This window comes from Punica granatum, chromosome 4 (assembly GCF_007655135.1).
Source record: "Punica granatum isolate Tunisia-2019 chromosome 4, ASM765513v2, whole genome shotgun sequence".
NCBI classification, from domain to species: Eukaryota; Viridiplantae; Streptophyta; class Magnoliopsida; order Myrtales; family Lythraceae; genus Punica; species Punica granatum.
This window is the reverse complement of record NC_045130.1, coordinates 39633684-39756178: the sequence shown is the minus strand read 5'-3', so window position 1 is coordinate 39756178 and position 122495 is coordinate 39633684. Positions and strand designations below refer to the sequence as shown.

General features: G+C 39.6%; 15 protein-coding genes and 1 long non-coding RNA gene across 21 annotated transcripts; 10 read left to right on the top strand and 6 right to left on the bottom strand.

Annotated features, from left to right (window-relative positions):
- Positions 1-6153: 6153 nt before the first annotated feature.
- Positions 6154-9729, bottom strand: LOC116205987. Its single transcript, XM_031538707.1, has 4 exons — positions 9094-9729; positions 7309-7543; positions 6943-7036; positions 6154-6671 (listed from the first exon to the last, which is right to left on the bottom strand). Exons 1-4 carry the CDS (start codon positions 9546-9548, stop codon positions 6361-6363), a joined length of 1095 nt encoding a protein of 364 aa, XP_031394567.1. The 5' UTR covers positions 9549-9729; the 3' UTR covers positions 6154-6360.
- Positions 9730-11644: 1915 nt separating this feature from the next.
- On the top strand, positions 11645-13310 carry LOC116205618. Its single transcript, XR_004156540.1, has 4 exons — positions 11645-11976; positions 12044-12116; positions 12267-12533; positions 12884-13310. It is a non-coding gene; the product is annotated as an uncharacterized LOC116205618 (long non-coding RNA).
- A 10727-nt stretch (positions 13311-24037) lies between these two features.
- On the top strand, positions 24038-28050 carry LOC116205996 (leucine-rich repeat receptor-like protein kinase TDR). The gene is made up of 2 exons (XM_031538716.1): positions 24038-27096; positions 27428-28050. Exons 1-2 carry the CDS (start codon positions 24429-24431, stop codon positions 27814-27816), a joined length of 3057 nt encoding a protein of 1018 aa, XP_031394576.1. The 5' UTR covers positions 24038-24428; the 3' UTR covers positions 27817-28050.
- A 3492-nt stretch (positions 28051-31542) lies between these two features.
- On the bottom strand, positions 31543-32839 carry LOC116205630 (zinc finger protein ZAT9-like). The gene has a single exon (XM_031538264.1). It carries the CDS (start codon positions 32766-32768, stop codon positions 31785-31787), a length of 984 nt encoding a protein of 327 aa, XP_031394124.1. The 5' UTR covers positions 32769-32839; the 3' UTR covers positions 31543-31784.
- A 3852-nt stretch (positions 32840-36691) lies between these two features.
- On the top strand, positions 36692-48303 carry LOC116205267 (structural maintenance of chromosomes protein 6B). 2 transcript variants are annotated; one of them, XM_031537807.1, is made up of 28 exons: positions 36692-37057; positions 37589-37694; positions 38265-38398; positions 38722-38777; positions 39467-39553; positions 39629-39949; positions 40421-40540; positions 40814-40948; positions 42450-42526; positions 42616-42691; positions 42796-42870; positions 43010-43114; positions 44007-44176; positions 44306-44408; positions 44742-44854; positions 45060-45264; positions 45452-45580; positions 45675-45789; positions 45879-45964; positions 46053-46148; positions 46379-46515; positions 46609-46711; positions 46796-46875; positions 46973-47051; positions 47232-47289; positions 47469-47566; positions 47664-47758; positions 48029-48303. In XM_031537807.1, the coding sequence occupies exons 1-28, from the start codon at positions 36910-36912 to the stop codon at positions 48084-48086; spliced, it is 3165 nt and encodes a 1054-aa protein (XP_031393667.1). In that variant the 5' UTR covers positions 36692-36909; the 3' UTR covers positions 48087-48303. The 2 variants fall into 2 exon arrangements, with proteins under 2 accessions (XP_031393667.1, XP_031393668.1); XM_031537808.1 differs by lacking the exons at positions 46609-46711; positions 46796-46875.
- Positions 48304-50094: 1791 nt separating this feature from the next.
- LOC116202500 (F-box protein At5g51380-like) lies at positions 50095-52418 on the top strand. Its single transcript, XM_031534078.1, has 2 exons — positions 50095-51354; positions 51751-52418. The coding sequence occupies exons 1-2, from the start codon at positions 50165-50167 to the stop codon at positions 52016-52018; spliced, it is 1458 nt and encodes a 485-aa protein (XP_031389938.1). The 5' UTR covers positions 50095-50164; the 3' UTR covers positions 52019-52418.
- Positions 52419-53021: 603 nt separating this feature from the next.
- Positions 53022-58822, top strand: LOC116202499. 2 transcript variants are annotated; one of them, XM_031534077.1, is made up of 16 exons: positions 53022-53476; positions 53592-53675; positions 53838-53911; positions 53995-54028; positions 54432-54490; positions 54656-54770; positions 54879-54916; positions 55448-55545; positions 55715-55770; positions 55915-56194; positions 56472-56593; positions 56935-56991; positions 57375-57440; positions 57542-57616; positions 57855-57942; positions 58339-58822. In XM_031534077.1, exons 1-15 carry the CDS (start codon positions 53234-53236, stop codon positions 57915-57917), a joined length of 1464 nt encoding a protein of 487 aa, XP_031389937.1. In that variant the 5' UTR covers positions 53022-53233; the 3' UTR covers positions 57918-57942; positions 58339-58822. The 2 variants fall into 2 exon arrangements, with proteins under 2 accessions (XP_031389937.1, XP_031389936.1); XM_031534076.1 differs by having other exon boundaries at positions 57539-57616.
- Positions 58823-59331: 509 nt separating this feature from the next.
- Positions 59332-63387, bottom strand: LOC116202502 (NADPH-dependent aldo-keto reductase, chloroplastic). Of its 2 annotated transcripts, XM_031534080.1 has the most exons (5): positions 63168-63387; positions 62310-62491; positions 61723-61969; positions 60618-60797; positions 59332-59918 (listed from the first exon to the last, which is right to left on the bottom strand). In XM_031534080.1, the coding sequence occupies exons 1-5, from the start codon at positions 63285-63287 to the stop codon at positions 59691-59693; spliced, it is 957 nt and encodes a 318-aa protein (XP_031389940.1). In that variant the 5' UTR covers positions 63288-63387; the 3' UTR covers positions 59332-59690. The 2 variants fall into 2 exon arrangements, with proteins under 2 accessions (XP_031389940.1, XP_031389939.1); XM_031534079.1 differs by lacking the exon at positions 63168-63387 and having other exon boundaries at positions 62310-62741.
- Positions 63388-64951: 1564 nt separating this feature from the next.
- On the bottom strand, positions 64952-72788 carry LOC116204578 (structural maintenance of chromosomes protein 2-1-like). The gene is made up of 20 exons (XM_031536730.1): positions 72226-72788; positions 71332-72012; positions 71018-71161; positions 70610-70900; positions 70305-70490; positions 70038-70202; positions 69874-69933; positions 69612-69674; positions 69345-69436; positions 69158-69254; positions 68441-68557; positions 67486-67704; positions 67031-67171; positions 66797-66964; positions 66540-66724; positions 66337-66430; positions 66170-66258; positions 65858-66083; positions 65686-65760; positions 64952-65357 (listed from the first exon to the last, which is right to left on the bottom strand). Exons 1-20 carry the CDS (start codon positions 72541-72543, stop codon positions 65238-65240), a joined length of 3531 nt encoding a protein of 1176 aa, XP_031392590.1. The 5' UTR covers positions 72544-72788; the 3' UTR covers positions 64952-65237.
- Positions 72789-73137: 349 nt separating this feature from the next.
- On the bottom strand, positions 73138-78270 carry LOC116204579 (NO-associated protein 1, chloroplastic/mitochondrial). The gene is made up of 13 exons (XM_031536731.1): positions 77265-78270; positions 76784-76969; positions 76592-76678; positions 76441-76520; positions 76233-76314; positions 76082-76102; positions 75328-75373; positions 74697-74815; positions 74479-74592; positions 74319-74399; positions 74136-74225; positions 73858-73967; positions 73138-73721 (listed from the first exon to the last, which is right to left on the bottom strand). The coding sequence occupies exons 1-13, from the start codon at positions 77664-77666 to the stop codon at positions 73472-73474; spliced, it is 1668 nt and encodes a 555-aa protein (XP_031392591.1). The 5' UTR covers positions 77667-78270; the 3' UTR covers positions 73138-73471.
- A 2695-nt stretch (positions 78271-80965) lies between these two features.
- LOC116204571 (conserved oligomeric Golgi complex subunit 7) lies at positions 80966-85901 on the bottom strand. The gene is made up of 10 exons (XM_031536720.1): positions 85336-85901; positions 84949-85038; positions 84730-84849; positions 84528-84629; positions 84113-84393; positions 83748-83893; positions 83218-83416; positions 82132-82810; positions 81708-82040; positions 80966-81599 (listed from the first exon to the last, which is right to left on the bottom strand). The coding sequence occupies exons 1-10, from the start codon at positions 85618-85620 to the stop codon at positions 81321-81323; spliced, it is 2514 nt and encodes an 837-aa protein (XP_031392580.1). The 5' UTR covers positions 85621-85901; the 3' UTR covers positions 80966-81320.
- A 721-nt stretch (positions 85902-86622) lies between these two features.
- Positions 86623-87899, top strand: LOC116204572 (23.6 kDa heat shock protein, mitochondrial-like). The gene is made up of 2 exons (XM_031536721.1): positions 86623-86930; positions 87295-87899. The coding sequence occupies exons 1-2, from the start codon at positions 86714-86716 to the stop codon at positions 87684-87686; spliced, it is 609 nt and encodes a 202-aa protein (XP_031392581.1). The 5' UTR covers positions 86623-86713; the 3' UTR covers positions 87687-87899.
- A 9085-nt stretch (positions 87900-96984) lies between these two features.
- Positions 96985-100052, top strand: LOC116204876 (putative glycerol-3-phosphate transporter 1). 2 transcript variants are annotated; one of them, XM_031537229.1, is made up of 3 exons: positions 96985-97146; positions 97821-98902; positions 99185-100052. In XM_031537229.1, exons 2-3 carry the CDS (start codon positions 97897-97899, stop codon positions 99739-99741), a joined length of 1563 nt encoding a protein of 520 aa, XP_031393089.1. In that variant the 5' UTR covers positions 96985-97146; positions 97821-97896; the 3' UTR covers positions 99742-100052. The 2 variants fall into 2 exon arrangements, with proteins under 2 accessions (XP_031393089.1, XP_031393090.1); XM_031537230.1 differs by lacking the exon at positions 96985-97146 and adding an exon at positions 97406-97454.
- Positions 100053-103355: 3303 nt separating this feature from the next.
- On the top strand, positions 103356-109040 carry LOC116203844 (E3 ubiquitin protein ligase RIN2-like). Its single transcript, XM_031535796.1, has 13 exons — positions 103356-103511; positions 104015-104447; positions 104535-104612; positions 104815-104901; positions 104990-105111; positions 105303-105399; positions 105504-105612; positions 106362-106519; positions 106636-106773; positions 107241-107308; positions 107392-107619; positions 108068-108431; positions 108579-109040. The coding sequence occupies exons 2-13, from the start codon at positions 104199-104201 to the stop codon at positions 108633-108635; spliced, it is 1755 nt and encodes a 584-aa protein (XP_031391656.1). The 5' UTR covers positions 103356-103511; positions 104015-104198; the 3' UTR covers positions 108636-109040.
- Positions 109041-111083: 2043 nt separating this feature from the next.
- LOC116203845 (BAG family molecular chaperone regulator 7-like) lies at positions 111084-113978 on the top strand. The gene is made up of 3 exons (XM_031535797.1): positions 111084-112026; positions 112550-112840; positions 113188-113978. The coding sequence occupies exons 1-3, from the start codon at positions 111316-111318 to the stop codon at positions 113416-113418; spliced, it is 1233 nt and encodes a 410-aa protein (XP_031391657.1). The 5' UTR covers positions 111084-111315; the 3' UTR covers positions 113419-113978.
- Positions 113979-117051: 3073 nt separating this feature from the next.
- Positions 117052-120994, top strand: LOC116206238 (trehalose-phosphate phosphatase A). 2 transcript variants are annotated; one of them, XM_031539052.1, is made up of 12 exons: positions 117052-117198; positions 118325-118762; positions 118851-118991; positions 119083-119154; positions 119249-119365; positions 119444-119500; positions 119595-119696; positions 119823-119900; positions 119976-120045; positions 120144-120214; positions 120321-120413; positions 120547-120994. In XM_031539052.1, the coding sequence occupies exons 2-12, from the start codon at positions 118469-118471 to the stop codon at positions 120598-120600; spliced, it is 1149 nt and encodes a 382-aa protein (XP_031394912.1). In that variant the 5' UTR covers positions 117052-117198; positions 118325-118468; the 3' UTR covers positions 120601-120994. The 2 variants fall into 2 exon arrangements, with proteins under 2 accessions (XP_031394912.1, XP_031394913.1); XM_031539053.1 differs by lacking the exon at positions 117052-117198 and adding an exon at positions 117220-117347.
- Positions 120995-122495: the final 1501 nt, after the last annotated feature.

Here is a 122495-nt window from a genome sequence, read left to right as displayed (position 1 = left end):
AAGTTGAGAACATCCCGCTCAAAATCCCGACGTTATTCCCTTCGTATTCTCATCTCATAAACCTAATTACCTCCCCCTGAAAAATTCCATTGATGCTCTGTTAACATCGATTCGCGGTGGTCGAGATATAGGTCGATTGAGCTAATTTTTTGAGGAGTCGAGGTTATTGAAGATCCATTTTCTGCAGAGTTGGTTCCTTTGTTCGAAGTAAACGGATTGTGGCTGTGTCTGTGGTCCCTGCTGTGGTCTAGTGTTGATATGCGTTCTTGTCCCTACCATTATTGTCCATATGCTGCATAATTTATTACTTTTATTATCCTTTTGCAATTTGTTTATTTTTAATCTGCATAAAAGATTGAACTTGTGCTGGTTGGTGGACCCGTTGAATCTATATGGTGTCGCCTCTTCTGTTTATTGTTTGATGTTTAAAAGTCAATTGTTTATTGTCCTGGTCCCTGCTGCTTTAAGAAAAATTTTATTCTTTGTCTGCTTTCCGATGTCTTTGTTAATCAGATATGGGGGAGGAGCATGAATGGAGTGATGAAGGTGGCGAGGCATCTGGTAGTGATGAAGGTGATGTTCCATACAATCCTGGACCATCTGAGAATGGTCAAAGTGAAGATGAAGAATTCATGGCACATGCATTTCAATTGGTAGACAAAATTGAAAATGCCTCTGCTAGGTTCAATGCAGAATGTTCAAGACAGCCAAAACCAAAATGGAGGGCTCATCTCACCATGCCTAGTAACCCAATACTCGAGGTTGAAGAAATAATTGAGAGGGCCCAAGCAAGAGAGGAAGATGTTGAGCCATTTAATAAAAAAGAAGATGGATGTCATATTGATGAGTTAGAGAGTTTAACGGGGAGTGATGATGAAGATGATGAAAAGAAGCCTGTAAAATTTAATGAAAAGGCACCATATGGTGAGGTCCACTTGGAGTTAGAAATGGTTTTTAAAACATTGGATCTGTTTAAAGAAGCTGTCAAAGACTATAATATTTACTTGGGGAGGGTGGTACAGTTCAAGAAGAACGACAAGAAAAGATGCATGGCAGTTTGTAATGAGAAAGGTTATAAATGGGAGATTTTATGTTCATGGACACAAGCCTTAGGCTGCTACTAGATTAAGAGTTACAATCCTAACCACAATTGCAGTAGGATTTTGATGAATCCTCTGGCTGGCAGAAAATGAGTTGCCAAGAAGCTAGGGCTAGGGATAAGGAGTAACCCCAAAATAACTGCCGCAGATGCTTATAAGTATATGGTAGATAATTATCAAGTTCACTTATAAGTATAAGGTAGATAATTATCAAGTTCAACTGATTGAGATGAAGCTTTATAGAGCTATGCGCATAGCTAGAAAGATTATAGAAGGCTCTGAGAAGAAGCAATATGCAGCTTAGAGGGATTACTGCCTGAAGCTACAAAGAAGCAACCTCGGGTCCACAGTAAGTATAAATGTTGACAGGGTAGATCTGAGTTTACCTGCTAGATTTGACAAAATCTATATATGCTATGACAAAATCTCATAGGTCTTGATGGTGCTTCCTAAGAGTATACTATGGAGGGACACTGTTAGCAGCGGTGACCAAAGATGAGAACCAGACATTCTATCCACTTGCATATGCAGTTGTAGAGCAAGAAACAAAAGAGCTATTGTGAATTATTGAGAGAAGCCAATTATCACAATGTTGGAGGAGATCAGAGCATACTTGATGAGAAAGATGAACAAGTCCAGAAGACAGATGGAAAGATACACTGGTCCAATTACACATGCTGCTCAGAGCAAGCTTGAGTAGGCCAAGATACAGAGCAATAGGTGGACTCCAATGTGGGCAGGGGATCTTGATGGAGCAGTGTTCCAAGTGCAACGTATAATGAGTTGACGAAGAAGTATGTGGTAGACTTGAAGGAGTTCAGTTGTTCTCGCAGGGAATGGCATTTATGCGGTATACCTTGTACTCATGCGGTGGCTTATATAGGCCACAATGGCTTACATCCTGAGAGGTTAGTGAACGCATTCTATTCCAAGGAAACATGAGCACAAACATATAGACCTTCCAACCAGTTAGAGGACAGGACCAATGGGATAAGAATGGAGATGATCCTATCCTATCTTCACTATATAACAGGAGTGGTGGCAGACCGCCTAAAAAGATGAGGAACAGCAGCAACGATGTGCCAGCTAATCCATTCAAGGCTAAAAGGAAGTATGGTGTCACCAAATGCTCTAAGTGTGGAAATACTGGTCATAGTAATAGGACATGTAAGGGTATTGTTGTGAAAGACAAAAAACAGAAAAAAGCAAGAGCAAATGCAAAAGACAAGGTATGGATACTATTGTATTTTAACACTTGGAAGCATATTATATTTATAAAACTAATAATCTCACATGCTTATGTGCAGGGCAAAGGAGTAATGAACCATACAGAGAGACAAAATGACATGCTGCAAATCCAATAGGTTTTTTCGTTGCTTGTGCTCTTCATAATTTCTTTTACCATGCTTATCTTATGGAGATTGTTTTTGTCATGCAGAGGAATCAAATTTTAGAACCAACTCCGTCATTTCATACTAGGAGTTTAGGACAAGCAGGAGGAGCAACCCCAGTTGTCATTCCCAATCCTAGCATTCATCCTCAAGATGCTTGTGTTTTGTTTAGCTCAATTTAGTTTTAGTATTTGATCTTCCAAATTGCTCATACCCGTTCCAATATCCATTATTGAGTTGTACACTGCCGAGAAACATACGGTGGACTTATGGGTATGGAAATGCTTCAAGCAGGCCTCATTTAGCAAATGCCTCAGATGTGTCCTCCACCATCAACTCCTCCCTCTTTTAATTTCATGAATTCAGTTGCAATGAGACCCCCACCACGCAGGCCTTCTGCACTGGTGCCTCCTCCACCATCTCTACAAAAGGCTGCACCACAAACTGCTCAAAATGCTTCTTCTAGAGTCACTGTTGCGCCATTTGAATGGAGGGGAGCAAAATGTGTAAGAAGGGAGACACTGATGGCTGCATCATGCAGCAAGAAAGCTCAGTTGAAGAAGGAAATTATCGGTAGTAATCAATAGTACTAGTATTTTTGGGAACTTAGGAACTGGTCTGTTGGTCCTTTTTGTGTGTAGGTGACTACTGTGATGATCATTACTTGATATGTTCATATGGTCTCTTGGTATGCTTTTTGTCGACAAAGTAGAATACTTGATATGATGGTCTTGGCAACCAATCCTGGTCAGATGGTCATTTAGTAACGAAGTGTTATCTCATTTTGTGGTCTTACCAAAATGTTTGTCTGCCCATTTGATTGTATTTTCATCTATGATTATATATGATAATATTATCTCCATATGGTAATTTTGATCAGCTTCATTTTGATTAACTTCACATGGTCAGAATAAAAATAAAAATAAAAAGATGCCATTTAGATCAACTTAACAACACAGCCATTTAAATAAGAAAATATGAACAAAATATGTTCATTCAAACTTCATGTCATATAGACAGCAGGTAAATATAATCAAAGAGTTGATCAACAACTCTTTCTTTTTTCTTTTTTCTTTTCAATGAATGGTGAAACTTTCATGGAACCATTCACCCCATATATACAAATCTGTAAAAAGTAAATCAACCCCAATACCCATCCAGCTACTTAATGGTTACATCAGAATAAAGAAGCAATTTTTTTTGTCAAAACAGAATTTACAATCTCGAAAGAGACTCTTGGCAGAACAGATAACTTCACTCTGACATCTACAAGAATTTTCTGCACTATTGTAGTTGGTGACAAGGCTTGCTTCTTAAAAATTCTAACATTCCTCTCCATCCGTATGCAGTATAAATAAGGAGTCCATAGAAGCTTTAGACAGACAACATCAAGCTTCCTCCCATGAAGAGAAGAGATCCAGCTGAATTCCGAATGCCAGTTCATTGCAGTTCGTTGCAAACCAATCCGAGGCAGCAAATTTCTCCAAATTCCTTGTGTAACAGGACAATCAAAGAATAGATGGTCTCTAGTCTCCTACTGCTTATAGCAAAATTCGCACTCCACCGCTGCAATTTGAATCTTCCATTTTAACAACCTATCTTTTGTAGTCAACATGCTACGTACACACAACCAACTGATAAAAAGGATGATCGAGGAAGATGTCCATCAAACCAAATTGTTTAGCCATCTGATTCCAATCTCCATGCATGTAACTATCGAGCTCCAACCTTTCCATCAATTATCGCCACCCAATCAAAAACACCAGCACTAGCATCAGCACATTCACCTAAGTCCAAGCAAAACGTATCAGCATGAACGGAATTTTTCAGGGGAGCTAATTAGGGTTATGAGATGAGAATACGGTGGGGATTTTCTCATCTTCGATTTGAGCGGGATGTTATGGGTGATGATGTAGCAGCTGACTGAAGTCGTTTTGATCTGGGAAGGGGAGTCCATAAAACGCGGTCGTTTATCTGTGTCACGTGGCAAATTGTTGACGGAGTTATTGATGGGTAAGTTGCAACATGAGATTATCGTCAAAGAGGGTGACGGGAGGACCAAAGTGTATAACGGAATGGCCAATGCTGGACCCAAGTGTTGCAAAAATTATTCGGATCCTTTAAGTGTTGATTTTAATTTTGATTTTGATTTTGATTATTAGACCGAGAATGACTATTAGAGATCCATGGAAGAAGGCTCGCTAATGGGCCAGGCTCGGATAAAGTTCCAAGACCAATTATCTTTTGAGCCAACTAGGTCCGATATGTGCTAGTGCTCTATCCATGCGTGGCAATTTGAGACAACGAGATTCAATATAATAACTTTTTGTGTAATTTTTTTTTTACTCTGGATGAGTTTTTGTAAATCATATTGTTGAGTGAAGCACCGATATTTATCCAATAAAAATTTGTGAAAAAATTAGAGTAACTTTTAATAATCTTACAATAAATTTCTTGATTCAATGATAATTTTGTATTTAATCGTCTCGTACATTATACAAGCTTATTTTAATAATATGTAGGTATTTCGTATAGTATTCAAGCATTTATGACGTTAAATATACAAAGTTATATATATATATTATAATTTCAATATTCTAAGATGATGATCAATTTTGTATATAAAATTCAAATATTATTCTAATAAATTGAAAGTGTTCACTATAGTATTATGCATAGATTTCATTTTTTAATATTATATTTTTTGATAATATTTTAAAATTTTCATTAACTTTAACTAATCATTTTTACTTATTTTTTATTAAAAAATATATTGTCTTTTTGTTAGTGTTATTTTATAATTTTGAAATAGTATTTATCTTTTTATACATTTCAAATACATTAATTCAAATTATGGTTTCATTAACTTTAATGGTTCACTTTTTCTTACTTTTTGATTAAAAAAATACGACATTTTTATTAGTATATTATTTTTTTGAGTTTTTGAAATTGTATTTATCATTTTATACTTTTTCAAATACATTAATTGAAGCAGCGCACTTTGTGCTCCAAGTTAATTATCCTTTTATATATAGATATAGATAGATTATTACATGCACAACATAACAATAGTGTTTTGCATTATTCCTTCCAAGCAAAGAAAGACAAAACTGCTCTCTCCTTCAATCAGTGCCTTTTAGGCGCAAATCACAGTCCGAATGGATCAGTTGCTTCACTCCTACGATTCCAAACAACTCTCTTTTTTTTTTTTTTTCTTTTAACAATCCGAGCATCCGTAACATGTCGGTTGCTGCAAAAACTACATTTCATCCGATTCAAAGGATAAGTTTATCCGGCAGATATATCGGAAAAAAAAAAATGTCCTTGCCCTTTGTACAATAATTACAGGAGCCGGAGGTTTCCGAGGAAGGAACTAGACATGCTCTGAACTATTTAACCAACACAAAAAGAGTCCATTACATCTACCTTGGACGCACATTGTGGGGATGCACACAGGTATCGTCTTTTCAAGCAGACAAGCACTTCATGTTCTCCATTTTCCATGCAAACTGCATGCAGGTTGATCAAGTGAAGCACGATCACTCTTCTCAAATTCGCATTCATGTTATCGTTCCTTAATTTATGCAATTTTAGCATGGATCATGATAAACTCCAGAGGCTCACCAAATGAAGATTATACAATAAAATCAAAGAACTTTTTCTTTAATCATATAACAATAACAAACTAAACAATGCATAAAAATCAGATGACACTTAATTACAGAGACCCAGAACGAAGAAGTGTCATTTTTCTTCTTATTTATCCACAGATGCCCATATATGACAAAGTGGGAGCAAGGTGACTAAAGCCGTACAAGAAAATCACCCACTTAGACCCTACTAAAAGTCATGTCGTCGAATTATAGTCATCAGGCCCCTCGGGCTCGACTCAACACCACGATCAACAGGACCACCACGGATAGCATAAAAGAAGCTCGGAGCTTCCCCTCAAAGGGGTCGCTAGGTCCATCCATAACACTAACCCCTTCATTCGCAGCAGCAGATGGAAGTGGAGAGGGAGGTGGGCTGAAGAGTTCGCTCATGAGCTTTGTGATTTTCTCAACCACATCCATGAATTTTGCCCTCGTGTGGTCGATCATCTGCCTCAGAATATCCACTGCAGGATTCCCTCCACTGCTGCCTTCTTCAGAGCTCCCATCTGATAAAGTCCCAATCTCAGCTGCAAAATTCATGAGTCCAAAATATAGAACAGAAAAAGGTCATGTACGGCAGGTTAGAGGAAAATATCGTTTGATAGCACTTTCACAGCTGGAATAGGCAACTGGATTGAAAAATCCATCTGTTTCAAGTCACGGGAAATCATTTCAAATTCCAGCCAATAACTAAGCAAGGCTCATTCCACTTCTTTTTAGTCGATAAAAAATTTTAGACAGAAGAATAGAATAAAAAGTGTTTTAGCAATCTAATGAAGTGGCTTTCAGTTCTCCAACCTCCACTGCATGATTCTCTGAGCTCCCTTACAGCCTCATTCCTCAGTACAGCTTCCCAAACAGCTTTATCTGTCGAAAGCGAAACAACCATTCTCTGGGGAAATTGGACAGAGTTCATAAACAACAATTTTGTTAAAAAAACACAGGGTTGCTGGCTTATTAAAAGAAAATCACAAACTAAGAAAATGAATGCAAAAGGAATTGATGATCCCATGGATAAACGCTATGATATTATAAAACAAATTATCTCTGCACCGGGGTCGGAAAAAGAACGAACCAAAGATGGTTCTCTCCAGCAACAAATAACATTGTAAGTCAGCAATTTAGTTACGTTGCATCGGATGGAAACTAGAAGGGGCAGCAAACCTGAACAGATGGATCATTCTGAAGCATATGGAAAGCATCAATCACCCTTTCATGCCCAAAAGGTTGCAATGCTCTAGAGTTGGACAAGTGAAGTGGGGGATCAATCCAGTCCGAGTCTGATCCTGTTGAGGAAACCCGGTGGAGCAAACTAGAGGCAGTTATATCTTTGTCCAGATCTGAATTGGATCCGAACCTATCTCTAACGAACTGGGGGTGTGTTGTGGAGTCAAAAACCCTGAACATCATCATACCAAAGAGCCATTCACCATTTGCAAAGATTGTTCAAATTATGAAACATTTCATAGTGTTACCATGTGAATAATAGAGGGTATCTGGGACTAATTACAAAACCGATTTGAGGAAAAAGGTGTAAAATATGCTATGCCCAGGGCAAAAAACTGCTCATGAGAACGGCTGTCTCAAACCCCATGCACTATTTGCAGAATTTCCAATAATCCTCCGGTTAATATATGCTCCGTTTGGATTCAAAGTGAGATTTTAAAATCTTACTTTAACTTAATTCTACCCACAACAAAACAAAATAACTCATACAAAGTCAAATAGTGAGTCTCATTTATACCACTCTTTTTCAAAATTAAAATCACATAACTCATACAAATTCAAAGGTAGGCCACATACATAACCATTTATACCACTCTTTTTTAAAATCAAAAACTGATTTTAAAATGTTACTTACAAACCAAACGCAGCATATACAACTGAAACATTAGCTAAGGGAAGATATTAACTGGTTGGATATACAATTTTCGTAATCCATTCAGGACAAGTACCAGGTAGAATAGTCATTGGGTACCAAAGAATCACTCACGAGCACGAAGTACCATTAATGACTACAAGTTGTTGCTCTAATCGTTCCAAGGTTGGGCATATTGCCTTAAGAATAATAGAATAACCAAACTAATCTGACCAAGATAAACATGGAACTGGTGTTTGGAAAACCACACAGGTTAGGAACAAGTCAACATCATCCACAGTTGGTGCTTCTAGGAGTTTGATTAGGTAAGACAGTTATTCTCGTCAGACATGAAGATATGCTCTAGGATAAAAACAAAGCATAAGAATAAGGTCGTCTTGCATTAGTCCAATATATACAATCATTACTGTAGTCATTGATCCATTGCCATCAACATCAAAGCACACATCACAACCAATAAATAAAATAATGGAGTGCCTGATTGAACAAGGAGAAGTGTTTCTGCTGTGCGGAACTTTACTTGTTGCATTCGCCTAAAACACGTGTTGCACTGTCACACAACACTTTGGCAGCGTCACCCAAAACGCAAACCGCAAGTAAATACCAATCAAAAAGTAAGTTAACCAAAATAATGTCAACCAAAGGAATTTGCTCAATCGACCCCCTTGTTTAATGGATTATGATTATCCAACTTCTTCAGCTCAGTAGCTCCCCTTACCAAAAACAGAAGATGCGCGTATTTCTGTGCTACTGTTAGAACAGACGAAAGCAACCGAAGTTTTGAGCAGCGAGATCAAGTCCCAGGCTATGCATTGCTTTATACATGTTCAACTGACCGGGCATTTACAAGCTCAAGCTTTGGTGGCAGAGCTCAATCAGAATCAGTAGCTAAAGTTGATTAATTCAACCACAAACAGAAACATTGATTCTCTGGCACTGTGTATTCTATTGCTTTGTTCAACCTTCATGCTTTCTTGAAGCCAAACAAACCCATGAACAGAACACAAATTACAGGAAAAAAAAATAGAGCTTGAATTAAAAGTCCAAGAAATTAACAAGTAATTACTTACTGCTGTAGAGCGGAGACAGCGCTGTGAACCTCATCCGTGGAAGGAGCAGGACCCAGCAAGAAGTCATCATAGTAGACACTCCTCCTCTCATCTTCGCTCCCCTCAACAGAAACCCAGTCGTACTCGTCAAACTGCGGCGACGGAAAGGGCGGCCATGCTGCGGAAGCGGCAGAGGCCGGGACGCTGAACGGCGAGGAAGGAGCAGGGGAAGCACAGGATGAGAAGGAGAGCTGGTTCTTCGAGCTGAGCTTGTGGGCATGCCCGGAAGCTGTCCTGGGTGAAGTGGGAGCGCTGCTGGCGGCTCCCGCGGAGCCAGCGGCGTTCGTGGAGGCGGTGAACGGTTCTTGGATCCCGACACCGGTCTTGGTGACCACCCTGCCGACAGACCTTAGCATGTTACCGCCGCCGCCCATGCCTCTACCACCGCCACCTCCAAAGTGAAAGGGCCCCCTCATGGTTTTATCCTCTCGCAGTTATGGAAAGCGTGGAACTTTTATGGACGTAGAACACTTCTAGATTTCGAGGGAATAGATGTGTTTCTGCTCTTGTGTCGCTTTCTCTTCAAGAATCCAATCTCGTCGTCAGGCTCTGTTGATTTCGAGGAAGCAAGAAATGCCCATTTGTTGATTTTGCCGATTGCCCCCCCTGCCTGTCTTTTAAGTAATTATAATTATTATAATTAATTTCCATAAATGAAGCAAAGGGAAACCAAACCACACGAAAGAAAACGGATGCAATGGAGAGAAATGTGAAACATAGGGGACGAAATTGCCGAGATGGAAGTAGGCAAGGGCTGAGAAAAGAACTCCTGCTATATATGCGTTTCCCATAAGCAAAAGATTGTGCCTAAGATATTCATGTTTTGGCAAAAAGACGAATGAACGGTATTCCTATTGATTTGACAATGACAACTTTAAATATTGCAGGTCGATATGTAATGTGCTCTACTCTTAACGTTGAGGGCGGGGATTTAAAACGCATTAAAAGTATTTCAGAATCAGACGTAAATTGACGTACAAATTGTAATTGAGAATGCATCGTAATCTCATCGAAAAAGAAAATTGCATCTCGTCATACTCAAAATGTTCCATGTAGGAAGTCAAGGGGCAAAAAATAAAAAAAAAATTAACCAGGATTTGCTTGGGATCTAACGTTGTCCTGCCCTTAATTTGTCCTCTCTCCATAATTACCCTGACTTGACCTGCTCATGAGTCTCGATCGATCTCAATCTCCGCAATCAGTCCAAAAACATGCGATCGAGATACCATCCAACTTCCAATCTTATCTGCCAACGTGAATTATGTGGACGAATCTGTCTTTAGTTAACAGACGTACACCCCATGGAAGTAATTACTCGGTATCCTTTGGCAAATGTAGATAGATCGCTGGTTTTATCATCCAAACACCTGTTTTTCTCTTAAAATGACAGTGTTGATCCTGATTTTATTCACAATCTATGGGTCAATTGTTCTCTCTGAATTATGGAACTTAAGGAACAAATGTTTGTATGCAGGAAGGAGCTAGGGCTGTTATTGATCAAAGTGCTGCAGCTGATGCGCAGATCATTCAAAGAGCACTCAGAAGGAAGAGCAATCCACACACATACGATGACTCTGGCCTCCCAGCTCCCTCCCCGATAGCGTCCTCCCAACATACTGAGACAACAACAGTCGAGGCTGCACCCTCCCAACTGCCGCAGAACCTCTTCCCACATATTGAACAAGGCTGGAAGAAAAATCAACTCAGCTGCTGCCTGGCCCCGGGGGGAGGGGTGGTGGGAGGTTTCAACGGCTGCTATTGAGGAGGGGGTGCGCTAAAAGAGCATCATGGAAATATCCTCAATTCGTGGTGGGCTCCGACCTTAAGCTACATCTCCGCTGAAAGCAGAAGTAAAAGGAATCCTCATAGCAGCAGCTTCTCTCGCGCTCAACTACGGCTGGTCGAAGATTTGGCTCGAATCAGATGCCTTGGTCCTAGTCAATGCTATTCCAAGTCACAGTGATGTTCCTTGCGATACTAAGAATGTTGTTCTAGATACTAGACAATCTTCTCTCATATTTTGTGGAATAGCGTTGTACTTAGGTTCCTCGTTCATCTAACTCTCAGGCTCACGACCTATGTCAACTTGGTATTAGGTCTAATTTTGCTACTGTTGAGGGTTACCCTTGTATTGACGGTCGGCTATATTAATGATATATGATGTTTATTCAGCCCAAAAAAAAAAAAAAGACCTCGAAATCAGGCTTCGTTAATTATTGATGAAAATAATATAATGCCAATGAAGGTACAGCCTTCTACAGCCCAAGCAACCATTGCTCCGGAACAGCTCAAAGCCCCAAAAGGAACATATATAGTAGCAGGACCACAATGCAATGAACAAACCGAAGCTTAGGCTTCGAGGCCCATGGGCCAAGGCCCAGAACGCCGTCAGTATTTTTGGTTGGTCTAATTTCGATCTCTCACATTGCCTGCTTTGCTTGATGAGACGGCCAGACGGGGAAGGAACGTCGAACGAACGACTGTTCAAGTTCTTCTGGGTTCAAGATATTTTGTAGCCCAAAATGCTTGTGTTATTGTGCATGAATGACAATAATCCGTATACTGTCTGATACATTTGTGGGCTCCTGCATCCACATTATCATGCTTCTTATGGATTTATGTGAATCCTGCTGCTCACATATGTGATGGCTCGTGTCCTCTCAGGGTATTACTATTACAAGTACTGTCAGGACCAATGGAATAAGCAACAATCTAATGTACTGTAAAGATATTTTCTTGTGCTCGACCCTTCATGATTTGCAGATACCCTTTTCAGGGGAACATGATCTATCGGGTGCGTGTCAGGCGTCATGGACCAAAGAGGCCAAGGGCATTGTGTGTATGGTAGGGTTTTTTTTTTTTGGTGAATTCACGAATCAAGGTGTTACCTAGCTGAAAGCAAGCGTTTCAGTCACAGAAAAGCACGGACTGGTAGAAGATTAATGGGTAGTCTCAAGGTTCTCAACTCCTTCTGGATCAATGAGGTAGAGATTCACGAGATCTTCCCCTCGGTAGCCAGCGTTGAGAAATGCTTGGTTTCCCTTTTCTTCGTTTTTACAGTACTGCTGATTTTGGTCAAATTGATGAAGCTTCTTTTTCATTTTTCTGAACATAGACATCATTTGTCCATGCAGGACTAAACATATAATTAAGTGCTATATATTAGATAGTTTTGGTCGATGATCCTGCCCATAATGCCATTCGCAATGACAAGAGGATCAACTGGATCATCTGCAACCCTGTCCACAAACACGGGGAACTTCGTGGATCACTTCTGCTGGGAAGATATACAAAGGCTTGCACGGAAAGGGGCAGCACTTGCACTGCAAAGCAAGGCCTTTCAGAAGGGCAACTTAGAAGAGGAACCAGACGCCCTCTCTCCGTCGATACCATTGATCGTGGTAATCGTTATCCACGTATATTTTCTTAAATACCGTAAAACGACTTGTTTGGCTACTGTTGGTTCTTTTAGGATTTCAGTTTTTCGGAGGGTCAATATATAAACTCGTTTTCGAGGTAGCTAGATTTCTCTAAATCAGTTCTGAGTTTCTTTTTCTTGATGACTAAATTCATGATCTAAGTACTTTTAGGTCTTGACCGGTTGGTTTATGCGAATCATTTATCTTTTTGATTGTTAGAATCTTGTATCCCGGCATTTTAACTGTCTAATCATAACTAAGTCCCAATTGATTTCTTCACATCTATGTCCTGGTTTTGTGGTTGATGCTAAATTTGCGACTACCACGAACAGGTCAAGGGAGGGTGCAGAGCCTACGGTGGAACCTTTTTGCAAATTTCTCTCGTCTCGGTTAGAAAAAAACAAACTCGACCAGGAAAATATTCTTGTTGGCTTCTTGGACGGGCTCGTGCATTATATCTTCTTCTGATAACGCGCGGGCCACAGACGGTGACAATCTCAAGTCACGGAGGAAAGTTCTCCAGTGGTGGGTGAGTTGGGCTCGAGTGAACGAGCCTAACCAACATGTGATGATGGGCTATGTTATGAGTGGTGATCCAAAGAGCCCAGTGTCCTCTTTCTTCATGCCTTTTTTTTTTTGGTGATTTTCTTCATGTTTTTTCTTCATATATGCGTATACATAAGTGTGAATAATAGGATCCTACGGTTGGATCGTTGAGATTTTATATGTAACTCATACACTATATTCCCGATCTGCAATACCGGGATCAATTTGACATGCTATGCCAAGCTTAAACACCTCTATAAAAGCTGATGCCGACACAGAACTTACATATAGAAACTGAAACAGACTGTAAGCAGCAGCACTTGAGAATAATTGTATGCATAGAAAGTTCTTAAGTTGAAAAGGAATTGAAAACTTATATATGAGCGATACATGCACTGCATGCAGGGATTTAAAACCCATTTGAAGTTATTTCATAGTTAGGGTCAACATGGTGTTCAAATCAGAATTAATCTTATTTAATAAGCTGAGTAAAACGAGTGAGAATAGAAAAAACAAATAACATGGGAGTGGGGGGGTAGAACTAAAAGTGACTTTCATTGCTTCTAAAACAGAATGATTGCATCCTTGGAGAGATTTTGTTTGTAGGTGGAATTCCCTTCCTCCTTTTAGTACTGTCAGGCATTGCCGCCTGCTGTCACATTCCTTTCTTTCATTCTTTGCTTCAAAATGCAGGATGTATATAATTCATGCTCCCCCCACTACACTATCATATCCCAATATTTCAAGTCAATAACCAAAAAAAAAAATGTCTTGTTCAAATTTCACCTCTCGAGTACATTGCCATCAAAGACAAATCATTAAAATCACTGTATCTGCCTAATCGAGGGACGGTACCGCTGTCGTGACTCTGAATTCAAATACGAACCAAAACCAAAATCCTAAAAATAATTAGGGCCATCCCGGGACCCTTGGTATGGTATTTTTCTCACTTATGAAGGTAGCACCGAAAATTAAAAGGTTCATATATCTCAAACATCTCGAAACCCAGCCGTGCTTAGATACTTCTTTGAAGTATTGATAGTTTATATCTAAAGAATCAATCATTAGCATAAATTACAATATACTACTTTCCCTTTTCAGTGAGACCATGACAGGGTGTGTTCAGCCTATTAGGCATAATTAATTCTTGCTAGGACATTGACTTGATCTTGGCATTGCATGCTCATGAGGTGCTACCCGCTAATTTTGAATTCATGCACTCTGCAAAGAAAATTTCTTTGCATGAAGTGCAGTTTCTTAGTTGCACCACATCCATGATTACCGCTCTCTCTTTTTTGTATAAATTCAGTGGCATTAACAGAGTTCCCAAAACTCACGCTAATATTCGATGATGAACAAAACAGGCTTGGATTGTGGTACCCTTTCTTCATCCTCACCAACTAAACCTACTTTAGAAGGTCAATCATTTGCTTCATTGCTCGTCTATTTCCGTTCTTATGTCTTCACCCACCATCTAAAATTTAGTCGAGATATCATATCTATATATCTATATCTATATCTATATATATGTGTGGGTGTGTGTGTCTTTGCTGTTAATCCCTTCATGTTAAAGCATCTCCCCCCGCTTTTCTCTTTTCGCCTTTTTAACCACACCAAAAATGATAAGTCGTGACAGGAAATGATGACGTTGTTGGGGTGGGACCTGCCTATCATCGGATCATTTGTTCGTTAATTGTCCTTCGTTAATCTTTTTTGCAGGATCTCATTTGTGTATTATAGATTCACTGATCCCCCTAATGAGAAAGGTTTTTAAAATGTGTGATTATATATGGGCTATATAGCTTTTAATTTGTTCATCACATGCAAGGGATAATTAACTTTCGAAAATGACTCAGGTACCCCTTTAGTTATAGGCCTTGTTTGGCAAATAAATTTTTTTTTAACTCTACTCTATTTTAACTCTACTTATCTTTAATTCAACAACACAATTAATACTTTTTCCCCTTTTTTTCTATTTTTTTTATCTTAACTATCATTCAATTCAATTTTTAATACTAAATCCTCACAATTATTCATTAATTTTTCCACAATTCAATAACATAATCATTACTTTTTCTCATAATTCAACAATACAATCATTACAATCCTAAATAAATATAATTATTTGGAGTTGGAATGGAGTGGAGTTAATCTCCACTCCATTTCCAAACAAAACCTAGTTTTGAAGTTGAATTAGACAAACAGATAGTGAATTTTTTTTTCTTTTTGGTTGTAAAGATAGTGAACTTAGATGATTTAGACAAAGGGAATGCATGTGTTAGTAGTGTATACCCATGAAACATTTGCATAAGTGAAGTGACATGCACGATGATGTGGAGAAAAAGTTCAGGTCGAAACCATCCTTTCACCAAGAAGAATCTTCCTTTGATATGGGGCTTGTTGATTTAGTTTTCAAGTTCCTGCATGCTGTCTTTCAGATTCTTGGACCACATAACATGGGTTAGCAGGGGACTCGGGAATTGCTCCCGAGGAACTCCCTCCATTCAAGTCAAAGCTATGGGGGAGAGATAGAGAGAGATGGGAGTAGCAATGTTCGAGAGAATATAGAGGGAGAATCCGCCTCCTTTTTATCTGTCCTGAATTGATATTTATAAGGGGAGTGTTATACCTGATAGACTACTAATGGGCTCCGGATATTTTTCTTTGATGCCCACTGGGCCTAGGCGGATAACATAGGATAAGTCGCTTGAATCCCTTGAGAAGCTTTGTTGGGTCTACTGGGCTTGCCAAGTCCTCTAGGTCCGTAAGGTCCGGGAGGTTCGTCGCGTGTGGGTTGGGCTAGGCCCATGAGGCTTGCTGGTTCCAAGAGGCTCGCCACGTAAGACTTTGGCCTGGCCTAGGTTTCGACAGTCCGTCCAATGGGTTTGATGAGACGTAAGGGGAGGTTCATTGGGTCTCCTAGGTCAGATGAGCAAGGTAGTTTTGACCAAGCTTGATGGGTTGCTTTGCCGAGTTTGCTAGGCTCAACGGGTCCCCTAGGTTTGCCAAGCTCCTCGAGGCGTTCTGTTGTTGTCTACACCTTCACGTAGCCACTCATATTGTCCAAGTAGTCATATATCCCTTCCAAGTAGTCATTTATGCTTGGAGTGTAGTCATCTATACTCTCCAAGTAGTCACCTATACTTAAATATATCCTCTAAATAGTCTGTTATGAACACGTATTTATCACTAGCCCCCCACTTCCCTGTAATGGCAATCATTGCCAGGGATTGAGTTATGTCCGAGACCGTGAAGGGACTACGCGTGATGGAGTAGGTTGCCTAAGACTTGGGCATCGAAAGGTGTCGACCTCAAGTCGGACATCGAGGGACACCGACCCTTAAGTTCGACGTTGGGGTGCGTTAAGCCCCAATACTTACTTCAAGGGGCATTGACACTCAAGTTCTACGTTGGGGGCGTTGAGCCTTGAGTTGAACATCGAGGTCGTCGACACTGAAGTTCTATGTTGACGGTGTCGAGCCTCAAGTTAGACGTCGAGGGTGTCAACACTCAAGTTCGACATTAGGGGGCGTTGAGCCCTGATGTGAACATCAAGGCGCACCAATCCTTAAGTTCAATGTTGAGGGAGTCGAGCCTCAAGTTGGACATCGAGGGGCGTCGACCCTCAAGTTCGACATTGGGGACGTCGAGCCTCAAGTCGGATGTTGAGGTGCATCGACCCTCAAATTCGATGTTTAGAGGCGTCGAGCCTCGATGTTGACGTTGTGGGGGCGTCGAGGCCTAATGTTGACATTGAGGGGATGTCGACCCTTAAGTTCGACCTTGGGGCTATCGAACCTCAAGTAGGGCGTCGACCTTTAAGTTCGACCTTAGGGGTCGTCGAGCCCTAATGTTGACGTTAAGGGGCGTCGACCCTCAAGTCCGACCTTGGGACCATTGAGCCTCAAGTGGGATGTCGACCCTCAAATTCGACGTTGGGGGGCGTCGAGCCCTGATGCGGACATCAAGGGGCGCCAACCCTTAAGTTCGACTTTGGGGGCATCAAGCCTCAAGTTTGACATTTAGAGGCGTCGACCTCAAGTTCGACATTGGAGACGTCAACCCTAAAGTCGAACATCGAGGTGCATCGACCCTCAAGTTCGACATCGAGGGGCGTCAACCCTCAATTTGGACGTCGAGGGGCATTGATCACAAACATGGGTTAGCAGGGGGCTCGGGAGTTGCTCCCAAGGAACCCCTCCGATGCTCAAGTTAGAGCTATGGGGGAGAGATAGAGAGAAATGAGTAGCAATGCTTGAGAGTGTATAGGGGGAGAATCCGCCTCCTTTTTATCTGTCCTGAATTGATATTATAAGGGGAGTGTTATACTTAACAAACTACTAATGGGCTATGGATATGTTTCTTGAGGCTCACTGGGCCTAGGCGAATAACATAATATAAGTCGCTCGAATCCCTTGAGAAGCTTTGCTGAGTTTACCAAGCATGCCAAGTCCCCTAGGTCTGCCGAGTCCCTTAGGTTCGTCGGGTCCAGGAGGTTCGTCGCGTGCGGGTCGGGCTAGGGCCATAAGGATTGCTGGTTCCGAGAGGCTCGCCACATAAGACTTGAACCAAGCCTAGGTTTCGAGAGCTCGTTCAATTGGTTTGATGGGACATAAGAGGAGGTTCACCAGGTCTCCTAGGTTAGATGGGCGAGCTGGTTTGGCCCAAGCTTGATGGGTTGCTTCGTTGAGTCCCTTAGGTTCGCCGAGTCTTTGTAGATTCACCGAGCTCCTCGAGGCATTCCATTGTTGTTTACACCTCTCGCGAAGCCACTCATATTTTCCAAGTAGTCATCTGTGCTTGGAGTGTAATCATTTATTCTCTCCTAGCAGCCGCTTATACTTAGAGTGTATTCTTATATATATCCTCTAAGCGGCCCATTATGAATACATATTCAGCATATTGCAGGACCATATAGAGGCTCGTTGAGCCTTCCACGGCAAAAGGCTCAACGAGCCCTTTGGGAGAAGCTCGGTGAGCCCTCCAAGCATGGTGCGAGACGACAACGAGTTCCCGGGTGATTGGGACGTAAGGTTCTATGTTGGTTCGGCGAGTATGGAATCCAATGTCTTCGTTAAAGGCTTGTGAATTTAGGGTCATGTGGCTCGAACAGATTTGATAATGGTATACCCTATCACATGCCAATATATATATAGAGGTCATATTTCAAAACCTTAATGATTTGCAAGACCATATATATATATAGGTCATATTTCAAAACCTTAATGATTTGCAAGACCATATATATATATCATGGAAGTAAATGGAAAGTTCTAGTCAAATAAGAGAGTGCAACATTCAACGTGAAATTCAAAGTCAATGTCGACCGGAGACCCGAATTAATATATATATATGTGTGTGTGTGTGTAGTTCTGGTCAAAAAATACTAATTGGAAATTATATGCCAACAGCAATGTCTCCTCTTTATATCTTTCATTTCATTTGAAAAGCGGGGACAATTCAACCAAAAAAAAAAAGTGGATGAAACTGTTACAAAAGTAAAAATAAATTTAAAGAGCGCAAGAGAGTAAGAGAGTAAGATAAGTAGTATCAACAATATTGCCCAAAAGCAGCTCTCGCAAATCAATGAGGGGATGTTGATAAAAATGTGCACCCAATAGTAAACTCAACCAACTTCGATCGAGCCAATCAATGAAAAATCAATGGCTAATAAGCTACTTATTAATCAGCTTTTAGGCTGCTCTTGATTTGATGAAGAAATTACAAGAGAGAATATTCACCCAAAAAAATTTCAAGAGAGAATATCTATGTTTATATAAATGTAAATGTTGGGCGTAGGTCAGAACGTGGGGGGGGGGGGGGGGGGGGGGGGGGGGGTGTTGTCTGTTGATGTGTTAGTAATTAAGAGCAGTCGTAGCAATTTATAAGTGAGGGAAGAAACAGACTTTTTTTCTTTTTTCTTTTTTCGCTCATTACTCTGATGGAAGAAGCAGACAAATTGAGAGAACAGTGCCACAGATAGAGACAGAGATATCTATGAAGACCGTTCATCAGCTAGTTTTGTTTTTTTCTAGTTGCCGCTTTCAGCAGTTATATAAATAGTAAGCTCGTCTTTAAATACGAAATCATGAATCTCCAAAAAAAACACTATAAAAATTTTACAAAAAAAATTAGTATATCTAATTAAACGGTATATATTTGTGATAGATAAATATGCAATACAAGGTTATTAGCAAAATTTTCGCTAGATAATATAATTTTTAAATAATCAAATGAGCCTATAAAAGATTTTCATAATATATAGATATTAATTTTAAGAAATTATGCTCATAAATAAATAATTTAAAAGTTGAATTTTGACTGTAAAAATATCACAAAATATTATTTTTAAAAAATTGTTGCTAAATTATTGAATATAAGTCTAATTTATTAGACATTATTATTTAAAATTTGAAGTTAATAGTTGAAAATTTTTATTGTTCATATAAAAAGTTAAGTTTATTTTTTATATTTTCACTTAAAAGGGAAATTCATGGATCTAATACAAAAGTAATTTTTTTTTTCGGTTACAAGGAACGCACATGGGTCTAATGCAATGAAATATAAAAGTAAGTTTATTTAATCGATATTATTCGATGCCAACATTTTCCTTTTAAATAGTGATAAATGCACCCTCTATATAAGCCAATAATATTATCAAATATATATACACGCACATAAGCCAATAATCTTATTTTATCTTGAATGACTCATCATATGTGTAATATCCATCTAATCACATCCACCGAAAAAAAATCCATCTAATTACATATTTTATCATTTTCTTAGAAACCGTATCCTAAAGTTAAGTGTCCATAAGGAAAAGGTATAGTACAGTGATGTATACTCTCACTTAATAACTAAAATGTTTCAGTTTCGATTCTCGTAGTATGACTCGTGCCCATTTATTAGTTACTAGACAAATTGGCCCACGCATAGGTATACTGTGATCAATCGAATTTTCTTATTAATGTTAATATTTTAATTTAAGAAATTTATAAGTATACTTGGCCTAAGCGAGACATTTATTTTTCCCTTTCAATTTAAAAGTTCTATAACCAAAAGTTCTAATACGACCTCAATCGATTGATGAAATTGTTCCCATAATCGTAAAGAATGACTAAGTTATATTTATAGTGCAATTCACTTGCCTTGCCCGTATCGGAGCAATTATACTCAACATCACAATAGTATTCATTTCTCTTGGAAGAGATTTTAGCCAGAGAATTATAATATAATATTATTCGATTTAGCTAATTTATTATATTGTAGTCTTATTATCTTCCATGAGTACATGTCTTTTCGATTTCAAATTCGAGATGACAATACTACATTTCGTCATTTATCACATTTCTAATAGTGGAATATAAAAGGTAACGCGACGAAAAGCTTCATTCTATTAGAATATATTTCGGGATTCCTACCTTGGTTACGAGATACACATACCATATATATAAATTTACCTTGTAATTCTGAGGTTATAAATACATAAAAAGCCAACCCTATTGGGTAAGGCATTGATTGCTCACACATTCCTCTTACGTGACGCTTCCCTATGTCACGTCCCAGCTTTTATTATCTTATATAGATATAGATTAGAAATTCTATTTTATTAAACTAAACTCATAGACTTTTCCTGTAATTCGAAGAACGAAAAAGAAAAGTCAAATGTGATCCCAAATTTTGAGGGTTGATATTTAGGGAATTTTTTCTTTTTTGGGCCATGTATTAGGGCAAATTGAAAATCTCATTCGAAGAGGTGTTTGGTATTACAATATCTATCTGCTTCATGTTTCTTAGAAACAGTGATCTCGTTTTCGGGTTTTAAACTTAATATTGACTTGACATGTCGCGATATAGTTGGTTCTTTTTGGTCATTATCGGCTAGTCTTCGGGCTCTAGACTCAATAAAATGGATTCAAAGTAAGATAAGGAGAAAAAAGAGAAAGAAGACGAAAGGGAAGAAAGCAAGTCTTATGGCGGATTGAGAAAAAAAAAATCCACCAAAACCCATCATTCCTTATCATGAAAAACTTGCACACAAATTATGCCCTCTTTTTCTTAAATTATTCCTTCTTCTTTTTTTGTCCTTCTGTGGTTTGTGTGTTGCGTTTGGTGGGACACGACCGTCGCGCATGCGAGGGAAGGAGAGACAGAGACAGACAATGACAGAGAATGGCGTGGGCTGGCCGCTTTTTCATTGTTCATGGAGTATAAGGTAAGGTAATTAGGAGAATTGTATTGGGACGGGACGGGGCCATATTAATTCTTATATTATTAAGCTGCTAATTAAGCTAAATGATCTAAACTGATTATTAAGCTTATGAAGGATAGAAAAGACATTCGAGGTTGTGGGCTCGGCTCAGCTCAGCTCAGCTGCGCGAATTAAGGAGACAGAGCAAGGCCCACCGTCTGCGGGGCCCCAACCCCTTCCAACAACCCATAATTATCGATCCTTATACAACACACACATATATATAAATATATGTATATATTCATCACCGAAACCAGACGACGACCTACCATATATGGAGATTTATGCCGAGCCCTCTTACTTCTTATGAGCCCGATACTACATATACACATATCCTTCCTTGAATTCTAATGGCATACTATGGAAGAAGAAGACAGTCTTGCTTTCAGATATCTCTTGTGCCGAAAATTTTGCTCCCATTGTCCGCGTCAATGTCTTGAACTTGATTATGTTGATAGAATTTACAATTTCTCGGTGACTCGAAATAAAAAAGCTTTTGATTCTCGGACGACAACCCATGTTCGTATAGTCCCACAATGCTCAAAATCCCATTTCCTAATTTTTTTTGAAAAGATAATGATTAAAGATGATCTGCTCGGAAGTAATGGTCAGCTTAATTAGGTGGGCACAACAAATCAGCAATAAAAAAGTTCCATGGGGAATTGCTTTTTGTTAAGACATGCTGCGGGTAATTATTTACGCAATTAACTGCGAATTACGATTTATAAAGAAGATAGATGGAAGTATATAAGCACGTTTCCATATTTATTTAGATAAAATGAAGAGGATCTGGAGATGATTGTGCTCTAGCCTTTCTTTCTTTCTTTCTTTCTTTCTTTTTTTAAACCATCTTCTACTTTTATTTCTATTTTTATTTTTACTATATTCTACGTGCATATTCTGTTTAATCGTGATTTGATTCTTAACATCTGTAGTAAGATTACTACTACGTACTTGAATTTGATGTCTCTTAAAGTCTACACATTTAACAGTGAACCTTTAAAATGAATCCTACAGCCTAATCGATAAGGTAGGTATGCTATCAAAATGATGTTTGCATATCATTAATGATTCTCATCAGCTTAAAGGTTAGAGCCATTTGGAATTAATCCCAGCAGATCATCGAGTTAATGCACATCATGATGGTGCATTGATAATCATTATTGATACTCAACATCCACTTCCACGTCCCCCCTAATGATATTAGTTTAATTCCAGTAACCAGGTGTATATATATATATATATATATATATAGAGGGTAGAAGGGAGGTTGATAAGATTAGTATAAGAAAATAGAAATTTAAATAAAGAGGTACATGTAATATCATCGGCAATAATCGGATTTGGAATTACTTTATTCCCTAGTAAAAAGCATATGCAATTGTACTGCATTCTCTTTTCTCGTGATGGGTGTATTTTCTTTCACTTCCATAGCATAAGTGAAGTTAACAACTTGAATTCAACTCTTTAGAATCGCAGTTCTAAGAGCCACTACATTTCGTGGCAATTATAAGCTGAAAGTTGTCGATTTTGTTGAATATATATGGTAGTCCACGGTCCTCATATGGGCTAGTACAGCATAGTCACTAGTGACTGGTCCATGTACCTAATCTTTTTACTCTGTACTGCCATGGAATTTCTTCATGGAAACTCCTGATTTCTCCCTATGGAAAATTTAACTTACGATCCTGGCTGAGTCAATCGATGGATAGGAGGACAGCCCCGTGCTACATATCCCCCACATCCAGCGGCTGTGACGCTGCATGGATGGTCCGGCACGGGACTTTAGGGGCTTCCTATTCCTAAAGTTTTTTTTTTTTTGTTTTTTTCAAGAGGAACAATTAAGTTGGGACTTGGGAGAGTGACGGGAACTTACTTTCTAGGATCCGGAGACCAACGGGTGCCAGTTTTTAATAGTGGCTTGCTTGTTGTTATCAATATGTTGGCCAAAGGTAAGGGGGAACATGAGGAAATGATGGGTTAAAAAAAGGCAGAAGTTTCTCGCAGAAGAAAGAAATTCAGAAGTATCGCATGAAATTCGGGTAAAAGATAAAAACCACCCCAACACACACAGAGAGAGAGAGAGAGAGAGAGAGAGAGAGAGAGAGAGAGAGATTCACAATGTATCCTTGAACTTCAGTTGATACAAAGTTTCGAAAATCTATTTCTACGTAGAGCCTGAGGTACAGGATTTTGAAGTTTTGCAGATATTGTCATTTTATAGAACTACGAGTGGCATATCGGTTGATAGAACTATAAACCGTTTAGAATTTTCCGTATATTCTATCTTAGAAAAGTAGATTGTAATAGTCAACGCAAATCCTTTTTCAAGCTGACTTAAAAAAGTCCTGAGATTCTTGTATTTTTAGATCGGGAATGTGAATTGAGATCATAGCAAGTCTTGGAGAAGTGTGTCTAGGGTAATTCTTTTTCTATCTCGGACATGTTACTGCTATGGCGGGTCTCACCCATCGCATGATCTGAACATTGTGTCTCTGGCGGCTTATACATATCCTATAATTGAGACCCCATTCTTCAAAAATTATATATTTATTCCGAAACTTATTCTTATTCGTTACCCTTTCAAGATCGTTATAAATGAATGCCGATAAGGTTGATTTATGAGAGAACCGGAGAAGTCCTGTATCTTGTGTGTGTTCTCTATCTCGCTCCGGCCACTATTCCACTAGATCTCGGCTCCGGAAAGATACAGCGGCGACAGTGCTTCGACATCCATCACGAGAACCTAATCACACTAGTAACTGTAGGAGTAGGGTCCTGGCGGTTTCAATTGCTTCCGTTCACGCCAGCAATCGGGGAAAAAAAAAAAAGAAAAAGAAAGGCAAAAACTAATTGAAAACAAGGGAAAGCAAATGACAATATAATGGAAGCATGAAAAAACACCCTCCCCTCTCCCTCCTTTCCCAAACAAAACATGTCTTGTGATGTTATCATCATCGGATAACCCAAACCTCCATAATATACTTCCTGCCCTTAAATTTACCCTCCACTTCACCTCTTAAACCCCAAAATCAAATTCTCAAAATTTTACATGCAAAAACAAACAAAAATACACCATGAAAGCTTCAAGCAGTCCCTTCTTCTTCTTCTTCTTCTTCTTCCTCCTCATCATCCTCCTCCTAGCATTGCATTGCTCGTCCCCTGTCCTCTCAGCCTCTCTTCCGCTGCAGCTCATCTCCCTGCTCTCCATCAAGTCTGCTCTCACGGACCCTCACTCAACCTTCCGCGACTGGGAGCCATTGCCTGCCTTCTCCAAGCCCAGTTTAGAGAATCCAGAATGGTGCTCCTGGTCTGGTGTCAAGTGTGATCCGGCGACCGCCCTGATCACATCCCTCAACCTCTCCCACCGCAACCTCTCGGGAAGCATCCCGCCCGAGATTCGTTTCCTGACGGGCCTCCAGCACCTCAACCTCAGCAACAACTCCTTCAGCGGACCCCTCCAAGGAGCAATGTTCGAGCTTACGAATCTCCGAACCATCGACATGAACCACAACTCATTCATCTCCACATTCCCTCCCGGAGTTTCCAAGCTCAAGCTGCTCAGGGTCTTCAACGCGTACAGCAACAACTTCACCGGTTCACTCCCAAAGGAATTCTCCGAGCTCCAGCACCTCCAGTACCTCAACCTGGGCGGCAGCTTCTTCGGGGGTGAGATCCCTGCGGAATACGGCAATTTTTTGAGATTGAAATCTCTGTACTTGAATGGGAATAACTTGACGGGCCCCATTCCGCCCCAGTTAGGCCAGTTGACACAACTCCAGCACCTCGAGATTGGGTACAATCGATATTCCGGCGGAATTCCAAGTGAGCTCGGGGCCTTAGAGAACCTCAGATACCTGGACATAGTGATGGGCAACCTCTCGGGCCCAATCCCACCGGAGTTTGGGAACTTGACCAAGTTGGAAACGCTCCTCGTCTACCAGAACAGCATCTCAGGACCGATACCTTCAAGTTTTGGAAGCTTGGTAGCTCTTCAGACTGCTGATCTATCGATGAATCAAATCTCAGGACCACTACCAGAGGAGTTAGGTTCATTGAACGAACTCACCTTATTGAATTTAATGTTCAACAATCTCACTGGCGAAATCCCGGAATCAATCTCAGAGATGAAAAGCCTTGCCATTCTTCAGCTCTGGGAGAACTCTCTTACCGGGAATTTGCCAGCCAGGCTTGGCTCAAACGGGAAGCTGTCAAAACTCGACGTATCCTCGAACTTGCTCACGGGATCGGTCCCACCAAATCTCTGCGTTGGAAACAAGCTGGAGAAGCTGATCCTGTTCTCCAACAAATTCACAGGCGAGCTTCCACGCTCTCTCACCGGCTGCACGTCCCTTTACCGGCTTCGGGCACAAAACAACATGCTCAGCGGCTCGATTCCTCGCAGGCTCGCATCGTTGCCGAGCTTAACCTACATGGACTTGAGCCAGAACAACCTCACCGGCCCGATCCCCGATGATCTTGGCACTGCTCCGGCCCTGCAGTATTTAAACATATCCCACAATTCGTTTCAATGCAAACTGCCTGGCAACTTGTGGAGTGCACCGAGTCTCCAGATCTTCTCTGCAGCCTCCTCGAACATTATCGGGCAAATTCCAGATTTCGCCGCGTGTCGCAGCATTTATGTAATGGAGTTGGGCGGGAATTCGTTCAATGGAACGGTCCCGTCGAGCATTTCCCGTTGCCAGAGGCTCGTCTGCATGAACATAAGCGGGAATTTGCTCACAGGGAATATCCCAGCAGAGATATCGGAACTCCCTGAGATCGCCGACATCGACCTGTCGTACAACTCTCTCTCTGGCACGATCCCTCCGAGTTTTGACAATTGTGACACTCTGCGTGGATTTAATGTGTCGTTTAATCTGCTCACTGGACCTATCCCTTCTGCCAGTGAGGTCTTCAGGCATTTCCAACCGTCTTCATTTCTTGGAAACGAAGGCCTCTGTGGGGCCCCGCTGGGTAAGCTGTGTGAGGCTGCTGACTCTGCCAGAGACCAAAGGCCAAGGCGAACCACTGGGGCGATAGTGTGGATAGTGGCGGCTGCCTTCGCAGTGGGCCTGTTCGTTCTAATCGCAGGAAGCAGGTATCTCCATGTGAATTATAGGAATCGATTTAATATGAATGAAGCACAGGGGCCTGGCCCCTGGAAATTGATTGCATTCCAGAGGCTGAACTTCACGGTTGATGAGCTCCTCGAGTGTCTGTCGATCAGCGAGAAGGTCATCGGGATGGGGTCCTCAGGGACGGTCTACCGGGCTGAGATACCCGGTGGCGATGCCATTGCTGTGAAGAAGCTGGGGGGAAAGCAGAAGGATCACATCAGACGGAGGAGAGGCGTTCTAGCTGAAGTCGATGTGTTAGGAAATGTTAAGCATAGGAACATAGTGAGACTATTGGGATGCTGCAGCAACAGAGAGTGCACAATGCTGCTGTACGAGTACATGCCAAATGGGAACCTCGACGACCTATTGCATGGTAAGAACAAGGCAGAGAATTTGATGGCCGACTGGCTCACAAGGTACAAGATCGCGCTCGGGGTGGCCCAAGGCATCTGTTACCTCCATCATGACTGCAACCCAGCAATTGTGCACCGTGACGTCAAGCCAAGCAACATATTGCTGGATGCCGAGATGGAGGCTAGGGTGGCAGATTTCGGGGTAGCAAAGCTAATACAGGGCAACGAATCTATGTCTGTGATCGCCGGTTCTTACGGCTATATAGCGCCTGGTGAGTTCCGCTCCTATTGTTTCTGCTTTGATACTGTGCCAATACCGAGAAAAACATTGGTTCTGGAAACGTCGTTACCTTCGCTCGCAATAATCTTGCACAATATGAAAATGTTACGGGCAACCGTAAAAATAAAATAAAATGAAGCTCATGGGTCGCAGCATGATTTTCGGAACATTTCTTCCTCCCTAACTTCATATACTAGTTAGATAATTAGGACGGAATCATCTCATTCCTAAGCCTAAACACCTAATTATGCTTGCAGATGTCTTTCCATTTTTTGCAAGATATATTCCTGACACTCTGCCTTTTTTTTTCCTTATTGTTGCAGAATATGCTTATACACTTCGAGTTGACGAAAAGAGCGACATATATAGCTATGGCGTGGTGTTAATGGAAATGTTGAGCGGTAGACGGTCAGTGGATGCAGAGTTCGGTGAGGGGAACAGCATAGTTGAGTGGATCAGGTCCAAGATCAAGTTGAAGAACGGGGTTGATGATATCCTGGACAAGAATGCCGGATCTTCATGCCTGTCAGTTAAGGAAGAAATGATACAGATGCTTAAGATTGCTCTGCTCTGCACGAGTGCAAACCCGGCAGACCGACCTTCGATGAGGGATGTGGTGTTGATGCTCCAGGAAGTGAGGCCCGATAGGAAGCTGGCAGGAATTTTGCCCGGTGAGGGAGGGCATGCTCAGAAGCCAGGGATGGGCTATTAGTGGGACTGATATTGTAGATTTAGTAAAGTGGTGATTATCAAAATTAAGAAAAACCTAGTAAAGAATGGGGGATTGGTATAGCCATATATGGGAGAATAATCGTCATTTTCTAACTTTTAGTTCATCAGCAAATGCACCTAATTAAAAGTCTTCAGTCTTGTTCACCCAAAAAAAAGAAAAGGGTCTTCAACCTTGGAAATATATAGATTTGGAGTTCTAGAGGAGAAAAAAAAATATATCGATATAAGGCCAATGGACCTGTCAATAATTGACCATCAGCTCGTGATTTAAAACTAAAAAATTCTATGAAACAATCCCTTGAAAATAGGGGTATGTAATCTCTATCTATCAACAATAAACAGATGTTACGAAAAAAAAAAAACTCTCAACAATTTACTCTCTTTTTTTGGGATAAATAAGATTAAGATTATAATACTAAGAAGATAGCCATACATCAAGATTATGATAACTCTCAAAGATACAAAAAAGAGAAAATTGGACTTATTATCGTATTGGTTGAAGTCATGTGCATGAAAGTTATCCGAATATGGAATCCAAGTACATTTTCAATCCGAGAGTAGAGCTAGTAACCTAACAATATCCGAAATAACGTTTCCAATTTCCCATGGGATGCTACCTTTGTTTTTCCAATCAATTTGGACCACAATACAAGCTTGTTTAGCGAGCTGTGTAATGTTCTGCTTCGATAACATCTCTAATGAGATGCCCCGAAGCTGGATCCAGAAAAAGGCCATAGAGAACTTGATTTCCTCAGTGAGAGGCCTCGATCCCACCTCGCCAGGATCATGTGAGCTCCTTGAACGTGATATGCTTCTCCCCTCTCGACCGAGATCGAATCTCTCTGGTCCCTAAAGAGGCACACCAGAATTTCCTTATCGCGATCGTCAAGGATTATCGAGATCCCTTTCTTTGTAGCCCATGCCTGGATGAGGCGTGGGATGATGAGCTTCGGAGGGGGGATCCTCGAGCCGAAAGGCTTGACGAGGAGAGTGAGACGGGTGGAATCGAGCGTTTCTTTTTCGTTGGCAAGTAAAACATGTCCTCCAGGTTGACGTAGAGACCCGTAGGGTCCATTGTGAGTTTTTCTGGTTGGCCGGGGGTGTCTTGCGGGGACAGGGGAGGATGGAAGTGGGTGGGACAGGGGGGGTTTGTGTATTGATCTGTACTAGCAGTGGGTGGAGACTTTGAAACGGAGGCTAAAAGGATCATAAATGCCATAGGGGAGAGGAGGTACGAGGTTGGAGAGGAGGGCTCTGAGGACAGGACGGGGCAGCTCAAAGCATTAAGGATGGTGAGTTCTTCGCGAGGTAGATGGAGCGGATGTGGCGCCACTAAAAGGAGCGGTGAGCATTGGAGGAAACGAGAAGAAGAAGAACAAAAAGAAGAAGAAGAGAACAGAACTTCCAGCGAAGGGGAAGAGGGAGAGGGAGCAGCTCTCTTCCTTTCCCCTTTTTGGCCCACATATTCACCGATTACTGTCTGCCTATATGTAGGAAAATTTATGAAGGGTGGATTTGATATACATTGTCCTAGACTTTTATTTCTTGAAAATGAACAGAATTATATCGAATTATTGATATGAAAATTAACTGAATATTTGCAAAAAATAAAAAATCCACACCCATGAAAGTAGTCAATAAAATACAAGGCTTCAAATTCAAGCTCTCGTGAGGTGAGGGCGGAAAAAACCAATTTGTGGTTTCGCAGGATAACTGAGGAAATCTTTTTCACAAATTTAAGAAAAGGGTTAAGTGGGAGATGATCCTCATGATATATCTATAATTATCTTTGTTTCTTTGACCTCACACAAATATATATGAGCAAAAAAACGTGAATGAAAGTATTAGGTCAATGAGTCTTTCCTGTAATCCAAAAAAAAAATATTAAGGGAAGAAGGAAACTTTAGCTTACCAAAAAAAAAAAAGAAGGGAAAGGGAAATAATATGAGAGCCATAAATTACACGAGTCTAATGACACAATGAATCGCCGAAAGTTGTAACTTTGAAAAGAATCTTTTGAATATCTTGATTGTTAAGTCTCTGTATCTATCAACGAATTATATATATATATATATATCAAGCAGTAGTGTTTTGAAGATCTTGTTTTTTGCATCCTAAGTGCCGTTGCTAAACCAGTACCAGTATTAAATAATCCATTTGATGAATTTCTTTTCTCTATTGTTCCTAATGGAAAATGGCGCCAAAAATCGACTGATCAGTTTGTGTACCCAATTGTGTCTTGGCTACTCTCGCGGACTATTGCCAGACAATTATTAAGCGAGAACGAGTTCTCAGCTCAATGACAGTCACGTAGCGTTTGCTTCATAGTCATGCATTTTAATCCCATAACATTTCAATCTACTTGTTAATTGGAGCAATTACGATGACCAGAGTTGATAAAGCTCAATATCTCGGGCAGCTCCTGGTAAGTAAAGAAATTGGACTTCAAAACGGGACGTAATAAAGCCATCCAATGCATGAGTCCGAAGCCCAAAATCAGCTTTGGGCCTCTTTTGAATCCCGATTTCATCAACTCTTCATGAAATCTATTTAAACTGAGCTTATTTGCTGGCCGGCAAATCTTTCGAGTTTAATTTCTCCGAAGGCAGTGATGGTCTACCATGTCATGTAATATTAGGATACATACAGCTACTGATTTCAAGCTGCGCAGAACTCCTTATTACGTCTATCGCCAATCAGCTAATCGTTTGACTGTGCTTATTTATCGACGCACTGTCATACAGGCTCGCTGAAGATAACAAGTGAGATTCCATGTGTATGGATAGACATACATATATATATATATATGAATCCTAGCTTAACTGAATATATTTTGTCTTCGGAAATAAACGTACATCCATGGCTGGCCGGCCAACTGCAAGATTTCCCCTTTGTTTCTGTTTTTTGTTTTTTTGAAATTTGCTAACCTGAAAGAGCGAGGAAAAAAAAAATTTATGTGCCCAAGGCATGGATGGATCAATTCCACTCACAGTGCACGTTGCCGGCAATATCCACAAAATTTAACTGCAGAGCAGTATGGACTTTGAATTTGAAACTAAACTTGTACACAAAAAAAAAAATGCCTGCTGTAGATTCGATTCAATTCAATATGTATGCCCCAAATCTACAATCCTATGAAACACAAGACAAGGATGCATGAAACTTCTGTCATTGAATGAAAGATATAATTTCAGAAAGCCGATTAACATTTCAGGAATTTTCAAGCGTTTCTTTAACTGAATTAACAAACAAACTACGATAGGAATTTGTATAATAACCAAGTCAGAGAGTTTCTGGGGATTTTGACAAACCTTAATGAGTCAATCGGTTGCTTTTTAGTGTCAACCGTGCTAGAATTTTCAATATATTATTGGTTCAACAAGTCATATCATACTACTACTATTCCATGTACCTGTCCGATAAAAAATAATAACCGCAACGATAATAAAACAATATAAAGAGCAGGAAAATGAAGATAAATTAACCACAATGCATGGTAATATATATAATACACAATACGAGCAGGAAAAAGAAAAATGGCAGTGTATAATAATGAGATGATGATGATGATGATCCATTGACCCCCATCACTGTCGTCAAGTTCATTTTCATGCAGCCATTAGAAGGCAGACTCCATCACAACCATGCAATCAGATGAAATAAGAAAAAAGGGGGCTTCCCCTTTTGATAAAGAGACCACATCAATGGAAGATATAAAAACCGAACATCGATCTATCCACAACACACGAAATCCATTTTCACTAAACACCTAACAACAGAAAATATCCAACCCAAAGGAGCTAGAGGTGTATACATGCAGACAGGATCAGCAAGCTAGCTAGGTAGCTGTGTAGCCTGTGTTTCTATCTACATAATCGTCTGTGCCAGAACATGTGAAAATAATATGACACCTGCATGATGAAAATTAATTGACGCTCGAATTATAAATTAACCGGACGAAGACTTTGCCAACTGGGGCTGGCTAATTACTTCATCTTCGGTTGCTGCTGGCAGGTTGAGATCGAAGAAGAGCCTCTCTCTTCTACACAACTTTTGAGCAGTCGTATCATCACAGTCACTGTTGCTGATCTTGATCTTCTTTTTAGCAGCATCGAAGGCATGGACCTTCTTGTGCCCTCCCAGCCCCTGGCCGGACTCGAATACCTTATCACAAAACGGGCACTTGAAGATCTTCCTGTTGTTGCTCTCCCGATCCGGATCACGTTGATCGGCCTTTTTATTGTTGCTGTCCCGCTGATGATTGATCCGGCGAGTGTCTTTCGCACTCGTAGTACCATGACCATGACTTGCTCGGTGCCCGCCTAGGGCCTGGTAAGATCTGAAGATTTTCTTGCACACTTTACACTTGAACTTAGACCTTGTGGCCCGGGTCTGCTTCCATTTCGCACAGAAAGACTCGCCCTTTTCCTCCTCTTCCTCCTCACTCAACTCCGTCTCATCGACCGCTTCTTTTGGCTCCTTCTTCGCAATCGGACCTCTTGAACTATTACCTATCGAGAGCAACAACAGACACCGAGCCACTTCCTCATCCGATAAAGCAAGCTGGGACGTTGACTCAGAACTGACATATTCAGGCGCATCAACCGGCATCGGCTTGTAACTGGCCAATCGACGGCCACGCTTGGACCGTTTCAGCTGGAGGCCAGTTGTCTTATCAGGGTTCATAATTATCTTCCTTGACTCGGTGTCACTCTCCCTGTCGTCATGGACCGTCGGATCAGAAATAGCGATGGACGACAGCTCGGAGTTCGCCGATTGGACGGTTGCCGGGGACTGGGAGGGCTCTGGCTGAGGCTTTGGGGCTGGAGGAAGCTGGAATTTGGCCAGGTGGGATCTCATGTGGCCGCCCATGGCCTTGCCGTTCGCGAAACTGCGGTCACAGATCTTGCACACCCTGGTGTTTGCTTCCATTGATGATGGAAAAACCTGCAGGATTTGAGATCACAGACAACTGACTGATATCTCCCTATAATCTCTATATATCTTTAGTATATGAGAAGTTCAAGGACTTTTTTTTTCCCCTTGGCCTCCTAAATAAAATGGGCAGGTGACAAAATTCATTTTAACATAATGGGCACAAAACAAGAAAGTCCAGAATCAAATGTGGTGATTTTAGTGTTTAAAAAAAAATATTTACCTTATTGATTCCTAACAGAATCATTTATGAAATTCATAAGGGAAAGAAAAAAATCACGCTCCTTATTTCGACGTTTCCTACGCATCTACAACGGCTTAGACGATAGGTACAACATATAATTTTCTTCAAGTCCTAAATACGTAAGCTGCATTTGACTTCCGTCGCAGAGCCATTCATTAATTACGATGCTCCTTACTACGATAGATTCCATATAAACCTTATGTCACACTGATCAATATACGTAGTCATTTATATTTAGGTTGTGATGTGTACGTGAAATTTCTTTTTTATTTCCCGATGAATATATGTGTGTGTATTCAGAGGGGAAAAAAAAAAAGAATATATACATATGTGTGCGTGTGCGTGTGCGTGTGTGGGTAACAAAGCATTCCTAAGTTTGAGACCTTTTGACTTTGTCAATATCAGTGAAGACTTGCGTAGACTGGATTTCTATTGGCTGCTGCGCAATATCTACAGAACGCCCAGCCATTATTATCTCACTATATATCCATAGATTTATTTCAAAAAACAATTATAATTAACAATTGCATGCAAGAGATGTAAATTAGGTCTGTGAAACCTAACATGGCAAGTTTTTTCTTCCCTAATTTGAAGCCTTTAATTGATTGAGCAAATAATTCAAGATACGGCAATAAGATCTTGCAAGGATTAAAAAAAAAGGATTTTTGTCCATTTGTCTCGTGAAAAATCATTTTTACGAAAATATTTTATGAATTTTCTCATATTTGAAAGATCAAAGGGAAACAATTTTTCAGAATTTTCTTGACAATTTTCGGTCAATTCTAAAATTATATATAATTATCAAAATGATTTATGCCTTGTTTGGTTTCAAAGTGCGATTTTAAAATTACACTTTAACTTAATTCTACTCGCAACAAAACAAAATAATTCATACAAAATCAAATGGTGGACCCCATTTATACTAAACTTTTTTCCACAACAAAACAAAATAACTTATATAAAGTTAAATGGTGGACCCCATATATAACTATTTATACCACTCTTTTTCAAAATCAAAATCTGATTTTAAAATTCTACTTTGAAACCAAACGTAGCATTATATCCTTAATATTTTTTTTGAAGTCATTTTCCATGTACAATTGCACTTGCTCAACCTAATTGCGCTTTCATTGTGAGCTCGCTCGGACCTTGGCTAGGTCACTGATGGCCACAGTTGAGCCTTGACTATGCCTTTAGTAGCAATGAACCCCTGCCCCAACATGGTTGCTAGTATGTAGTGGCTGGCTCAACCCCGACGAGGTTACTAATGCCCCCTTGCCCGCTTGACAAGTTTTATCAATGTCCACGGGCAATCCATCGAGCACAATGTTGTTGTTGTTGTTGTTATTGTAGTAGTAGTACTAATAATAACAACAACAATAAATAATAATAATAATAATAATAATTTAAAATTTAAATAAAAATTTTATTATAAAAATCGCATCAAGATGAACGAGAAGTGACCCGATCTATGGACGGAATTAAATTATATTTGTCTTGGGTACGATATTACTAAATTGTATTTCATCAATCGGATAGAAATTTTATGGTACCTGGAATGAATAAGTTAAAAGACTTGCATATTTAACATGAATAAATAGAACTACTTGCGCACCCGTACTCAAACTGTAATAACATATTTCAATATATTTATTGATGGATTGATTTGAAAGAGGAAGAAAAAAGTTAAAAGTAATAATAAAAAGGATGAGTTTAAGATAAATTTGAAAAAGAATAATCTAATAGAATGTGAATTGAGAGGCTGAGAAGATAGACTACAGTAATGATAATTGATTGGTAAGATGTAAGAGAGAGAATAATAATATCAAATGGATAATATTATCTTTAAACTATTTTATTTTATTTTAAATTTTATTATATATTTAAATTAAACGACGCTTGATTTGCGCTATGCGTAAATATTATAAAATAACGTGTAATCGTGGGATTTTTAGTTTTATTTTTTTTCTTATTTGAAAATCTGGTGCAATTTTAGATTTGGGGATTAGTGGCAAGAGTTGGTTATTGTGCTTGACATTTGCAGTTGCTGATATTTATTGGAAAGTGGCTGGAGAAATTTTTTTTTTTTTCATTTTTTAACGATAGGATTTATACGGATAACAAACATTTAATATGTTTACAAATATACTAAAATTTAGGGAAATTATCCGGCGGTTACAAAATCAAACTCTCCTTAAATAATAGCATCGAATTAGATTAGATTAAGAATAATGGATGTTTTCAAATTTTTAATTATATCTCATAAAAAGGTGTTAGTTACAAAAATTGAACCTTCACTTAGATAATAACAAAAAAGAGTAAGACAATCATCCACCCTATTGATGGATCCTTCCAGTCGTGGGCTCTTGGTTCACCCGAGTGGCTTGCGATTCGGCCACTTAGCCCGAACAAGTAGCTGCTGATTCCCCTGGAACAAATTGCAATTTTCAAATTGGTCTTTGAGAATTTTTTTGGCGGTTATAATATTGATAGTTCTTTTAAATAATAGTATAAGATAATAATATAAGTTAAAATAAGATATAATATAAGAAGTATGATATATTAATATTAGAAGGAAAATAGATTCTCTGTAAATAATTTTGTTAAGGGATATAATTATTTATGTAAAACAAATTGTCTTAATTATTTTGATTTTATGCTATATATAAGAATTTTGAGGATACTTAAGCAATGTATGCTTGGTGAACTATTTTTCTTCTTTCACTCAGTCAAAGATTAGGTCAAGACTTCAACCTACGGCCACTAACTCCCTCGGAGATTGCTTAAAAAAAATAAAAAAAATCCCTATGAGCTTATAATACTAGTGTAAGAAAAAAAAACTCTGAAAATTATTAGAATAAAATCCTCATACATAAAATATATAATAATAAAACAAATCACTCGGAGGAACTTATCTGTTTTTACATTAATTACTCATACGTGGAGTAATTCTTTCAAGAAATTTTGTGGTTCAATCATAAAAAAAATAGTGAGAAAGTACGACAAGTATTTTACTAAAAATTTAAGTAAAATTCTCCCAAAATTCATGTAATTTACTAATAATATAAGTAAAGATTTTCAAATCTGTCTAGTTTATTTCAAATGTAAGTAAGTTACTAAGAATTATGGCCCGTTTGTTTTCAGGGTTAAAATCACAAAAATTTTAACTTTAACTCAACCCACTACACAACAAAAATACACATTTCCTAAGTCAAAAATTTAACTTTAACTTTAACTCAACACACTACACAACATTTTGTCATTTTCCACAATCAAAATTAAAGTTACTTTAACTCTGAAACCAAACGCACCGTAAGTAATTTACTCCAACTAATTTCTGAGAATATGGGTAACTTAGTCGGAAAATGTGCAATTTAATCATAATTAAACTATTTTGCTACAATTATAAGTGATCACTACCCATGAAAAGAAAACAAGTGATTTACTTATGTGCATGGTACACCTTAAACCTTCCCTGCCCCTGAGTACGTAAATGCACTAATATGTCGAGCATATCACTCATACATCGCAAGTAAATTACGGGAATTTTGTAGGCCCGGCTTAACTGGGCCGAATTCGTAGCCTGATGAGGTGAGTTGGGCTAAGTTCTCTAGTCAGGCTTGGCGGCAACCCATGAATTCATTATTGAGCTCGTAATTTGCTAATGCCATGCCGTGTCGTGAGAGACGCAAAGCAACCGTTTCCCGCCATACTCTTCGCAGAGCAGACTGAGCGAGATGACGCTAAAACTAAAACTAAAGCCCTCTCTTCTTCCTCCGGTCAATCTCCCCTGCCTTCCTCCCCGATTTCTTCGGGTTTCCGGCGGGGTGGATTCTCTCGATATCTAGGTTTTCTCCTCAAAATCTTCGCAGGATCACTGAGGTTGCATCGATAATGGACGACTCCGGGGGTTTTGGGGAAACCCTAAACCAGCCCAGGGCGGGGATTATCACCAGAATCCGGCTGGAGAACTTCATGTGCCATAGTAACCTCGAGATCGAGCTCGGGGAGTGGGTCAACTTCATAACCGGTCAAAATGGAAGTACGTTGCTCCCTGTGTTCTGTTCAACATCAGTCTCAAGATGCTTATGCTAGTAGCGACCAATCAATTGCTAGTTCATCAAAATGTAATCTCTAATAGATAGGTTGATAGTGGCTTTGAGACATTGTTGATTCTTCAGAATGCATGCTTGGGAGTGATTTAATGCACGCAATGTTCCGCGAGTAGTTTAACGAGTTTCCGCCCTTCTTTGCAGATATAGCGTTGAAGTTATTATATTATCTTCCGATTTTTTTTTCCCGTGTTCTCTTCTCAGGTGAACGATTTCTTTTAAGATTCTATCGTTTTGACTGACCCCTAATCCTAATTTCTCGGTCCATCCCTGCATGACTTGGTGAGACTCCAAATTTTGTGGATGTACCGAACTGCTAGTTTTATTACTGAAAATTGATACAGCTTGGTGATTTGTGAATGTCGAAGCGTGACCGTTCTTAGTTCCTTGATGTAATATCTGATTTGGTGGCCTGTGCGAAGGTTTGGCCTCACAGTCCCTGTTCAATTTGGTGGCTACAGGTGGAAAGAGTGCTATTCTTACTGCTTTATGTGTTGCATTTGGATGTCGAGCTAAAGGGACTCAAAGGGCTTCTACTTTGAAGGATTTTATAAAAAATGGTTGCAGGTCTGGTCATTCCCCAGTTCCCCTTACTTCTTCTTTAACTCTTAGTGGACAAAAGGAATGTTGCTTGTCTAGAATGGAAGACTCATATCTAGTAGAAAGTTTTGCAAAAGCCCGAAACAGTGATGGATGCTTTTGCTTTCCAGGCAATTTCCCTTTTAGCTTGACGTGGTATCCAACCCCACATTCTCCACGCGCTGGAAGAATGCTATTTTCATGAGAATATCTTCATGTAACTAATCAACCAAACCTAATCACCCCTGTGAAAGTTGTATTATATGTTTGAAGGATATTATGAAATGGATGGGAGCTCTTGCACATCAACCCTTTAGTTTTACCACAAATTAGAAAATCTTTTAAGTTCGTTTGTGTCAGCATGATCTTTTCTGTGTATCTAAAAATGAAAAGTGATGGTAAACTTGTTTTATTAGAAAGTAAAATTTAAGCAAAATTAGAGTGTGCTGAATAGTGCTACCTAATACTATAAAAACGAAGCATTTCAACTTGCATTTTGGTTTTCAGCAAGCAGTGTCTTCTGAGTAACACTTTTCCTTTTCGTTCATTTCTTTACAGTTCTGCTGTCATTCAGATTGAGCTAAAAAATCGTGGAGAAGATGCCTTTAAGCCAGACATATACGGTGATACCATAATGATTGAACGGCGGATTTCCGAATCTACCAGTACAACCATATTGAAGGATTGCAATGGTTTGAATTATTTTTCTTTTCGTTTTTTATTTACTCGAAGTTAAAAAAGAAAAAGAAAAAAGAAATCATATGCCATTTGGCTCTTTGACTAGACAATTAGTGTAGAATAGCCAAAATGCCCAGGATGAGTATTACATATGGAAGCTGATCCTAGGTATCCTTCTTATGACTTTCAACTGGTTACCTGTGGTATGCTGGATTATACATACTTGATTAAATTATGTATAGGTACTTGTTATGATTCATTGCAGAACTCGGTGCTCATTGACCAAAATCATTTGCATGTGTGTTTTAATCTTATTAGAACCTGATTTATCTGACAGGAAAGAAGATCGCCAGCCGAAAAGAGGAGCTTCGCGAGCTGGTTGAACATTTTAATGTGAGTATATTGCCAAATGCTTATTCAAAAAGTTTCATGTTTTCTGAAAGGCTGAACTACTTGTTTCAATAGGTGTTTCAAAGTGGCTATGAGGCCATGTTGTGTCATTAATTCGTCCAAGATATTAGAGCATATAAAGTAAAGAAGTTGTCCTAGGATTCCTTAATGTCTTTGGAAGTTAATAGAAGTATTTATACAGGATGGACCCTTTTACTCTACTTTGTTGTATGTTTTTAGCCCCCCAAAAAAGAAAAAAGAAAAAATTGTTTTGTAATACACCTGGGATATGCATAGAACTATGTGACTGCCATGACATTAGTTGGAAGTGTAAGGGGCCTTGCCAGAGCAATTAGAGCTGCCAGACCACCTTATTCTTGGTTCGCATAGGCATATTATTTTAAAGGAATACAGAAAGAGTGCTTAAGAATTCAAAGCTGAGAGGAATTTATCTTCTATTTCATTTTTGTAGCTCTTTTTGCATACCAATCGTTTCTACTTATTGCACATCTGCCCTTGCTAACTCATATGCCATTCTAGATATGTGTATGTTAAATATCCTTTTCTCTCCTTTTCTTTTTACAGAAGACCATCCGACTGCATCTCAGTTCTCACATCATGATCTTTTGACATTCCTGAGTTCAAAATTTTAATTTGGTTTGTGCTTAAGAAGATATGTGCTATATATGCAGATCGACGTAGAGAACCCATGCGTTATAATGACCCAAGACAAAAGTAGGGAGTTTTTGCATTCTGGAAATAGCAAGGAAAAATTCAAGGTAGGGTAAAGTTATTTCTGAATGTAATTCAATGTATAAATTGAACAAGCTTATTGACAATGATATATTGCTCAGTTCTTTTACAAGGCTTCACTGCTTCAGCAAGTGGATGAGCTACTAGAAAATATCAGTCAGCATTTGGTCTCTGCGGATGCGCTGATTGGGGAATTAGAGGCCACAATAGGACCTATACTGAAAGAACTCGATCAGTTGCAGGGAAAGATTAAAAATATGGAACGTCTAGAAGAAATCTCTCAACAGTTGCAACAACTTAAGAAGAAGCTTGCATGGTCATGGGTCTATGATGTAGACAGAGAATTACAGGAACAGGTTACAAAGATTGATAAGCTGAAACTTCGTGTACCTGCATGTCAAGCTAAAATTGATGAGCAATTGGTGAGTATCTGAATCTAATCACTAATGTTTTCTAACTTTATTAATAAATGCAGTCTGGAAATGATGTCATTAGAGAGCCTTTTTTAATCTCATCTGCACATACCATGTCATGAATGGAAGCATGCATACTTGAAAAGAAATGGTGGGAGAGCTCTCTCCTGGGGATATAAGCACTAGAGTCTCCTTTAGTCGTTAGATAAGTCTATTTTGAAATTTGATCATGAACATACAGCATTATTCCATGGTGGCTATGTATATTTTTCTGCAGTTCAGCCAATTGAAATAATTAAAGTTTGGATCTTTTATTTTTTATTTTTCTTCTAAGAGGGTTTATGGTTTTTGGGTCCATGTATGTCTTTCCTGTAAAGTTGTAGACAGTTGGAATCACGAGGCTTGCTTCTGAGGACAAGCTGATTTACTTATAAGTGGATGAGACTCACTAGGAATGCTCCTGTGTAATTTTTGGAACAGAATATCCTGGAAAACTTAAGGGAATGCTTTACTGAGAAGAAAACTGAAGTCGAGAATTTGATGGAGAGGACGCTTGAAGTGAAGAGAACGAAGGGTGAATTACAGGATCTTCTGACCTTGGTATGATGGTTGGGACTTTGTCTATCATTCCCCCCTTCTGGTTCCCTTTCTTGTTGAAAATTCATCTTTGTTATCGGAACATTAGTCCGTTTAGAAGGATATCACTTATTATAATTCCCCTTGCCTCTTACACTCTTACTTTTGTTCACATTCTCTTATAATTATGCGTTTGGTTATGTTTGTTTGTGGCCATGCTGGCCTCTTAATCTGTCTTTGTACTTCTACTGCGATGCCTTTTGTCAGTCCCTTATTGCTGCTTAGTCATTGTATTAGGCCAAAAAAGAGAGAAACGAACTAGCTCAGGAGCATGATCGTGAAGCCAACAAAATCCAGAAAATGAAGAAGCGTGTGCACTCACTTCAAGAACAAATTCAGGAAATGCAGGAACTACAGCTAAAAAACACACAGGTCTGCTTTTGCATTAAAAAATGAAAATTTTCTTTTGTCTTCTTGTTTTGTATTTCTTCCCAGCTCTCCATACTCTATTGTTAATTATTTGCATGCCATGCGCATCTTGATGTTGCATATATTCACTAGCATGCTGTATGAAATGGAATGTGCTTGTCTTCCAAAATATATGTGTGGACACTTACCTTTTTACTAGCATATAGTAAGGGATATAATGAATAATCATCAGAAACACATCACGTGATACTTATAAGCTGAAAAATTGAGACTAGATTGATGTGTGTGAGATGGATTCTCATATTAAAATGCGAGCTTAGATGAGAAATCTACTGATTCTTTGAAGACTCTCATTGGCAAGGTCACAGTAATAAATATTGTCCTTACTTTGAGGGCGTTTTGCATCCTTTGTATCTGTTACAGCACTTTCTGGTGCCCCTCTCCCCGGAATGAAATCTTTTCTAAAAATTTGGGAGACTGAAAACTGTCTGAAGGTAGACTTTTAGTTCAAAATTTTAATGTTGCAACACGTTCAGGTCCAGGTATAGCTGCCAATTCGATTCTATATGTACTTGGATTTGTTCTGTAGAGCACTTGTCATTGTTTGGACAGGCTAAACTTCCTTTGCGTCTTTGGAAATATCTTGCTTATGAGTGTTGTCAAAAACGCGCACCTGGTCGCCTAGGCGCACCAGGTGCAGTGCAAAATGGCCATAGTGCCTTCACTCGGACGCAGCAAAGGCGCAAGCTTTTGCGCTTTTTCCATGAGGCGCAAGGCATGTGCTTTTGCGCCTTACTGAAATCTAGGGCAGTATTTGAAAGAAAAAAAAGATCTCTAGTGCTCGTCTCTCTCCTTTGTCATTCTCCCTCACTGGGTTCTTCACATCAGCAACAAACAACAGCTTCTCTGGTCGGGATTCTCGGGAATTTGTTCATCCATCTTGTATAAACTCTTGAATCCTCCTTCTCTGCTGCTCCTGTTATTCTCTTCTTCCTCTGTACTGCTGCTGCCCTGCTGCTAAGGTCGTCCTCTTCTTATTCTTGTTCTTATGTTATGTTCTGGGTTTTTGCTTTATTCTTCATCTCTGCTGTTTTTCTCTTCCTTTTCTGCTGCTGCCCTGCTGCTACTGTTCTCTTTTTGCTGCTTTTTTTTCTTCTTCTATTGTGTTCTGGTCTCGATTTGTTTAATTTTCTATTGGAATTGATCTTCTTAATGTTATGTTGCATGGTTTATTGTTTTAGATTTAGAATGACATATTACAATGCACAAGAAATGTTTTCAGAAGGGTGTGCTTTAGTTCAGTCTGGCGTGCGCTTTTTCGTGCGCCTTGCGCTTGAGGTGATAGAGACCTTTTGCGCCTTGAGTGCGCCTGACGCTTTTGGCAACCTTGCTTATGAATCCTTCCAATGAGTTCTGAATTTTGCTGTCATGTGTGCACTTTTTTTGCATAATTCAGGGCCACTCCATTATTTTGATGAACTTCATTTATGTCAATTTGCTTCAGGATGAGGAGTTCGAGATAAAAGCAAAAATTTCTGAACTTCAAAATGAGATCGAGGAAGCAAATGAGATGCTTAATAGGTTATATCTCTTGATTTATGTTATTGTTTCATTGCCTCTCTCTGGTACTCAAGAATACTTCTTAACAAGTTAAATACATGGCATTTCAGGATGAAGGAAGAAGAGAATAGCTTGTCCGAAAAAGTTAATGTGGGAATGAATGAATTTCAGCAGATTGCTAATGAGGTACTTTTAGATGGTGTTGGACATCTTGCAGTTTGGTCCTGAACTTAGTGCTGATTTAATTTGTTAGGTATTTTCACAGTCTTTTGTTTTGTCGTATTTTTCAGGTCGATGACCTTGAGAAGAAGCATTATGAGACTGTCTCTCGCATTCGTGAGCTCAAACAACATCAAACCAATAAGGTAATGTAACTACTTGATTGCTTTGTTGGACTGAAGATATTCTATGTTTATAGCAGTTTGTCCCTGATAAATATATATATTGCACCACTAAAAAAGAGGTGGCTTTTAATCTATTTTATTTTCCCACTATATTTGACAGGTGACAGCATTTGGGGGAGACAGAGTAATCCATCTTTTACGTGTTATTGAAAGATTTCAGGGTAGTTTTGGAAGGCCGCCAATTGGTCCAATTGGTTCTCATTTGGTGAGCTCTGATATGTATTACTTGATTTACAAGTGAGTAGAAAGGCATATATGCATTTAGTAAGGTCTTTGCTCTTGATGAAAAATCTCTTAACAAATTGTTGTCTAAGAGCCTAAAAATAAGCATTTAGTAACAATCTTTTAATATGATTTGGGAGCTGGAGGAGTTTTACTGGGCAAGGAGATACTTGACTGGTATTCTCAAAGGATTTTGCTGTTGCGCATGTATCTTCTATGGGGTCTGTGATGTTGCTCATCTATTTATGTGATTGACCTTCTTTGGTTGTTGAATGGTGGTCGTATAAAAATTTGGTGTTTCAGCCTCTTATATTTTACAGCTAATGTTAGGAGTGAAAGAGTAAGGTTCTTGTTAAGTAATGATATGAAAAACCGCGCCTTTATTGATTGAGGTTAACCTGATAATCCTTCGTGGTCCGCTTAAATTTTGGGTTAAAGTTGCAACACCCACACATTGAGGATGTTGGATCTCCATGAATACTCCAACAAGTGTTAGAGGTAGTATTAAGTTGGAATATATACATATATATGTGTGTATGTCTGTGTGTGTATGTGTGTATAATATCTGCCTTCATGTAATGAGGTTAATTGGTTAAAATAATCCGTGGTGGTTATCTTTACTTTTCACGCTTTTTATATTACTTTTTCTCGGGATTTCTTCATTGCTAGTTCTTGTGATGCAATGCCTGTAGAAATATATATGATGCACTTGAATTTGTGATGAAAAGTCAATTCTTCATATGCTTAATCTTGCTGTATTGGTTATCATTCATGCGAGAACTAAAGTCATTCTATTGATCAACTGTTTCTACTTTCTAGCATATTTTGCATCTTCTCTTTGTCCTTGGGAACTAATTTGGTACTCTACCATGCAGAGTTTGGTCAATGGTGATATGTGGGCTCCCGCTGTTGAAAATGCCCTTGGAAAGTTACTGAATGCTTTTATAGTTGCAAGCCATAAAGATTCTCTTGTTCTGAGAAAGTGCGCAAAGGAAGCAAATTATAACCATCTCCCCATTATCATATATGATTTCTCAAGACCACGGTAAATGGATGGCTTCACACACTTCAGATGATGATAATTAGTATTATAATTGTAATATTTTAGTTTATAACTATTCTGCAAACACACACATGACTTCACTTTTGACAATGACCTTAACTTTTGCTCTAGGCTGAATATCCCTCGGCACATGCTTCCACGGACTGATCATCCAACGGCTCTCTCAGTTTTACAATCAGAGAATGTCACAGTGCTTAATGTCTTGGTGGATATGGTAAATAGCTCAATATCATTGTGTCATTTGACTCTGAACTCTGGCTATGTGATTCTTTTTTAGGGTCGATGAAGGCTTTTGATAAAATCGACAAGGGTGCCAAGAAGGGGGAAATGAAATACAGTGGAGTAACATGAAAGATTTACGAAAGGATTAACAGTCATTGGGAGGACAAAGATTTTTTTCAAATCTAAAGAACATGCTATCGTGTCAATATCAAGGGCCGTTGGTCCATAAGACAAAATTTTATGCCATATATCGATCAAGTTGTTTTGGATCTCCTGACATATCAATTCTAAGAGACTGCTATATTCAACTGTTTGTATTCTCCAGGGAAATATCGAGAGGCAGGTGCTTGTTAGAGATTATGACGTGGGGAAAACAGTTGCTTTTAACCCAAGTATCTCTAATGTGAAGGAGGTTTTCACCCTTGATGGATATAAAATGTAAGAAAGGAATTGTGATGATGCCTTTTCAAATTTTGAATATTTTCCTAAGGAACCTATTAGAAGGAATTGATCAAACTAATCAGCTTCTTTCAGAAGAGGTTCCATGAGAGGGCCTCATTTTCAATTTAACTGGTTTCTCTCGTAACAATAAATCTTTTTAAGTCTATATAAACTGCGCATAAGTTGCTCCAATCTTTCTCAGGTTCTCCCGAAATGGTGTCGAGACAATTCTTCCTCCAATCAGGAATCGTAGAAGTGGTCGTCTTTGCAGTTCTTTTGACGATCAAATTGCAGATTTGGAAAAAGAAGCTAGACGAGCAACAGAGCTAGCTGGGAAGCAGAAGATGAGGAAAAGAGAAGCAGATGCTACACTCAATAATCTTCGAAATAATCTTCACAATTTAAAGGTATGGGCCCCATAATCCATGGGTATCGTTCTTTCTCTATGTATATATATTTTAAATATACATTTGGTATTGTCTACTGCATGGCAATTTGGTCAGCATGAATCAAATGCATATTGTGCATTTGCCTTGGCTTCTTTGGATCTAATATTAACATTCTTTTCGCCCTTTCATCTTGTGATTTGGATAGAGGAGATGCTTGACTTCAGAACGGGATTTGGCATCTAAGAAACTAGCTCTAGAAGACCTAAAGAAATCCTATATAGCCGAAGCTAGCTCACCCATTTCAACCGTTGACGAGCTGCATCAAGAAATATCAGTCTGTTCTCTATTACTCATTTCAATTTGAATTCTATTTATGATTCAGCATGTCATTGTATCTTCTCACTCTCCTCCTTTCATGATCTTTTTAGAGGATTAAAGATGAGATACAAGAAAAGGAAACAGAGCTGGAGCAACTGAAAATTGGAAGGGATGAAGCAGATGCGAAGGCTCGTGCTCTTAGATTATCATTTGAGGATTTATGTGGTATGTTGCTCTTAGTTTTCCTGGTTCCTAGCGTTCCTTGAATTTGGTTGTCATGCATGTGATCGTTTTGTTATTGCTTAAAACTGTAGAATCAGCAAATGGGGAAATAGATGCCCTTGGGAGGGCAGAAGCAGAACTTATGAAGATTGAAGAAAAAATCGAGTCTGCAGAAGCGGTACATTAACCCACACCCCATCAGGTACTGAGCTCCAAATCCCTCATTCTGGACAAATGACTAAAAGATCGTTCCTTTATTTTTGTAGGAGAAGGCTTATTATGAAAAATTAATGGGCAATAAGGTCCTCAATGATATCAAAGTGGCAGAGGAGCAATATTGTAAGCTTGAACGTGATAGGAAGGTAATTTAAATATACCCATGACCGTGCTTGATTATTGAGGGAGCCATTATCGCAGGAGTAATATAATGCGGAGCTCTTTGCTGATTGAATATATATTTTGTAGATTATCTTATGTATTTACGAATGTTTTTGTAAATTTTCTTTTTTTCCTGTTTACTCCTTTCGTGTTTCTATGATTTAGCAAATTATTCTGGCAGTCTATGAGATAAGAACCTTCATTACAACTGCAGGAGAATTTTGACAAGGCTTCACTAATATGTCCTGAGAGTGAAATCAAATCTCTTGGAGAATGGGATGGAAGTACTCCGGAGCAGCTCAGTGCTCAAGTGAGTAGGCTTGACCAAAGGCTTCAAGATGAAAGTCGACAGTAAGTGTCTAATTTTTCTTGGCTTGTTAGTTGGAGGCGGCAGATGGTGACTATCAGATAAATTTTTTTTTTCTTTTTCGGTTATTTGGTCAGATGTTCTGAATCCATAGATGACCTCAGAATGATGTATAAAAAAAAGCAACGGAAAGTTTCAAGAAAGCAGGAAATGTACAAAGTTTTTCGAGAGAAATTGAAGGTAAGTAGGTATAGTTGCTAGTATACACACTTTGATGACATCTATGCTAATTGTTCTCATTGGAGAGAGAGAATCATTATGTAGGCCTGTTGGAGAGCCCTTAACTCGAGACAGGAAAAGTTTGAAGAAAGTCGGAGATACTTGAAAAATCAATTGATTAGAGAGTATGAATTTCTTTTTCCCTGTACTAAATAGTATCTCGCTCATCTAGTCTTTCGTTTGACTACTTTGTGACTATGCATGACAATTTTCTGTGACTAGGTTTAACAGCCATTTAAACAAGAAAGGATTTAGCGGTGGAATTAAAATTAGTTTCAAGGAAAAGACCCTTTCAGTGGAGGTGAGTAACCTGCTTCTCAGAGACGTGCCACATTTTTTGTTTAACTCTTGCTAGGTTGATGCAGTCTCATGGGTACCTAGAAAACCTTATCTGGATATTTTTAAGCGTGGAACTTGTTTGGGTGAAGATTTTCCTAGAGTATATTTTAAATTTTGTGGTATTCTCTTTTCATCTTCTTAGGTGAAGATGCCCCAGGATGCATCAAGGGACGGTGTACGTGACACTAGAGGGCTTTCAGGTACTTTGTTTCTGTGGAATATTACTTTTGTGCCCATCTAGCGATTTTGAGCCTTTCCAGTAACCGTATTAGTCGGGGCCACGTTCAATACCATTGAATGCTTTTTAGTTATTTTCTGGAGAGAGTGTAGTGCAAAACAACTATAGTTTCACCTCAATGGCTGTTGGCTATATGACTAGGTGGAGAGCGATCCTTTTCAACGTTGTGCTTTTCACTAGCCCTACATGGGATGACGGTAGCACCATTTCGAGCAATGGATGAATTCGATGTGTTCATGGTAAAAAATTAAACGTCTATTTATTCTTCTTTTTTCTTCCTTTTGGACGAACTTTGATCTTCGTTGACATGCGACGGGAATTGGCGACTTTTTTCAGGATGCAGTTAGTCGGAAAATCAGCTTGAATACTCTCGTCGAATTTGCCTTAGCTCAAGGGTCTCAGTGGATTTTCATAACACCGCATGATATTAGGTAATATACCAGAAAACTCTTGTTACTCATAAAAGATTTGTCGGCTTGCATTTCTGAAAGAGTTGGGATGAATAAAAGGAGAAGACCGAACCGTCTGTATACAAGTGAAAGGGAGACTCTTAACTGATTCCTGCGGAAATATATGGAATTTTCAGTCTGCTTAGCCTCAGGAGGGAAAATTTTGAAAGGAGAAACTGGGGAAGTTTGCAACCAAATTCACAGTCAAGAAATTACAGGGGGTGATCTGATTTAGTTGTGGTTGTGATGCAGTATGGTCAAACCCGAGGACAGGGTGAAGAAGCAGCAGATGGCAGCTCCTCGATCTTGAACTCATCGTCACTCTCTGGCTTTTTCTTAATCTTTGGCTTCGGCTTCTCTGATTCGTTTAGGAATGAAAGTGCTACATATATAACTATTATTCAATCCTTCCTGCCATCTTTTGAGACTTACATGGCTCTCTCTATATGTATTTTGACTGAAACGAGAACATCACTGAACAAGTGTATATATTTCTTCTGCTGCAGTAGTGTCGGATTTTCTTCATACTTTGCGGGATCGTGATCACGATTGTATCAAATCTATTGATCGATATATATATATATATATATAATGTCATGCAAGTCGAGTCAAATCATTGGCCCAACACGGTGCAATTGGTAATTTGCGAAGATCTTGTATATAGATGGTATATACAGATCATGGCATGTGTAGTGATTTTGGGTTCAAAGCAAATACAATGCGACTTTTTGGAGCTGCAGGTCGAGGTTTTGGATTTGATTTACTATTGTGGGGTCACTTCATCTCTTTTTCTCATTATATTTGTTGCTATATGTGAACTTCTTTTGTAACAATCTGATTCCTTCTTCTTTGCGTATGAGTGGGGCAAACATATTTCTGCCTGGGCCTGGTCAACTTAACGTGGTCCTGGCCCATCGGGATGGCCAGTGTTTCAGGCTCATAGTCACTTCCTCATCCGGTTCGCACTTCACATGGCATCGTCTCTTTGCAATGACAATCTTATGCCTTAGATACAGGGGTGATCGATATATCTCTATAGCTTAGATTTTGAATTGCCTAATGTGGCCTTACAAGACATGGGATGTGAGTTCCCAAGGGGCCAGTTTCCCATGAGTCCCCGACAAGCATGTCAATATAATATAACGGCTAACTTTTGAGGTAAAGGTCCCGCAATAAAAAAATAAAAAGTGAGATCATCAGCTTGCTGTTTTTTGGTTGAAAAATTTACCAAAACAATGCTCTTCTTTTGTTATTGTATATATAATTTATTAATTTTGAATTATATTATGCATCATCATTGTTAGGTGACAATAGAACACATACCTGACTTGTTATTCAAGATGGCATCGAATTTAAGCACGAGCTCACGATTTGCCCACACATACAAGCTAATCTTAAATCAATTTGTCAAATTCATGTTTATTGTTATTAATTACACGAAATAACATATTTTATGTAGAAAGTCCTTGCACGGGAGGGGAAGGATTTTTTCAATGCGAAGCTCCTTCTAATGGTCACATTCCTGGATAATCTATGAAATCTCTAGGGCCGTTAGATTTACACGGTCTCTACTCTTATCATATCCGACAATCCCGCAAGTACAAGGGATCCTTTTGGACGGGATATGTACTATCAATAAATTACGAGGTTGAAATGTATTTAATAAGCCACGCTTCATTGAAAATGGACATGATTCAATACCAATCATAAATAACTCGTTTCAATGTCAGCACGATAATTAGTTTCAATCAATAAATTGAAAATAATATCCCATAATATCATCTCACCACCAGTAAAAATTATACGAAAGGGAAATGCACAATCACGGAATTGAAACTTCAAAAGTTTTAATTTTATTGTATACTTATTCTTGTACAAAAAAATTTAATTTTATACTTGAAAGTTCAGTCAGGGCACCTAAGAATTTCGCTAGAAACAGAAAGCAAACCACTCGAAATAAATTATTAGAGGAAACTCAGAAGAACGATAAGGTTTCGAAATAATCAGACCCCACCCACACCACAGAAGTCCGTTGCTTGAAAAGTCCACACAGTGAGAGAGAGAGAGAGAGAGAGAGATGTCTGTTGAATAAAAATCCAAATCTAGAGAGAGAAAACGACACAAACCTCGAACATCACCGCCGCACGCATCGCCCCCCTCTCGCAAACAACGACAACCAGCATAAGAGTAAGAAGAAGAAGAAGCAGCAGCAGCAGCTGCTGAAAATCCATCCATAGCTGAGCTCTGACACTGCAGAGAAAGAAGAGAACCGAGCGGAAACGTATATATATATATATATAGAGAGAGAGAGAGAGAGAGGGAGGTGGGATGCGAAGAAGAAACCTGCTCCGGTGACGACGGACGCCCCCCCCCCCCCTCCGGTGAAACATGCCGTTTCGACCGCAGAAGACGAGCCCTAACCCTAACCCCAGCCCCGCCCCCAGCCCCAACAAGAGGAGGACAACTAGCTGGTCGGACCTGTGGGTGAAGAGCCCCAAATCCCTGAACCAGGTCCTCTTCACTATGCAGCTTCAGTCCCTCCCCAAAGACCCCAAATCTCAAACCCTAGCCCCCAATTTCTCCAACGTCGACCGCACCCTCCTCCTTCCCGACGACACCCTCCTCAGGATCCTCTCCAAGCTCCCCGACTCCCAGCGCCTCTCCAACTCCCTCGTCTGCAAGCGCTGGCTCAGTCTCCAGGGCCGCCTCTTCAGCTCCCTCAAAGTCCTCGACTGGGGCTTCATCGAGTCCGGCCGATTGATCGAACGGTTCCCCAACCTCACCCACGTCGATTTGAGCCGCGCCTGCATCATCTCCCCGCAGAACTCTAGCATTCTGCTGCACCATGGGAACATATCCATGCACCTGAGTACCGGCTTCTCTCCAATCTGTCGCATCCTCGATGAGAACTTGTTGTCTGTCGATGTTGTTGACAGGGGGCTCAGGTTGCTCGCTGGTGGCTGCCCGAATCTCTGTAAGCTCGTTGTGATCGGGGCAAGCGAGATGGGGCTGATGAGTGTCGCCGAGGAGTGCTTGACCCTGCAGGAATTGGAGCTTCACAGGTGTAATGATAACGTTCTCAGAGGCATTGCGGGCTGCAGGAACCTGCAAATCTTGAAATTGGTTGGGTGTGTGGAGGGCTTGTATTCAGAACTAGTATCTGATATCGGACTTACGATACTGGCGCAGGGCTGTAAGAGGCTAGTCAGGCTCGAGCTCAGTGGGTGTGAGGGCAGCTTTGATGGGATTAAAGCCATCGGGCAGTGCTGCCAGATGCTGGAGGAGTTGACCCTCTGCGATCACAGGATGGACGGCGGATGGTTAGCCGGGCTGTCCTATTGCGAGAATTTGAAAACTCTGAAGCTTCAGGCTTGTCGAGCCATCGACTCCAACCCAGGGCCTGATGAGTACCTGGGTTCTTGTCCGGCGCTCGAGAGCCTGCATTTGGAGAAGTGTCAGTTACGGGATAAACAGAGTGTAAGAGCGATGTTCTTGGTCTGCCAGGCCGTGAAGGATGTTGTGATTCAAGATTGTTGGGGTTTGGAGGATGAGATCTTCAGCTTGGCGATTTTCTGCAGGTATTGAATCCTTGAAGCTCTTTTAAACTATGAACTGATTGCGGCCGGTTTCCTGTAGTCTGCTGATTTGGTAACTAATGATGGGAAGATCCCACTTAGCTGTTCGATTTCGTTTCAGGCTACTTTTCTTCAATTGCCTGTCCGATTTGATCGAGAAATCTTTGTAAAAGTTTTTACTGTAAGCGACCCTCTTTAATAGGAAAAAGGATAGTAGGGGCCATTCAGGGAAGAAAGCTACATGTGTGCCATGCAATCCATGTGGTTGGCTGTTGCTTATTTACTAAATTCGCCGTAGAATCGCTATGGGCTTTGCATTAATCTGTTGGATGATTATGATTGTGACTGAAACGCCTTTTCTGGGTTGGGAAGGTTAATAGACTGATCTTTCTTGAGCAGGCGGGTGAGGTTTGTTTCGTTGGAAGGATGCTCGTTGCTCACGACTCAAGGTCTCGAGTCGGTCGTTATATCATGGAAGGAGCTCCAGAGTCTCCGGGTGATGTCATGTAAGAGCATAAAGGACAGTGAGATCTCTCCTGATCTCGCAACTCTGTTTTCGGTTCTTAAAGATCTGAAGTGGAGACCGGACACAAAATCCCTTCTTGCTGCAAGTCTGGCAGGAACTGGGATGGGAAGGAAGGGTGGAAGGTTCTTCAAGAGGACGTGAAAGCTCGAGTTGCTGATAGATATGCAGGATCGGAAGCTGACCTTATTGGGACAATTACCAACACTGTAAAGACTGAAATAATTCTCATCAGCCGTCATAGCCTTCGAACGAATTTCGCCTGACGTCTTGGGGAAAAGCTAGGGTTCCATGCAAGTGAAAGTTCTGCCAAATTTTCGAGTGGAAAGCTCTCCGGATAATGTTTCTGATTCCAGCGATCGACTGTACTGCTTAAGTTTAGTTCGCAACAATTGACTGCTGAAAAAAACCCGGGCTGCATACGCCGAGGTTTTATTGCCATGTATCAATCTAGAAATCAAGCGTAGGTATGTATAAGTATTTGGAGGCAATTTACTCTTCAGGTTCCTGTAAAAGTTGCTTCAGTCGGACATGTTTAGATTCATTCCAAACGCGCAACGTAATCGTGTGGTAATTATTGCAACAGATTTCCAGACTTAGAATCAGTGGCTTTTACACATTTTGCCACTGTTTAACCCAACGCACTGTTGCGTTATCGAGAAATCGACCGCATAATGCTTCTCATTGAGGCGTTATCTTTGAGATTTCGAGATTCGACAATTGATGTCTGATGAAGTGAGTTAATTTTGCACGTTTAATATGAGAAAAGCTTGAATGACTGGATAATTTTCAGTAAAATTTGACTTAATTTTTTTCCTGCATAAATCAATGTTGAACTTAAATAATAGGCATGGAAGGAAGTCCGACTAACGAGAATTGAATAAAAATAAAAGAAGTTGAACTGAGAGGGATTGAATTCAGAATCTTAATTAATTAATAGATATCACACTCGAAATATATTGATTCAATACGAGAAGCCTTTAATATATATATTTTGTTGTTAATATTATTTAACAATCAATCATCAATTATTATTACACATCAGCTCCCTCTCCTCTCAATATTTACATACTATACCGGGAGGAAATAATTTTGAGTGAGGATTAACCATTTTCTCTGAAAAATTACCCCCCATAATGAGATTTCATCTTATTACCCCCTCATTCAATATTTTCTCCACCGGCAGATTGCTCTTTATTGGCTGGCTGCTCCAGCGAGCGGGCTACGTAATGATGATTGTTATGAAATGAAAAGCTGCAGTTTCGTCTTCTGAACAGACCTCCTCCTCCTCCTCCGAGACGATCATCAGTTGCCATTTCTGCAAATCCCGCCCCTGCATCTCCAGTTGCAGCTGCAACAATGCAGGCTGTTCAAGAAGATACGGCGTCGGCGTCGGCTTCCCCGTCCTCTTCGATGCTGAACCCATCGATTCTGCGGCTTAGAGAGCTGAAAATGGGGAAAGCCGACGCCCTGTCATTGTCTCCCAACGGGAGCAGCGAGGACAGCGACGGTAGCAAGCGATCAGGAGGCGGAGGTGATTCCTCTTTCCCCACCGTCAAGTTCTCTCCCCGTAATGCTTCCTCCAAGTACGATTTCGTCAAGGTAACGACGGTGGAACCGCTAGCTGACGAAACGAAGTCAGCCCGGGGAAATTCCTCTTGTTTGTTCTTCTTCTGCTGCGGGTTGATTCGGATGCTTTGCTCTCTTCCTGCTGCAGGTCAAGGTGTGGCTGGGGGATAATTGCGATCACTACTACGTCCTCTCCAGATTTCTCCTCAGCAGGATGCTGACTGTCACAAAGGTTCGCTAATCCTCCCATGGTAACTCTGTTTTTTCTATTTTCACTATGAATCTCCAGGCAATATCCTTCCTGATGAGATCAGGAAGGAGGTTCTTCATCAGCCAGTTTCCCCCTATTGTGACCCGCTTTCTGAGTGTTGATTATCATACCTTCTGTTTCCAGATCCCCAATCATGTCGCCATTAAAATTGCTCTTGAGCTGAAGAAGCTGCTGATAGACAATAGCCTTCTGGATGTGTACGCCCTCATCTTCCACTCGTATTTTCTCGCTGGTTTTGGTTTCTCCGCTAGAAATGCTTATCTGCAGTGCTATCTTGCAGCTCCCAGTCTGACTTGGAAGCAAATCTGTTTAAGGTATGTTCCTGCATCGTTCGACCTACTTCAGCTGTTTCCTTTGTTAATTGACTGCAAAGAATGGTGAAGCATGTTATAGTCACGGGGCTTAACATGCTGTTTGTTACATAGAAAAATACGAACATGAGAGTTTAAGTAACTCCACGTGGCTTGTGCTTCAGATTTACTGAAGCAATAGGATATTACTCTCGGTTTTTCTTTCTGGGATGGAGGATAAAAGCTTTCGGTTTTTAGTGGGGCTTGAATGGAATTCCCACTGTACCTTTCTCAGTGGGAAGAAGCACATCTGATGCAGAACTTTGACACCCATACAACTCACACTTCAAATTTTCATGCACCATTTCTTGACTAATAAACCTTCTTCTTCTTCTTGCATTCGTATCTATTTGTCCTCTTTGTTCAGCTCATGGAGCGAAGAGGTTATGGAGAAGAGTACATAAATCGTTACAAGATGATGACCAGGTGAGACAAATTACATAGGAGGCCTTTATTGAGGATTTGTTTTTCCTGGATGTCTTCGTTTACATGGTAAAGCAGGAGCTCGAGCGTTTTATGCATAATATGATTGGTAGAGCACACGCATGCCGGTTTTAATGTGCTAAAGCATATGTTTTAACGTTTCTTCAGATTTCACCATCAAAGAGTTCCTTTGATAATTCTTGTATGTGGAACTGCCTGTGTTGGAAAGTCTACAATTGCGACTCAACTTGCACAGAGACTGAATTTGCCAAATGTCTTGCAGGTCATGACTTTTCCCTGTAAGCTTGTTCAATTCTGGAGTAATAGTTGGCTTTTTCAAATATTGATGGATATGTTGATTTCTCAAACGATTTTGCTTTTCAAACTGCAGACGGATATGGTGTATGAACTACTGCGGACATCAACTGAGTATGTGATATCTTCTTCTCTCCATTGAATGTGTATAATGTATACTGTATAAAATCTTGACAAATGAAACCTATCCTCAAGTCCCTATGAGTATCTCGAAGAGGTTGATGGTGCCAGTTATTTACTATCATATGAATATAATCTTATCTTTCCACACACAAAAGCAATGTTTTAGGACCCAGCATGACGATATTATGAAAGTAGCAGCAGTTTGAAAATTAGACTGTGACAGGATCAATGCAAGGCCGAGATTTAGTTCCTAAATTAAGTAGGTGAATCTTTGTGGGCTGTGCCGTCATTGAATATTTGAACAGCATTGTACATCTTTTTAATGTGGAAAATTTGGTTGCCGTAGCATTAGTACACAGTCATTGCTCAGTTGTTTGTTTATGCAAAGAGTTTTTTGGAGTAAATCTGTTTGTTCACTATGATAATCATGATCATTGTCTGATGATAATTCTTTCTAATACCTGTCAATAATGCCATATACTTAATAGAGACTTCAATACTGACACTCTCTTTATATTTTAGTGCACCCTTGTCTTCCACTCCTGTTTGGGCACGGGACTTCAGCTCCTCTGAGGAGCTGATAACTGAATTTTGTCGAGAATCCAGAGTAGTTCGCAAAGGTAGTTGCTTAGCTTTATCTTGTTTTCCATGACCTATGTCAAACAGATTCTCTCTGTGTGGATGCACCTTATAGTTGAGGTTTGCACAATTTGGAGGTGCATCTATCTTTTTCTTTTGTAAGACTGGATGCATGAACACCAATACCTATTGTTGTATTTTACTCTCTAGGTCTTGCTGGTGATCTGAAGAAAGCAATGAAAGATGGTAAACCAATTATAATTGAGGTACTATCATCCTCATTCCTGGTAACTGTAAAAGTTTTGCTGTCTTGACATTGTCTTTTGATAGTCAGGTTATGTTAAGCTGAAGCAGATATCATCACCTGATACCTTTTACGTGGTTTTTTGCTTGATATATTGTGATAACAGGGAATACATCTGGATCCAAGCATCTATTTAATGGATGATGAGAACAAATCACCCTCGATTATTCCAGAAAGGATTAAAGACACAAATTCTTTACCTGATACATCTGATAATTCTCCTCCAACTCAAACAGAAAATAATCCAAATGCATTAAGAAGTCAGTCTGAGAATGACTGCTGTACTGTTCAAGAAACCTCGGTGGGGGTCCAGGATGTCCAAGTGAATAAAGTATCCAATGCACTGGAATCTATTGATCTGGATGGAAGGGTTGCTGAAAGTACAGGTTATGCGTGTCTATTTTCGTCTTAGTGCATCATAGACGTTGCATTTTATGCATGACAATGTTGATCTTGATGAGTTGATGGATTTACAATCACAATTAATTTGCATGTTGTCTAATAATAGCCAATAGATATATTCATGTTTGTCTGTCTCCCCAAGTTATTCCACCACTATTGAATTCAATAGTCTGGTAATTGGTAGGTTCGCGTATGCAGTAACTGCTGTGATTTTTTTTTTTTTTTGTAATTTTCTCATTCTGTTTGTCAATTATGGAGCAGGTGGAAGTGGAACTGCTGAAGACCCAGAGAAGGACAAAAGTACTCCCTCCAGGAAAGAAAATGCTGGTGCTCAGCCAGTAATTGTACCAATAGTTCTAAAGATGGCTGAATTTGATCATAAGGTTCGACCAAATCTCTCATTCTTATAGTCTGTAAGTCAGGATATTATCAAAAGAAAACTTTTTCCAGATATATTGATGACAACGTTGGAAGAAACAAGAAACTAGAGAAATTGTGCTTAGCAATGTGGAAAATGAGAGATATATGTCTCTTAAGCATTTTTATTAATTAATTGACTGCTTGATACAAAGTAATGAACTGTACAAAATGGGACCTCCAATATCCCATGCCTTCACCAATATGTAATATGCAAAAGACTACAAAGATGAAGATCGCAAGTTCCATATATGCTTTATATATTCCCATTATACATTGAATGCTTCATACTTTCACTTGTCTGCAGGCATTACTGGAGGAATGGATTTCAACTCGCACCTTTTGTGATAATGGTCTTACCCAGGTTGCCTCATTGCCCTGCATCTTTCTCTTGAAGTCGAAGTGTAATTTGATAAATCTTCAAAATTAGTCAATGAATCGAATGCTGATACTCTTTTTTTTTTAAAGCCGCTCCTAATTGTGTTTTCATAGGTTTTGCCATGACTCATGGAAGTTCCTTGCATGTGATTAGAGAAGCATACTGTGCACCATTTTTGAAAATCTTCTTTGAGCTTTAAGTTCTGGCAAACCTTTTTTGGTGACCAGCATTACAAAGCTGAAAGGCTGGCATCAAATTGCAGGAAGCATTTTTTGTTTTTATTAATTCATTATCTTACTTTTAGTGCAGGCCTGACTATTCGTATTGTTTGTAGATTTTGACAAAACTTGACCTATTTTATTGTACAGGATAAAGATCGGTTAATAAGCAACTTAAAAACTATTCAGGACTATCTGTGCTCTTTTAAGTCACAGGTACTTGGGAGTAATGGAAACGTCTTGCCATCATATTTCTCTTGAGCATTGCTTTTTCTTGGAAGGAGTATAATGGTGATATACTTATTATCCTGCAGCAGGGTATGACAGTGGTAAATATATCAGCAACAACTTTTCCACAGACTTTGGATTGGCTGCACAGCTATCTTCTTCAGGTAAGGGTTATCCTACAGATAAAACTCAAATAGGTTAAGCCTTCCAAAAGTTTTATCTGAGCACTGTGTGGTTTTCTTTCTTTTTCAAAATAGGGAGGGAAAGTTATAGGAAAGTTCATGGAGATGAATATGTGTCTTCGGTATTGCAGCACATTATGGATAATTGATAACGTAATTTATGCTTTAATCTTGTGGCTCTTCTTAGTATAAAGTATGACTCCGGTCTTTGTCTATTCAGTGCATTGAGCAAGGTATTTCGTCAGCATCCAGTGAGAACAGTGCACAACCGCAAGAAGAATAGTGATGGGCAGGCAGATCATTGGCAGGTAACGGTGGACTCTCTGTTTTACTAAACTTGTTTGGGTTTCATGGGGTTTACAGTATTGATAGCTTCAACTTGTAACCAAATTTAGATAAACTAGTCGGTAGTCGAGGTATAGAGCAAAATCATATTTCATGCTGTGCCCGTGTCATTTACTATAACATATGATTGGGCTCACGCGTTTGTCTTCTTGATTTTCGGGAGGAGGTGGAGGAAAAGAATCATTGTCGGATGATCTTAAACACTTCCTTGGCCCTCTATTAAGCTATGTATTTCCAAGTTTTTGGAGTCAGGACTTCACCCTCCTTAATGAGTAGTATCTAGACAAACTTTGACATTTTAAGAATTTCCTTTCACTTAATATATGTTGATGCATTTGCCAAATCTTGTAATTGGACAGGAGCACACATGGCGCTCAGATATTGTTTCTGGGTCAGCAAAAGTTGGGAGATCATGATTTATATATAATGGGCTTTGTTTAGGAAATTGGTGTCATTGGGTACGAATGCCTGTATGCTGATCTGAAGATTCCCATCATTGCACTGATTTAGTAGTCATGGATATGCTGCGACATATATATAAGTGAAGCTGGGGTAGTGGTAGGAAGATGCTCTCATGATATAAGATTATTGGAGGTATGCCATTTATTATTTGTCCGTCTTTTGTAGCTATGAGCGTTTTGTTGTGGGGAGCGCTTCCAATACCTCAGTGGCATTTTATTTATCGTGTTGTAAGCAAAAGGTCTGTGGTTGTAATAATGTGAACAGAAAATCTTCACCGCCAATAAAATATGGGGTGAGAGAATGAGGTGGCACAAGAGTTGGTACTATCTCTTGGTTGCCCCACGTTCCGCTTCTCCTTAGACGATTCCTTTTTTAGCGTTATAAGGTCTGATTCTTACTAAATTGAGTGTACCATATACCACTGGATCTCCGTGCGCTTGGGAAACCATCTTCTGAAATGCACATGCTTTAGTGTAAAAATGGGGGGTAAAAAGGTACGAACAACAGTTCATCGTAAACCGTCTAGCTGAAAAAATTGGAGAGGGAGGGCCCACATAGGAGGGCCTGGAAGTAATTGGGCCCATGTGGATGGGCTGGACACATTGGGACCGTGTGTATGCAAATTAGGCCAATACGTGACTGAACAGTGAATAGCCTGTCTGGCCCATATGTTCTATGTATCAGTTGCTTTTGAGGTTGGATTGGATTGGCCATTGGGCCTGGCCCGAGGCACCGGAAGTTGAAAGTACCTCTTATTTATAAGGCATTTGGTGCATCACCAGTTGTAATTACTGATTATCGTGTTTGGTATGAACCAAGAATATTGTTGGTAATCTAAATACTCACTCCCTCTAGTTGAGTGAAAAAGTGGATTATCTCAGGCATCTGGATTACTTGTAATTTGCTTCAGCCAAACATGGTAATTCAATGGACCTAGGAATTCCAAATCTGATTCCCATACCAAACTACATCCACGCTTAGGCTAATTTATATATGTGAAACGGACCATGAACAAGCACTGAAAATCTACAGGATATATATGCATGCGTGCGTCGTGCATGTTTCTTTACTCTTAAGATCGTGGACAAGAACAATGAAACACTTTTTTTTTTTTTAGGTGGGCAGAATATCTAACACATGTTGGATAGCTTAGCCCCAGATCCAAGACCGCACCTTATCAAATCTGTGGCCTTTCCTTAATTGCAAGTGCACCTTATTAAATCTTTCGGGATTCACTTAAATTCCATCATCATATTTCACCATCCCATAAATCTTGAATTGTCCGGTAGGGGCTGCTTGTTTCATTCACAAGGAACTCTCCTCTCATCATCTTCCTCTCCTCTAGTTTATCGATCTCGAGGAGATCTCGACAGTCCAGCTCCAGATCAAGAGCACCCATGTTCTCCCTCATCCTGTTCTTGTTGAAACTCTTCGCAATCACGCTTACGCCTTTCGATATTCCCCATTGCAAAGCAACCTGCAAACGCATCCAGATTATGTTGTTGGAAATTACATCTAGGCTACAATTTAACGTCTATAGTTTACTTCCAACAAGAATCAAACTCTGAACCTCTGCATTTTAAATATGCCATTGTCTTCCATTAAAAAAAAAAAAAGGTCATTATCATCTTTCTCTGGGAGAAATCTAATCTGTCCTGAGCTGATTTACAGAATCACATGGAGCTGCTTGTGCTAGCTCCTGGAACGCATTTACTCAACTTATTGTTAAGGAATTACATCGAGACCAGCTGAAGAACACGTACACATCTTCAAACGCTGATCACAGGGGGACACAATCATACATTGATTTTCTGTCATTGCATCAAATTGCTGAGATAGCTTATATCCATATGAATGATTCCACGAAAACTATGGGCATTAGATCACGTGAAACCAGAAATGCAAACCGCAGTTTTTTTTAATCCATGATGACACGGTTGCATATACCCTGAGTAGGACAATTGACACAAAACAAACATAGATGCTTAACTGACACTTTCCAATCCACTTGTGACGTGTGGCATCAGAATGAGCAGCATTCACATGCGATGTGACATGCAAGGAAAGACATCGGTACTATTTTCCTTTTGCTCCACAGCAATTCATGTCTCATTTTTTAGTATTATGGGCGTTGATCAATTAACACTAATAAGACATTGTAATTTATTTTTAATACCTGAGCTGGAGAAGCCCTGTGTTTGAAGGCAATGGACTGGATGATGGGATCGTCAACGACAGCAGTAGATCCCCATAAATTGCCCGGTGCCCCAAGCGGCGAGTAGGCACTAACATGAATCTCATTCTCAGCACAAACTTCTCTCAGCTTCCTTTGCCTCCACATAGGATGCATTTCCACCTGTACACATGATAGCTCAACAGATTAATCTTGGGTCACCAGAAATAAATTTTACCTATTTATCTTAACTGGATATTGCTCAGAATTTTATATCCGTATACATATTTGTCACTTGAAGTTTCATCTGATGCTTTACATGATAACTGAAACATCATCTTAATAGTCTCTCCGTTTTAAGAAGAAAATGACCAAAATAAACAAAGTTGAGATAATCACCCAGCTGCTTTCATTGAAGATTTGGAAAACGAAGAAAGAGATATTCAAAAAGGCATATATCAAATAAATAAATCTCCTTATTGACTTTTCTGCTAAACCATTCAAGCTCACCACTCACCACCCATTAGCTTGCTTTGACTTAAAAATTCTCTTATCAAGCATAAATATCTAAGATTGACCAAAATATAATCTATTTTATAATAAGAAGGATTTTAATACTTCTTATCAAACTCAGGAGGTATTTGTGGGGAGACACACTTGACCTCATTAGAAAATTCCATAAATCAGTTGGCCCTTTAACACGACAATAAATACCAGCTTGTCAACCAAACCAAGTCTCAGCTTGCATATTATGATGTCTATTATCCTGTGACATGGAAAGATCTTCCTATCGGGGAAATCTGAAGATATGTTAAAATCATGACAAAGGTGGATCCACTATATGCTGTCGAGTTGATAAATGGGTTAGGACTACAAGCAATGAACAAGAAGAAAATTGAACTGGCAAAAGCTTTTCTTACTTCTAATAACTAGGAAACCACGAAACTTAAGAATTTTCTTAAACAATTCGAAGAGTACGGAAGATGCTCGCCTCCAGCCTACGCAGTTAGCTACAGCTACCTACGCTCCATTTGTGGTCAGCATAAACCATATATAGTTGTTGATGCACCTTTTAACTGATTAAAGAAACAGGATCATAAATGTGTACCTGATTTGCCGCGGGATAGGCAGAAGCGAAATCCAAGAGATCCAAAATCTTCTTGCTGGAGAAATTGCTAACACCAATGCACCTACACAGCCCCATATCCAAGCACCTCTCCATCCCGGCCCACGTCTCCTCCATTTCCAGTTTCGGTTCAAATTCATCTTCCTTTGGAATGGCTCCTATCGCCCATGGCTTAAACTTGACAGGCCAGTGCACCAGGTACATGTCCACATACTCCATGCCCAAGGTCCTGATTAACAACACATATAATTCCAGGGTTACGTCAAACATTAACACATATAATTAGTTTTCAGTGATTTCTCATGTTTGATCTGCATGTCTTCTTCCTCATCTGGAAGCTGAATATGAGACATCCAGTCACAAAGCAATCAATTTAAAGCCGGTCTTGATCCTAAAATTTGTGTATAGTTTTTTTCATTTCTGTCATCACATCCTTTTTCAGATTCATCTAAAGCCTTCGATCCAAATAAATAATTACACCAGGAAACGGGAACTGTACAGCACATTCATGAGGATTAGAATAGTAGATTCCTCTAAGACAAACTAGCAAATGCAGGCCTAGGGCTTACTGTAGAGATTTTTTGAGGGCGGAGACGGGATCGTGGTGGTCACTGCTCCAGAGCTTAGAAGTGAGAAAGACGTCTTCTCTCACGATCGTATCGCCCTCCTCCTCCATCGCCGTCGTCAGAGCTTTCCCGACCGCCGCCTCAGAGCCGTATATCTTGGCGGTGTCGAAGTGCCGGTAGCCCATCTGCAGATGCATGACAGCACCAATCCCATCGTTACGTCCGAATTCATACTGAACTTCGAAATCATAGCGGAATTTTCCCCACGCGATCTCGGCGATCACACAGTGACAGAGAGAGAGAGAGAGAAAATGGCGGGGGTTTTTGGTTTTGGGGGAGGGGGGGGTTGGGAGGAAGGTTGTCGATCGAATGCCCGCGCCCTCGCAGATGGCTCCGTATTGCATGCTTTTTATGTGATTGGCTGGTTGAGCTTAAAAAGGCCGAGGAAAAAAAAGAGGCATGTATGATGTATATAGACTGCGTACTATCCATAATACAATATCCCGTGATCGGCCGAGACAAAGTCCGGTATTGCGGTTTCGGAGTTACCGAACTTTGAACTGTTTCATCCATCCATACGTGTGATTATACTAATTCATATATTTGATTTCTTCCAATGAACGTGATAATTTTTCTCTCTGCTTTTATATATATATATATATATGCCATAGAACATAATTAATTAGTGGCTCATAAGTGGATAGTTAAAGTCATGAGCTTATCAAAACTCAGGCATGCGAGCTTACGTTCTTGTTGTGCATGAGCAAGCGGGAGTTTGCCCTATGCCTTTGACGATGAGTTAGTACGAATAAGTATGGCTGGAAATTACGGCTTAATTAAGTAAAGCGTGCATGTACGTACCTTGAGGGCTGAACGGACAGCCGCTTCCGTTTCCTCCTGGTCATGCGGGTAGGAGTAAGTGCCAAAACCGAGAATGGGAATGGTTACGCCGCAACTAAGTTGTACCCGGTCACCCCTCATATTCGATGATCGTAATTAAACGAAGAAGCAACGATAGAATGAAAGGAAGAGTATATACTCGTCTCTCACACACTAACACAAATAAACCAAGATGGATAGTCTAGAGGACACCGTCCCAAATCAACGTGGCTTATATTGGGGGACGCATACGTACCCATATATATACTACACCCGCACAAAAGTCAAACCCTTTAACGACAGTTTTTTAATTAGGACACTTCAGCTCATGGAATAACACTCTTGAGGATTTGGGCAAACATTTTAATAATGTTCTTCTTCTTTCTTTTTGTTTTTTTTGGGGGGGGGGGGGGGGGGGGGGGGGGGGGGGGGGGGGGAATTAATGATGTCTCGGTGTCTCCATATCAGAGCTTTGGATTTCCCTTATCTGCAGGGATTTTCGATCAGCCGACCCCGAAATTCAATACCCGATATTTAAAGTATATAATCCATCATCTATGACACCTCCGCTTCTGTTCCGAAGCATAATATCATCATCCAATATATTAGAATTATCGGTCCGTCTGATCCAGTGCCACGTATACTGCCAGTTTAACTAAAGTACCAAGACAATATCAGCACGATTTCAACCTAAGAGACTACTTTATTAGTTAGATTAATTAATAATTGGGATATTGTTAATTAATTAAGAAATAGGATGAAAGTCCAATCGTTTCATTACCTTATAATTTGCTTCTAACACAAAGTCAACTGGCCCCCCATATACATATACATGTGTATATATATATATATATATATATATTTATTTATTAAGGTGACAACGAAGGCCTACGAGACGACGACAAATGCAAGTAGTTGTGGGGCTCTCCTATTGGGCGAGGGGAAATTTCGGTCAACGGGTTTCCCATAAATGAATACCGGCTGCTGTTGTTCTTTTCTTAATTCGAAAGGTTGACCTTTTGTTTAAAGTCAAATTGGCCGAATTTCAACAGGTAAAGCCTCCCCTTATGCATTCCCCCCCCCCCCCCCCCCGGATGATGGATGGATCGTAGGAAGGAACGTGCTTCCAGTCAGGGTCCTTTGTTTTTAGATTATCTTTTAGTAAGACACGAAACGCCTTTTAACTTCTAGATCAGATTAATCTCTATTTAAATATCAATTTATCTTGGCCAAAAATAATTGTTAGGTTACTTACAAAGTGAATTGCGTTCTGCATTTGGATGCTCGATTGACTTTATAAGTTCTTATAGTTATTATGTTTGTGTCGATTCCCTTACAGAAGGGTTGCTTTACATTCGGTCTACATGGATCCCAGAAAATCATTGTTTATGATGAACTTAGAAGGAACAGCAGCAGCTTCTTTCATTCATTAATAAATAAATTAAGATCAGATAGCATAGGATCAAAGGAATCATGATTGCTGGAAGCAAATCAATTAAATGAAAAAGGTCAAACAAATGCTTAGGAGATATTCAGAAGAATGTATATATATATATATATATATATATAAAATATATGTTCTCTTTATTTATTACACCGCCCAACAAGTCAAAATAAATAAATAAATAACTGAATCATTAAACATGTGATGTCAGGATTTTGGCATGATTCTGGGATCCCCTGCAATCTGCCCCATTCCTTTGCATAATCTACTAGAGTACATAGGATGACAAAGTTACCTGTCGGAGATATTCAAGTACAGCTCGTAGGATCGAAGGAAATATTATGATCACTGGAGTCAACATGACATAACAAGGAACATAATCGATACAAGAATCTGATGTAACATACATAGATCTAACCTCATAAGCATCAATAATCACAAGCTCAATATCTATTACCTGTACAATCTGATGTTCATGCTCAAAAGATTCGGAGCATCCTCGTCAATGAAGCATTGACTCGACATGTCTCCAGCGTACATTAGCAAAAAGAACATCGCAAAGATTTTGTAAATATAATGACTCGTTGACTTTCAGAGATACTAATCCATCACTTGTTTGCCTTTGATGCGACGGTCCTCTGGACAGTGGATACACCATCCACAAACTTGGTTCGGAAGAGAACATTGGCGTTATTGAACATGCCTTCCTTCAAGGAAACCACGATAAACTGCAAGAATTTGATAGTGGAGGATTTACAATCACAACCCATATACTAAGGGATTTAAGATTCATTGCACCATAAATGAACTGGTAAAGCAATTGTTGACTCAACTAGCAATTTTCCCCAGAAAATATTGGCGGCTGCCGGTTGATATACCACGGGAATCTGCCCCTTGGCCCATTTCTTATCTATATGGTTAGAAAACCCGTCCCTCCTTTTCTCTGTACAATTTTTGAACCTTCCTACTTTACCTTTTCCAGGCCCTCAACAGCCAAATTCATTCAAGGTATTCCTTTCAAACTTGTAATTTTCAAAATGGACTACTTTACTATACCTGGGAGTGAGGAAAGTGACTCTTAATCATTCTTCCTATGTTTTGAGTGTGGCTCAAATCAAGTGCTGCATCAACCTGTAAACGCAATAATAAAGTGGAATTAACCAGCTTTGAGAAACCCAACAACACACAAAAGCAAGCGATTGAATGATTAAAATGAAGTGAATCAGACCTCATCTAGTATATAAAGAGGAGCTGGTTTGAAGAGAAGGAGCGCCAGAATTAGGGAAAGGGCGAGTAGAGATCGCTGGCCTCCACTCAGTTCTGATAGGGACTGTTTCCACACGCTGCCAAATGCAACTCGAACCTCAAGTCCATCTAAGAAGCTGCCTCCTTCGGGAGGTTCTAATTTTGCTGATGTTCCGGGTAAGAGTGTAGAAAAGATTGAACCAAAGTCGCTGAAGAAGAGAATCTTTAGTAAGAATTAAAATCTTAGACAAGGGCTAATGGTGGAGTGCATGTGAGATAAGATAGGCAAACTCACTTGTTAACTTTAACCCAAGTCACTTTTAGTGTCTCCTTTTTCTTCTCGTCAAGTTCTTCAATCACCTTCTTAATCTTGGCCTTGTCTTTCTGCAGAAGTTCATTGACTATAAGAAAGAGAACTAATTCAGCAGATAACAAATAAGCCAGCAAAAACCAGCAACTGACCTCAATAATATCTTTCTTGGACCTTAAGCCATTGTATTCATCTTCAGCTTTCTCAAACATCGCCATAACTTTCTTATTGACCCTCTTCTCCAGCCTTCAGAAGTCAAAGGGAAACGTCCAATTAGCTCTTGCAAGTTTCCAGTGGTAAGGGAGTCTTATAGAGTGAAGAATGAATCATGTGGAACAAAGATAGAATCCAATACCCAGACAGTTCTGCTTGCAATTTTTCAAGTTCTTCCCTTGCTTTGTGCGGTTCACGAGAAGAAAAATCATAATCCGTTCCACTTTTTCCAAACAGTTGTTTTTCAGATGCAATCCATGCATACTTCTCAATCATTTTCTCAACTTTCAGAGAGCAATCTTTTTGGTCTGTTTCCATCCGTTTTACCTGACAAAGGAATTAGCTATTAGACTCTTCAGAACTTCAACTACTTTGCACTTCTGGAGGTCAGGACATTACCTCATTCTCCAACCTCTTCTTCTCTAGATTTGTTTCACTTATTGTGGCTTGAAGTTGTTCTTGCTCCTTGACGATGTTACTGATCTGGGAATCACATTCCTTCATCTTCATACGGATCTGGTCAAGTGCAGATTGAGCCTGTTCGTGATTCTTTTTTATGGAAGCGACCTGCGTAGTATGCACAGATTAGAATATGGATTCTTCAGAGTTGCCAAACAAAATATCTAGAGTTACCTTAGATTTTTGTCCCTCTACATCTGACACAAGAGCTTCAATTTGACTTCTTAAAGATGCTAATTGACTTTCCAATGACAAACTTTCCTGTTCTATAGCTTCCATCTCCATTATCAGCCTCTCTCTTTCATTTTCATGCCCCTGCCAAGAGCCACAAACTCTTTAACCAATTATTGCGACCTATTGAAGAACGCTGAATAAAACTAGCATCTCCAAGATCGAGCATAAAAGAAGAAGGTAATCTGAATGTGGTAGGAAATTATCAATATGCAAGAACATTTTTAAGTAAAATTATCTAAGGACATAGATATTCACGTTAAAAGAGGTCTCTACTAGTTATCTGGCACACCGGCTGCCTAAACTATTATTGCACTTTCCTTTTCTATCTAAAGGAACAATAAGACTTGCTCTGAGACTTGCTCCAGGAAGATAAAGCAGGGAGAAACAAAGTGTACCTTGAGATCCTTCGATGCTGCTTGCATCTGAACTTTTATTGCACCAATATTTTTCTCCAAATCCTTCAGTCTGCCCTCCCGATTAGTAGAATGCTCTTTGATTGATTTCTCAAGTGATTGCACCGTCGCCACACAGTTGTCATAGAGAAGTTGCTTTTCTTTTACCGCACATTGAGCTTCTTGAAGCTCCTGCTCAATCTTCTTCACTAATTCAACAAGCTACATCGATGAACCAGAAACAGAAAGCATGACATACGTACTTATATACAGGGTTATCCAAAATATCCCAAAAACCAAACCGTCCCATAAAACTGTCCCGAACCGACCGGAAAGACCGAATTAATTGGTTAGGGGAATAATCCGGTTCGGGAATTTGAAGGGAAAATGGTTACGGGACGAATACAGGTTTCAAAATTAGAAACTGCGATTAACCATCCCATCCCGAATATATAATTTAATTATATTTTTATTTTTATTTTTATTATTAATGTTCATATAAGATAAAAGTCAGTAGAATCTTTGTCACTGAGTCCCTAATCTTAGTTCCTGATTCCTATTTCACTTTGACATTCTGATCTCTATATTTTGTATATATATAATAATATTATATTATAATTATAAATAAATGTCCAACAATGTAACCTAAATCCCTAATCGGCTAATCCCCATTTTTGTCTTTGTGATGTGCTGAATCTTTGATGGATGGATGGGAGTCTGCTAAGTTCTTGATTTCAGAATTTTTTATTTATTTTCTCAATATCGGTTCAGTCTGGTTACCTGAACTGGAAAACCGGTTATATTTGGGGACAGTTTTTTCATTTTGATACAGTTACTGAAATTCCTGAACCGAAAATTTGGGACGGTTACTGTTCACGCTAAAAACTGTCCCGTGCCCACCCCTGCTTATATATATAAGATAAAATATCATGCAGCTTTCATAAGACAAGCAGAAAACCTTATGATGCTCATTCTGCTCAGCCCGGTTCTGAAATAATGAGAGATCATAGGTTTTTAGCTCCAATTGTGATTTAAGATCCAGGAACTTTTTCTGAAGAGGCTGAAGCTCAGAGATCTGCATTTCAGTAAAAGACGATGACATCAGAAATATGCCATAATAGGATAAACAAATTGCAACTTAAAATATTCTAGAAAATAGCCGCAAAATGTGTATCAGGAAGGACAAATTTGCAGTAGTTCAAAAATAAAAAGCTTAAAAGAAAAGAGAGAACATATATATATATATATTTCAACTTGCTGAGCAGCAGAGCTTTCTTTGGTTGAAAGTCACATGTTTGGCTTCAGTTGATGGGTTGAAGGATTAATTAGAACCAATAATCCAAGGACTCAAGGGGAAAAAGATCTCCTCTGTAAAGTGGATACCTCGGCATGATTATATCTATTTTCCCTGGAACAAGAGATCTTGTTTTGCTGATTCTGGCCACAAATACAGTTTGTCTCAAATGAAGTTAAATAGGAAATTTTCCCGTTGAGAATTTGGGCTACTTTCTCTCTAAGAAGTCTAACTAGAGATTGTCCGGCTATTTCTTCCTCTGGATTTCTTGTTTTCCTGTTCTGTCCGAGGCTCTATTCCCCGGTATTAAAATTGGTCCACAAAATTGATATATTCATCTATATGAATAAAAGATTCTTCATATTGAATATCACAGTATACCTTTGCTTCAATTGCAGATAACCTTTTCTGATGCTCAGCAAGATTAGCTTCAGCTTCAGCCAAATTATGAAGTTGTCTTAACAGATCACCTCCACCCCTGCAACAATAATTAGTGCGGTTAGACATTCTCCAAGTTGAAAAAGTGCTGAAAGTTTAGAGGTCTTAACCACTTTGGACAGTAACTTACTTGCGACTCCCACCAGTAAGAAGTCCACTAGGCTGGAATATATCACCTTGAAGGGTTACACTTGGAGTGCGTATTTCACTACTAAATGCAACCTTAAACAGACATCCACAAGTTATATGAAACAAATTTGAAATCAAATTGCATTTGCACAACAAAAAGAAAACTCTGCACAGATGTAGAACATCATAATACACATTGGAAATGAATCGTGCCAAACGCATTTTTTTCCAGCACATTAACAATAATGGCAATGAGATGGATCTCCACCTCCTTGGCAGCATCAATACTCTTGCAAACAAATGTTGATCCAAATACATATTCCATGGCGCTCTGTCATAAATAAGAATAGTTCAGATAATATAAGACCAGGGAGATATATGTAGTTACATGCATATATATATGAAAAAGAACAAGAAGAAACTAATCAGTGACAAATATGAAGTTAATAAAGGTGGCAAATGCATATGGGCAACAGGAAAAATAAAAATAACAAGGATATACACATCACAAGAGACTCGCAGATAAATACCTTCAATTCCTCATCATACCCAACTAAAGAAATTGCCACTTCTGCATTCTCCTTGCCAACCTAAAAGTTCAGCATTTATTTCTTTAGTGTTGTATTTAGCTGAGGATAAAATCCAAGTTGCAGAAGATAATCCTCTATTAATTGTCTAGCTAATATTCACTAACCACTTTTGCAGCTGCATGTTGAACTCTAGGAGGCACAGTATTCGCCTGAATTTTATTCAATGGAATAATAGTCACTCTTCTTTGAAGTTGCCCATTCTGAAGAAGTTGTTTTCCTGTGTTTTCTGTATCCACAACTACATTAAACAGCTTTCCACCTGCTGCAACCTGCAAATTGATACCATAAGGAGGTGAACATGTGATTTTGTGGTTATAATGGCAAAATGCCCAGGGGAACCATATCTTATACATGATATTGCATTAGCAAACCTCTAAGGCAATCATTGTCTGGCTATCCTTCACTTTGATAAGTCTTGCAACTACACCTTTCACCTTTGACCGATCAAAATTCTTAACAGGATCACGATAGGTAAACTGAACATTAGATAACTGAGCTGAAAGGATTCTTATTTCCTCTTTGAGCTTCTGCACCAGCTCCAACTCCGATGCACGATCCTGAAGTGCATTGACCAGAAAACAAATGTCACCAAATATGCCGTGTCACATCAAAAAGATGAATATAAACTGGACATAAACATGAAAGCTCTGAAAGAGATTGGAGCAGATAATAGGACCTTCTGAAGAGCCTCCATCTCACCCTCTTTGTAAGGAAGAGATTCCAGTGCCTGTTGAACATTGTCAACATCTTTCTTTCTAACCTGAAGTTCATTTTCTACTGCAACCGCTTCTTCAGCCTTTGACCTTAATTGTTGCTTTTTCTCTTTCAACTCCTTTTCACAATGAGTTATCTTTGTCTTCAGTTGCTTCAGTTCTGTTTCAGCATTGCCTACTGCAATTTTAGCATCAGCCAATTGATCTTCAAGGCACTTTTCCTCATTCCCGCTGCTCTTTCCAGCGAGTATTCCCTTATCAAGTGGATAAAGCACCCGACAATGGTTGAAACAGTTAGAATGTGGCTGAAGGGACTAAAGAAGCCAACTGAGTAATAAAAATGAAACTAAATCACAAGAAACAAAATTTACCTGGTAATCTTTTTCCTTCTCATCCAAACTCTTAGAAAGCTCCTCAAATCTCTTCTTCACATCAACTTGCCCCTCTTCAGCCTTCTTGATAGCAGCAGCACTTTCTTTGATAGATTGCTTTAGGTCTTCAATATTAGTAAGAATCTGAAGAATCAGGAAGTCCCAACATTCACAGCTATGTGTTCAGGTATTATAACACAAATAGACAAAATAGATCTAGGGAAACAAGAGCCAGCAAAATATGGAGCACCCCTATGCCAATGGGAACAACATAAATTGTTCCCGATGTACACATATACATGAAACCAACTCACCTTTCGTTCATTGTCTCTTTCACCTCGCAGAGTGTCCTCCTTGTTATTTAGAACAGATGCTTCTCTGACAAGATCTTGAGAGAGTGCATCCACCTTATTGGACAGTGTCTTCACCTCCCCATCCATACTGGCCTCCTTCTGAGCCACTAGGTCATTTACTTTTTTCTCCATTTCTTGCGACTCTGCTCGCATTCTTGCCATGTTCAAATCTAGCTCGGAAATTGTGGCCTTTACTCCTTCGACCCCAGAAACAGCACTGTCCCTTATCTTCTCCGCTTGGACAAAATCATACGCAATGCAGAACCTCTTTAGTCGATCTAACTCGGCGTTCCCGTTGGACCATTGCATGTACTGCATCCGTTCCTTTCTTAACTTTTCCAGAGCAGGCACTATTTCCTGGTCGAGGAGTTTATTGATCTCATAGACCTTACTCTGCTTCTTTTCAAGTGTCTTCAGCGCTGCCTCCTTCTTGGTCTCGTACATTCTCGTTCCAGCAGCCTCTTCGAGCATAGACAATATCTCAGGGGGCTTCATATTTAGCACCTTCGTAATGCGCCCTTGCATGATGAGAAAGTGCGGGTTGTTGACGTTAAGCTGCACAGAATGGAACAGGTTCTGAACCTGACTGGGTTGGGCGAGTTTCCCATTGATCAGATACTTATTCCTTCCACCAACAACTATCTGCACATTGGGCAAAATAAGACCAACACATAAGTCAATATCATAAGTCGAACAAATTACGACTATTCTGAGCCCTTCTCGACATATCAACTAATAGCATGAGCCGAAAATGTCAACGAGATTCAACTGGGGAACCAATTTATGCTCTAAAGCCCATGTATTGTATTGCCCATAATTAAGCAGCTCGACTAAGCAAACTGAAGACTACTGTACCTGCCTCGTCACAGTAATCTCGGAATGATCCTCATAACCAAGTGGGCTCCTGCTCCTGTCGGAATTATCAAACACAATTGACACCGTGGCCTTGGTAATCCCAGCTTGGCCTTGCTTATAGACGAGCTCCTGCAAGTTGGCCGCGCGAACTTGCTGGAGATTGGTGATGCCTAACACGAAGCAAATTGAGTCGAGGATGTTCGATTTGCCAGAGCCGTTGAGCCCTGTGATTGCGTTGAAGAAGGGATCGAAGCCGGGGACAACCGTCCTCGTGGCATAGGACTTGAACCCTTCCAGGCATATCTCCTTGATGTACATGGAAGCAGGCAGCGCGATGAGGTGGAGAAACTTGAAGCCCTGACTGGTTTTTGGGAAAGATATGCAGGTATAAGCTCGAAGTGGAGTCGCTTGAACCAGAGCTTTGGAACGAGCAGAAATGGAGAATTCAACTAGTAGGGTATCTGATTTTGATTGACGCGAAGGAGAGACGGTAGTGAGATGAGAGAAGAGCGTCGAAGAAATGAGAGGAGGAAGAAGAGAAGAGAGAGAGGCGGGAAAATGCTTTTCTTTCCTTCCTGAAATTTTTGACTTCAAATGTTTACCGGCAAGTTATGCCCCGCCAGACGTGAGCACGATAGTAGGCCAGAAGGCCCATTGGGCCCAGGTGGGCCGTTGCTGGTGAGACAAAAAGGGCCATATGGTGAAATTGGGAAGTGAAAGCCCAAATCTTCTCTTCGTTTTCCCCGCCATTTTCCATTTTCCAGAGCACTTGCTTCCTTCTTTCTTTATATAGTACAAAAGAATTCATCCACCGTCTATCGTCTTCCCATGTCCGAGTCCAAGATCATATCATCAAGGAGAAGATGAGGATCTTAGACTCCATATACCAAATTACCAGTGGTTTGTTTGGTAAACTAGAATCAAACTTATCTACATTGTGGTAGCATGGGACTGCACCCTCAATAAAGGGCCCTAAGTCCATGTAAAATATGGACGAATCAAATTATTTTCTGCACTTTTTAAAGGTAATATAATTTACCAAACTACATCAGACAAGTCCTCCATCTCAGCCAACTTCATACAAATATGATCCGAACCCCGTAAAGTTCTCGTAAATCTGAGCTCGGCCTTCCCCTCGTTCTTCATATCTTCCCCCCGGAGTGGATGTTAGACTGTGAGCCAGTTCAACCTCTAGGGAAGATTCTATTTTACGGCCGAATTTATCTACAGTTGATCATGCCAGTTTTCAAAAGCTCCATTGTGGCCTCACTTCCTCTTCCTTCTCGGTAAGTTCTTGGTATTGATACCACTCTGCTCCAGCCTTAGTAACTGGAATAGGAGGCCTGACAAAAATCTCGACAGGTCGAGGAACGTGGACAGTGAAATGCAACTCTTTGGGTGCTCCTTCCACATCCAAATTCGAATTTCCAAGCCACTTCTTTACAGGTTCAACGGCAATCCATCCTAGGCCTGATACAGCTACATCACATGCAGGCCTGCCAGCATAAGAAAACAGAAAAACTTTTACTATTATAGATTAGATGGTACAAGATATATACGTGTGCGATTTCAAGGTACTACGAAACTGAGATGATCTGGATGGAAAGAGAGAAACAGTTAGCTGAGAAATACCTCTCGAAATCCTTAAAATTGATACGCAGCTGTCTCTGTGTTTCAAGACCTTTCCAGTCGGTCACTCTGTCTTTACTGGACGGAGGAGTCAATAGAACTCCCATATGAGTCTGAAACAATTCAGGTACTTCATTGGCATTGAAAAATCATGTGGAAAATATACCCAGATATCATATTTAGGAATAACTCATTATCATTTAAAGCTACACCTTGAATGGTTGGAATAGCTCGTCCCAATGATCATTAAATAACTGGTTACTTGTATACTGAAACATTACCTGGTAAAACTCATCAGCTTCTTCGGTGGGTACAACATGTATTTGCAGAGCTCTAGGCCCATAAAACGTCAAGTGTGTCTCTGGGAGGACCTAAAGAAACTAATATCTTTATCTCGTAAATTTGAACAAGATTTAGAATTAATTAGTAATCGGCAAGAGTCTAATGAAATACAATATTGGAACCTTCAAGACGTCAATCCTGACAAGACCACCCCAGAATATTGAAAGCCCATTTAAGCCGCCAGAACCTGCTTGCCCTGTCATCTGAGATTTGTGCTTGGTCATACTAGGCACGTAACAAAGCAACCTTAAATAGAATCTAAATTGAAAATAGAGAACACACAGGAAATGATTGCCCTCTTAGTCGATTTCGAGGAGCTAGGGCAGGAAGGTCTTCTGAATGGATGACTGCAGCTTGCCTGTGATGGAGGTGCACTCCCGGTGTGTCATAAAGTTTCTAAAGCACAAAAGGCTAAATGTCAATATGGTGCATCTCGGTGGACCTTAAAATAATTTTCTTAAAAATCAACCTGTACATCAATATTAAATGCTGGTCCATACCCCTCCTCCCGGGAAGGCATTGATTTGAATTACACCAAGGGTTGTTCCTGGGACAGCAGATTCCACAGGTTTGTACATCCGAGCTGCTGCTGCCACCGGATCTTTCTGTGCCATCAGTCCTGATGTTTAAGATATCAAAATCAATCACACCAGAGAATTTGTGTAAGTAATCGGAAATTTGCTAACAACTAATAGCAAAGAGAGAAAGGTGAAAGTTAGATGCCCTGGTAAAAATTTACATCTTACTGCAGATTCATGAGGACTTTTGTTGGTACTTACAAAGATAGTTTTCTCAAAGGTTTCCAAAATAGTTTGACCAATATCTATTTTACACTACAGTGCCCCGACTATAGGTTTCTAACTTTGGATGAGAAAAGTGTATAGCTCTAACCAAAGTTGCTTCTCATGGTGACTGGAGCGAAATTGCTGCTAGCTAGGTATTGTGGAGTGAAATATATATTTTGATACTCATACTATGCTTGTTAGCCCATGTCACTGGTGAGCCAACTTATCAGGACTGTAAAACTCGTTATGCGTAAAGTAGTAAAAAGTTATATAGTTATGATATATTTCAACAACTTATTTATCTGACTGGTTATGACAAGAATGTTAGTAAAGTTATTTGACTTACTTAAAAAGGCACTGATAAAGGCAGATTTTCCAACATTAGCTGCGCCCTGTCATGATAAAACAGCAAATTATCAAGAACTACCCCAAATTGAACTCATCTTGGCCAGTCACCACACGCATATTTGTACTACGGCAAGCAACATTTCAGATTCTTTTCATCTTTATATCGGATTTGCAAAAATTGCACTTACTGAAAAGCAACAGAGTTTCATGTAATACATTTAGCAAGTTTATGAACTAACACTTTAAACTTGACAAAGATCTGAAAGACCATAAACATATATACAACTCTATTTAGAATATTTTGTACAATCTTTCAGCACCATTCATCCCAGAAAAGGAAATCATATTTTTGGATTTTCAGACTTTCGACGAGTACTCTTCTACTGACATATACAATATAGTGAATGCAATAATATGAGAAAATCATATAGGCACCGTTTTTGCCTGACACAAAAAGGTTTTTCCTACAAAGTGGAGCGTCAGCTGCCAGAGCAATTAATGAACTATGAACAGGTTGGTGCAGCCAGCATAAAAGGAATGCGTAACTGAGATTCAGCACAATAAGCATTGTGCAAAGTTTTTTCCACCAGGTTGAAACATGACTGAAAGTTCAAACCCTAGCCAACTAGTCTGTCATTCATGAGCACCGTTAAATTTTGGTGGCAGTTTTAGTTTGGCTTATCTTTTGATCCATAAAGATATGCACTAACAAAACGCGCTAACAAAGGATTACTGATAAAAAGGTTACTCACCAGGATGTAGACATCCCGTCCCTGTGACACATTTGATAAAAATATATAAATAAACAAATCAGAAACTTGATAATATATATCAGACCACAAATAAATCAAAAGAAATATGACAAAAAATAAATCAAATGAAATATGCTGCCAAATAAAGAACCTTTTTCTCCTTCTGAATTTCTGAAACAACTCCAGCAATTCCAGTCAGAGATTTTGCACTAGTAAGGTGGACACCGAGAACACTGCATGGAGAGGAACGATATATCGTTACTCCTTTACACGGCTCTACTCACTGCCTACTATGCCATGATGAGTCTCATAACATAATCGGTGGAAAAGGAATCCATGTACAAGGACTTGCAACTTACTTAAGTTTTTTCCTGGTAATTGCATCAACAGCCCAATCTCCTATACAGTTGAAATCAGTTCCTTTTGGAAGTAGATCCACCTAGCAAAATGAAGCAAACAATTTAGACAGCTTCTCTCGATCAATAATATACCAAGCTACTTGATTATTACCTTTGTGACAACTAATATTATGGGATTTGCACCAACAAGATCACGTACACGAGACAAAAAGCTGCCATTGAAATCCACAATATCAACCTAGACAGGAACAGCAGTTGAGCAAAAATATTAGACAAACATGCAACCTTCCAATTAGAGACTGCAAATATATCTATTATTTTGAAAAGCTAATTGACTATGCACCAATTTGACAATAAGCGCTTTCTTGTGCTGCAAATGGGACAGCCTCTCGTGCAGCTCTTCCGCCGTAACGAACTGTTTCCCACCAGAATAACCTCCATTTCCTCCCACAGCAGTGATCATGTGGCCATGAGATAGAAGCCGGCATCTCCCACAAAGAACAGTTCGGAGCTGGTGATGCTTCTTCTTCTGCAAACCAAATACCAAATCATAGGTTAAAAAATTAAGACCAGTCAAGCAGAATTAATGATTTTCTCAGACTTATCACAGTCAACCTTCATATCTGAAAGCTCTCCTTCGCGGAAAGAAGAGCGTGGGAAACGCTCAATTGACCCACAAGAAAAGATGGCATTGTCATGCCATTGCATAATAAAATCGAACTCGTCAACCAATAAACAAGCAACAATCTTGAGCTCAAATTCATCGTAGAAATGAACTTATGAACCTCAAAACGATCAATGTCATGAAATTCGCGGAATCCTACCAGTTCGTAAATATCCGGGTCAACATAACCCGGAGCATCCACCTCATACGTCTGTAAAGGAGCGCCACAGCCATAACAGGGCGCAACAGCCGTATTAACCTTCAACAGCTTGTCCTTCCTCCTCTTGTCCTTCTTCTTGACATCCCTCATCGCCAGCTTTACAGCCTCCTTCGACCGCTGGTGCTCTAGGAAGAGCTCTCCTCTGGTCGGTGAAGCTGCACCGACGCCTTCAGGCTCCGCTTCGGAGCTGCGCCTCCGGTACTCGGTGTCCAATTGCTCGGACTTGCACGAGATGGGACGAGCTGCCTTCCGGTGAATTACGATGAATCTCGGGCTCGCTTCGGTGAAACGATGAGGGAGAGGGAAAGGAGAGAGAAAGGTCGAGAGGGTTTTGGGCGCCATTGATGCCCAGTCTGTTAAGGTTCTCCCCTGTTCAGACTTCAGTGGGACAGTTGCTCGTCGGGGTTTAATGCTTTCCCCTATCGAGACGAGGGAACAAGAAGATGACGTGGCAGGAAACGTAGAGTAATGAGCCCATGAGAAGAAGCCAGGCCCACCAGAATGGCCCGTAGAATATGAAATGGGCTGAAAGCAATGGCCCGTGCATAGCCGATGAGAGGTCCCCGCCTACCTCCCACCGGAGACTGTCCTCTCTCCTCCACCGCCGTGTCGGTAGTTTTTGCAGACTGATTGTTTTGCTCCTCCCTCCCTCCTCCCTCTCCAAGCGGTGACAGCTTCATCCTCACCCTCCCGGTGGCGGCATTTCCTTCTCCGGTTAACTCGCCCCTACCTTGCGCCTTGTGTCCTCCGACCCTTCACCCTCAAATTCTCCCCCTTGGGATCTCGCCAGGTCCAATGGCCTTTCACCCCTTTTCAGCTTTCACGGCGGATCCATGTTGAACTGTTGTAGGATATCAAAAATCAGGATTGCAGCGAAGTAGGGATTACTCCATTTGAATTGCGCTTATCAAATATGTTTATCACGTGTAATTTTACTTAATAGTTATCGGGGTGAATTTGCTGTATTTTTTTCTGCTTTTGTAATCACTTTCTTGGATTTTTGGGTTTCAGAGATCTCCCTACAGTTCGTCGGAAGAGTTTTTGTTTCATTCTTGTGACGATATTAAGGCTGACATCCACAAACCGTATAGTCCTTGTGAAGTGTTTATAACACACTAAATTCGAAATTGTCTTAGTTTCATAAACATATTGACGTGGAAAAAAAAATTGAAAACTTAATTAGAAAATACGATAGGAAAAATATAAAAAGGCAAAAGTCTATTGAAATATTAAAATTTGTGATTAAATAATGTCTACATAAAAATTAGGAGGAAATTATATATAAGTTAGAGATATAATTAATTTTATAAAATTAAAATATTAATTCGTATTTATTTGTAATATGTATTATCATATAATTCTAGCTAAGTCCGCTTAATTAAGTATCTCCTATTTTTTTATATGTTACCATTGCGGCTTATTCTTACTCAATATGTATGAATGTATGTATATATATATATATATATTCGGTAGATGCAATATATTTCATTTGATCTCCATACCTTTTTGACATGTGATATCATATGAGGATTCTTTTATTTAGTATAACAAGCAAAAAATATATGAGGTGCATTTAGTGTTGAAAAGATGTACCATATTATAATAATACAACCAAATCTATAAGTACGAAATATTATAATTATTAATTTTACTAAGTACAAATTTAATTGAAAATCCTAATTTATTAATCTTATCTCAAAAAGCGTGCGTGAATGCAGAATAAAATATCAAATCTATCTTAATAGTACGTGGAATGAATATAAAAAGGCACAAATTACATAAATAAATAAATGTTTAGTTGAAAATAATCCTTTTAGTTTAAAAGTACTTTCATTTTATAAATTTTTAAAAATAAAACAGCGTAAAATCAATTTTAATGATTAAGCATTTTTATATATGGATAAAGGAAGAAAAAGTATTACCCATAGTACAAGTGGTAAGCCTATAAGTATAATTCATAGAAGAAAAAGACACAATATAGAAGCCGGAAGTCCATAAATAAAATTAAATAATATGAATTGAAAGGAAAATATAATTGCTGATTTAAAAAGAAAAATAAAGTATAAGATGCATGTTTATATTAAGTATAAACATGTATTTGGGTGGCACCTAATCATACAGTAGTGCTACTGCTACTATAATTTATAATTTTTCTAATCGCAGATATACTATTAAGTATAATATTTATATTTTGATATTGAATATAATATTTATATATATATGTAGTTACTTCTTAAAAGATATTCTACTCCACTTTTATGGGGTGTTACTTGCCTTAATTAATTAGGATAAATTGCACTGGTGGTCCAAAAAGTTTCATAAATATTTCAAATTGGTCTAAAAAGTTTTTTTACCACTTGAAGGTACAAAATGTTTCAAAACCGTTTCTTTATAGTACATTCCGTCAATTCATAATTGACGCCGTTAGAAAATGCTGACGTGGCAAGAAACTTTTTAATAAAAAATATTTTTAATTTTAATTAAAACTCCAAATTTTTTAAAATTTCAAAACGACCTAAATATTTTGAACTTTTTCAATTTTGCCCCAACCTTCTCTCTCCTTCACTATTCATCGTCTTCCTCCTCCCCCTCCACTGTTCAAGCCGGAGTCGAAACTCAATAACCTCCCAGCAATTTCCTTGTACTGCGATCGGTGCAAGTTCCTCGACCTTGCACTCCGCCACCTCCATGCGCTCACCAAGGCCCACGTGGCTTTACACGCGCTCCCTCCACTCTTCAGGTACTGCCGTACTGCCCTTCGCCTCTTCTTCGACCGGCACCTCGACTCCTCTAGCTCCGGCCGTCCGTTAACCAACAACCTCGAGTATAATAAATCTCCTGTCCGGACGGCTGTTGTCGTTGCTAATGGCTCGCCGCCCTCGTTCCCATCCTCGCGCTCGCCCAATTCCCACATCAAATTCGACTCCGACTCCGATACCGACGAGAATCCTGGCCAAAGGCCAGTGTAATTCCAACAGCAAACCAACAACTACGGCCATGAAGACTACTACAACCCCGAGTCGCTTAATGTGTTCTTCGACAAGTTCACTTCAATCAACTGTCGATCTAAACAGTGAGGGGGGAGGAGGAAGACGATGAACAGTAGAGGGAGAGAGAATGTTTGGGCAAAATTGAAAAAGTTCAAAATATTTATGTCGTTTTGAAATTTTAAAAAATTTGGAATTTTAAATAAAATTAAAAAGATTTTTTATTAAAAAGTTTATTGCCAAGTCAACATTTTCTAACGACATCAATTATGAATTGATAGAATGTACTATAAAGAAATGAGTTTGAAACATTTTGTATCGTCAAATAGCAAAAAAAAAATTTTGGGCCAACTTGAAACATTTATGAAACCTTTTGGACCATCAGTGCAATTTACCTTAATTAATTAATATATAGATAGTTTAAGTATCTTAGTTTTGAAATTATTTTTAGGATGTAAGAAAAAAATCATGAGAAAGAAAGGATAAATACGGAAAACAATTAAAACTTATTGGTAGAATTGAAAAAGTAGGAAAAAAAGTTTAGAAAGGAAAAAAAAGAAGAGGAAAGGTGTCCTACTATGGTTAAAGCAACTCCAAACAACAGATTAGTTTCTTTACATAGATTAGATTAGATCATAAGATAAGATTGATGAGTACTCCAAAAACCATTCCTCCACAGGCTACCTTTGTCCACCTGGCATCATACAAGAAGTTGCTTCTATTTTTATAATTGTACATAAATGCTAGAAGTTCCTATAGAACCTCTGCTATTGAAAGATTGTTCTGAAATAACAGCAAAATAAGTCTCTGCTCAATCCACCCATTAATTAAAAAGGGAAAAAAAAAGTCTTTGTTCAATTCGGGGCCGAACCACCTATATGTTCTAACAGTGACTCATTTGTATAAATGTGTGGTCGAGTCAAATTACTCAGCCTAAAACATTTGTATGAATTTGGTAAAGTACCTCTAGGATGCAGAAAAAGAAACCAATAAAGACGACAAAATGCCACTAATCCAAGCTCACACGCCGCATTTTACATACAAGATTCGCAGTCAAGGCATCTAGCTGGTCTCCCGAGTCAGATTTCACGAGGTCCCTCAGTTGATCTCTAGGTGTGGAGAAACACGTCTGGAATGTGGAGAGCACAGGGGGTATTGGCATCGAAAGGGCAGAAAGGACGTTGCTCAAGTAATCAATATCGACTGAGAGCTGTTGAGCCCCACGATCTGTCAGGTATTGGATTCCCCGAAGCTGCTCCATGAAAAGGGCAGTGGCTCCCTCAGCAACCTGTGCATCATATACAGAAACAGCGACATTGGACTAAATAAACATTGTCATGGAATTGAGGTGTCTTAATAGACAGAGAGGCAAGAATCAGAAGAATACGGGAGTTACCTTGAACATCCATTCAGTGGCAAAGAATTGAGCTTCGTCATTGCTTCCATCATTGCCGGCAATGCCCTCGGCAAGTGGTTCCAGTTGTTGGGGTAAAGTGAGAAGATATTCACCCACACTTGTCACATAGGCCTGAGGATATGTACTGAAGGTTGGGAGAGGGAAAGCACTTTGCTGCTCAACCGAGGACCATACAGGGAACCGAGACACATCACTGAGCCTCTGTCTCACTTTAGATATAAGGACATCATATACAAGTTCATTCACTGTATCGGCAAAAGCTGCCACTCTCTGAGATGCATGAGGAAGTGCATGAAACCTGGGATCTTTCGACTGCATTCACATAACAGAGATATGAGCAAAAGTTACTTAATGATGAATAAAGAGACAAACTTTCAAGGTCGACAGGTATTAAGCTATTTACTTGTTCCAAAAGGTTGAAAAGCTTCCTAGCTTTCTCTGGAACATCAATGAGTCGTACAGCTGCTACATCCAAGGCAGCCCTCCCAGCAGAGGACAGTTCCTCATTCCCATCATTGCAAACCACGTGTGACTGGTTAGGATCGAGACTCGAACCAAATACTGAAAGAGACAAGCTTGTGCTCAGTCTAGCAAGAGTAGCTCTCAAAGAAGCTTCAAACACTGAAGATCTGCTAGTTAAGCAATCAGCTACTGTGAGGATCTGCAGAGCTCCTTGGATGATGGACCATTCCTCCTCATTAGAAATCAAGTCAGCTCTCCTTGCGCTCTGAGTTCCTTCTCTTTTGTCCAAACCCATTTCCTTCTTTGAACCAGCATCCGCAAAATTCACACCACATACGGCTCTTAATGATTTCAGTGTCTCTTGTAGAGCAGCAATATATTGCAACATTATGTCATCAAGTGCAAGGATTAATTCATCGGCCTCCGAACCACCAGTGAAGCTGATGCACCTCTCAACAGCTGCTTCAAGAAGCAAAATGATTTGGGGAATTGACTCCTCCATCCTCCTAACTGTTTCGCTGAGTTCAATTCCCTGGGCCCCCACACCACGAGCAACAGCTCCTCTCAGATCCACCCCAGATATCTCACTGGAAAGGATAGCACGCTCTATCTGTCCATACCTGGAATCATAAGCTTAATTATCAGGCATCCAGTCTACTAGCCAGAATTATGAGACTCAAAAATAGCAATCCAGGTTCACTTGGTAAAGGAAATAGATACATCTTACAGAATCTTTTTGTATCATTATCAAGAGTGAAAGAAATAGAAAGGCTTTCATCTTTTCCATTTCAAAAAGGAAAGAAAGAACACTCGAGTTGGCAGATAAATGACAATTTCAAAATATTTTGACATCGAGTCTTCGTAGATTCTCCACAAAATATCAGCAGAAGACTGGCTGATTGCAACTACCATGGCATACTTCAATTGTGGCGCACCCAATCAAAATTCTGAGAACAAGAGAAACTTTTCTTTTACCATTAATCAGAACAAATGACGAAAGAAAAGTACTTCAAGTTCAACAACTTACTTCTGCTTGAATGATTCATAAGGAAGATATACGGCCTTAAGTGTATCCATCAAGGAACGAAGATCAGACTCTGAAAAGAGATGCTGAATATTCCTCGCAAAGGTCCCCGTCATATTATGCAATTCTATCAAGGCGTCAAGGTGCTTTGTCTGAATCTCAATATTCTTTGGCATGTCTCCGGATAAAATATCTAGTATTCCTGGAATCAGGATCAGAAAGGATAAGAGATTGACAGTTTGATACACATCTTTTCGTCAACCGAAACAACGAATATCAGCGATTACGACCTATTGCATGAATTTAACATTCGAGAACAGCAACTGTTTGCGGTGCTAACTAGGCTTCTCCTTTTTTGGTAACTGAACCATTTCATTAACTAAGAAGACTTCATGAAGATTATATCTTGCTCGCTGACCAATTACATGTTCAATGACTATGATTCCACTCACCAAAGGCAATAATCCACATGCATTTACAGAGGGAGCAAGTAAAGAAGGGCAAACACTACAAGATTCAATTGAGGATGCAACCTTTGGCTAAAGCTTTTGTTTCAGGGACGACATCTGCAGTCACTAGGTTGATGCGAGAAACAAAACTTCCTCCAATGGCTGCCATTGTCTCTATCAGCAACTTTGGGACGAGGCTTTTATAATCATCAGGGAAAGCAACAGTGCACCTACAGATTTATTATAGACAAAATGATTCAGTTATAGAGGTAAGAAAATCGGGCTCGAATAGCAATTGTTAAAGAATGAATTCAGTGAAGACAAGATGGACCCACAGGTACTTTCTCATAATCGAACCCACAGAACACATAGTATAGAACAAATCCATCAAATCGCAGAGCTATGAAAAGAGAGCTACAGGCAAAAGAGGAAAGTTATATAAATATTACCACTTCCATTCTTGCTCAAGATAGAGGAGCAATTCATCATAGAAGGCTGGCAACCAGGTAGAGAATGATGCTGCACGCAAGCTTGACTGAAATTCAGGATTACTTGATGGCCTCTCCATTTCACTTTTATCACTTGCAAGCTTATTGGCCTTTTGCCTGGTTTCAAACTCTTCCCATAGCTTTTTAATGGGCTTTAAGTGAACTTTAGTGTAATGATGCTCCAAAGACTTGAATCTTCCAATTCGAATAAGAATACCTCGCAAGTCTTGAGCAACATCGACCTAAATGAATTCAAGCATACAGATAAACAAAAATGCAGGCCTTATACATCTAAGCCAAATAAGAAGTTGAGTACATTGGAAGTAGGAATAAGCAGCAAACAGCAAATGAAATTTTCAGGAATAATATATGTTACCCTGCGATTAGACAATGCATCTGTTAAACGAGGCTGCACCATTGAATCAAGCCTATCCTCTAGGACCTCAAGTTGTTTCCTGACATTTGCAAACTCTGCCACCTGAAAATTCAATATTCACAAGTATGAGAACTCCATGGATGACGGCTAACCCCCATTCGGAAAGATGAGGATTCCCAGCGTTTTCAAGGAGCAACATTACCTCCCCAACAGCAGACAAGCAATGTCTCATGTTAGCCAAGGTCTCAGCAGCTCGAGGAAGATCACCACTGGCAAAAACATCCTCAACCGTGGAACTTAACTGAGTTAACCCAGCAGCATCCTGTACTAGAAACAGAGGCAGGAAACAAAGTCAAGAACTGATCTTTCATCCAAAACTTTCAGGTAATGTATTCAGGTCAAAATCGTACAAAGTTTTCACCTGCAATGTCTCATATGCAGCCTCCATTCTCTGCTTGACGGTATCAACTTTAGCAAGAGCAGCTATAGATTCAGCTGAGGACCCTTCTGCCTGAGTAACAGGACGGACAAATTGCATCAGTCTATGCTACAGATCATTAGTTTAGTAACGACGAATAGAGGAAGCTCAAGCAAAAACGAAGACCAAACGCCTTCATCCCAGCTAAGATCCGTGAAATGAAGCTGCTCCAACTGATCACCTTCCGCAGGACTAATACAACTGATCCGTGAAATTCAATTTCTCCAAACGCATTACCATCAGCAGATCGCCAGAGCACATTACCGTAACTCTGGCAGGATCGAGTAACGGGGATGAAAGACAATTCAGAGATGCCAGTTGGATAGGTACCTTCTTGAGCTTCTGAAGGATGCCGGAGATGGAACCGCGGAGGGAGGAGGCGTCGTCGCGCAGGCGGATGACGTCGCGGGTGGCGCGAGGGACGCGCAGAAGGGCGGCGGAGCTCTGCTCCTCGAGGGAGGCGGCGATCTCCTCGGACACCATCTGGAGCTTCATCTCCATGTCCACCAGGTGCTTGTCGAGCGAGTCCTCCGGGTGCCGAGCGTGGCACGCCGAGTTTATCCATTTCTTAGGGTCAAACTTCTCCTCCGAGAACGGCCCCAGATCCAGCATCATTGTCGGCGGATCAGCTCCACCTGCTCGCTCCTGCTTCGACTCCTGGGCTTGCTCGATTCGTGAGCTCACGGCATGAAGAGCAATGCGGTGCTCTGCCGAAGAACAAAAGGAGTGAAAATGAACTCGCGGGAACAAGACGGAGACTCCGACCGGGGAGGAGAACGGAGATCAAAGGGGTGAATTCCCGTTCCCATAAAATAAATTCATTAAATTACATAACTGAAAAATGTATTTTACATAAAAAAAAATGAATTTTAGAGATGTATAAGTATAAGATATGAATGCAATTGGGGTGATTAAGTTAAGGTAGCAATTGTTTCATGGGAAGAAAATTAATTTGGACGACGAAGAAAGTACAAATATATCTCATCCAACTTAATCCAATATAACTTATTAGGACATTTAATGGTGAGCATAAATAAAAATTAACTTTCTAATTATTTATATATGAAACTGTAATAAATTTATTCTTTGCAAAAAAATTAATATTGATATCAATAGGAATGGAGGAGGAAAAATAATATTTTGATATTACGGAATTCTAATTTGAAAGAATTATCACCCATAAGTTTCATAAGCGAATTTTTTCTAAAAAAATTTTGATGCTGAAAATAGGAACGGAGGAGGAACAAGGCAGTAGTTTTATGCGCTAATAATATTGATATTGATGTACTCATGACCAAGAAATATTCTTTTGGCGGAAATGTAAAAAATTGATAAATAAATATAAACGTGTATATGCATATAATTTTTTTGGCGAAAAAGAAACATATTGATGACAATACAATCTGATGCATCATTGTGGGCCGAAGAACCAATATGTATCGTTAATGTGATGTCTGGGCCCAAGTCAATGATTTGGGCTAGCACGTCAAAGTTGGACCTCAAGGAAAATCTGGTAAGCCCAGGTCCACCATAGCACGTTCCCCCCGAACCCCGGTTTCTTCTAGAAGCTTCTAGCCTTTTCTTTCATAATATAATCCCACCACTGGCAGAGGCATGCATTCCATTTGACGATCACTCTCCTGCGGTGTACTGTACGGACGAAATTTCTTCTCCAGTCCACGAAGAACCTCTCTACTTTTCCTCATCGATGGCGTCCGCGCTTGCTCTGAAGAGGCTCGTCTCCATGAACGTCCTGCCGAAGTCTCTTCTCCTCCGCTCTGTTCGTCCGGTGGCTGTAGCTCCTGCAACGTCCCGGCTTCTCAGCACCGGAGCTGTGCGTGAGAGTGACTACGAGGATGAGAATGACTACGACGAAGGTGGTCTGGACGTCAATCGCCACTTCACTCGCCTCCCGGTTTCCACAGGTTTTCTCTTCTCTTCTCCGATCGTCTGTTCCGATTCCTCTCCATCATAAGCAGCGGTTTTCACTTCTTCCGTAAAATGCGTGTTTCTGAGTCCAATCGGAAGAAGAAATCATAAAAAATTCCCTCCAGAAGTACGCTGTGTGTTCTCGGATTTCTTCATCGGACGTTTCTTTATATAGAGGTCTGCATTAGTGGTTAAATGAATCGATTTAGCTCTTCCTTTTCCTCTCTTCGAAGAGAGCAAAAGTGAAGCTCGAAACTCGTCAAGGAAATCTCGTTTGGTTTGGCATCTGAGTTTGTATCTACTTATTGTCGAATCACGAGGCTCATGACTCTTGTTTGCTATGCGCTCTGGCCGGTTCAGATGCGTTCGATAGCCAGCTCCTGAGCTGGTTGGATCCGTTTGCCTCCGCATATCGCGGCCTCGGATCGGGTGGTTTCCGTAGGGGATGGGACGCTAGAGAGACGGAGGAAGGCCTGCGCCTCCGTTTCGACATGCCAGGGCTGGGCAAGGAGGACGTGAAGGTCTCAGTCGAGGAGAGCACTCTGGTGATCAAAGGCGAGGCGGCAGGGGAAGAGGCCGGGGGCAGCGAGGAGGAGAGCGGCCGGCGGTACAGCAGCAGGATAGAGCTGTCGGAGAAGATGTACAAGATGGAGGAGACCAAGGCGGAGATGAAGAACGGGGTGCTCAAGATCACGGTGCCCAAGGTGAAGGAGGATGAGAGAGCTGACGCGTTTCACGTGAAGATCGATTAGAGGAAGAGGACACGGCTGATTTCTGGTAGTTAGTTACTGAAATGTTTGTTCCTGCAAGAAATAGTGAACTAGAGGATGTTTGCAATGCAATAGAGATTAGAGATTACGCTGCATATAGAAAGTAGTCGATGGACATCTGAGCTTTTGATGGCTAACCATGCCTTCGATATATGAATGAACCTCCCGTAGTTATGAATTTTCTTTTTCTCTCGATAGAGACTATGGTACGTTCCCACATTTTATTGGTCGGACCTTAATCCTGTTGGGCTGGTGGTTTGATCTTGATCTTGATATGATCGATGGATTATAGTTTTTGCATGTATTACGATGCAATTTGCTCGAGTGCAATTGAACGATACTCGAGTACTTACTGGGCTGAAAATACTTGGAGGCCCGTAAATCTCATTGAGGCCCAATAAACTCTTCCGTCAATCCCAGCAGAAACTGTCTGGAGTGGACTGGAGCGGAGGGTCTGGCCTAAATAAGTGTGTGTTTTTTCTGGGGCAGCAAAATCAAGAAGTGGGACACAAAGTACAGTCGAATAAAGAAGGATTTGTTTGCTTTCCTCGTAATATTTGCATCGCTGTTGTTCATGCTAAACGATAGGAGATCTCTTCACCTTAAGCTGGATTAATCCAGGTTGGTTTGCATATATATATATATATATATATATATCTGTGTGTGTATATTTGTTTGTCCGGTTTAACTTCTTCTTTTTTTGGGTCAAATTCGTAATCTTTTTTGCCACAAGTTTTATGCTGCGTTTGGTTTCAAAATACTATTTTAAAATCAGATTTTGATTTTGAAAAGGAGTGGTGTAAATGAGGTCCATCATTTGATTTTATATGAGTTATTTTGTTTTGTTGTAGAAAAATAGTGGTATAAATGGGATTCACTCTTTGATTTGCATAAGTTATTTTGTTTTGTTGTTGATAGAATTAAATTAAAGTAAGATTTTAAAATCCTACTTTGAAACCAAACAAGCCTTTAGTTTCCATGATTGTAGGAGCCATCGTATCAAACTTATATTAAGCCTAAGATAAGTCCGGGTGATTTAGTATATATATTTATAGAGATCCCCGTTTTTTAGCATTATTGTTAATTGATAATTTTTTTATTTTATTTTAAGTTTGGTCTATGATTTAATACAAGAATAGAAATAGTAAGTTAATTGATAATTTTTAGATTGTACCAGTAATTGCATAAGACAGATTCTCTTTTGTTTGGATAAATAATTATTGTGGGGTGAGAGATCCTCAAACACTCGTAGTCAGGATCACTCTCTAGCTACGAGACCTATGCGCTGGCCAATTGCATAGAATATAGACTTATGTTCATCTTAAAAGTTTTGTGACGGTTTTTTCGATTATAAAGAAAGTGTCAAACTCGAGCGTAACAAAAGAGAAAGAAAAAATAAAGAATAATAGGTTTTGTTTAATTTTTGAATAATATTTTTCTCTTATCTAATTCAGCACTATTTTTCATCAAATTTAATACTATTATCATTATTATTTTATCTTTTTAATTATTAATATTTTTACTTATATTTTTTTTCTAATCATTTTTATAATTAATAATAAAATTTTTATTTACTTTCATATATATATATATATATAATTATATATATATATATTATCATATATTTATATATTTATATATTTATCGACTCTTATTATTATTACACGAAATCAAGTGATCAAACTCAAAAATCAAATGCACCTTAAAAAAAAATTTCCGGGCGGACGAAAATCGAGAGTGTATCCACAATCTCTGGATTCAACTGATTATTTACACGTGTCTCTCTAGCATCTGCTGTGGGGTGGGCCAATGACTGCTGCTTCCATCGCAATGAATGGAAAGAGTCCAAGAGAAATAATGTGGACGAGGCCATTCGGCCACGATACATCATCAATCCATCTCGAGAAAGGCCTGGCTGAGAGGAAATTTCTTGGTGCTTTCGTAACCCACCACCTTATGTTCCTGATTTGGACCCGCATTCAGCATATAGCCAAAGACTACGTCATTCGACGGCTTGTCCCCCAGATGGACTCGGGACGTTTCCTGAATGATGACAAGTACGTTACTTGCCAGTCCCATTGGATAATATCGACTACATTCAAGCCATCTGCCTTGATCTTAACTCATCCGTGATTTCAAGTACCGTTCCATGTGTTATCCGGTGGCTCCATGCATGCGGCAGGTACTGATTAATTTGATCTATTCGGCATTGTTGTCAAAAGACTTCGGCAATTAGGACTTTCAAGCGAGCTAAGGCTAATAATGCCATGACATAATACCATACGGGCTCGATTGATTTGTTTCTCGAAGGAGACTCTCCATGGATGCACGAGAAGTATCGCGATACGTACATATAATTTGAGCCATCTCAGTTGATTTTAGCCCAGCCTTTTGTCCTTCTTTCGGTCCTGTCCTCTCCCGTGTTATTAGTTGGCTTGCGCATGTGGTGGATATTATTTTGTTATCTTCATGATCTCTTTTAGATGGGCTAACAATGCCGTGACAAAATATAGTATTTTTCATTTCCTAAAGTTAAAATTTGTTTCGAACCTTGTAATCGAGATATCACATACCAGTGCAAACATCAGTAATTCCAGTGCATGAACTAAAGAAACAAGGCCTATACAATACGCGTTTTCACAACATATGCTTGTTTATCGACAAAGAATTTCCCCTGTCATACGAATCGATTTTTTCAAACATCTATATTGCAGTGAACGTGAAATTTTTTTTTATCATTTAAAAAACTCGAATCCGGTACTGTAAGTGAAGGGGAACGAGGGGAATAAAACTTTGAACGGGGAAATCTAGTGTGCGTCCTCCCTCCCCTTCTTTTGGGTTGTAAGAAAGATACCGGATGCCTAAAGGAATCCGTCTATGGTATCTCCGACCAGTGTCGCCGTATCTGTGTCCGCCAAGTCGGCTATGTGGGCCCCACTCTCCTATACTTATAGCAACTGCAGCCTCTGGATCGGAATAATCCCTTCTGGATATGCGAATATGCTTCCTCTGACAGAGGGAACGGCTTCCCATCATTCCCTAGGCCGGCTTCTATAATTACCGTAATGCCCCCATGGACCTGAGGACCAAAAGATTGAAATAATTCGTGTCCTATTGACCATATTGCCCCTCCAACAGCGAAAATACATGCTAATTAGGCCCCTGGTGCATGATTGAATGGTAAATAATGGAGATGCTATTGATAGCTATGCGCCCCCACCCCCACCCCCCCATATTGAATGAAAAAGACATACTTTTTTCTCATTGGAACGACTTGCAAATTTTCACATGAGAACCTTTTCCGGTTTTTCATGTTTAGTGTTTTTAATAAGCTATCGTAACGTTATATACTAAACTCACTTCTGCAATGTTTACCGATATCGAGTAACAAATAAAAATAGATATAAAATTAATAGGACCATTTTTTTGAAATTAACTTTTAATTGCTTATTCAATTCTATAAGATATTATCTTTATCTCGATTAATGTATCTTTCTCCTTGGTCTATAAATAAACAGAGATATGGTGAAGTTATTATTAATATTAAGTACAAGCCGCAGTGATTTTTACATGCCTTGCGTCTTTTTTTTTTCTCCATATTATATTATATATATCTACAAAAGGATAGTAGTCCTTCCACATTACAAAATTAATTATCATCCGAATTAATTAATCAACAATTATTTTGTGTAAATCTCAAGAAAGAAGCCTTGTCGGCATTCACCTCGTAAAGTCAATGGCAATTCGAAACTCTTAAAAAAATAATAATTTCACAGAGTAATTTATAGTTATTATATGACAATCGTGCAAAACTCGTGCACGCCATCGACATTGAGCCTTGAGGATGAATATATCTCCACGAAATTCAGTTGTCTGCTCTCACCAATAATTAATTATTAATACATAAACTTAATTAATTAATAATTGTTAATACGGACCAAACCAAACCCAAAGATTATTCCCGAAAAAAGAAAAAAGAAAAACCAAACCCAAAGATTGCTAGAAAAAGAATAGAGGGGGACAAAACATCGGAGATCTCGAACATGTTTGGTTCAATTTGAACATGTGACCACTTGCATATTTCATTTCGCATGATTAATTGATCTCATACCACACACCCCTCGACCATTCACACCCACATAATAAAGCAATTGTACTCTTTCTCAACCTTTTCCCCTGCCCGTTTGTTCGATGTAACGTTTGGATTCCTAGGAAATTAATCCAAATTTTCCATTTCATATTTCAGCATTTATGTGTAAAGTGGATAATCGTAATCGCTTTCCGGATTGGGGTCATCCAGTCATGATAGAGAAATATGTTAGAACGAAAACACCATTATTGATATAGTCAAAATTACAACTATAGAGCTTATGCATGTTTTTCTCCGTAGAAATAAAAATCTCGTACAATACTATTATTCATATTTTTCTGTAATCTGTATATCTATCAAATATGACAATCCCACGTCCAACCTATAAACTATAACATAAAAAAATATAATTTTATAGTCAAATTTTCTACGTAATCTTAATATTTCTTGTGATCTAAATAGTATTTGAACCGAGTACCTCTTACTATGTTGACGTCTAATTTAACTCCTTTTTTTGTTATAAGAAAAATTCATTAATTTATTATAAAAAAATAGAAAATCTAATGGATAGTCTTATTACTAGCGAGAAATCGAACTATTTGTCAAGCTAGATATGTATCATTTCTTTATTTGGCAATAAAATATAATTCAATTTAATTTAACTTTTTTTTACTTTTTTTCTTAATTCAATAACACAATCATTACTTTTTTTAATCTTTTTCTATAAATTCCCTTTAATATTTTTTCGTATCTTTTATTTAAATTAATTTTTTAATATTAAATTATTTCAACTATTTAATATTTTTTTCTCAATTTAATAACACAATCATTATTTTTTTTATCTTATTCTTTTTCATATTTTCTCACATACTTTTTCAAACTACTTTTATTTTCATCTCCTTGAATTAAACTTAATTTCATTCCAAACGCAATGTACAGTTCCTTTCTCATCCGATTTAACCTTTTAGTCTTATGAATTTGACTTTGTAACTGGCCTTATTTAATTACGACAATTTAAATTTCACCTTTAAAAAAAAACTATATATATGAAAGCGGTCAATCAATGGAGGGTGACGTGCAAACTTATGATGACCAAGCTTGCAACTTGTTTTACACAATTTTAAAATCAGAGGCGATCAGAAAGATGAAAGGGGGCACAAACTCGATCAAAATAGTGGTTTGGATTAAACGGGGAAGGAAGACGTGGAATCCATAGTGATTGCCCATAACAGCGAGTGATTTTGACAATTTATTAATTTTCAAATCATTTGACGTATGAAAATGTAAATTTCTGGTGGTTGGAACTAAATCATAAAATCATGCACTCACGTGGGATCCACACTAATTTGTCTGAGACCTAACTTTTGCTTGTAATGAACTTCCCTATCGATTTTATTTGGACCACAAAGGCATCGGAATGCAACAATATACGTTAAAACAAATTGGTTATCTGGATGTGATCTTACGCGGTTTTAAGTTATTGGAAATGGAATATCTATATATCTACAACATATGACGTTTGATTAGCATAGAAGATACTCATAAGCCAGTTGATCTTAAATTATACGATAAATATTGAAAACAACAAATTAATTAGGAAGAACAGAATTGGAACATGTATATAATTTTTATCATCATAATACTTTTTGCTTTTTCTGCGTTGCATTGATCTATATTAACCACAAGAAGAAGGGAAGTGGAAGATCATAATATATATATTATGTATCTGTATTATTGAAATCAAAATACAACAAAGCTTGACTTGGCCATATATTCTTAATTACATTTTGGAGTTTGGATTTTGTATTGATGAGATTGACATCTTACACGTACAGTAGACATCTCTTCGAGAAATAGTATCTTTCTATAATCCTATTCCTTGCAGTGTAATCACACTGAATGTGAATATCTCCGATGTCAAAGTGATGATGGTGGGTCCCCGCTCCTTCAAGACCACCCCTTGCCTTTTCTTTCTATTTGTTCAAAAAATAAATTGCACTCCCATGTTCAGAGTATAAAAAACATGAATAATTTAACGGGAGAATGACACCAATGGTCCTAAATATTTGTCATTTTTTGACATTGAGTGCTAAAAGTTTTACTTCCGATCATCAAGTTCTAAAAGGTTTGAAAAAGTGTCAGCATTGGTCCTAAATGTGACGGACCGTTATGTGATGCCTACGTGGACCTAACGGCGTTAAAATCGTCATATTGGCCGTTAATACGATGACGGGGCACATTTCTATTGGACCGATTTGAAATTCGATGGATTTCAACCCGACTTGCTCATGGCTGACCCGAATTGCTTCTTCACCCGACTCAAAGATTGCCAAAAGAAACCTCTGAAGCAGAATACCCTGGGACAGAGATTCAGGAGACTGTTGATGGACTGGCCCAATTATTCATCCAAGCTGTGGAAAGAAGAAGAAATGGTGGAAGTTTCGACTGTTCGACCGTGCACTCCCGAAGAAGTCCTGAACAACTGGGAGAAATACCTTTACCTTATCTTGTCTGGAAAGAGTAATTGTCATGACTGCCCTTTTTTTTTTAGTTTCGGTTCATGACTCAAAAAGGACATTTGTAATTGGGCCTTACCCTGTTCTTGGTGATAAAAAACAGAGAGGGGAATGGATAAGAGAAGCAATAAATCTTCCTTCCCTGTTGTAATCGGAATGGCGCCCTTCAATGGGAAAGAGATTTGCGTGAAGACCAGAAGGGGAAAAAATGAGATCTTTTAGGGCTGTAAAACCCTAAAAAAAATGGTTGTAAAGCCCAGCCATCACTTACTCTTCTCCTTCATCGTGCTTCGTCGCCATGATTGCCTCCCCCCTCTCTCTCCATCACTTACTCTTCTCCTCCTCCATCCGCAGTACTATCTGCTAAACAAGAGCTTTTTGCATAATCGAGAATGGTGAGTCAGCTCGACGACTTGGCAGCGCACGACCCGCTTAAGGTCTCGACCGTTTCTCGATGGGTATATAGGCAGTGGCGGCGCTGGGTTACGTGGAGGAGAGGAGCAACGCTAGGGTTTCGGCATGGGGAGGGAGTCGGGTGAAGAAGGAGACATCCGGACCCGTTGACCAGTCGGGTTGTTACTCGGGTTGATCCATGAGTCCACGGGTTGAAAGGATGGCCACTGTTTTGGTTGATCCATGAGCAAGTTGGGTTGAAATCCGTCGGATTTCAAATTGATCCAATAGGAACGAGCCACGTCATTGTATTAACGGCCAACGGGATGATTTTAATGCCGTTAGGTCCACGTAAGCATCATGGTAACGGTCCGTTGCATTTAGAACCAATGCTGACACTTTTTCAAACCTTTTAGGACTTGTTGATCCGAAATAAAACTTTTAGAACTCAATGTCAAAAAATGGTAAATATTTAGGACCATTAGTGTCATTCTCCCATAATTTAACTGATCGATCTTATTACATATTAATACATCTAATAGATCGATAAAGTTTTTATAATAAATACATATTATAATACATTAACGCATTTTTTAAATGTATTTATTTATTTCCTGCTATTTAAATAAATGATCAAATAAAATCACCTAAAATTTTTTACAAGGCTAAATTTTCGAAACTCATACATACATATATACATATATATATATACACACACACACGCATAATGTATGTATACAGGGCATGCTTCTAAATTCCTCTTCATTTGCTTCCCACCCGGTTCAATGAGACACCACTTGTAGTTGTAAGTTGTAACTGTATATATATATATATATATATCTATATAAAAGATTACTGGGCTGTGCAGACTTTTTTATGGTTTTTATTTTATGTTGATATTACTATATTTATAAATTTTATAATAATAAAATTTATATTTTCAAATTTTACAATAATATAAAATATATAATAAATAATTTTCTTGAAAATATCTAATATATAAATACATTAAATTAGAAAAAAATTAATTATGAAAATGTGAAAAAAAATTCTAGGTATATATTAATGTATAAGGAATGCGGATGATCGATTGTTAGCTGAGGGTTACGAATGAAAACTCCTTATCAATTGAATGGAAAACTCTCATGAGAAAAATCTAAATTATATAATATAATATAGATGAGGATTTTTTTAATCTTTTACCAAATTAACAAATCATCACATGTTTAGGATGTTTAGGTGATTTCACGCCTAATTAATTACTACAAGAAATGGACTGACGTGTAGTGCGTCAGAATTTTCAACAATTATATATATATATATATTGTAAAATATTCACTTGGACTTATAAGTGATTGGATCCATATCCAATATAAAAACTCAAGCCGATAGATTATGGTACCTAATCACTTATAAATCCGTAAATTTCTATTTAGTTTTTCCATGTGTGACAATATGTGTTAACACTCGCCATCACGTAACAATATGTGACTTTGATGCTAATGAAGTCACACTCGGGCCGAACTAAGATGAGAGGCAATTTGGCTGCCTCGAAACTAGATTTGACGTGGTGTGAGCCCACACATGGACGCAAAAGCGTAACCCGCTCTGATGCCATAATATCCTCTTGAGCCTTTAAGCAATTGGACCATCTCCAACCCAACAGTTCGAACTTTTGGGTTGGATATGGGCTTAATCGCTCATAAACTTAATAGAATTTTACATATATAAAGAGATAATTTCAATAATTCTAAATTAGCATTAAAAAAGAGGTCTTAAAACTCTTACCAGTTAATTTTTTTATTAAATAACTTCTAAATTACCAGTTACTTTTAACGGACAGTAGTGTAATCTCTTACGGTAATTATAAGTTATAATGATCGAATAAGTTTGATTTTAAAGGACGCAGGGAAACTCGTAATTAATTTCCTTGATCAAGAATAGCTTTCCCAGATGTATCTCTATAGGCGAACGAACATAACTTCGATTAATCCGACCCCCGCGGTAGTGTTTTTTTCTGAATCATATCACTTTGGCCGTTTACGAACCGGTCGAATAATTAAAGTACAAAAATGGGGTAAAACCATGATGCTTTTTCTTTGAAGGGCATTTAGGTCAACTCGCATAGGAATCACTCCCGACAGTAAAAGCTTTCCACCATGTTTGACCTTCGGTTCCGTCAGTAATTATGGACGCAGATGGGGGGCAGTTTCGGTATTCCGCTTCAGTAAAGAATAAAGAATTATAAAGCGAGGAGGCTTTAAAGAGTGCTCCCTCCCGCTGCTTGCGCTCCAACAGCGGAGCTTCCATTGGCTGCCTGCTTCAAGCAAACTGCAAAAGAGAAGCTTGGCAAAGATCCGACACAGAAGAGAGAGAGAGAGAAAGATTGTAGTGAGAGAAAGCAAGCGAGTCGCTCACTGGGTCAAGCTAACCGAGCCGGCAGGTACGCTCCTCAACGTACATTCCATATTTGTATTTGACTTGCCGTTCGCATTTTCCTTTTATTTTTGAACAAAAATACGATCTCTGCTCTTTTATTGAGAAATTAATCGCGATCGGAAGACTGATAGCTTCAAGTTCGAAGGACTGGCGTTTGTTTCTCTGATTGTTGGGAAGTTTTCGAAATGTACCCGGAGATGAATTTGCGGCTGGAGTTGATTATTTTCGGTTATTGAGCTGCTTTCGTTTGGATTTCTTGGATTGTGCAGTATGACAAGCCGATTCCTTTTGAACCCCTTTGAGCTTGAGGAGGTAGGCAGCGTCCTTCGATGTAGTCGGGGTGCTTGGTTATTCGCTCGGGGGTTGGCTTGGCCCAAACTCAAAGAGCAAAATTTTGATGCGTATCTAATTACAGGAAAAATTCTGTCCATTGATTTGGCAAATTAACGACTCGTTTCTGTTTGGAGGAAATCTATGTTACCTTCGGTTTCACTTAGATTTTCTGAAAAGATTTCGTTTATCTCTGCCTTGGATTCTTTTCACTATTTTTGTCTAATTTTAACTGTTCAAATGGCACGAGAAAAAGTGTGAATTCGATTTGAATGCTGCCCAAAATTAGGAGTGTTTTACTTCTTACACTTCAGCTCATCGATTGTATTCTATTTTCTTTGTTGTCAGCTTCCTGTGATTTCGACGAAGAGCGAGGTGATTTCTTCCTCGGCTTTTGCATCGGGTTCTTCAAGTAGACAAACAAATGGGTTCCTTACCCGAGCCAGAAGCCCATCAGAGTCACAAGAAGCCGCTTGGAATTCGTTTTGTTGAGCATAGAAAGAAGACCAATCTTTCTTTCAGAAGCCACCAAGCCATTGTGTTGATAGTGACATTCTTCGCCTACACAAGCTACCATGCTGCACGGAAAACCACAAGCATCGTCAAAAGTGCGCTGGATCCCACCTCATCTGAGGTGGGATTGAAAATAGTACCTTGGAAGGCAATCTTCCTTGAAAGTACACCTAGAAACAGCACTTCGTCGGGGATTCTCGGGAATGGCTGGGCGCCGTTTAATGGATTTGATGGAACTGAATTGCTCGGGGAGCTTGATGTGGCTTTCCTAGCCGTGTATGCGCTGGGGATGTACTTCTCTGGGCACTTGGGTGATAGGATGAATTTGAGGATATTTCTGACGATCGGAATGATTGGGACTGGCTTCTTCACTTCGCTGTTTGGTGCTGGGTACTGGTTGAACATACACAGCTTTTACTATTTTTTAGTGGTTCAAATGCTTGCGGGTTTGTTCCAGTCGACTGGGTGGCCTTCAGTTGTTGCAGTGGTCGGTAACTGGTTTGGAAAGAGCAAAAGAGGGTTGATCATGGGCATATGGAATGCCCACACTTCGATTGGGAATATTTCGGGCTCTTTGATGGCCTCTTTCCTGTTGAGCTATGGGTGGGGCTGGTCATTTGTTGTGCCTGGTCTATTCATAGCATTCATTGGTTTGGTCGTGTTCCTGTTCCTTCCTGTTACTCCTGAATCTGGAGGAGCAGAGCAAGAAGCTGATGAATTGGATTCTCCGAAGAAGAATGGGGAGGGGATTAAGGAGCCTTTCTTGAGGTCCGACTTGGAGGATGAGGAGAAGGCTGTTGGGTTCATAGAAGCATGGAAAATCCCAGGAGTTGCTCCCTTTGCTCTATGCCTCTTCTTTGCCAAGTTGGTAGCTTACACCTTCCTGTATTGGCTCCCTTTCTACATCAGTCATACAGGTAAAGCATTTTTCTTCCGATAATCTTTGTGTGCTCTAAATTGTTTGAAAAGAGTAGCTTTACTAAGAATTATCCCGTCAGAAGATACATTTCTCTAGCTCTGTTCGAAAGGCAACGGTGTGTCCATCCTGAGATGGCACACTTATTCTTCCTGAAGAGGGGCATTATTGCTCTCAAAATTGTTAACTAGATTACTTTTACTCATACAATGCTTGAATGTATGTATCAATAGGTTCATTAGTATCTATTTGGTTCCTAATTTGGGATTGCTGATTCCTGCAGCTATCGATGGCAAGTTCTTATCCAGTGGGGCAGCAGGAAATTTGTCTACTCTGTTTGACATTGGAGGAGTGCTTGGAGGGATCCTAGCAGGCCACATCTCGGACCGCCTCAATGCAAGAGCAATAACAGCAGCAACCTTCATGTATGGAGCAATCCCTGCTCTCTTCCTCTACCGAAGCTATGGTCACATTTCCTTGACCTTCAACATAGTTCTCATGTTCATAACCGGCATGTTCGTTAATGGGCCCTATGCTCTAATAACAACGGCGGTGTCCACCGACCTTGGGACACACAGCTCCTTGAGAGGGAACTCGAGGGCCCTTGCAACTGTAACTGCTATTATAGATGGGACGGGATCAGTTGGCGCCGCTATTGGACCATTGCTGACAGGTTATATTTCAGCTAGGAGCTGGAACGAAGTGTTCACAATGTTGATGGGGGCGGCCTTAGTGGCGGGCCTGCTCCTTACAAGGCTGGTCATGGCTGAAATGGCAGCCAAGATTGGGGAGTGGAGGTCACAGGCAAGGCCTCGGGTGGCAGAAGGATTGGATGTTTAAAAATTCGGGTTTACATTAATAGCCAACTTGGATGTAATACAATGTTCCTAAATGTACATTAGCCCTCTTCTCCGAAGCTGTCTCTAGGAATTAGGTTGACCGGGTTAAAAGTGGTCCCACGGTCCCAGAACTTTGGAGAAGGGAATTAGAGATGCTGGAGAAGTTTGTTTTAAGACCTTCTCCGTGATTGAATATCAAAGAGATTGCCCGAATAAATATTGTTTTATCGGGTTAGATTTCTCTATTGCTGTTTGATGTAATTAATTTCAGTTGAACGTGATAATCAGAAGTTGGTTTATTGAAGCTCAAAATTCGGGAATTTTTAAGGATACAATCTTACATTCCAACGCGAGGAAGCTAGTATTGTATCAGAAAATGAATAGAAGTTTGCGAGTCCTCGCATTCGATTCATTTCACCTTTACGTTCTTGATTTAAACCTTGAGCTTACAGTAAGGAAAATATTGGGATCTTTGACGCTGTTGCTATAGAGGTTCATAATCTGCAGAAGCTTTTTAAAAGCTTTCGAAGAAAGTTGGTATATTGTTGGACTGGCTACACCGAGAAAGATTTATCAGTTGCAGATGTGGACATGCTCCAAGACTAGACCAAAACAAATGCCCGATAACATATTCCGGAGTAATACTATATGACTCTGCAAAAGCTCAGGTTCCCGATGCAAGGGGAGATGGAAACCACGAGTTTTTTCAAGGGATATGAGATAAAGAACAGCGAATATTGCGTGCCTCCGGCTGCAAGTAATCCCATGCTAAGTGCAAAAGTCTGCTGCACAAAATCCGGTGATTTAAGAACCATTCTTCACCAACGATCATCATAAGCATCACTTTACTAACCAAACAATTGTGAGGAGTATCCACTGACAGCAACCTTCTAAGACTAGACACACACAACCATATGAAGGTACAGCTACTGAGAGTGAAGCTTCAATCTTTCAGACTGTTGAAAGGGAGAAACTTTGAGATGGGACTCCGCAAGAACATGGTTCTGGTTCAAAATGCTTATTACAGCAGGAGTCTGGATCCACTGTGGATCACTGAGATATCAAAGGCCACATGAACTATCCCCGAACTTCCTCTATTGATCTACTGTGCTTCATTTATGAAAAGTTGAAGCGAGCGAGCGTCATTAAACGCGTAGACTGTAACTGTCCCATTTTCCGAATCGAGCATCACTATGCAACCCTTCCGAGGCCCACGTGTGCTGGCTTTTCCAGACGCCTAGATTAAGTCCTGAAACCTTGAGCTCTTTGGTTCTCTTAAGAGCCAGTAATACCATTTTCGAATCAATTTCATGATCCTGCTGCAAGCATTTGGCAATGAGAGTTTCTCTAAAGGCTGTCAACATCTGGGCAGATATTCAGTTTAAGATGCACACACAGCTATGTATTGAAGCACTCAGATTACATAATCTCAAACGGAAAGAACCCTGAATAAGTGTTCAACGAGGACAGAAAGCAGAACTCATCAGAGTTGAAAGCAATACTATTCCACAAAATTGTTCTCATCGTTACAAGAAATACGAGGTTTTAGTGCTATCAATCCAATCTAACATCACTGTACCCAAGAAATTTCGCAAAGATCAGAGCTCTTCTTTTGTTGCTCTTCTTTTGAATCCGCAAAGATCGAACCTTTGCTCAAAGAATGGATCGATTCATCTTCCCAAAAGAAAAAAGAACAATCGGTAAACGGAAGGGCTGCTACTCATCTCCTTCACCAGGCTTCTTGGGCTTGCGATACTTCTCCTCATAGAGCTTCGTCATGAAGAGGGCGGTGTCGGCGAGCTTCTTAATGTTGGGAACGTCGTAGTTCTGAGCAACGTAGATCCCGCAGAGAATTCCCGTGATGAAGGAGAAGCTGCTCCTTATCATTCCCATCGGAGGATGGAAGCTTCGGCGCCAGACAGAGCAGCCAGCTGAAGATTCCGATTCACAAGTTACGGCGACTCGAGCCGTACCTTCTCATGGCGGCTATGTCAATGGATCATCCCCCGGTTTGGCGGTTTTTCTTTTCTTTTTTGTTTTTATTACAATAATTTACTTATATGTGATATACATCTCCATTATGATTTATTTTATTCTAATTGCAAAATTGCCCCTCAATTATGAAAATTTTGTAGAGAATTTCCTTGAATAATTTTCCATTAATTTAGAACGAAATGAGGGAAAGTTATTCAAATATTCAAGATTCTATTGAATGCATTCAAGCAAACAAAATGGATAACTCGAGAAAACAAAAAAGTACAATTGCAATTGCCATAATTTAACATTGTGTTTGGTGACGAAATTAAGTTTTATTTAATTTGATTTAGTTTAATTTGAGGAGATAGTTGGGAAAAATAAGTGAGAGAATTTGAAAAAGAAAGTAAAAATTAATGATTGTATTGTTCAATTGAGGAAAAAATATTAAAATTGAGAAAAATGTGTTGAATAATTGAGAGAAATTAATATTAAAAAATTAATTGTAATAATAGATAAGAAAAAGTATGAGAGAGAATTTTTTTAAAAAAGATAGAAAAATAATGATTGTGCTATTAAATTGAGAGAAAAATAAAGTAAAGTAAAGTTAAATTTGATTTTGTAAATAAACATAGCAATTCGATTGAAAATGGAATTGAAAAAGATAGAAAAGCACATTGTTTGGGATTAGAGCTGAGCTTAACTCAACTCTATTTTAACTTTGTATATATATATATATATATTTAATTGGGTTATAATGAGTGTATTATTGAATTATGAGAAAAAAATGTAAAAAAGTAATTAATAGTTAAGAGAAAGTAATGATTGTGTTGTTGAATTATGAAAAAAGTAATAAATAATTTAGATAATTTGGTATTAAAAATTGAATTGAATGGTTAAAAAAATTGAAGAAAAAAAGAAAAGTAATAATTGTGTTATTGAATTGAAGATAAGTGGAGTAAAGTTAAAAATAAACTTTAAAACCAAACAAATTGCGTTTTGATTCGATCGAAAAATAAAATTAAGTAATTCAATCTTTGAATTGAAAAATGACGGATCATGATTCTAAATCATTCAATTTACTCGAAACTTTGAGACCATCCATGCAATTCGAAAATAGACTTTATGGTTGTACATTCAGTCCTTTTAGAAATATATAAACTTTAGACCACTTATCAATTCCCATGGCGAGAGTCAAAGCACACCAGAATAGAAAATTAAATTCAGTTAATAAATTGAAAATATCTTATTTTGATTTATATTATTCGATAATCAGAAACCTATTAGACTTTGACTTATCTAAATTTATGTCTCGTTAGTATCATGAATACAACTATCTCCATCATGATTTTCTTCTATTTACAATATGCGAACTTAAGATGTTAATAAGCTCTAAAATTCTTGAACCAATTCATGATGGTAAACCGAAATTATCTTTGATCAATTCAACAAAAAAAAAGAAAAAGAAGGAAAAAACCTTATTTGATCCAACACAAAAAACAGACCTCTTATAAAAAAAGATTATAAAAAATGCAAGGAGGAGATTTTGTTCAGATATGATATATAAGGAGCAAAATTAGAGGGGCAATCGAGCAATAAGAAGATAGATATAGATAAATAAATAAAGATAAATAAATATGAATATTTTAATTTTTGGTACCTTCCTTTCGGTGAACACCCCCCATCTCTCTCTCTCTGTCTCTCTCTCTCTCTCTTCCCCTCTCTGTCTCTCTCAAAATTCGATGTCTCCGTGATTTTTACAGGACGCACCGACACCTTGCGGCCTTCGACGAATCGGTTCGTGAATTTTTGTTCCATCTGGTTTTGATTGGAATATCTGTATGCATTGTTCTTACTTCAGGCCTTAACCAATTTGATATTGCTCAGCTGAATTTTCCCCATATTCTCTTTTTCTCTGAGTCAATCTATTCGGCTGTTTTGATTCTCCTCTGAAATTTTGTCCGTCGAACCCAATCACCTGAAAGCTTCTATGCCCTTTAATTTCTAGTAGTATCTGAAATTCCCATCATTGTTTTTCGTTTGTTGCTCCCTTGCTTCCAGATGAATTAAGGATTGTAAAGGGGCGGGTTTGTGGGCTGTCCTTTCTGAAAGCTGAGATTTTGAAATTTGATTTCTTGGTTCTTTTGCAAATTCAGGCTTATAGTGCATAATGGTCATTGGGATTAGACTTTGTTGTGCGTGCCTGTCCCAATGTAATTCTCAAGTTATACCCATGGATCAGCTTATTTTCCCAGTTTGGAACGTCCGGTTGTCATCTGGTTCCATTTGTTTATTCGCAGGGATTGGAACTTTCTGAGGAATCATAAAGCAGCTGAGAAGAAGTTGGGTGATGTTGCAGCTGAGCTAAGAGTTCTGGTTTTTATATTATCCTGAATTCTTAGCTTTTATCCGTGAGGAGTCATGTGTACTGGTTCTTATGATAGTATATAGGTCCAGTTCTGGTGAAGTTGCTGGGCACCATCAATGGGTGCTAGTTATTTCACTTCTTTGTCTGTCTCGGGCATCTGCACAGTTATAAGCTTTGTGGGTCTTCAGTGGTGGACACAATGGCCATTTTATGACTTGATCCCAGCTGAAGTAGTCACGGAGTATATTGCACAGTCAGAAAAAGCCAACCATGCGATTGAGCTGATCTCGAGTTCCTATACCACTCTTCTTTTGCTGGCAAATTTCGCTCTCAGTGCATTTGGCTTGCTACTTTTGTGCCTCAAGGTAAATACATGTGATTTTCTTTAGTAGGTTCCTGGAAGTTCATAGTTGATTTACTAACAGCTATAAACTGTTGATCTGGTGATGCAGACTGTTTTCTTTGTGGAATTGTCTTCTTCTGAAATCCGAAAATTGTTGGAGCGTCTAGTAAATTATGTTGTGTACAAGGTAAAAGCCAAAGGGAATTGATTTCATTTGAGTAAAAATTCTTTATCTTATATTTTCTGCTACATGTCGTATGGTCAATCTTATCAATGCTTAGCCAGTATATCAGATAAGGGTCTCATCTTAATTATTTTTATTAATTATAGTATTTCTTTTTATTCAGATATATTTTAGAACTTAACATATTGGCAATCTTGCCTTCCAGGGGACATTTTTACCACTCATAATTCCGCCAACTTTATTTCAAGCAGGCATATGGACCACCTGGTTGACTGTTTTATGTTCTCTAAAGGTAATGGGTCTGCTTAACCCTTTTTTCTTTTGGATCTATTTGTTCACATTTGATCTGAGCAATATTCTTCATTTGTATGAACATGTAGATGTTTCAAGCTTTGGGTAGGGATCGCCTTGAACGACTAAACTCATCTCCTTCCACAGCTCCGGGGACATACTTCCGTGTCTACTCAGTGTTATTCTTTGTTCTGGCTGTGGATCTTTTCTGGTACAGCATTCCTCTCAGAACATTGTTAAATTTCTTGCACTAACTGCACTGAGCTTGAATGTGGCTTCTTATCTTGTTAAAAATAACGCAATATTTTACGATAGACCATGTATCCACGGTCTTGCCAAATCTAGCAATTTCAGTCCTTGAAACATCATCAGCTGATGTTGAACTTTCTTCAATGTTCACAGGATAAGATTGTGTCTGATGATTTACAGAACAGTTGGAGCACCTCTCTTTCTGTTGCTATTCTTTGAGCCTTTCAGTATTGTTTTTGAGACGCTACAGGTAAAGTTTGCATGTTTTTTGTTGATACTTATCATATTACTCCTAGATTATTGCTGCAATCAGGCAGTTAACAAGGCACTTGGCACGGAATATTTCCTTCTCAGGCCATTGTGGTTCACGGTTTCCAGTTTCTCGATATCTGGTTTCAGCATTCACTGGGAGATGGAAGTACTAGCTGTCGAATATTTAAGTACATTGATACGTCTGCTGCAGGTAGTTATAGTATTTACTTGTTAAAATTCATTTCCGCGTCAGTCAGTTCATATCTGTTTGTGTTTGGCAGTACTCTTTTTTTTTTTTTTGGGGGGGGGGGGAATAAGTGTTATTCTATTCATCACTAAACCCCGTTCGCAATTTTTTTTCCTCCTTTCTGATTAGTTTATTATATGATACTCTCTCCTGGAGTTGATATTGCTATTATACTAATTTATAATATTAAGGTTCTGTTTTTCCTTCTCATAAATCTCAGTACTATTCCTTCCTGCATGGGAATGTCATCAAAATTCTCTTATATTTTATGTATTATATCATTTTAATAGTTTGACAAGGTATGGTGTGCTTTTGCCGCACACTAAATACGTGGCTTTAGTTTGACAAGGCATGGTGTGCTTTCGATGCTTCTTAGGTTTCTCATCTTTCCTTTTCTGTTTCTATTCTGCTATTGAAGCATTAAATTTAATTAGTGTTTTCAACAGGGATACAATCTTGGCACTTCACATTCAAATCTTTTAATATTTGCTGTGTTTCATGGATGAACTTTTGCTTGTCTAGCTAAGGGGCATGCTATGTTTCTTTCCAAACATTAATTCTATCACTGGTTCTCTTATTTTACTCCTCTCTTCAACTGGATCACGAACATGATTTTTACATTACTTTTGCCAATACCTTGGCAACCTTGTGCTATTAGAGTTCTTTTATTATAAATGATGTTTCTGTATTCTAATTAAGGATTAGGAATGCAGGCTCATTCTGTGAATGGAAAGGACTCCTTGTCCGGAACTTGGGCTTTACTCTTGACATGGCAACCCTGTTAATGGCACTTGGCCATTATTTGCATATCTGGTGGCTTCATGGGATGGCTTTCCAATTAATGGATGCTGTTCTATTCTTAAATATACGTGTAAATATATTCCTACCATTTTCCAGTTTTGTTTTCCTTTCCAATCCAAAACTTTCTAAATTTTGTATTCCCATGTTACCATTTTGTTTATGGATGAAGTTTTATGTTATGACCAGGCCTTGCTAAGTGCAATGATAAAGCGTATAAAGGGATATATCAAATTGAGAATGGCTTTAGGGACACTCCATGCTGCTCTTCCCGATGCCACTGCCGAAGAGCTTCGAGCATATGATGATGAATGTGCTATCTGTCGGGTATGCATGATTCCTTCTGTAGGTGCATTAAGATCTGATATCCGTGCATCAGATGATTAGCACGAGACTGCTCTTAGTAGCAAAAAATTCCAAAACTAATCTAACTCGCTTAAAGAAAGCTTTATTTAGTAATTAGTCAATAAAATGAAAAAAAATAGATTTTGGTCTACAGAATGGTAATATAGAGTAGCTAGCAGCCTAACAATAAATTTAAATTATACATAAAAGTTATTATCTGTGCTCAGAGCTTTCATATGCCAAGCAGGCTTTGTGGAGTTACTTGGTCTAAGATGGTGGTGAAGTAAGCAGGATTTTAATTCTAGGATTAAAGCATGTGTTTGCCCTTCACAAACACCAAGAAATCTGATTGTTCGTTCCCATTATTTTTCCTTTACTTTTTGAACCAAATGGTGCCTGAAACTTATGAGATTGCCAGTTAAGTTACTATGATTGGTTTTCTATTACAGGAACCTATGGCTAAGGCCAAGAGGCTAGATTGCAAGCACCTCTTTCATCTCGCTTGCTTGAGATCGTGGTACTTCTGATACCTCATACACTCACAGTACAATAATTATATCCTCTTCTTATGTGCTGAATTAAACTAATTTCTCATGTCAGGTTAGATCAAGGTCTTAATGATGTTTTCTCGTGTCCAACTTGTCGAAAGCCCCTATTTGTTGCTGGAGTAGAAACTGCATCAAATCCAAGTAGGGAAGTTCCTGCCGATGAAGAGCTTGCTCGTAGGTTAAGTCTTGGAATTGATGGGCAAAATGCTCCTGGCCTTGCTCTTCCTATAGGCGCAATTCCTGGCCAGATGCAGAACCCTTTTCAGGGCGGACTTTGGAGGTTTGGTTCTTCACCTGGCAATAGCATATTTCTTCATTTGGTTTTCCTGTTCAGCCATTTGAATTGTGATCAGACCAGGAAAGTATTTTCCTGACTTATACTGCTGTGTTTTGTTTGACTTTCTTGGAAGCTTGGTATGCTGTTAAAATTACTCATTATCAACAGATTTGAAACTTAACCTTTAGTAGTGAATTTGTTATCATGCGTTCATCTAGGAAGAAGCTTTCAGGTGATTTACTCTGGATTTGGTTTGAAATCTCTAGAATGTTCATACAAGTCCCACTTAGTGAATGCTCATACATCTCCCACATGTTGACCTTCATTAGTCTTTTAGCTCGTGCACCTGCCAGGAGTTGTTAACCCCCATCTCGCCCGAGCAGCTTGGGATTTTAGTTGAGGTGGTTGTGGTCCTGCAAATTTTAACCCATTACTTCCTTTTGCTCTAAAGAAATGCAGGATGGGAACCAAATCTGGGGAACACTTGGTCCGCACAGGGAGTCGATGGGCCCAGCCCATCCACGGGAAACAGACCTGTTGGCCTCAATAGGGTTCAGATGATGATGAGGAATCTTGCAGCTATGGGTTCCCAGACGGCTGTTGAAGATAATTCTTGGGGCCCTTGGCCTTTCAATCCATCTGAGGCTGCTGCTTCAGGATCGACTGTTCCTCCTCCTGCTGCTGCCAGGGCCAGATTTCCTAGCGGTTTACATTTGAGGACTGCTTCACGGGATGATGATATTGCACACTTAATTGCAATGGCTGAAGCAGTTCGGGAGGTTTTGCCTCATGTTCCTGATGAGTTGATTCTTCAGGTATATGTTGCCCCACTTGCTGCGTAATAATACTGGTAATTTGTCGAATTTTTTTTTGTACTGTCTCTACAGTGACATGATTAAATGCGTTTGGTTTGTGCATATTATCCAATCTAGCATCCATCTTACACCTCGACCTTCTGACAGGATTTGCAGCAGACAAATTCTGCTACCGTTACTGTAAATAATCTCCTCCAAAACTGAAGTTTAAAAACTTCATCCACAAGAACAAATACGGGCGCAATCGCTGTAACTCGGGAGCGATCCACTCGGAACTTACACCTCTCTCTTATCAGGTTTTTTGAGATGCTCATAAGTGCCTTTTCGCTCAATACATGTGGCACTGTAGGATATCCCTGCCAGCAGAGCCTGTTCTCGGGGCTCAAGGAATTATATGCTGCCTCGCAGAGATGACGGGTTTGGCATGGTTGCCACCCTCACCATCTTCAGCTCTTATGGTTGTCGGTCATACATGGATTGTAATGGACATCTAATCTCTCTGTCTATATGGTGTGAACTTATGTAGCTTGGAGGAAGCTCAAGAAGATCTCATGCATTGAATGCATTCCATTTCAATGAGATATCTCCCTGTCTTTCTTCTTCCCTTCACTTTTTCGGTGTGGACCCTAGTATCCGGAAGTCCAATTAGGTCCCGATTAATCCAATCGAGCCGGGTCGACCCATTAAGAGGTAAAACTCTTCTAATGTGGATTTTCTGCTTTCACATGAATTCGAAGAAAAAAAAATGCCTGGTTTGTCCAATAAGAAAAAAATAGAGAGAGAACGAAGATACAATCTCACGGCATGTCAATCCTTATGCTACAACGAAAAAGGCATGCGTGATTCATCTAATATGTTCTCAATTTCATCTGATATATATGGATTAGTACACAATTAGTCCTATCTCATTAATGCTAAGTAGAAAGAAAGATTTGAGATATAATATAATAATTTTGCAAAATACGTTGGATGTAAAGGCTGGCATAGGAAGAATGTGAAGAATGATGGATTGGATGCGTGCACCACTGCGTAACATCGGAGCTTTCAATCGATGTGGACCAACTTAATGGCCCAGAACCTTAGCCAGTGGAGTTGTCTCTCTGCAGAAAGAAGGGGCAGCCTTCGCATGAAAAATCAGTGTAGGCCCCGGCGATAGAGAGAACAGTGAGGCTAACCTAGTAACCCAAATGGAGCCCCGATAACTAAAATGCCCACATGACGGCTCATGAGCCCTTGATGGCCCACATCTGGATCAGCTTGGTGAATGGTATCGGTGACTGCAGCTGGTCATGCACTGCAGGTCCCATTTGCCCCGCCGAATCATAAACAAGGCCGTAATTAGACGCCCACACGACACGACACGACAAGATGGCCATCTACGTCAAGATATTCCTCTCTCCCATCCCATCCTCAAGGTTATTAATTAAATATATTAGATGCAAATTTGCCCTCATTTAATTGCGAAGTGCCTCCTCATTTTTAAAAATTTATACTGAATCCCTGCCTACTTGAGGAGAAGCAAAATGCGCCATCGATTACTTTTCTGCTCACTTTTCCTGCCAAAATAATTTATTGTTCATTTATTAACTTCAAAATTTATAAAATATTTCAATAATTAAAAACTTGACAGTAAAGAAGAAAAAGAATGTCCACATAACTAGAGAAGGAGGAGGGGGAAGTGGGCGAAGTGGTTCGTCACTCGGCCACCACTGCCCAAGGCGAGTCACTAGAGGCCTCTAAGGTGAGTAGCACCCACGCCTGGGGCAGTGGTGACCGGTGGCTCCACCGCCCTTTCCTCTCCCCAGGTCTTTTCTCAAGGTGGATGACGATGATAAAATGGTGTACTTTGTTGTTTCTATTTCTGTCCCATCAATGTCTATCAGGAGAATTTGTTGACTTCTACTTCATTCCCTTCGTAGTGATTGTCTTTATTAAATAAGACACAGAGTAACCAGTAATTGATATTTCGTGCAAGCGTCCAAAATTCATTATAAATGACATTCGAGCAACAGATCAAAAATTGAATATTCAAACTGCTGTTGTTAATCGATTAACTCAAGTTCCCCAGAGGCATGCAAATCATTAATAAATGGGAGCGGCAGTAGTATAAAGCATTACACTTTGGCTTCCTTCTCACCTGCTTCCCTCTCAGGCCCATCTTTATTTGAGGTTTTCTTCTAATAACTGCCCCTGGATAATGGACATTGAGTCCTTTGACATAGCTTTCTTTGCGTGGATTCATTCTTTGGGAAGGTTCACGAGAGAGAGTTCAGGGAGAGAAAGCGGAGATGGTGACTCACCTCTAGTCTCCACCACCCCAGACGAGGTCGCTGATCACCTGAGTGTCATTCGACGCCCTCCCTTGGGGGATGGTGATTGGGCAGAAAGCCACCATGGCCCTCGTCTCCTTTTATTTTCTAATTTTTGAAATATTTTAAAACTTGAAAGTAATTAATTAGAAGTATCTTATTTTGGCCGGGAAAATGATTGGAAAAAGTAATTGAGGATTCATTTTGCTTCTTTCTAAGTAGGTTGGGACTTTAGTGCAAATAGTTAAAACTACGGGGACACTTTGCAACTAAATCAAAAAATTGAGGCAAACTGCATTTTACTGGAGTATTATGCTGGCGAACGAAGTGGACGGAACGGAACAAACCCACTCGAACGACGTTAAAGGGGAGATTTGCCTGCCTTTGACCGACCTTCGGCCGTCCCTTCCATGTTTATCTTCTCGTCCTTTGTCTCTCTGCAACAACATTGCCTGTTTTCGCCCTTGCTGTCTCCTCTGCTTCTCATTTCGTGAAAGGTCTCCGCTTTGATCCTCTGCTTCCTCCGACGCAGGCTCGACGAATCCGAATCTGTGCCGGCTCAGCTCACCGGAGCTATGAGTCTGCTCAGGCGAGTCGACATGATGGAACTGGACCCCTTCTGCCCGGCATTTCCTTTTCTCGCCGAGACGTCCATTTTCGTCCCAACAACCACCATTGCGTCCCCCTCGTTTCTCAAAGACCCTCTTGATGTCTGCTTCGCTCTTGATCACCTGAGCCCTCAGCCTGAAGCATTCGAGTTCTTCGACGCCCTCACGGACTTGATCCAAGCTGAGAAACCAGCTCCCGTTTGGTCGTACGGGAGGATCCGCCGGCGAGTTGGAGCTGACTCCTACTTGCAGACCTTGTGCGACCGAGTCGAGGTCCTCGGGTCGAGGTTTGACCGCCTGCACAATGCCGGGATGACCGGAGGCCGGAAGTACACTTGGACGGCGGAGGTGGAGGGGAGGCACGCCGACAGGAAGTATAAGTGGGTGGCGGAGATCAATCAAGGGAAGGAGGAGAAGAAGAAGCACTATCATCACCATCATCACAACCTTAAAGGTGGGAAGAGCTATAAGTGGACTGCTGAGATCAAGGAGAAGGGAGAAGACGGACCGATCAAGCGGACCTACACATGGAAATCATCGACTGGCGATGGAGCCTATCATTGCAAACCATTGAAGGGGAAGAAGAAAGAAGAGAAGAAGTTGAAGAAGGGGGAGTGTGCCACTCGTTTGGTGGAAATTGAAGAGCTTAACCATCATGGAGCTGTGGTCCTGAGACAGGTGGGGGAGCTCACTGGTTAAAAACCCTGTTCTGTATGCTTATATCTGTCGAATAGGTTCTTTAGTTCCCCATCACTTGGCTAATGCTATGAATCTCCGGAATTGGTGACAATGACTTTGTTATTGATTCATAAAGATGTCATTTTTCTTGATGCTGCATGTTGATCTGCAATTTGAGTTCAGCTGATCCAACAGTTGATTGTTCATGGCAGAAGCGGAACATTCTGTATCTTCACTTGGAGATGAGATCGAAAAGTTGATCTTCCCCATTTGTATTTTTACAGATCTTGTGGTGGTGGTTGGAGTATGGGTTCTGTCTACGGTAGTGTGCTATTGCTGTTAGACAATCTAAGTTGAGAAATATCCCATTTTGACAAGCCCTCTTTTGTTCTGTTTCTGTTTGAGCTGCCGTCGCGCATATTCGATGTTCTTGTCTTTGATTTGTTAAATATTAAGTGTGTTGAATTCTGTTTGTGGCAAGTTGAAGTTGATGACCCTTGCTTTTGGGATTGAAATGATTTAGGCCTTTGCCAAGAGAACTGGAGTTGCCCAAAGGGCTAGGGGAAAGAAGAAGGAGCTGTCCCCTCAAGATGCTGCATCTATGATCCAGATGAGCTTTAAAGCCTATCTGCTTCGTAGATCACAGGCACTCCGTGCCCTCAGAGAGTTAGCAGTAGCCAAAACCAAGTTAAAGGAAGTCAGGGCATTGTTCAATAATTTCACTTACCGCAGCCGGATAGCTCACGATGCAGAGGAGCGTCAAAGGTTTGCTGAGAGGATCATTGTTGTTCTGCTCACTGTCGATGCCATTGAGGTAATATAATGCGTGTCTTGATTCATTTTGTTCAATTAGTTACAACCTGGCCGGAGAAGATGCTCGTTGCTGTTATTCTGGATTTATGTTTGTATATGCAATGGGAATAATCGAGATAGGGAATTAGTCGGTGCCAGTCGTAAGCTCTTGCTCATTTGAAGTGTTGACAAGGACAACTGGTAACACTTTGCTCTGATAGGAAATATGACTTATCATCTCCCTTAGACAGATGTTTAGCACTTAGAATCCACCCTCTTGTGCTTTCTTACATCATTTACAGAGCTAGGAGCCTAGGAGACAAATGCATGTTGGTTGTTATGTCCTTTAACATGGCCTTAAGCTCCCAGGGTGTTGATCTAATGGTGCGAGCTGCAAAGAAGTCAATGACAGATGAGTTGGAAGCGATGCTTGATGTGGTGGACCCGCAGCCTCTAGATAAATATCTTGCCATCCGGAGGAGGAGGATGTTTGACGTCCCTGATGGCCATGTCAAAAAGGAGGTTGCCGATGGGGTTGCCCAGATTGTGAGGATGCTTGACCAGGATGAAAAGAGCACCACCAGCACTTCTGAGGTCTAAGAACGTGAGCCAAGGTTTACGTTTCCGTTTCCGTATTTCACTGCCAGAGATAACGCTGCTCTTCATTCTATGGACAATGTTTGTCGTATGCCAGTCCCATCTTGAATCGTGAGATGTTCTTCCAAACGATGCTTGATCAGGAAGAGAAAAGCAATGCACCACGACGTCCCTCTGAGGTTTAATAATGTAAGGGAGCTCCGTCCTGCATTTTCCATATTCCACTGGCAGGGAGCATGCTGCCCTTCTACGGACACTATTTGTCTTGATCGTGAAGTGCTCTTCTGAGAGAACCCCAGACGGGTGGTACAAGATCATTCTCAGGTCCTTACAAAACATGATTTTGTGCTCATGGAGTGATTTTTCTTTCTTTCGTCTCCAAGACGTTTATGTAAATGGTGGCAAACCGGGTTTGGCAGTGATTTTGCAGTGGCAAGTCTCGTTGATGTCCTGACTATAGGTGAGGGCTAAATTATAGGTATCGAATAAGGTGAAGCCTTTTTGCTATGCGAACTTGTTGCCATCATCATATTCTCTGGTTAATAGTTATCTTTCCTCTTTTCCTTGGGTTTCGTTTTGGATCAGCAATCCATTAAATGGCCATTACATAAACGTGGAAGAAATCGAGGGCCCGTCGCAAAGATGAAGTAGTAATGGGCCCATATTGGCCACAATCAAGACTGCCCTGCCTTGGCCTTGGATGGCCTCTGAGTCGGCTTGTAGACAAATGATCCTTGAGCGGGCTTTGTGGCAAGACTCTTCCAACGCGGATCTTATGCGAAGGTCACTGTTAAACTGGCTGGCATGAGGAACACGAGGACAAATCAATTAGATGAAACGGCAATGAAGGTCGGCCCACAGAGACAATGGTATCCAGTGTTACAGCAGGTTTCTGTTGTAGATACCGGAAAAATGTTCATCGGTATCGTCTATAATCAATACCAAATTTTTCGATCTTCAGTTTGAAGAACTGAGGTTTTTAATCCATAAGCAAAACACACAGGTACACGATCTATAGCATCTCTTTGTTTTGGCCCAATTGGAATAGAAGGAGCGTCTTCTTAAGGATCAAAATTAAACGAGCCCTTTCACTCATTCCATAGACTAAAATCCCGTCCCATTCATTCAATGGGTCAGTCACGGTGGCAGCCAGCTAACATCCCCCAACGACGTCTTTGTAGGGATTTGCCTGCCTTTTTTGTTCCATCGCGTGCACTTTGATTTCTGTTATTATTTATCGAGTTTCAATCATTCAGAAAATCCACCAACGTTTCAAGCAAAAAAGAGAAATCCACCGATGTCCCGATACATTGAACTGTTCTTATCAAGGAAAACTTCCATCGCCGCCAATCATAAACGATAGTAAACATTAATTAATTAAAAAAGGTATAATTACATATACACCAAACCAAAAGACATCTCGGCGGGAGGGCGGGGGGGTTGACTTCAAATAAGATTGGTAATTGGTATTAAGATACTGTATTAAGAGTTGGAATACGAGTGTCAATTGAGTTCGTCTTCACCTAACCTATCTGTTGGTGCAAAAACCACCAATTTTATTATATAGTTAAGAAAATACTTGGACATGGTCTGTATATATATATATATATGTACATGTCCGAAGAGAATCTTAAACGCAAACCTTTACTTCGGAACGAAGAAAAGAAAATTGAGGCATTTTGATGAGCCCGGCGGTCAAGGTCAACGGCACCTACCAAGCACGTCGGTCTGAGTTGAAAAACGAAGTTTCTGAGGTGCGCTCCTTTCCTAATAAAGGAAAGATGCAGAGCAGAAAGATTTTCATTTTCACTAACTGTCAGTGGGCCCGTGATCATTGTTTTCCCTCCTCTCCCACCCGTTAAAATGATTATGCGTTGATTTGAGAGCGCGATATGAGATTTTATAATAATTTTTTTCTTTTAATTAAGAGTTTTTAAAATTATAATTTGAGTCGAAATTGTGATTGCAAACGTGATTTTCTCAAGTATGTTAATATGTGTTTATAAAATCCGTTAAGTTTTGAATTAGTGTTTTCCAAACACTTTAAATTACTTTAAAATCAATACTTATTTTTATTTCAGTACTTTTTCATCAGTAACAACACTCGCAAACAAAACTTAAATAATTAATTATTAATTAATTAACTTCATTTTTCCCTCCTTAATCACTTACGATTTCTTTTTGTCTCTTTCTATTTTTTTGGGATTTTTTTTTCTATCCTTTTCAAAATCTTTGACCGAGCCAAACAGCTTATGGCCAACCTAGTCGTAGCTGAGAGTTCGGACAGGAAAGAACGCTGCTCGACTACACGTAATTTCCACGTAGAAATCACTCATACACACGTCAGAATTACGCAATTTCCCCACCTTTTTCGTCTTATATTGGCAATCACCATTGAATAAGAACTAAATATGGCCGATTGAAAATTGAGTTTAAACACGTGAAACCTATTTGTGTTGCGACAAACCTGTGTAATGACGCTACTAGCTACCCACCGAATCAACTATACCCTGGTCAACTTCACAAAGATTTTTAATTCAATTTTTCAAAGAGTAAATAAACTTTAGCCGAAAACTTTTGAAGAGTATATTTCCCGCACCTAACTTTGCTCAACTTTCCCGACTTTGAAAAGAGAATTTGCCAATTTCATTTTTCTTGACCGACCATTACCAACTTAGGATCCGTTTGGTATTCAAAATTTTTTTTTTAACTCTAATCCACTTATCTTCAATTCAATAACACAATTATTACTTTTTTATTTTTCTTCAAATTTTTTAACCATTCAATTCAAATTTTAATACTAAATTCTCTCAACTATTTATTACTTTTTTACATAATTCAACAACACAATCATTATTTTCTCTCAACTATTCAGTTCTTTTTTCACAATTTAACAGTAAAATCATTATATTCTCTCAACTATTCATTACATCTTCACATTTTTTTTTCATAATTCAATAACATAATCATTACAAACCAATTAAAACCAAAACTCATCTATAAAATTAAACACAACCTTAATTTGCTAAAAACCTATGAGTAGCCAACCGAGTTTTCGTATATTATTATCAATGTATTACATTACATATGGCGGGAAAGTAAAGCACCATATTTTTTTTTGCAGGTTTTCGAGAATTCTTAGTACATTTAGGTGGAAAAGGAAACCGAGAGCGCCGACCGATGCGGGAACACGTCAAGCGGTTACGTGTGGGGGCCGCGTCAAACGTGTCCACGTCAGATCGCAGTCACCCGTGTGTGTTCCCGCGCTCGCCGTTGGCCCCCCCGACAGCCTCATTCCCACGTGGCATCTTCTCCTCTTCCGTCGCGGGCCTCACGTCTGTCCCGTTTGGCCAGGCGGGTCTTTTCTTCATTCATTCATTCATTTTTCCTCCAATAAATTATTTATTTAAATTCGTTTCTTCAGTTAATAACTTAATAAAGAAAAATGAAAATTGACCGGAGTATCTATACTGTATATGTAATTCAACGCGCATATCTGTCGAGTGAACTACGCAACCAAGCTGAGATTCCTTCGTGTCCCTCACGCGCTTCCAAAAGCGCTTTCACTTTTTATGTTATGGGAAGATTTTCTAATTTTCTTTCCTTTTTTTATTTTATTTCCATTTTCTCGTTCGAGGAAGGAGGCACGTTTCCTCGAATATTCAATCAAGAACCGAAATTTCTATAAATAATGAACCCTTTTCCTTCGTTCCTCTCTCCTTCTCCTTCGTCTTCGTCTTCGTCTCAGCTCTGTCTGCGCATTTCCTCGAACACTCTCTCGAGGTGAGATTCTCTACTTCTTCACTGTGCCTTTCATCTTTCCGCAATTAGAGCCGCCGCCGGACGGGAAAACGAAGAAGAAAGTCGAAAACTTTGAATTGTTTGACTTTCCTGAGCTGCCGCGCAGAGCCATTGGCTTGGCTTCTGTATAGGTGGGGTGGAAGTTTATGCCGATTTATTCCGGTGATTGTGTTCTGTTGAATGAGCCGCCTGCATTTCAAACGATTGTCCAAGAAACTACCTTTACTTTGTTCTGTTGAATGAGCCGCCTGCATTTCAAAAGATTGTCCAAGAAACTACCTTTACTGACTGCTTCAGTCTATATAATGAGAGTTAAAAAGCTTCATTTCCCAGGTATCAAGTCACTTTTTTCTGCCGGGAGTTTTGCAGGAACAGCTTTTTTCTATTTTCTTTTTGTTCCCGCAAAAAAAAAAAAAATTTGAGATTTTTAACCTCCATTGGGCCACACCAAAGGCTGAGACGAAGTCTCGCTGAAACTTCTTGCTGCGTTCTTATTGTTTGACTTCCACTGAGAATCTAGCCTCCAACATCTCAAGATTGGCCCCCACGTTTATTTGTCTCAGCTGTGGCGGCTGTGGCCCATAATGCGCCATTCTATATGCTGTTGTGTTGCTTTCATCCCTGCTCCATGGCATAGGGTAGCTACCCTTTGATTTAGTTTATGCAATCTAATTTGATGATACATCCCTTTTCGTACTCTAATACATGGGCAATTTCTTAGTCCGACTTGGCATAGGGTAATTCTTTTTTCCATTATCATGTGATGCATGTCATTCTTGACTTGCAATTCGATAGCATTGGCTAAATAGTCAGTCGCTCGTGAACAGTACAACATTCCCTGAATTGAATTGAGCATTAGTATATATGACTTGTGGTAATATTTTTGCTGCAGCAGCTTTATGATGTGTACTTTGAGTTGATAATGCATCTAGCGATAACATGCCAGGTGGTTGTTTAGGTTGTTCTATGCCGTATTTCCCCGTTGTTCTATGATGCAATGATCAGTTGTTTTATTTACCACACAGTTGGATAAAGAAAGAAACAGAAAAGATAAGAACGATTACCCTGTTATTTTCTGTGCTCAAACCCCTGTTTGCTTGATGGACAGATTGCTGAGTGGCAGTGATAGTGAAGAGCTGGTTTTTCTTCGAGAAGAATTCTTGAATTGAATCAAAGCTCAACATATCGGTTATACCGGTATAGTCCAATTGACATCCTTCAGCTTGTACATTGGACCAAGGATCTAGAGCCAATGGACCTGAAATCAAATCCAACTTCTCCTGTTCTGCCTGAAAATACTCCACTTAACATTTCAAGACTGGCCCTTCGCCCCAGTGTCGTGCCCTGCTTATCCCCAACTGCAGTTTTCTCTGCTGGACTTCACCTCACAATTCCGAGAAAAAAGACTGGAATACTTGATGATGTTCGTTCTACTGGATGGCTGGATTCAATGAAAGCCTCATCTCCTCCACCCAAAAGGATAACCAGGGATGCAAATGATGAGAGTGGAGCAGCTGATACTGATCTGGCCTATCGAATTTGGATGGTATCCTGAACTTTCTTTCAGTTACTGCTGTAATCTTAAATTAGTTGTCTTGGGAGGGTTCTCAAATAATTCTTCCGTTGAATTGCAGCTCAAGTATCCATCTGGACTGTCATCTTTCGAGCAAATAGCGAGTTACGCTAAGGGCAAGAAAATAGTATTGTTTTTGGATTATGATGGAACCCTTTCGCCTATTGTAGACAACCCTGACTGTGCTATCATGTCTAAGTCGGTAAGAATTGTTTTTCTCTATGGACTTTGCGTAAGAAGTGTGTAAGCTTCTTTAAATTATATTAATATCATTGAGAACCTTTAAATCTCAGATGCGAGCTGCAGTTAGAAAGGCAGCCAATTGTTTTCCAACAGCAATAATTAGTGGCAGAAGTCGTGACAAGGTAATTGGCATTAGTCTTCCATATTATTGACAAAGTTTCCTATTCAGCCAGGACTTTATTTTGATGGATTATTTTCCTATGCTCAATTCACTAGGTACTAGAATTTGTCAAACTCACTGAACTCTACTACGCCGGCAGTCATGGGATGGACATTATGGGTCCTGTTCGGAAATCCTCTTACAATGACCATATAGAGCACAGGGTGAAGCAGGTTAGGGGACACCTAATATTTCTTGTTCATTCTTTTTTTTTTAAGATGCGTGCTAAGATATTAATGCTGTGCGTGCAGCGGAAGGAAGTGAATATATTCCAGCCTGCTAGTGAATTCTTACCCATGATTAATGAGGTGAGTTCCTCTAGCCAGCTAGTCCAGAGGAGAACTGCGTCCAAGCGCGTAATTTTGAATCTAATCTCAGTCTTGTTATATTCTCAAATGGCAGGTTTTCAACTCTCTTGTTGAATCGACAAAAGATATTGCTGGTGCAAGAGTAGAGAACAATAAGTTCTGCGTGTCTGTACATTATCGCAATGTTGATCCAGCAGTAAGTACCTCGTGATGCTCCCTGAATCCTGTTGAGTTCTTTACCGGCTCATTTTGACTTGAGCAAAAGATACAAATACCTTTCCCCTATTATCTAATACTTCCATGACCCTTGAATGTGTCCCAGAATTGGCCTGTGGTTGGAGGAATTGTTCAGGATATGTTGAAGGACTATCCGCGCCTACGGTTGACTCATGGGAGAAAGGTACTCATTAGATCTTCATTTTGGGATTCTCTGCTCTTATTTCAGTGATATTCTGACTCTATTATTTGATTGTAGGTTTTAGAAGTCCGTCCTGTTATCAACTGGGATAAGGGGAAAGCTGTCGTGTTCTTGCTTGAGTCACTCGGTAAGCTTAATGGTTTTGGATTCTCGCTTGAGTTGTGGTAATTTCTATAGTAATCTTTCTTCCACAAAATACCTGACTGGAAAATTAATGTGCTACAGGGTTGAATGAACGAGAAGACGTGCTTCCGATATATGTGGGAGATGATCGAACAGATGAAGATGCATTTAAGGTAATGAATTTAGTGGTCTGGTAGATTAGCGCCCAGTTCATAAGGTTCAACTTCTTGATCAGTGCGATGATCTTCTTACGACAATATTCTTGCAAATTTTCAACAGGTCCTCAGGGAGGGAAATCGGGGTTATGGAATTTTAGTCTCCTCAGTTCCCAAGGAGAGCAGTGCCCATTACTCCCTCAGAGATCCATCAGAGGTATGTGCATCGGAATGATTGAACTGTTGATCATATGGTAGCTCTTCTTCTGGCTACGATGATGGATATCGCCGCAAATTATTAGCATTATTCTTGAACTCAGCTCACGAGAATTCTGTATATTTGAATGCAGGTCATGGAGTTTCTCAAGTTACTTGTGAGATGGAAGAAATCAAATGCATTGTGATACTGACCGACTGACCTTGAAACTTTTAAAAAGAACACTCTCATTCACAGATACTGCAAAATGCCAGCAGAGTTTCCTTTTCCAGTTTTCCCGGAAAAAGCAGAGAGTATATATGCTCGTACAGAAGACCCGAAAGCTTCCTGCATTTTAATTGTAAAGTTTCCGCTTTCCTCATTCTTGGAGTTGCTCCGCTGTTTAGGGGTAGTTCTAGTCCTGCATATTTACTTGTACTTCTGCTTCAGTTTCGACCGGTAACTTCTCACAGTGAGAGTATACATCCTCTAGTTATTTGTTGATTCTTTTTCAATTGAATTGATTAATAGAATTCCCGGAAAGGCAAAATGTACATGAGCCCATCCTTATATAATGTTTAATCTATTGATCTATCTGTCAATGCTTGTCATGTATTCTATTATTCCTCCCAAGAGGATATTTTGTGCTGCACAGAAGTCAAGAAGTGTGCTCCATCCAATATGTGACATATCATTTTATATCGGTCGGAAGCCGTTATTGCAAAGCATGTTGTTGCTTTAATTTCGGTTTTCCACCTCTCGATTACAAGACGAATAAATTCCGGGGAGTTTCTGTGATCAAGTTAAGTTGCCATAGTTCAAGTAAAATCTCATCTATTATCAAGGCAGGGATCACTTTAAACAGCGATAAATCAACTTGATATGCTTTTAGCTATTATGAATTTCGTTCGAGCTGCTTATTCGGTAATTAATTGGCCATGCTTTCAGTTTCAGTCAGTCTGGGCAGTGCTTCCATGGCCTCAAAATGTTATGCCCGCATGTGGTCTGGAATCGATTATTATGATATGAGAACTACTTGTCATGTCCCTTTCACTTTTTAAGCCCATGGGTATCCGTACGTATAAATAACCATAAAAATACGACCGGGGAAGTTACAAAAGGTAACAGGTTCTGGGCTATTCAGGAGATTTATCTGTTGGCCAGTGGGAATCAGTACGATAAATTAATCCGTAAATCATTATTTTTGTTTAAATGTTGATCCACATATTATCAGAATAAAATCATTTGTGTCAGCACGACCGAGAGTTTTATACCCCTGCATAGATGATTAGCTTTTGTCTCTTTTTGTGCGGTGCAATAAATGTTATATAACATTTATTGCACCGCACAAAAACAAACAAAAGCTAATAAAATTATTTATTTCAGCCATATGTAGCATCACTGAGAGTTTTATACCCCTACATAAATGATTAATTAGCTTATAATAGCTACCCAAACAGCCTCTAGAGGTTACACGTGCTGTGTTTACGGATAATTATCCATAAATGTTAGCAAGAATTGAAATCCTCTTAGTCAAACCGTAAGAATTTATTCTTGCAAATTCTTATACCAAGCGAGGATTATTTATCTTTCATTCACCTAGAGAATAGGGTGAATCAAATTAGACTGGGCAAATTAACTAGCCACAACATCATCCCGATATATAGCCGTAAAAAGAGAGGAAGGAAACTAGCTAGGGAAGTTGATAAAAGGGTATGGCAAAAGAGAGGTTAATCTTTATGATAGGATTGATGAGGAGGGGGCCCCTGGCAATGGCCTGTTGCTGTGGATGTGAGTTGTGATCGACAATAATTGTGCATGGAATGGACATGGATGGGAGAGATCAATGATTTTTTTTAAATGTGAATATTGATATTCAAAAGTTTAATTGAATCCCAATTAATTCAATTGAGTCGGGTCAAATCATTAAGGGGTAAAAAAATTTCACAGAGTAAATTTTCTGTATTTATAAAAATTCAAACTCGAAACTCTACTTCAACGTAGCAAACGCCTAACTGCTTAATCAATTCACGAGAGTCAGATCAATGATATTATATGCTATGCAATCCTGGTTGACAGTTTTTTTCTCAGCTGACGAGAGAC

Coding starts and splice junctions, on each gene's coding strand:
- LOC116205987 (XM_031538707.1), bottom strand. CDS start 9,548: ATGAGGGGGCCCTTTCACTTTGGAGGTGGCGGTGGTAGAGGCATGGGC. Junction 7,544..9,093: donor GCTGTCTCCGCTCTACAGCA/GTAAGTAATTAC, acceptor GATGATGTTCAG/GGTTTTTGACTCCACAACAC. Junction 6,672..6,942: donor CAGAGAATCATGCAGTGGAG/GTTGGAGAACTG, acceptor TGAATTTTGCAG/CTGAGATTGGGACTTTATCA.
- LOC116205996 (XM_031538716.1), top strand. CDS start 24,429: ATGAAAGCTTCAAGCAGTCCCTTCTTCTTCTTCTTCTTCTTCTTCCTC. Junction 27,097..27,427: donor TTACGGCTATATAGCGCCTG/GTGAGTTCCGCT, acceptor TTATTGTTGCAG/AATATGCTTATACACTTCGA.
- LOC116205630 (XM_031538264.1), bottom strand. CDS start 32,768: ATGGAAGCAAACACCAGGGTGTGCAAGATCTGTGACCGCAGTTTCGCG.
- LOC116205267 (XM_031537807.1), top strand. CDS start 36,910: ATGGACGACTCCGGGGGTTTTGGGGAAACCCTAAACCAGCCCAGGGCG. Junction 40,949..42,449: donor TACAGCTAAAAAACACACAG/GTCTGCTTTTGC, acceptor AATTTGCTTCAG/GATGAGGAGTTCGAGATAAA. Junction 42,692..42,795: donor TTCAGCAGATTGCTAATGAG/GTACTTTTAGAT, acceptor CGTATTTTTCAG/GTCGATGACCTTGAGAAGAA.
- LOC116202500 (XM_031534078.1), top strand. CDS start 50,165: ATGCCGTTTCGACCGCAGAAGACGAGCCCTAACCCTAACCCCAGCCCC. Junction 51,355..51,750: donor AGCTTGGCGATTTTCTGCAG/GTATTGAATCCT, acceptor TTTCTTGAGCAG/GCGGGTGAGGTTTGTTTCGT.
- LOC116202499 (XM_031534076.1), top strand. CDS start 53,234: ATGCAGGCTGTTCAAGAAGATACGGCGTCGGCGTCGGCTTCCCCGTCC. Junction 56,195..56,471: donor AAGGGTTGCTGAAAGTACAG/GTTATGCGTGTC, acceptor ATTATGGAGCAG/GTGGAAGTGGAACTGCTGAA. Junction 57,617..57,854: donor TGCACAGCTATCTTCTTCAG/GTAAGGGTTATC, acceptor TTGTCTATTCAG/TGCATTGAGCAAGGTATTTC.
- LOC116202502 (XM_031534079.1), bottom strand. CDS start 62,710: ATGCAATACGGAGCCATCTGCGAGGGCGCGGGCATTCGATCGACAACC. Junction 61,970..62,309: donor GCCCTCAAAAAATCTCTACA/GTAAGCCCTAGG, acceptor GTTGTTAATCAG/GACCTTGGGCATGGAGTATG. Junction 60,798..61,722: donor CCTATCCCGCGGCAAATCAG/GTACACATTTAT, acceptor TCATGTGTACAG/GTGGAAATGCATCCTATGTG.
- LOC116204578 (XM_031536730.1), bottom strand. CDS start 72,543: ATGTACATCAAGGAGATATGCCTGGAAGGGTTCAAGTCCTATGCCACG. Junction 71,162..71,331: donor AAAGAGACAATGAACGAAAG/GTGAGTTGGTTT, acceptor CTGATTCTTCAG/ATTCTTACTAATATTGAAGA. Junction 70,203..70,304: donor AGACAATGATTGCCTTAGAG/GTTTGCTAATGC, acceptor ATCAATTTGCAG/GTTGCAGCAGGTGGAAAGCT.
- LOC116204579 (XM_031536731.1), bottom strand. CDS start 77,666: ATGGCGCCCAAAACCCTCTCGACCTTTCTCTCTCCTTTCCCTCTCCCT. Junction 76,103..76,232: donor AAATTCAGAAGGAGAAAAAG/GTTCTTTATTTG, acceptor AATGTGTCACAG/GGACGGGATGTCTACATCCT. Junction 73,722..73,857: donor AATTTTAAGGATTTCGAGAG/GTATTTCTCAGC, acceptor TTATGCTGGCAG/GCCTGCATGTGATGTAGCTG.
- LOC116204571 (XM_031536720.1), bottom strand. CDS start 85,620: ATGATGCTGGATCTGGGGCCGTTCTCGGAGGAGAAGTTTGACCCTAAG. Junction 84,850..84,948: donor CTGCATATGAGACATTGCAG/GTGAAAACTTTG, acceptor TTTCTAGTACAG/GATGCTGCTGGGTTAACTCA. Junction 84,630..84,729: donor GCTTGTCTGCTGTTGGGGAG/GTAATGTTGCTC, acceptor TTGAATTTTCAG/GTGGCAGAGTTTGCAAATGT.
- LOC116204572 (XM_031536721.1), top strand. CDS start 86,714: ATGGCGTCCGCGCTTGCTCTGAAGAGGCTCGTCTCCATGAACGTCCTG. Junction 86,931..87,294: donor TCGCCTCCCGGTTTCCACAG/GTTTTCTCTTCT, acceptor TGGCCGGTTCAG/ATGCGTTCGATAGCCAGCTC.
- LOC116204876 (XM_031537229.1), top strand. CDS start 97,897: ATGGGTTCCTTACCCGAGCCAGAAGCCCATCAGAGTCACAAGAAGCCG. Junction 98,903..99,184: donor TTTCTACATCAGTCATACAG/GTAAAGCATTTT, acceptor TGATTCCTGCAG/CTATCGATGGCAAGTTCTTA.
- LOC116203844 (XM_031535796.1), top strand. CDS start 104,199: ATGGGTGCTAGTTATTTCACTTCTTTGTCTGTCTCGGGCATCTGCACA. Junction 107,309..107,391: donor CTCGCTTGCTTGAGATCGTG/GTACTTCTGATA, acceptor TTCTCATGTCAG/GTTAGATCAAGGTCTTAATG. Junction 108,432..108,578: donor CTGATGAGTTGATTCTTCAG/GTATATGTTGCC, acceptor ACCTTCTGACAG/GATTTGCAGCAGACAAATTC.
- LOC116203845 (XM_031535797.1), top strand. CDS start 111,316: ATGAGTCTGCTCAGGCGAGTCGACATGATGGAACTGGACCCCTTCTGC. Junction 112,027..112,549: donor GAGCTGTGGTCCTGAGACAG/GTGGGGGAGCTC, acceptor GAAATGATTTAG/GCCTTTGCCAAGAGAACTGG. Junction 112,841..113,187: donor TCACTGTCGATGCCATTGAG/GTAATATAATGC, acceptor TTAAGCTCCCAG/GGTGTTGATCTAATGGTGCG.
- LOC116206238 (XM_031539052.1), top strand. CDS start 118,469: ATGGACCTGAAATCAAATCCAACTTCTCCTGTTCTGCCTGAAAATACT. Junction 118,992..119,082: donor GTGCTATCATGTCTAAGTCG/GTAAGAATTGTT, acceptor TTTAAATCTCAG/ATGCGAGCTGCAGTTAGAAA. Junction 119,901..119,975: donor GGTTGACTCATGGGAGAAAG/GTACTCATTAGA, acceptor ATTTGATTGTAG/GTTTTAGAAGTCCGTCCTGT.